Source organism: Erinaceus europaeus, chromosome 23 (genome assembly GCF_950295315.1).
Source record: "Erinaceus europaeus chromosome 23, mEriEur2.1, whole genome shotgun sequence".
In the NCBI taxonomy this organism is placed as follows: domain Eukaryota; kingdom Metazoa; phylum Chordata; class Mammalia; order Eulipotyphla; family Erinaceidae; genus Erinaceus; species Erinaceus europaeus.
In genome coordinates, this window is record NC_080184.1 from 12,549,701 (window position 1) to 12,675,570 (window position 125,870).

At 56.6% G+C, this 125,870-nt stretch overlaps 8 protein-coding genes across 17 annotated transcripts; 2 read left to right on the plus strand and 6 right to left on the minus strand.

The window, feature by feature from the left end:
* The first annotated feature begins 2,671 nt into the window (after window positions 1-2,671).
* On the plus strand, window positions 2,672-4,620 carry SWSAP1 (SWIM-type zinc finger 7 associated protein 1). The gene is made up of 2 exons (XM_007526051.3): window positions 2,672-2,941; window positions 3,765-4,620. The coding sequence occupies exons 1-2, from the start codon at window positions 2,693-2,695 to the stop codon at window positions 4,248-4,250; spliced, it is 735 nt and encodes a 244-aa protein (XP_007526113.1). The 5' UTR covers window positions 2,672-2,692; the 3' UTR covers window positions 4,251-4,620.
* Window positions 4,621-6,131: 1,511 nt separating this feature from the next.
* Window positions 6,132-12,445, minus strand: EPOR (erythropoietin receptor). Its single transcript, XM_007525969.3, has 8 exons — window positions 12,205-12,445; window positions 11,359-11,494; window positions 10,085-10,263; window positions 9,843-9,997; window positions 8,696-8,849; window positions 8,519-8,606; window positions 7,138-7,222; window positions 6,132-7,046 (listed from the first exon to the last, which is right to left on the minus strand). Exons 1-8 carry the CDS (start codon window positions 12,317-12,319, stop codon window positions 6,438-6,440), a joined length of 1,521 nt encoding a protein of 506 aa, XP_007526031.2. The 5' UTR covers window positions 12,320-12,445; the 3' UTR covers window positions 6,132-6,437.
* A 3,814-nt stretch (window positions 12,446-16,259) lies between these two features.
* On the minus strand, window positions 16,260-37,742 carry RGL3 (ral guanine nucleotide dissociation stimulator like 3). 5 transcript variants are annotated; one of them, XM_060181776.1, is made up of 19 exons: window positions 37,693-37,742; window positions 37,176-37,289; window positions 35,132-35,355; window positions 34,640-34,693; window positions 34,293-34,507; window positions 31,407-31,561; window positions 31,093-31,308; window positions 28,891-28,994; window positions 28,712-28,796; window positions 26,996-27,052; window positions 25,860-25,946; window positions 25,726-25,758; window positions 25,476-25,597; window positions 21,341-21,436; window positions 21,195-21,263; window positions 20,996-21,092; window positions 19,749-19,880; window positions 19,527-19,641; window positions 16,260-16,841 (listed from the first exon to the last, which is right to left on the minus strand). In XM_060181776.1, the coding sequence occupies exons 1-19, from the start codon at window positions 37,723-37,725 to the stop codon at window positions 16,720-16,722; spliced, it is 2,130 nt and encodes a 709-aa protein (XP_060037759.1). In that variant the 5' UTR covers window positions 37,726-37,742; the 3' UTR covers window positions 16,260-16,719. The 5 variants fall into 5 exon arrangements, with proteins under 5 accessions (XP_060037759.1, XP_007526114.2, XP_060037763.1 ...); XM_007526052.3 differs by having other exon boundaries at window positions 16,262-16,841; window positions 35,144-35,355; XM_060181778.1 differs by lacking the exon at window positions 19,527-19,641 and having other exon boundaries at window positions 16,726-16,841.
* PRKCSH (protein kinase C substrate 80K-H) lies at window positions 21,315-61,227 on the plus strand. Of its 2 annotated transcripts, none has more exons than XM_060181782.1 (17): window positions 21,315-21,320; window positions 49,721-49,819; window positions 52,218-52,334; window positions 54,265-54,360; window positions 54,455-54,512; window positions 55,398-55,515; window positions 56,627-56,756; window positions 57,251-57,335; window positions 57,863-57,941; window positions 58,024-58,110; window positions 58,323-58,466; window positions 58,543-58,639; window positions 58,970-59,039; window positions 59,214-59,303; window positions 60,063-60,137; window positions 60,219-60,318; window positions 60,941-61,227. In XM_060181782.1, the coding sequence occupies exons 2-17, from the start codon at window positions 49,741-49,743 to the stop codon at window positions 61,079-61,081; spliced, it is 1,566 nt and encodes a 521-aa protein (XP_060037765.1). In that variant the 5' UTR covers window positions 21,315-21,320; window positions 49,721-49,740; the 3' UTR covers window positions 61,082-61,227. The 2 variants fall into 2 exon arrangements, with proteins under 2 accessions (XP_060037765.1, XP_060037764.1); XM_060181781.1 differs by lacking the exon at window positions 21,315-21,320 and adding an exon at window positions 49,428-49,446 and having other exon boundaries at window positions 49,716-49,819.
* On the minus strand, window positions 38,259-49,157 carry ODAD3 (outer dynein arm docking complex subunit 3). Of its 2 annotated transcripts, none has more exons than XM_016189538.2 (13): window positions 48,481-49,157; window positions 46,317-46,438; window positions 45,192-45,269; window positions 43,850-44,020; window positions 43,636-43,737; window positions 43,413-43,538; window positions 43,072-43,194; window positions 42,182-42,334; window positions 40,774-40,934; window positions 40,519-40,675; window positions 39,274-39,429; window positions 38,784-38,871; window positions 38,259-38,663 (listed from the first exon to the last, which is right to left on the minus strand). In XM_016189538.2, the coding sequence occupies exons 1-13, from the start codon at window positions 48,722-48,724 to the stop codon at window positions 38,545-38,547; spliced, it is 1,800 nt and encodes a 599-aa protein (XP_016045024.2). In that variant the 5' UTR covers window positions 48,725-49,157; the 3' UTR covers window positions 38,259-38,544. The 2 variants fall into 2 exon arrangements, with proteins under 2 accessions (XP_016045024.2, XP_007526115.2); XM_007526053.3 differs by having other exon boundaries at window positions 42,182-42,337; window positions 48,481-49,153.
* Window positions 61,228-64,305: 3,078 nt separating the features above from the next.
* On the minus strand, window positions 64,306-91,016 carry ELAVL3 (ELAV like RNA binding protein 3). Of its 3 annotated transcripts, none has more exons than XM_060181783.1 (7): window positions 90,673-91,016; window positions 77,749-77,965; window positions 76,351-76,454; window positions 72,574-72,727; window positions 71,531-71,756; window positions 68,836-68,874; window positions 64,306-64,833 (listed from the first exon to the last, which is right to left on the minus strand). In XM_060181783.1, exons 1-7 carry the CDS (start codon window positions 90,679-90,681, stop codon window positions 64,482-64,484), a joined length of 1,101 nt encoding a protein of 366 aa, XP_060037766.1. In that variant the 5' UTR covers window positions 90,682-91,016; the 3' UTR covers window positions 64,306-64,481. The 3 variants fall into 3 exon arrangements, with proteins under 3 accessions (XP_060037766.1, XP_007526033.2, XP_007526032.2); XM_007525971.3 differs by having other exon boundaries at window positions 64,306-64,812; window positions 77,749-77,968; XM_007525970.3 differs by having other exon boundaries at window positions 77,749-77,968.
* Window positions 91,017-94,133: 3,117 nt separating this feature from the next.
* ZNF653 (zinc finger protein 653) lies at window positions 94,134-108,918 on the minus strand. The gene is made up of 9 exons (XM_060181773.1): window positions 108,500-108,918; window positions 105,346-105,389; window positions 104,122-104,337; window positions 100,853-101,257; window positions 100,616-100,769; window positions 99,712-99,823; window positions 98,037-98,151; window positions 96,310-96,409; window positions 94,134-95,245 (listed from the first exon to the last, which is right to left on the minus strand). Exons 1-9 carry the CDS (start codon window positions 108,901-108,903, stop codon window positions 95,068-95,070), a joined length of 1,728 nt encoding a protein of 575 aa, XP_060037756.1. The 5' UTR covers window positions 108,904-108,918; the 3' UTR covers window positions 94,134-95,067.
* A 1,017-nt stretch (window positions 108,919-109,935) lies between these two features.
* Window positions 109,936-117,071, minus strand: ECSIT (ECSIT signaling integrator). 2 transcript variants are annotated; one of them, XM_060181774.1, is made up of 8 exons: window positions 116,960-117,071; window positions 114,805-114,905; window positions 112,224-112,638; window positions 111,505-111,728; window positions 110,987-111,053; window positions 110,764-110,912; window positions 110,586-110,691; window positions 109,936-110,259 (listed from the first exon to the last, which is right to left on the minus strand). In XM_060181774.1, exons 2-8 carry the CDS (start codon window positions 114,886-114,888, stop codon window positions 110,003-110,005), a joined length of 1,302 nt encoding a protein of 433 aa, XP_060037757.1. In that variant the 5' UTR covers window positions 114,889-114,905; window positions 116,960-117,071; the 3' UTR covers window positions 109,936-110,002. The 2 variants fall into 2 exon arrangements, with proteins under 2 accessions (XP_060037757.1, XP_060037758.1); XM_060181775.1 differs by having other exon boundaries at window positions 110,082-110,259; window positions 110,991-111,053.
* Window positions 117,072-125,870: the final 8,799 nt, after the last annotated feature.

The window sequence follows — 125,870 nt, forward strand, 5'->3', positions numbered from 1 at the left end:
CTGTCAACTTCTGTCTTTCTCTATCCGATAATAAATAAATAAAAAGATAAAAATATATTTTAAAAAAAGAAGGAAAAGTAGGGTTGGGGAGATAGCACAAGGATTCTACAAAAGCTTCTCTTACCTGAGGATCTGAGGTCCCAGGTTCAATCCCTAGCACCACCAGCAGCCAGAGCTCCGCAGGGCTCTGGTCTCTCTCTGTACCTTTTTTTTTTTTTTTTTAAACACCAGAGCACTGCTCAGCTCTAGATTATGGTGGTGCAGGGGATTGAACCTGGGACTTCGGAGCCTCAAGCATGACAGTCTCTTTGCATAGCCATTATGCTATCTACCCCCACCCTGTACCTTTTTTTTTTAACTTTTCAATTTTTAATTTTTTTAAAAAAAATTTATTTATTTTCCCTTTTGTTGCCCTTGCTGTTTTATTGTTGTTGAAGTTATTGTTGTTGCTATTGATGTTGTCATTGTTAGGAAAGAGAGAAATGGAGAGAGGAGGGGAAGACAGAGAGGGGGAGAGAAAGACAGACACCCACAGACCTGCTTCACCGCCTGGGAAGCGACTCCTCTGCAGGTGGGGAGCTGGGGGCTCGAACCGGGATCCTTATGCTGGTCCTTGTGCTTTGTGCCACTTTCGCTTAACCCGCTGTGCTACCGCCCGACTCCCAAATTTTAATTTTTTATTCATTTATTGGGTAGGGACAGAGAGAAATTGAGAGAGGAGGGAGAGATAGTGAGAGAGAGACAGAGAGAGATCTGTATCCCTGCTTCACCACTTGTGAAGCTTTCTTTCCCTCTGCAGCTGGGGACCAAGGGCTTGAACCTGCGTTAGTGCTCACTGCAGTGTGTGCGCTTAACCAGGTGCGGCCCTGCCTGGCCCCCTCTCATTGTATCGTCCTCTCTCATTAATAGCCAGGAGATATTTTTACAAGAAAGAAGAATACAAATGTAAAAATAATAGATGTAGTTGATATGAATGTTTAGTAGATACCTAGGATGAATAAATAGACATAATTAATTACCAGAACATCAGAAGCAAGGGAGGTGTGTGTGCGTGTGCGTGTGTGTACACAGCAGTGAGAAGGGGGGGTCTGTCTGTGAGTAGCTGCTGTGCGGAGCATGTGGGGAGCAGAGCTCTGGTCCCAGGGGCAGAGAGAAAGCTCAAAAAGTCCCAGTTCCACTTTGCCTCCCAAGTCCACCGGGCGCTTAGCAACCGTACCACTTGGCAGTTACCAGGGCGACAGCTATTGCCAAGGCAACGGGAGTGGTGAGTGACAGCAGCTGGGCAGAAAGCCCAGGCTGGAGACCCTGGAAGGAGGGGTGGGGGAGGCAATCCCTGGCAGCTTCCCCTGTCCCATTTTCCCTCCCAGGTCCCCAGACATCTGACCTCCCTCTCTGCTTTTATTCCTGGAAGGAGGAGAGAGGGTGAAGCCAGAAATACTAATCCAAGATCAGGGAGTCGGGCGGTGGCGCAGCGGGTTCAGCGCACGTGGTGCAAAGCGCAAGGACCGGCCTAAGGATCCCGGTTGGAGCCCCCGGCTCCCCACCTGCAGGGGAGTCGCTTCCCAGGCGGTGAAGCAGGTCTGCAGGTGTCTGTCTTTCTCTCCCCCTCTCAGTCTTCCCCTCCTCTCTCCAGAGCTGAGCAGTGCTCTGGTGTTTCTCTGTGTCTTTCTCTCTGCATCTCTCTCAAAAGTAAAATAAATAAAGTACTTAAAAAAGAAGAAGAACAATGCTTGTGCAAAGAAACTCTCAATGTCTGAGGCTCCAAAGTCCCAGGTTCAATCCCCAGCACCACCACCTAGCAGCCTAGCAGCGCTCTGGTAAAAAAAAAAAAAAAATGAAATCAAATAAAAACAACTGAAGGGGAGTCGGGCACTGGGATATCGGGTTAAGCGCATGTGGTCCAAAGCTCAAGGACCCTTGGAAGGATCCAGGTTCAAGCCCCCGGATCCCACCTGTGTGTGTGGGGGGGAGTTTTATAAGTGGTGAGGCAGGGCTGCAGGTGTCTCTGTCTCTCTCCCTCTCTGACCCTCCTCTCCCAATTTCTCTGTGTCCTGTCCAAAATATCAAAAAAAGAAAAAGAAAAAAAAAAAAAGTCCACTGGAGCAGTGGATTCGTAGTGCAGGCACTGGGGTTGGGGGCGACGTCTTCTCCTTCTTATTAAAATAAACTATTGAGCTGGATAACTGCGATTTGAGCTCTATGACAGGCAGTCTCCAATCTTGACTAGCAGAGTCCTTGCTGAACCTGTCTGATTCGTTGTCTAGTTCACCAGGAAAACTTTCTGCTGCTTCTCTGGCAGATTCATCCAGGGAAGTATCTTCTGAAATTTTTTCCAAATCATCTTTATTTATTTATTGGCTAGAAACTGCCAGAAATCGAGAGAGACAGAAAGAGACCTGCAGCCCTGATTCAGCACTTGCAAAGCTTTTCCCCTGCAGGTGGCGACCAGAGGCTCGAACTCAGGTCCTTGCTCACTGTAACATGTGCACCGCCTTTAACCCCTTCCAAAGCCGCCATGCCGCCTCCCTCCACGCCCCAGCCATTCATAAACTCTTCCCTGAGCTGGCGGGCGTTTGATTGACAGGCCCACGAGGCAATGGGAAGACTCAGCACGCCGCGACCAATCAGGGAAAGGGAGGGGCGGGGCGGGGCTAAAACTTGGCTCCTGATTGGACAGCGCCGGACGCGGCGAATGGCGGAAACTCTGAGGCGGGTGCTAAACGCCGGTGGCGCGGCCGGGCTGGAGGCGGAGGAGGGTGCGGCCGAGGGCGGGTCTTTGCTGTTGCTCGGCGGCCCGGGTTCGGGAAAGACAGCGCTGCTCTTCGCGGCAGCTCTGGAGATAGCAGGGGAGGGCCGGGGACCCGTCCTCTTTCTGACCCGGAGGCCTCTGCAAAGCCTGCCCAGCCGAAGCGGAAGTGCGCTGGACCCCTTGAGGCTGCAGGTAACGGATGGGGCGGGGCCAGAGGCAGGGGAGCCAGTGAGAAGTGGCGAATAGATTGAGTGACATGTGGGCTGGCCAATAGTGGCGGGCGAAGGTGGTCCGCCCCGCTCCGGCCTCTATCTTGTGGGTGGAGCCACACAGGAAGTGGGGGCGGGATTAGAGGAAGAATGCCTTGGGGTTCCCCCCCAAGCGGAGCCCCAGATTGGCCAAAAGCGGAAGATTGACACGTCGCCCGGCCAATGGTGGGGAGGGAAGAAGGGCCGGGGGGGTTGTGGGCGGAGCCACTCCCAACTTTGTAAGATTGAATGAGCTGTCGGCCAAAAGGCGGTAGTCAGGGCTAGGGGCAGAAAGGCGATGCAGGTTCGAGGCCCAGCTCCCCACTGGTCAGTTGCACCGTGTTGAAATTAAAAGTTATGGCGCAGGTGGCACAAAGCTCAAAGATCCCGGTTCGAGCCCCCGGCTCCCCACCTGCAGGGGAGTCGCTTCCCAGGCGGTGAAGCAGGTCTGCAGGTGTCTGTCTTTCTCTCCCCCTCTCTGTCTTCCCCTCCTCTCTCCATTTCTCTCTGTCCTAGCCAACAACGACGACATCCATAACAACAATAACAATAGCTACAACAACAATGAAAAACAATAAGGGCAACAAAAGGGAAACTAAGTAAATATTTAAAAAGAAAGAAAAGTTATAAGTAGACAGTCAGACAGATAGACAGATGTTATAGACAGACCAATTCTAGCCATTGTGCCCCCCTCCCTGGTCACAATGAAAGCTGGGTCCTAGCTAACAATCACCTCCCCATTTTGCCTTGTCTTCCTCCATATATAGAAGATCCGCTTCCAGTACCCACCCTCCACCCAGGAACTGCTGCGGTTCCTCTGCTCGGCCCACGAGTCCCGGGGACCCACCCCCGCCCTGCTGCTGGTGGACAGCCTGGAGGACTTCCTGGAGGAAGAGGCAGGCACCCAGGACACAGCATACTTGGCCGCGCTCCTTCTGGACACAGCGGCCTTCTTCAGCCAGCGGGCCGGACCCGGCCGGGGCTGTGGGCTCATGGTGGCCTTGCAGACCCCGGGGGACGGGGACAGCGACGGCGGCGGGGGGGCTCTTCTGCTGTCGTTGCTGCTACGGTATTTTCCCGCTCGTTGCTGGCTGCAGCCGGGACCCTGTGGCCTCCGAGTCTGCTTGGAGCCGGGCGAAGGGATCCCGAGGGCAGAGTGGTCTCTGGTTCTCGGGCCTGACGGAGAGATGTCTGCCACGCCGTGCGCCACCCAGGCCGGGGACCCCTCCACTGGCCCTGGAGCCCAGGGGTGAGCTCAGCGGGTTCCTCGGGCTGGAATATTCACGGAAAGGATAGGACACTGTCTCAAGAGACCTCATGGACTCAGAGCCCACCCAACATCTCCATTCTCCATGCCCAGGGTAGCTTCTCCATGGACAGACACACAGACGGAGAGATATTACAGACTAGAGCTTCCCCTGGTACCGTAGACATTCCCATGTGGTGCTGGGGCTTGAACCTGAGATCCTGCCCGCTACCCTGAGAGCTCTCTCCCTCTCCCTCTCTCTCTCTCTCTGGCTCTGATTTATATTGTTAGAGACAGGGTCTCTCTGAGTTATTTTTTATACCCAGTCGACAGTGTAAATCTCTTTGACCTTTGTTATAAAATCCTTTTCCAGTGCACGTAGTGTCCTGTGACGTTCTTTCTGCCAGACCTAATAGGAGCTTCATGGAAAACCCAAGAGAAGCCCATCATTTTTAAAAAAATTAAAAAACAATTTTTAGTATTTATTTACTTATTTATTTCCTTTTGTTGCCCTGGTTGTTTTATTGTTGTTGTTATTACTGCTGTTGTTATTGATATCATCGTTGTTGGATAGGACAGAGAGAAATGGAGAGAGGAGGGGAAGACAAAGAGGGGGAGAGAAAGACAGACACCTGCAGACCTGCTTCACTGCCTGTGAAGTGACTCCCCTGCAGGTGGGGAGCCGGGGGCTCGAACCGGGATCCTTATGCCGGTCCTTGTGCTTTGCGCCACCTGCGCTTAACCCACTGCGCCACTGCCCGACTCCTAGGAAACATTTCTTGTGGCCCAGGCAGGAGTCACAGAGGATAGAGTGCTGGACTCTCAAGCCTGAAGTCCCAGGTTCCAGCCCCGGCATTTCAGGGGCCAAGGGACTTTCTGCTTCTCTTTAGTTCCCTCCCCTCTCCACAAATGAATAAATCTTTAGAAAAGAAAGAAAAAGATAGATGCCTAGCTACCCAAAAATAAAGAATACGTTTTATTTATCTCTTTATATGGCCCCAGGGCCTTTTATATGATACACCTCTCAGCGGATGCCCTGGGCCAATTTTCTCATTCATCAACCTTACAGAGGGAGAGGGAGACCCCCACAGCCCTGCCCACCCTCCATGGGCTCCCTGGGTGCTGTCCATGGTGCTGAGAGAGGAGAGACCCCCGCAGCCCTGCCCACCCTCCATGGGCTCCCTGGGTGCTGTCCATGGTGCTGAAAGAGGAGAGATCCCACAACCCTGCCCACCCTCCATGGGCTCCCTGGGTGCTGTGCATGGTGCTGAGAGAGGAGAGACCCCACAGTCCTGCCCACCCTCCATGGGCTCCCTTGGTGCTGTGCCTGGTGCTGAGAGAGGAGAGACCCCACAGCCCTGCCCACCCTCCATGGGCTCCCTGGGTGCTGTGCCTGGTGCTGAGAGAGGAGAGACCCCACAGCCCTGCCCCACCCTCCATGGGCTCCCTGGGTGCTGTCCGTGGTGCTGAGAGAGGAGAGACCCCACAGCCCTGCCCACCCTCCATGGGCTCCCTGGGTGCTGTCCGTGGTGCTGAGAGAGGAGAGACCCCACAGCCCTGCCCACCCTCCATGGGCTCCCTGGGTGCTGTGCCTAGTGCTGAGAGAGGAGAGACCCCACAGCCCTGCCCACCCTCCATGGGCTCCCTGGGTGCTGTGCCTGGTGCTGAGAGAGGAGAGACCCCACAGCCCTGCCCACCCTCCATGGGCTCCCTGGGTGCTGTGCATGGTGCTGAGAGAGGAGAGACCCCACAGCCCTGCCCACCCTCCATGGGCTCCCTGGGTGCTGTGCAGGGTGCTGAGAGAGGAGAGACCCCACAGCCCTGCCCACCCTCCATGGGCTCCCTGGGTGTTGTCCATGGTGCTGAGAGAGGAGAGACCCCACAGCCCTGCCCACCCTCCATGGGGCTCCCTGGGTGCTGTGCCTGGTGCTGAGAGAGGAGAGACCCCACAGTCCTGCCCACCCTCCACGGGGCTCCCTGGGTGCTGTGCCTGGTGCTGAGAGAGGAGAGACCCCACAGCCCTGCCCACCCTCCATGGGGCTCCCTGGGTGCTGTGCATGGTGCTGAGAGAGGAGAGACCCCCACAGTCCTGCCCCACCTCCTTGGGGCTCCCCGAGACCCCCTGGCCCCGCGTCCCTTCCCACAAAGCCTTGTGCCCCATGGTCCTGTCGGGCCCAGTCTTGAACATGGTGCCCTAGGAGCAGACCACATAGCTGGGGGCCGCAGCTCGGGGGCCCAGCTCCAGGCTGTTCTCATAGGGGTGGGCATAGGGCCTGGCGGGCGCCCCCTCCTGTGGCCCCTGGGACCCCTCAGAGCTGTAACTGGTGGAGATCCCCGAGTCAGACACCACCAAATACAAGTACTTGAGGTGGGGTGGTGTGGAGGGTGGCTGGGGGGAGCCCCCCCGGGGCTGCAGGAGCTGCGAGCCGGGCTCCAGGACTGTGTACTCGAAGCTGGCGCCCGAGGGCGCCGAGGGGCCGGGGGATGAGACGGCCCGAGGTCCGAGCTCCCCGCAGATGGAAGAGGCTTCTGAGTCCTTGTCGGAGGCCGCTGCGTCTGTCCCGCCGGGCAGGGCCTCCCTGTCCGGACTGCGGGGCCGGAGCCACTTGTCCAGCACCAGGTAGGGGTCCTGGGGCGGCCCGGCCCCCTCGGCCAGCAGGGGACCCCCGTCCTGGGCGCCGGGCTCCCCGACGGGCGCCGCCTCCCAGCACCTCTCGGACAACACCTCCAGCGGTGCCGGCGTCTCCTCGGAGAACGGGGTGCTGGGCCCCCACCACAGACAGGCGTCCTCGTGCAGCCAGAGCTGGGGGAACACGCAGGGCGGCTCAGGGACCCGGGGCGGAGGGCAGGGGCCGGGGTGGGGGGCAGGGCTGAGGGCACCCCTGTCCACCTACCTGGAAGTCCCCCTTGTGCGTGGTGAACAGACCCTCGAATTCGCTCTCGGGGCTGGGGATCCCCGGCCAGATCTGCTTCAGGGCCCTGGCGGGACGAGTGGGGTAGTGGGCTCAGGTCGGCACCGGGGGACACCACCACCCAGTACCCCGGGCAACACCCAGTCCCGGGGACCCGATGGTGGGTAGTGGGGTCCCTGGTGGAGGTACAGGGTGTTCACAGTAGATGGGGCTGCAGCAGGGGCTTGCTCTCTCTGGCCCAAGTTTTAAGCAAATTTTCTTTTTTCTTTCTTTCTTTCTTTTTTTTTTTAACAGAGCACTGCTCAGCTCTGGCTTATGGTGGTGCACGGGGATTGAACCTGGCACTTGGAAGCCTCAGGCATGAGAATCTGTCTGCATAACCATTATGCTGTCTACCCTCCGCCCGCAGATTTTCTTCTCTTTATTTATTGGGTAGAGACAGCTGGAAGTTGAGAGGGAAGGGGGAGATAGAGAGGGAGAGAGACAGAGAGACACCTGCAGCCCTGTTTCACCACTCAGGAAGCTTTTCCCCCTGCAGATGGGGACCAGGGGTTCAAACCCGGGTCCTTGCTTACTGTAATGTGTGCGCTTAACCAGGTGCACGCCACCACCCGGCTATTATTATTATTATTATTATTATTATTATTATTATGCCCACATTCCTGCTCAGCTCTGCCTGATGGTGGTGCTGGGGATTGAACCTGGAACCTCAGAGCCTCAGGCAGGAGAAGCTTTTGCTAAACCTCTTTGATGCCTTTTGTTTGTTTGTTTGTTTCTTTTCTCAATTATTGGATAGAGACCGAGAGAAACTGAGAGGTGAGGGGGAGACGAGAGAGACGCCTGCAGCCCTGCTTCACCACTCGGGAAGCTTTTCCCCTGCCGGTGGGGACCGGGGGCTTGAACCCGGGTCCTTGTGCCCTGGCATGTGAGCGCTCAACCAGGGGTGCGCGCCACCGCCTGGCCGCTGTCTCTTTCCCTCTCAGTGATGCCGGGGAGCGAACTCTGGAGCTCGGGCTGGAGAGGTCACCTGTCGTCACTGCGCCCAGGATTTCCTGTTCTGCCGTATATGCTCAGGAGAGACAGACAGAGACAGGAGAGACAGCACTGCCCCCACCCCTGTGAACCCCCCCCACGCACACCTCCTACTGTCCAAAGCCCTGCCTGCGGAGTCAGGTCTCGAACCCAGAACCTAGCCCAGCGAAGGTGTGTGCTCTACCCGGCGAGCTCTGCAGGCCCAGCCTCCAGGAGAGCACCATGTGATTCGCCCCCAGGGCCCGGGACTATAAACCAGTGGGTGGTCCTCTCCGAGCCAGGCGGCCCAGGCTCCGCAACCCCAAGCCCCCCAGCACCAGGGGAAGCTCACTGGCGGTGGGAGAGCAGCGTGAGCACGACCAGCAGCAGCAGAATGAGCACCAGGATGAGAGACAGCGTCAGGATCAGGGGGTCCAGGTCTGGGGGTAGGGGCGCACAGGCCAGAGTGGTCAGTGGCGGGCCGGCCCCTAAGGTCCCCCCCTCGCCCAGCCCGACCCCGAGGCCTCACCGCTGGCCGTCATCAGCTCCGCGGGCTCGGACCAGGCGCTCCAGAAGCCGCTGAAGCTGGGCTCGGACATGCGGGCGCGCACGGCGAAGGAGTAACGGGTCCCGCCCCGCAGGTTGCTCAGCTGACACTCGGTGCGGCCCTCCAGGATCTCCACCTGGGGGAGGAGGGGCGGGGCGAGAGCGAGCCAATCAGCGCGGGGCACACGGGCCCAGGGCCAATCAGAGCGGGCAGAGATGAGGTGTGGGCGTGGCCAGAGAGTGAAGGGGTGCCCGAGCTTCGAAAAGAGGGGCGGGGCTAGAGGCAGGTGGGCGTGGTCAGAGAGCAGGTGGATGGGGTCAGAGCAGGAGGGGCGGGGCTAGAGGCAGGTGGGCGTGGCAGAGAGCAGGTGGATGGGGTCAGAGCAGGGGGCGGGGCTAGAGGTAGGTGGGCGTGGTAGAGAGCAGGTGGGTGGGGTGAGTACCGGGGGCGTGGTGAGAGCAAGGAGGGGCGGGGCTAGAAGGAGGTGGGCGTGGTCAGGGAGCAGCTGGTGGGTGGGTATGGAGGGCGGGGTCAGAGCAAGGAGGGGCGGGGCTAGGCTTGAAACAGATGGGCGGGGTCAGAGAGCAGAGGGGAAAGCCAGGGTTTCCGGGGGCGGGGCCATGTCTCACAAGGGGCGGGGCCTGAGCCTAGACTGATGGAACCAGAACATTGGGCCTAGAGCTCATAGGGGCGGGGCCAGAGCCGAGGGATACAAGGGGCGGGGTCAGCATTACAAAAGGAGTTCCAACAGGGATGGGGCGGGGCCAGGATCCAGGGGCGGGGCCAGAAAAATATAAGAGCTGCTCTGGTCCCGGCAAAGGAGTCAGAGCTCGTCAGGCGGTGGTGCAGCAGGTTAAGCGCGCTCTCCTTACAGTGCGCTAGGACCCGGGTTCAAGTCCCCGGTCCCCACCTGCAGGGGGGAAAGCTTCACCAAGGGCGAAGCGATGCCGCAGGTGTCTCTCTGTCTCCCTCCCTCTGTCTATCTTCCCCTCCCCTCTCAATTTCTCTGGGTCTCTACGTAAAATAAAAGTCATCGAAGGGGTGGGCACGGGCGGGGTGTTGCTGCCCTCCGGATCCTCCAGCTGGGGGCTTGGATGATGGGGGTGCCTTCGGGGCAGGGGGGGCTCACCCTCCGGGTGCCGCCCGCACCCTGGGCGGAGATGTTGACCTCGTAGCGGATGAGGCTGGTCATGGGGGCCCCGGGCGGCGGGAGCCAGCGCAGAACCACGTTGGCGGTGTCCTCGGCCCGGCGAGCCAGCAGCCCCGCGGGAGGGTCCAGGAGCACTGCGAGGGGGAGGGGCGGTGGGCGTGGCCTGCGGCAGGAGGGAGGGGCAGGCCACGCCCCCTCCGGCCCCCCCACCCCCGACTTACCCACTTCGTTGACCTGGATGAGCAGGCGGTGCAGCAGCGCCCCGGACTCGGCCGCCGTGACCCGCAGCTCCAGGGGCACGAAGCTTGACGTGTCGGCCGTGGGCAGCGAGCACCAGAAGCGCAGGGAGCCGCGGGCCGTGGGCGCCCGGTGCAGCGGGCACAGCTTCCAGGGCTCGCCCCTGGCAGGGAAGGGGGGAGTGGCGGCGGGGGATATGGGGGGGCGACCCCAGAAGAAAGGGAACCGAGTTTTTTCTTTGGGGGGTGCAGTTGCACGTAGCCGCCGCTAGGGGGCGTGTCGGTTCCGCCAGGGAGCCTCTGCCCCCTTGGAGCCCCTCCCGGCCTCTGGGAGACCCCCGTGCCCCTGTGAACCCCTCCCCTGCTTCTGGGAGACCCTCCCCTCCCCTAGGAGCCCCGCCCCAGCTCCTGGGACCCCGCCCCTTAACTGGGAGCCCCTCTCCTCCCCTGAGAGCCCCTCCCCCGCCGCTGGGAGCCCCTCCCCCTGCCCCTCAGAGCCCTTCCCCAGCCCTTGTGAACCCTCCCCCCCCACGGATTCCCCTGCCCCTCCCCTGAGAGCCCCTCCCCTTCCCCTGGGAGCCCCAATCCCCCTCCTGGGAGCCCCTCCTCTCCCCTGGGAGCCCCTCCTCTCCCCTGGGACCCCCTCCACTCCCCTGGGACCCCCTCCTCTCCCCTGGGACCCCCTCCACTCCCCTGGGACCCCCTCCTCTCCCCTGGGACCCCCTCCTCTCCCCTGGGAGCCCCTCCTCTCCCCTGGGACCCCCTCCTCTCCCCTGGGAGCCCCTCCACTCCCCTGGGACCCCCTCCACTCCGCTGGGACCCCCTCCTCTCCCCTGGGACCCCCTCCTCTCCCCTGGGACCCCCTCCTCTCCCCTGGGAGCCCCTCCTCTCCCCTGGGACCCCCTCCTCTCCCCTGGGACCCCCTCCTCTCCCCTGGGAGCCCCTCCACTCCCCTGGGACCCCCTCCTCTCTCCTGGGACCCCCTCCACTCCGCTGGGACCCCCTCCTCTCCCCTGGGACCCCCTCCTCTCCCCTGGGACCCCCTCCTCTCCCCTGGGACCCCCTCCTCTCCCCTGGGACCCCCTCCTCTCCCCTGGGAGCCCCTCCACTCCCCTGGGACCCCCTCCACTCCGCTGGGACCCCCTCCTCTCCCCTGGGACCCCCTCCTCGGTTCCTGGGACCCCCTCCACTCCCCTGGGAGTCCCTCCCCCACTCCTGGGACCCCTCCCCCTGAGAGCCCCTCCCTGGGGGTCACTCACTCGAGCTGGTAGGCGAAGGTGAAGCTGTCGGGGGCCGCCTGGAAGGCCGCCTCCTCCTCCCAGAAGCACACCAGGTCCTCCAGCCTCTCCGAGAAGCAATGCAGCCCCCCCGGCCCGCGGGCCGCCAGCAGAGCCGCTGGAAAGGGGGGGGTGCAAGGTTTTTTTGGGGGGACGGCTAGGGTGCAAAACCCCCATCCTCCTCGGCTTCTGCTCCCTCCCTCTTCTCTCGCTGCCTCCCTCCCCTTCTCCGTCTGGGCTGACCGATAAGAAATAAAAAAATTAAAAAAAAAAAAGCTCCACCCCACTGGGAAGGGGGGCCCCCCGGGAGGAAGGGCCTCATGGGTGGAGCCCCCCGAAATTCCCCAGAGTGGGAGGCATGCTTTGCTGCCCCCCCGAAATAAACACACACACACACTAGGGGGACGCGCGCCCACCACCCCAAGATGTGGCCCCAGCCCTAGACGCGGGCTCGAACCCGGGGCCCAGGGGTGGAGGGTGGCGGGGCGCCCTATCGGCCCCCACAGGCACCCGGAGGCCTGATAACACCAACCGTGCCCCCCCCCGCCCCTCTCTGCACCCCGCGGGGCCCCTGTGTTTACACTGCCGCCCCGCACCCCGATTCGGATTCGAACCCGGGTTTTTCACTTCTCCTCCATCCCCCACCGCGTGGAAAATTTTTTTGGGGGGTCCCCTCCTTGGGGAGCCCCTTCTTCTGCACCTACCTTGCTATCCCCACTGCCCCCACATACCTCCCAGAGGCTGGAAACCCACCCCCCAAATGTTTAGGGGTACAGTGGCCACTTCAGTCCCCTCCCCCGGATAAAAGAGAAAACTCTGTAGTTTTACCTTTGCTCTCAAACTTGGGGTCCGGAGCAGCAGGTGGGGGCGCCCAGGCGGCCCCCGCGAGCAGGAGGCAGAGGGAGCCCAGCCCGGGCCGGAGGGGCGCGCCCAGGGGGCCCATGGCAGCTGGGGGGACCCAGGGCGGCGCCCCCCACTCTCCCCGCCGCGCAGCTGGCGGGGCAGCAGCTGACTCGCCCGCCGGACGCAGCTGACCGGGGCCTTTCCCGGCCGCCGGGAACCAACAGGCGCCGCTCGCGCCCCCCACGCCCCGGGGGCGGGCCCAGCACCCCGAGATAAGGGCCCCGCGGGGTGGCGGCGACACGTGCGCCCTAGCCGGTGACTGTCCCTTGTCTGTTTGACTTGCCTCTGTCTGTGAGATCCACTGGGTAGCACAGCTCACTTTGCAAAATGGGTTTGGGGGGCGCAGACAGCACAGGGGTTCTGCACACAGACTCTCCTGCCTGAGGCTCTGAGGTCCCAGGTTCCATCCCCAGCACCCCCAGAAGCCAGAGCTGAGCAGGGCTCAGGGGAAATGATCATGATAATGATAATAATAATAATGATAATAATAATACTGCAGAAAGACTCTCCTTCCTGAAGCTCTGAGGTCCCAGGTTCCATCCCCAGCACCCCCAGAAGCCAGAGCTGAGCAGGGCTCAGGGGAAATGATAATAATAATAATAAATAGGGGAGTCGGGCTGTAGCGCAGCGGGTTAAGCGCAGGTGGCGCAAAGCACAAGGACCGGCATAAGGATCCCGGTTCAAACCCCGGCTCCCCACCTGCAGGGGAGTCGCTTCACAGGCGGTGAAGCAGGTCTGCAGGTGTCTATCTTTCTCTCCTCCTCTCTGTCTTCCCCTCCTCTCTCCATTTCTCTCTGTCCTATCCAACAATGACAACAACAATAATAACTACAACAATAAAACAACAAGGGCAACAAAAGGGAATAAATAAAAAAAAAAAAATAATAATAATAATAATAATAATAAATAATAATAATAATAATGCAAAAATACTCTCCTTCCTGAGGCTCTGAGGTCCCAGGTTCCATCCCCAGCACCCCCAGAAGCCAGAGCTGAGCAGGGCTCAGGGGAAATGATAATAATAATAATAAATAATAATAATAATAATGCAAAAAATACTCTCCTGCCTGAGGCTCTGAAGTCCCAGGTTCCATCCCCAGCACCGCCAGAAGCCAGAGCTGAGCAGGGCTCAGGGGAAATGATAATGATAATAATAATAATGATAATAATAATAATACTGCAGAAAGACTCTCCTGCCTGAGGCTCTGAGGTCCCAGGTTCCATCCCCAGCACCGCCAGAAGCCAGAGCTGAGCAGGGCTCAGGGGAAATGATAATAATAATAATAAATAAAAATAATAATGCAAAAATACTCTCCTGCCTGAGGCTCTGAAGTCCCAGGTTCCATCCCCAGCACCGCCAGAAGCCAGAGCTGAGCAGGGCTCAGGGGAAATGATAATGATAATAATAATAATGATAATAATAATAATAATAATACTGCAGAAAGACTCTCCTGCCTGAGGCTCTGAGGTCCCAGGTTCCATCCCCAGCACCGCCAGAAGCCAGAGCTGAGCAGGGCTCAGGGGAAATGATAATGATAATAATAATGATAATAATAATAATAATACTGCAGAAAGACTCTCCTGCCTGAGGCTCTGAGGTCCCAGGTTCCATCCCCAGCACCGCCAGAAGCCAGAGCTGAGCAGGGCTCAGGGGAAATGATAATGATAATAATAATGATAATAATAATAATAATACTGCAGAAAGACTCTCCTGCCTGAGGCTCTGAGGTCCCAGGTTCCATCCCCAGCACCGCCAGAAGCCAGAGCTGAGCAGGAGGCTCTGATCTTTCTCCAGGTATCTTTCTCTCATCAAAACAAAATGAATCAAATACAGACAAAGCCCTGTGGAAATCAACAAAGGGGCTTACACATTATTGTCACTGTTATTGTTGCTATTACTATAATGATCTAGAGCACAGCCAAACTCTGGCTTCTGGCACTTGTGGGTATTGACTCTGGAGTCTTTGCTGCCTCAGGCATGACAGACAGAAGTAAAATGTTCATTTTACTTCTATCTTTTCTCCCTTTCTCTTTCTTTTTTTAAAAAATTGTGATTTTATTTACCAGAGCGTGACTCAGCTCTGGCTTATGATGGTGCAGGGGATTGAACCTGGGACCTGGGAGCCTCAGGCAGGAGAGTCTCTGCAGAATCATTTGCTGTCTACCTCTGCCCTCTTTCTTTCCTCTTTTATTTATTTATTTTGCCTCCAGGATTACTGTTGGGGCTCAGTGCCTGCACCATGAATCTACTGCCCCTGGAGGCCATTTTTGCCCCCTTTTGTTGCCCTTGTTGTTGTTGCCTTGTTGTGGTTATCATTGTTGTTGTTATTGATGTCGTTGTTGTTGGACAGGACAGAGAGATATGGAGAGAGGAGGGGAAGACAGAGAGGGGGAGAGAAAGACAGACACTTGCAGACCTGCTTCACCGCCTGGGAAGCGACTCCCCTGCAGGTGGGGAGCCGGGGGCTCGAACCGGGATCCTTATGCCGGTCCTTGTGCTTCTAAACGCCACGTGCGCTAAACTCGCTGTGCTACCTACCGCCCGACCCCCTCTTTCTTTTCCTTCCTTCCTTCCTTTGTTTTCCCAGAGGCTCTGGCTGCTGATGGTGCTATTGATTGAACCTGGGACCTCAGAGCCTCAGAAAAGAGAGTCTCTTTGCAGAATCGCAATACTAGGTCCTAGGTCCTGTCTTCTCTTTCCTGTTGGTTCCTAAAACCTCTTTACCTATGTGTCATTTCTTTTTAATCCAGAGCCCTGCTCAGTTCTGGCTTCTGGTGGTGCTGGGGGTGGAACTTGGGACCTCAAAGCCTCAGGTGGAAGAGTCTGTTTGCAGAAGCCCTGTTCTATGTCCCGACTCCTGCATCATGAGACCTTTGGGACTGAATCAGGAGGAGGGAAACGACAGAAGAGAGGAAGGTAACCCCCCTCTCCAGTCCCCAGCAAGGGTCACAAGAAGCAAAAGTAAGGAACAGACACTAGCAGATAATTGTAATCATGACCAGGGGGCTGAGAGATAGCACGGGAGTGAGGGTGGGGCCCCCCACGACAGCTGCCCCCCAACACCAGAAGCCTGAGCTGAGCAGTACTCCGGGCTGGTCTCTCTCTAGCTCCTCTCATTTAAATAAATGAATAGGGGCTCCAGGCCATGGTGCACCTTGATAAGCACACACATTACAGTGGGCAAAGTCGCAGGTTCGAACACCAGTCCCCACCTGCAGGGGGAAAGCTTTGTGAGTGGTGAAGCAGGGCTGCAGGGGTCTCTCTGTCTCTCTCCCTCTCTGTCTCCCTTTTCCTCTTGACTTCTGACTATCTCTATCCAATAAATAAAGAGAATTTACAGGGGTCTCTCTGTCTCTCCCCCTGTCTCCCCCTCCCTTCTTGATTTCTGGCTGTCTCTATCTCATAAATAAAAAATTAAAAAATTAAGAAATGTATACACAATTGTTCCCAGGCAGGGAACACACATTTTTATTTGATTTTCTTTCTTTTTTTAATTTTAGATATAGATATTTAAATTTTTTTATTTCCCACTTTCCCTTTTTCCTTCCTCTCTCTCTTTATAAAGTCTCTTTATTTGTTGGATACAGACAGCCAGAAATTGGGAAGGAAGAGAGACAGAGAAGGAGAGAGACAGAGAGACCCCTGCCGCCCTGCTTCACCACTTGTGAAGCTTCCCACCTGCAGGTGGGGCCTGGGGGCTCAAACCCGGGTCCTTTCACACTGTAATGTGTGCACTCAACCAGCTGCGCCATCTCCTGGTCACCTTTTTTTTTTTTTCTTAAATAAACTCATTGTTTCTGTAATCTTTATTTCTTGGATAGAGTCAGAAATCGATAGGGAAGGGGGAGGTAGAGGGGGGAGAGACAGAGAGAGACACCTGCAGCCCTGCTTCACCACCCCAAGCCTGCTTTTTCTAAGAGCAAGAGGCAGAGAGACAGCCAGAAATTAGGAGGGTAGGGGGTGACAGAGCGGGAGAGAGACAGAGAGACACCTGCAGCCCTGCTTCACCGCTTGTGAAACTTTCCCCCTGCAGGTGGGGAGTCGGGCCTTGAACCAGGATCCATATGCCTGTCCTTGTGCTTTGCGCCACCCGCGCTTAACCGGTTGCACTATAGCCCGTTTCCTCCCCGCCATGAACTATTTAATAACCCTTCTTTCTGGTGTGGTGGGTTTCCAAAAAAAAAAAAATGACAGTATTCTTTTCTCTTTTTTCATTTTTTTATTTTTTTCTTTCAGCCTTGGCGTTTATTTAAGTAATAAGAGAGAGAGAGAGAGGACACAAGATATGAAGGCACACGCAGCCTCTCCTGGGGAGGGGATCAGAGCTTTTTTTTTTTTTGGTGGGGAGGTGGGAGCAGCATCCCTCCCCCAGCCCCCATGGAGGAAAAGGGGGGTAGAGAGAGACAGGTCCCAGCAGGAACCCCGGGAGGCTGGAGTCATCATGGTGGGGACACCGTGGGGCCCTGTGTGGTGGCCGCCGCCTTCCTGCGCAGTACAAAGTCCCCTGGCACCCTGGAACTCATGGCATAGAAAACATTGGCGTTCTCTGGAATCAGGAGCTCTGGGGGGACAGGGGTGTGTGTGTGGGTGGCGGGGGGACCAGTGCTTGCCCTGACTCCCTGGGCCTGGACGACCACCTTATTCACTCATGACCTGTTAATTAATTAATTTTGCCACCGTGGTTATCTTTGGGGTGTCGTGAGCAGCCAGACCCCAACATTTCCAGCAGACACATGTTTGCGTATTTATTGATTTATTTATTCAGCAGAGCCCTGCTCAGTTCTGGCTGATGGTGGTGTGGGGGAATTGAACCTGGGACTTTGGAGCCTCGGGCATGAGAGCCTCCTTGCAGAATCATTGGGTCATCTATTCCATCCCATTTATTTATTTATTTATTTTTAATTTCTTTTAATTTTTAATTTTATTTTATATTTATTTATTTATTCCCTTTTGTTGCCCTTGTTGTTTTATTGTTGTAGTTATCGATGTCGTCGTTGTTGGATAGGACAGAGAGAAATGGAGAGAGGAGGGGAAGACAGAGAGGGGGAGAGAAAGACAGACACCTGCAGACCTGCTTCACCACCTGGGAAGTGACGCCCCTGCAGGTGGGGAGCCGGGGGCTTGAACCGGGATCCTTATGCCGGTCCTTGCAATTTGTGGCATGTGCGCTTAACTCACTGCGCTACCGCCCGACCCCTATATTATTTATTTTTTAATTACCACCCAGCTGAACATATATGTCACCAAGCACAAGGATGTGGGTTCGAGCCCCCAGTCCCCACCTGCAGGGGGAAAGCTTTGCGAGCAGTGAAGCAGGGCTGCAGGTGTCTCTCTGTCTCTCTCCCTCTCTATCTCCCCCTCCTCCTCTCAGTTTCTCTCTGTCTCTACGCAGTAAATAAACGAATAAATTACCAACTGTCCCTCAAACTTGGGACAAAAGCTCCAGTCCGCAGCTAGTCACTTCCTGCCCCCTCCCCATCCAGGCCATGTTCAGGGCTGGAGTTCAAGTCCCGCCCTGCCCTTGGGCAGTCCCTGATTTCCCGTTTCCTCCCCAAGTGGCCTTGGCCACAGCCCTGCAGCTAGCTGGGCCTCCTCCAAGCACCTGGTCCCCAAGGCCTCTGGGACACGTCGTCAGCTGCCCCCACCTGCCCCTGGGCCGAGTCACCTCTCGGCCGGCCCTACCCCCACCCCCAAAGGCCAAGGCCCTGGCATCCCTGAGGATCTGGGCTCGAGCCACCTGACCACCATGTCTGCAGGGGGGAAGCTTCGTGATTGAGGGGTGGGGTGAGGCTGTGCAGTCTCTGCTCTCTGTCTCTCTTGATATCTCTTCCCGGGAAGAGGACGCAGTGGATAAAGCACCGGGCCTTCAGACCTGAGGTCCTGGGTTCGATCCTTAGTGTCACAGACGCCAGAGAGAAGCTCTGCCCAGCCTCCCTCCCAGTCTGTCTCTAATAAATAAATCTTTCAAAATGGCTGGAAGCTCTGAGTTTCCAGGTTCAATCCTCAGCACCACCAGAAGCCAGGGCTGAGCAGTGTTCTGGTCTCTCTGTACCTCTCATTAAAAAGAAGAAGACAAAGAGGAAGAGGAGGAGGAGGAGGGAGAAGGAGAATAAGGAGGAAAAGGAGAAGAAATAATGGTCCGGGAGGTGGCGCAGTGGATAAAGCATCGGACTCTCAAGCATGAGGTCCCACAGTCAATCCCCCGCAGCACATGAGCCAGAGTGATGTCTGGTTCTTTCTCTCTCTTCTCCTATCTTTCTCATGAATAAATAAGATATACTTTTTAATTTTTTAATATTTATGTATTTTCTCTTTTGTTGCTCTTGTTGTAGTTATTATTGCTGTTATGGATGTCGTTCGTTGTTGGATGGGACAGAGGGAAATGGAGAGAGGAGGGGAAGACAGAGAGGGGGAGAGAAAGACAGACACCTGCAGACCTGCTTCATGCTTGTGAAGCGACTCCCCTGCAGGTGGGGAGCCGGGGACTTGAACTGGGATCCTTAGGCCAGTCCTTGCGCTTTGCGCCATGTGCGCTTAGCCCGCTGTGCTACCTCCTGACTCCTAAGATCTTTTTTTTTTTTTAAGAAGTAATTCTTTATTTTTAAGAAGTAATTCTTTTTTCTTTTTAAAATTTAATTTATTTATTTTTAATGAGAAAGAGAGAGACAGAGAAAGAGAGAGAGCTACCAGAGCATTGGTCTATGGTGGGCTGGGGATTGAACCTGGGACCTTAGAGCCTCAGGCATGAGAGACTTTTGCATAACCATTATGCTGTCTCCTCAGCCCAATAAGATCTTTTTAAATAAATTTTTTAAAAGTTAAGGAAATAAAATACGAAAAAAATAAATGAATAATAATAATTTTAAAAAGTCCACCAGGAGTCCTACCCCTGCCCCCTCCACACACCCCATGCCGGGATAGCTTAGGACAGGTGGGGTTTCTCTCTGTCTTTCTCCCCACCTCCACCTAAAATTAAAAAAAACAAACAAACAGGGACCAGGCCAGTAGCACGCCTGTCTGAATGTACATGTCACAGTGCACAGGGACCCGGGTTCGAGCGTGCACTTCTCTCCTGCAGGGAGGGAGCTTCAGAAGTGGTGAAGCAGAGCTGCAGGTGTCTGTCTTTCTCTCCCCCGCCCTCTGTCTTCCCCTTCTGTGCTACCAGGACCTTTCTGAGGGCTGAGGCCCCACCACCCTGGTCCCTTGTCCCCTGTCCCCTTGTCCCCCGTCCCCTGTCCCCACCCACCTTTATCCCCTGAAAGCGCTTGCAGGAGCTGGAAGGCCCCGGCCCCTGGCTGTTCCACACCGTGCTTCTGCAAGGCTCTCTGCACCACACTGGAGGCCTTGTCCTGGCTGGTGAGCTTGGGGGGGGGGGGGCATGGGACAGGAATAGGGAGGGGGTCAGGTGACAGGGACCCCCCCAAGACCAGGCACACGGCCCCCGTCCCACCCAGAGACCCTCACTCACCAGGATGCTTCGATAAACGTTCCCGTGGTCATTCTCCAAGCTGACCCGGATGACACGGGCCTCGGAGCCCTGGAAGGGGGTTCGGGGGCCTCCCGGGGGGCAGGAGCCTGGAAACTCGGGGTTCAGGGGCAGCTGTGGGGGTCGTGGCGGGGGGCATTGAGTATATACTCGCCACCAGAGAGGGGGCAAACTGGAGCTGATTGCTGAGGTACTGGGTTTGAGTCCTGGCAGAGATGGACTTCGTTTCTCTCTCTCAGAGATAAATTTATTTTTAGACAGAAAAAAAAGGAGTTTTAGAGATAGCACAGGGGTTGTGCAGAAAGACTCTTCTGCCTGAGGCCCTGAGGTCCCGGGTTCAATTCATTAAAAAAAAAATACATACACAGGAATGGAGGGGGCGGTAGCGCAGCAGGTTAAGCGCACAAGGACCGGCGTGAGGATCCCGGTTCGAGCCCCCGGCTCCCCACCTGCAGGGGAGTCGCTTCCCAGGCGGTGAAGCAGGTCTGCAGGTGTCTGTCTTTCTCTCCCCCTCTCTGTCTTCCCCTCCTCTCTCCATTTCTCTCTGTCCTATCCAACAATGACGATAGCAATAAAAATAATAACTACAACAACAGTAAAAACAACAAGGGCAACAAAAGGGAATAAATAAATCAATATTAAAAAATAAATTAGGGAGTCGGGCTGTAGCGCAGCGAGTTAAGCGCAGGTGGCGCAAAGCACAAGGACCGGCATAAGGGGCATAAGGATCCCGGTTCGAGACCCCGGCTCCCCACCTACAGGGGAGTCGCTTCCCAGGCGGTGAAGCAGGTCTGCAGGTGTCTGTCTTTCTCTCCCCCTCTCTGTCTTCCCCTCCTCTCTCCATGTCTCTCTGTCCTAGCCAACAACGACGACAACAATAATAATAACTACAACAATAAAACAACAAGGGAATAAATAAATAAAATAAATATTTAAAAACAACAACAAAAATGAATTAATGAAATAAAATAAAATGAGGGGCCAGGTGGCGGCGCACCTGGTTGAGCGCACACATTACAACGAGCATGGACTAGGGTTCGAGTCCCTGGTCCCCTCCAGCAGGGGGAAAGCTTCAGGAGTGGTGAATTAGGGCTGCAGGGTCTCTCTCTGTCTCTCCCTCTCCCTTCTCATCTTCTCTCTGTCTCTGTCCATTAATAAATGATTTTAAAAAACGAAATGAGATAACACCTGGTAACACCTGCCCTCCAGGACCCCCGTTAACCCAGTACCTTCATATTGGGGTGCAGGGGTCCTGGAGAGGGTGGGGGGCTTCCAGGAGTAGGGTCTCTGCTTCTTGGACTGGCAGGTGGGGACCCTGGTGACAAACTGGGGGACACCAGACCAGAGTCAGAGGTGGGGGTGTGTGCGCTGAACTCTGACCCTGGTTTTGTACCCCATCTCCCCCCCTAAAAAAAGTGGGGTGCTTACCTGGAGGTGGGGGAGGCGGGGTCTCCAGGACTCCCCCCAGGGGAGGAGCCTCGCTCTCTGGACAGCTTCCTGCAGGTGGGGGAAGGGGCAGGGTGAACCCCATTTCTGTCCACACTGCAGCCCCCCCAAGGCACCCCAAAACTCACGCGCTTAGCCGCTTGGTGAGGCTGATACGTCGGCGGATCCGCGGGGAGCTGGGGCAGGAGGCGGCGGGGGGCTCGATGACCCGGGACACCCGGTAACTGCAGGGGTGGGGCGGTGAGCTCAGTGGTTAGCGCCAGGCACTCAGGCCTGAGGGCCTGGGTTCGAGCGCCGGTATGGCTTTTACCATGACAGGCTCTCTTTGATTTTGAGCACAAATACTACCAGGCTCAGGGAGCCGGGTTCAAGCCCCCCCCGTCCAGCACCTGCAAGGGGAAACTTCACAACAGTGAAGCAGGGCTGCAGGTCTCTCTCTCTCTCTCTCTCTCTCTCTCTCCTTTCCCTCTTAATTTCTCTCTGTCTCTATAAAGAATAAATAAAAATATTTTTATAAAAGAAGATAAAAAAAACCCATTTAGTTATAGGTATATTTGTCGTTTTTCTTCCTCCTCTTCTTTTTTCTTTAAAATTTTAAAAATATTATTTATTCCCTTTTGTTGCCCTTGTTGTTTTATTGTTGTGGTTATTATTGATGTCGTTGTTGTTGGATAGGACAGAGGGAAATGGCGAGAGGAGAGAAAGACAGAGAGGGGGGAGAGAAAGACAGACACCTGCAGACCTGCTTCACCGCCTGGGAAGCGACTCCCCTGCAGGTGGGGAGCCGGGGGGCTCGAACTGGGATCCTTATGCCGGTCCTGCACTCACTTGCTGCGCTACTGCCCGACTCCCTATTTATTTATTTAGTTTTCTTTTGACCGGAGCACTGCAAAGCTCTGGCTTATGATGGTGCAGGGGATTAAACCTGTGACTTTGGAGCGTCGGCCATGAGCGTCTCTTTGCAGAACCATGAAGCTGTCTACCCTGCCCAGATTTTATTTCTTCATTCATGAGCAAGATAGGAGGAGAGAGAGAGAGAACCAGACCTCATGTGCTGCCAGGGATTGAACCCAAATCCTCATGCTTGAGAATCCAATGCCTTATCCACTGCGCCACCTCCTGGACATATATCAAAAGAGCTGGCTTTTTTGCGGGCTGGAGAGACAGCAGAATGGTTCTTCAAACTGACTCTCCTGCCTGAGGCTCTGAAGATTCAGGGTCAATCCTCAGCACCACCATCAGCCAGGGCTCAGCAGGGCTCCGGTCAGCTTCTCTCTCTCTCTCCCTCTCTTTCTCTCTCTATCTCATTAAAATAAAATAAAATAAGGTCGGGTGGTGGCGCACCTGGTTGAGCGCACACGTTACCATGCACAAGGACCCAGGTTTGAGCCCCCGGTCCACACCTGCAGGGAGAAAGCTTAGCCAGTGGTGAAGCAGGGCTGCAGGTGTCTCTCTGCCATTCTCCCTCTCCATCACCATCTTCCTTCTTGATTTCTGTCTCTATCCAATAAATAAAGATAATTTTTAAAAATCAAAAAGAAATAAAATAAAATATTATCTGGAACCAGAAAAGACCTAGAATTGCCAAAACAATCTTGAGAAAAAAGAACAGAACCGGAGGCATCACACTGCCAGATCTCAAACTATATTATAGGGCCATTGTCATCAAAACTGCTTGGTACTGGAACATGAACAGACACACTGACCAGTGGAATAGAATTGAGAGCCCAGAAACATCTAATCTTTGACAAAGGTGCCCAGACTATTACATGGGGAAAGCAGAGTCTCTTCAACAAATGGTGTTGGAAACAATGGGTTGAAACATGCAGAAGAATGAAGCTGAATCACTGTATTTCACCAAATACAAAAGTAAATTCCAAGTGGATCAAGGACTTGGATGTTAGACCAGAAACTATCAGATACTTAGAGGAAAATATTGGAAGAACTTTTTTCCGCATAAATTTTAAAGACATTTTCAATGAAACGAATCCAATTACAAGGAAGACTAAGGCAAGTATAAACCTATGGGACTACATCAAATTAAAAAGCTTCTTCACAGCAAAAGAAACCACTACCCAAATCAAGAGACCCCTCACAGAATGGGAGAAGATCTTTACATGCCATACATCAGATAAGAGTTTAATAACCAACATATATAAAGAGCTTACCAGACTCAACAACAAGACAACAAATAACCCCATCCAAAAATGGGGGGAGGAATTGGACAGAATATTCACCACAGAAGAGATCCAAAAGGCCGAGAAACACATGAAAAAATGCTCCAAGTCTCTGATTGTCAGAGAAATGCAAATCAAGACAACAATGAGATACCACTTCACTCCTATGAGAATGTCACACATCAGAAAAGGTAACAGCAGCAAATGCTGGAGAGGGTGTGGGGTCAAAGGAGCCCTCCTGCACTGCTGGTGGGAATGTCAATGGGTCCAACCTCTGTGGAGAACAGTCTGCAGAACTCTCAGAAGGCTAGAAATGGACCTACCCTATGACCCTGCAATTTCCCTCCTGGGGATATATCCTAAGGAACCCAACACACCCATCCAAAAAGATCTGTGTACACATATGTTCTTGGCAGCACAATTTGTCATAGCCAAAACCTGGAAGCAACCCAGGTGTCCAACAACAGATGAGTGGCTGAGCAAGTTGTGGTCTATATACACAATGGAATACTACTCAGCTGTAAAAAATGGTGACTTCACTGTTTTCAGCCGATCTTGGATGGACCTTGAAAAAATCATGTTGAGTGAAATAAGTCAGAAACAGAAGGATGAATATGGGATGATCTCACTCTCAGGCCGAAGTTGAAAAACAAGATTAGAAAAGAAAACACAAGTCGAACCTGAAATGGAATTGGAGTACTACACCAAAGTAAAAGACTCTGGGGTGGGTGGGTGGGTGGGGAGAATACAGGTCCATGAAAAATGATGAATGAAATAGTGGGGGTTGTATTGCTAAATGGGAATCTGGGGAATGTTATGCATGTAAAAAAAAAAAAAAAAAGAAGAAGTAGAAACGCAAAGCAGAAATTGACTGAGTTTGGAGTATGGCACCAAAGTAAGAAAGCAGAAGTACACTAGAGTTTGCAGTGAGTACCTCCCTAATACTTCCTCTCCACTTTTCCAAGCTTTGGTCCATGATTGCTCAACAATTTGTTTGGCTTTGTATGTTAACTCTCTTTTCAGTCACCAGGTTCCAGGTGTCATCAGGATGCCAGCCAGACTTCCCTGGATTGAAGACACCACCAATGTGTCCTGGAGCTCAGCTTCCCCAGAGCCCCACCCTACTAGGGAAAGAGAGAGGCAGACTGGGAGTATGGACCGACCAGTCAACGCCCATGTTCAGCGGGGAAGCAATTACAGAAGCCAGACCTTCCACCTTCTGCAACCCTCAATGACCCTGGGTCCATGCTCCCAGAGGGCTAGAGAATGGGAAAGCTATCAGGGGAGGGGGTGGGATATGGAGATTGGGTGGTGAGAATTGTGTGGAGTTGTACCCCTCCTACCCTATGGTTTTGTTAATTAATCCTTTCTTAAATAAAAAAATTAATTAATTAATTAATTAATTAATTTAAAAAAAAGAAATAAAATAAAATAAAAAGAGCTGGCGGGAGTCGGGCGGTACCGCAGTGGCTTAAGCGCACATGGCACAAAGCGCAAGGACCGGCCTAATGACCCGGTTCGAGTCCCCGGCTCCCCACCTGCAGGGGAGTCGCTTCCCAGGCGGTGAAGCAGGTCTTCAGGTGTCTGTCTTTCTCTCCCCCTCTCTGTCTTCCCCTCCTCTCTCCATTTCTCTCTGTCCTATCCAACAACAATGACATTAACAACAACAACAATAAAAGAACAAGGGCAACAAAAGGGAATAAATAAATATTAAAAATAAATAAAATAAAATAAAATAAAAAGAGAGCAGGCTTGGTCCATCACGGGTCATTTGTTCTCGACTGGGGTGGGTGAGGGTGAACGTCTGGTCTGTGCTGGGGTGTGTGTGTGTGTGTGTGTGTGTGTGTGTGTGTGTGTGTGTGTTTGGGGGGGGTTGCCCCACTTCATAGATGGGGAGGCGAGGAAGGCACGGGAAGAAACCAGAGACATCGCAGCTCGGCTGGAAACTGGGTGGCTGCTGAGTGGCTCAGAGGTCAGACAGAGCCCTTGATGGGTGCCTGATCCCGGGTGCAGGGCCAGGGCCAGGGCCTGGGAGTGGGGCAGGGGGCACAGTGTGGGTGGGGGTGTGGGTGGAGGTGGGGTGCACCTCTGTTCCTCGCTGAGCTGGCGCTGGGCACGCAGAGCAGCCAGCACCCCGGGGTGGGGCCTCAGCTGGTATTGGCGACATCTTTTCTGTAGCTGCTGGATTCGAGCTAGGATCTCCCACTCCTGGAGGGGCAGGGGAGGGCACGGGGGGTGCCTCTGAGACGCCCCCTCCTGCCGCATTCACGCCATCGCCCCCATCCCAGCCTAGGAGAAAACCCCCACAGTCAGTCCCCCCACAACCCCCGCCTCACCTTCCTCCTCTTCTCAAAGTTGATGAGTTCAGGCTGGGGAGAAACAAAGACATGTCTCGAGGTCAAGGTTAAGGTCGCAGGGAGGGCCAGGGTCAGGGTCAGGGGTCAGGGGGGTCAGGAGTCAGGGGTCAGACCTCCAGCGTGTCCGGCAGGGCGGTGTCCAGCATGACCAGGTCTGTGAGGAAGGTGCCCAGGTAGGGGACAGGGCCGGGCGGAAGAGGCTGCAGGACCCCACACACACCCAGAGTTCAGGTCACACTGGGGCATTGCTGGGGGGGGGGTCCCCCAGGGTCATGCTACCACCCCCCAACACACACACACACACACACACACACACACACACAACACAGGTTCCCCCACAGGACTGGGCTTGCAACCCAGGAGGGGGCGCAGTGGATAAAGCACTGGACTCTCAAGCGTGAGGTCCTGGGTTCGATCCCCAGGATCACAGGTGCCAGAGGGAAGCTCTGCTCCTCTCCCCGCCCCCTTTTAATTTTTTATTTATTATGAGATAGAGACAGAAATCCAGAAGGGGGAGAGAGAGAGAGGGAGAGAGGCAGAGAGACACCGGCAGCCCTGCTTCACCACTGCAGGTGTCTGTCTTTCTCTCCCCCTCTCTGTCTTCCTCTCCTCTCTCCATTTCTCTCTGTCCTATCGAACGACAACGACAGCAATAGCAACAATAATAATAACGACAACAATAAGACAACAAGGCCAATAAAAGGGAATAAATAAATATTAAAATAAACTCTTTTAAGAAAAAAACTTACAAGAGAGCAAGAGCTGAAAGTTTAAGAATAGACACACTCAGGGAGTCGGGCAGTGGCACAGCGGATTAAGTGCAAGGACCGGCGGAAGGCTCCCGGTTCGAGCCCCCAGCTCCCCACCTGCAGGGGAGTCGCTTCCCAGGCGGTGAAGCAGGTCTGCAGGTGTCTTTCTCTCCCCCTCTCTGTCTTCCCCTCCTCTCTCCATTTCTCTCTGTCCTACCCAACGACGACGACATCAATAACAACAACAATCACTACAACAACAATCAAAAAGAAACAATGGCAACAAAAGGGAAAATAAGTCAATATTAAAATTATATATATATATATATTTAAAAAGAATAAACACACTCACGAAGTTCATATTATTTACTCAACAAGACAGAGAGAAGCGGAGCCTCCCTCTGGCACCTGCCAGGCTGAGGATCGAACCCGGGACCTCGCGCTCTCCAGCGCGCCCCATGCTGGCCGCCCACGTTCCCCTTCTAAACCGTGGCACTCACGGAAGGCGGGTCTCCGGGGGCGCTGCCCTGGTCTGGGGGCCCCTCAGCGGCTTCCTCCTGGGGAGGGGGTGGGGATGAGGGAGGGTAGGGCTGAGCATTCAAACTGGGGGCTCAGGGCAGAGGCCCCCCGCCCAGACGCAGGGCTGTAGGTGTCTCTCCTCCTCCCCGCCTCTCAAATTCTCTGTTTCTATCCAATAACAGATTTAAAAAATAATAAAATAAAGGGAGTCAGGCAGTAGTGCAGCAGGTTAAGCACATGTGGCACAAAGCACAAGGACCAGTGTAAGGATCCCAGTTCGAGCCCCTGGCTCCCCACCTGCAGGGGAGTCGCTTCCCAGGCAGTGAAGCAGGTCTGCAGGTGTCTGTCTTTCTCTCCCCCTCTGTCTTCCCCTCCTCTCTCCATGTCTCTCTGTCCTAGCCAACAACGATGACAACAACAACAACAACAATAATAACTAAAACACACAACAATAAACAACAAGGGCGACAAAAGGGAATAAATAAATATATTTTTAAAAATAAAATAATAGAAGGGAGTCGGGCGGTAGCGCAGCGGGTTAAGCGCAGGTGGCGCTAAGCACAAGGACCAACGGAAGGATCCTAGTTCGAGCCCCTGGCTCCCCACCTGCAGGGGAGTCGCTTCCCAGGCGGTGAAGCAGGTCTGCAGGTGTCTGTCTTTCTCTCCCCCTCTCTGTCTTCCCCTCCTCTCTCCATGTCTCTCTGTCCTATCCAACAACAATGACATCAATAATAACTACAACAATAAAACAACAAGGGCAACAAAAGCAATAAATAAATAAATAAATAAATAAATAAATAAAATAAAATAAAATAATAGAAAGGCTTCACTCTGTGTTCTCTTCATTAATATTATGTCAGAAGTGTCTTTTCAATATTTTTACTGATTTATTAATGAGGGAGAGAGAGAAGCCAGAGCTGAGCAGAGCTTGGAATTAACAAGAAAAAAAAAAAGTGAGGTGGTCTGGGAGGTGGTCCAGTGGATCAAATGTCAGACTCTCAGGCGTGAGGCACCGAGCTCAATCCACCGCAGCACATGGACCAGAGTGATGTCTGCTTCTCTCTCCACCTCTCTCTCTCTCTCTTTCTGTCTCTCTCAGTATGTTATTATTGAGAGAGGTACACAGAGAGAAACACCAGAGCCCTGCTGAGCTCTGGCTGATGGTGGTCCCAGGGACTGAACCTGGGACCTCGGAGTCTCAAGCAAGAGAATCTCTTTGCAGAAGCATGATGCTGTCTCCCCCGCCCTCTCTGCCTCTCTATCTGACCCTCCTGTCTTTTGAGTTCTGACTGTCTCTATCTAATTATCTAATAAATAAAGATGATAAAACTAAAAAAAAAAAAAAAAAGACTGTTGGCATACAAGGTACTTTTTTTTTTTTTTTTTTGGTTCCACTCTGTGCTCTCACTCTGCCCTTAAGAGCCCTTGGACCCTTGTGACGTCTGGTGTTTGCTGAAGGCATGACTAAGGCAGTCGCTGATCTAGAAATATGGGAGCAGGAGAAGCAGGAAAAAGTAAAGAGAGAGGGAGGGGAAAAATGTGGCCAGTCATGCAGAAAGGGAAAGGTCATTCTTCAAGTCCAAGGAGAGGACACAGAGTCTTGTTACCACGACAAGCTTTGAAAAGCCTGGCCCCAGGCTCCCAGGTCCCCTCCCCACAGCCTTATTTATTATTATTATTATTATTATTATTATTACCTGGGAAAGAATCTCTCGGCAGCTAAAGTAGTTGTTCTCATCTGAAAAGATCTGGGAGAGTTTCTTGAAGGCAGATAAGGGTTCCCTGGAGGGAAGGAGGGAGAGGGGGGTTCAGGGAAGGAGGGATGGGGTGGGGCTGTGAGGGGAAGACCCCCAGATGCCCCCCAACTCAGGCACACCTGCTCACGGCCCCCCAGCTGCGCTTGAGACGGTAAATGGGGTTGGACTGGAGGGCGGACAGGATGGCGTGAAGGGAGGAGAAATTCTTCAGCTCCCGGCAGCGCTGGGGGAGGGGAGGACAGGGCAAGAGGGGGTGCCGGTGAGAACGCCTCAAATCTCACCCGAACCCCCTCTGATCCACCTTAAATCTGGAGACTTCTCATTCTTATTTAGAAAAAGAGAGGGAGAGGGAGAGGGGGAGGGGGAGAGAGAGATGGAGGCTGGGTGGTGGTGCACCTGGTTAAGCACGCATGTTACAGTGCATAAGGATCTGGGTTCGAGCCCCCAGGCCCCACCTGTAGGGGGGGAAGGCTTCACAAGTGGTGAAGCAGGGCTGCAGGTGTCTCTCTGCCTTTCTCCTTCTCTGTCTCCACCTTCCATCTCAATTTCTGTCTGTCTCTATCTAATAAATAAATAGAACTTTTAAAATAGAGAGAGAGAGAGACCACAGCTCCAAAGTTTCTTCCAATGTGGTGGAAGGCAGACTCGAACCCAGGTCACACCCATGGCAGAGCAACACACTATTCAGGGGAGCTATTTTCTTTCTTGGTTTCAATTTTTTCTTATTTATTTTTCCCTTTTTGTTGCCCTTGTTATTTTTCATTGTTGTTGTAGTGGTTACTGATGTCGTTGTTGTTGGACAGGACAGAGAGACATGGAGAGAGGAAGGGAAGACAGAGAGGGGGAGAGAAAGACAGACACCTGCAGACCTTCTTCACCGCCTGGGAAGCGACCCCCCCGGCAGGTGGAGAGCCGGGGGCTCGAACCGGGATCCTTACTCCGGTCCCTGCGCTTTAAGCCACCTGCGCTTAACCTTAACCTGCGCTACCGCCCAACTCCCCTGAGTTTGATTCTTGGCATCATCACATGTGCCAGAGGGTGTCTCTGCTTCTCTTTCTCTTTCCTCTCATACATAAATATGTAAGTGTTTCAATGCAATTTATGTTTCAGGCTACGGAGACAGGATCATGCTTCTGCAAAAAACTTTTTCTGCCCGGATACTCTGAGGTCCCAGGTTCAATCCCTAACACCACCAAAGGCCAGAGCTAAGCTCTGGGCTATTTTCCTCTTTGTGTCTCTGTGTCCCTCTTTCATCAAAATAAAACAAATGCATTATATGTGGGCGGGGGAGAGAAAGGAGACAGAGAGACACCTGCAGCCCTGCTTCACCAGTACTCAGGAAGCTTCCCCCTGCAGGTGGGGGTGCAGGGGTATGAACCTGGGTCCTTGCTCATGACAATGTCTGTGCTCAGCTGTGCGCACCACTAAACATTTTAAGTATTTACGTGTGAGACCAAGTAGGTGCCTCAACCAGCAGAGGACACACTGGACCTACCTACCCTTTCTCTTTTAGTGGGGGCTCCCTGCTGTCCTCTGGGCATTGGCCCATTGGCCCCTCCTGTATGCTGCCCCTCCCCTTCATTCCTCCCAGCCATCCACTGAGTTTTTCCCCTGATGCATCCCCAGGCTCCAATTCCCAGGCTCAGCCCCAGGTCCCCATTGCAGGACCTTATAGCTCCCATTCCCAGGGCCCCATAGCACCCCACTCCAAGGCCCCCAACCCCCCCATTACCAGGGTCCCACACCAAGCCACTCATCCCCGTGCTTTCCCCCATCCCCGATTTGCAAGGTCCTCTCAGTCACCTGCAAACACAGGCCTTCCCCCAGCGCCTTCCAGGGCCCTGCTCCCTAAACCCCTTTTTCAGGCTGTCCCCAGGCCCTTATTCCCAGGCTCCCACCTAGACCCCCAATCCCAGCCCCTCCCCCAGACCCTTAGTGCCAGGCCCCCCATATCTAGGAACCCCAAACTCCCAAAGCCAAGGCCCCCAAGAACCCAATCCCAGGCTACCTCCAAACCCAGGCCCCCCCAGACCTCCAATATCAGACCCTCCTCTAGAACCCCAACCTCCTCATACCAGGCCCCCAGGCCCCCAGACCCCCCAAACCAGTACCTCCCCCAGAACTCCAAACCACAAACCCAGACCCCAAGCCCCCCCGGACCCCCAACCCAGGCCCGCTACACCCCCTAACCAGCACCCACAGACTGCACCCAGCCCAGGCCCTCGCCCAGACCCTCAGAGCACCAACCCCAGGCCCCCCACAGACTCCCAAACCCAGACCCCCAACCCAGGCCCCATTCCCTGCCCCCAGGCCCCGGGCACCTGTGCAATACGGATCCACTTCTCCAGCCTCAGAGCCCTCAGCGGGGTGGCCAGGCCCGGCTCCCCCAGCACCGAGCCCAGCACCCAGCCTGTTACCGCGTTGAACTGGGTCACGGTGGCCCGCACGGTGGGGGAGCTGCCCGCCACCCCCGGCCGGTCCCGTTGTGACCACACGGAACCCAGACACTCACAGGCACGAACACGAGAGAACAGCTCCTGGGGGGGGGGTGGGGAGAGTGAGGGGAAGGGGCCTCCCTGGGATGGGGGTGACCCCTGGCATCCTCACGGCCGGCGCCCCCTCCCCAACTCCGCACCGCGTCCAGCAGGGTCAGCTGCTCGGCCACCTCATCCACGCTGAAGTCCAGCAACTCAGGCCCAGACCGCACCAGACTATCCTCCTCCCGAACCTCCTCCTCCAGGAAGCCTTCTGGGGTGTTAGGATTGCGGGCCTGTGCACCACTCTGGGGTCCTGAAGGGAAATTCCAGAGGGTTACACATGCTGTGTGATCTTGGATGAGTCTCTTAGACTCTCTGAGTCTCAGTTTCTCATCTTTAAAACACCCAGGACTAGGAGTCGGGTGGTAGCGCAGCGGGTTAAGCACAGGGCCGGTGTAAGGATCCAGGTTCAAGCCCCTGGTCCCTGCCTGCAGGGGGAAAGCTTCGTGAGTGGTGAAGGAGGGCTACAGGTGTCTCTCTGTCTCTCTCCCTCTTACCTCTCAATTTTTCTGTCCTTGCAAATAAAGTTTAAAAATTAAACTAACTGCACAAAGCACAAAGACCGACATAAGGATCCCGGTTCGAGCCCCCGGCTTTCCACCTGCAGGGGAGTCGCTTCACAGGTGGTGAAGCAGGACTGCAGGTGTCTGTCTTTCTCTCCCCCCTCTGTCTTCCCCTCCTCTCTCCATTTCCTATCCAACAACGATGACATCAACAACAACAATAATAACTACAACAACAATAAAAACAAGGGCAACAAAAGGGAATGAATGAATAAATAAATAAATATTTTTCAAAAACCAAAACAGGACCATGCACAACACCCAGGGAGCCCCATGGAGGGTGGGCAGGGCTGTGGGTTCTCTCCTCTCTCAGCACCATGGACAGCACCCAGGGAGCCCATGGAGGGTGGGCAGGGCTGTGGGGTCTCTCCTCTCTCAGCACCATGGACAGCACCCAGGGAGCCCATGGAGGGTGGGCAGGGCTGTGGGGTCTCTCCTCTCTCAGCACCCTGCACAGCACCCAGGGAGCCCATGGAGGGTGGGCAGGGCTGTGGGGTCTCTCCTCTCTCAGCACCATGCACAGCACCCAGGGAGCCCATGGAGGGTGGGCAGGGCTGTGGGGGGTCTCTCCTCTCTCAGCACCAGGCACAGCACCCAGGGAGCCCAAGGAGGGTGGGCAGGGCTGTGGGGTCTCTACTCTCTCAGCACCCTGCACAGCACCCAGGGAGCCCATGGAGGGTGGGCAGGGCTGTGGGGTCTCTCCTCTCTCAGCACCATGCACAGCACCCAGGGAGCCCCATGGAGGGTGGGCAGGGCTGTGGGGTCTCTCCTCTCTCAGCACCATGCACAGCACCCAGGGAGCCCATGGAGGGTGGGCAGGGCTGTGGGGTCTCTCCTCTCTCAGCACCATGGGCAGCACCCAGGGAGCCCATGGAGGGTGGGCAGGGCTGTGGGGTCTCTCCTCTCTCAGCACCAGGCACAGCACCCAGGGAGCCCCATGGAGGGTGGGCAGGGCTGTGTGTGTGAGGGGGTCTCTCCTCTCTCTAGATCTGAGATTAAGAAGAATGAAACAAAAAGCTGTGGTGTCCAGCAACAGGAAGAAAGCCATTACCAACAAAAATCAGGATCCCCCTGGCTCCTGTGAGCTGGGAGGAGCTGGGCTGGGGGTCGGGGCATCTGGGAGACAAGGTTTTGGTTATCAGATGGGAGGGAGCAGAGACCCCTAACCAGAAGTGGCAGCTACTTTGTGGCCACATTAATCTGGGGGATTATCGAGAGAGGATTAGGGGGATCTAGGTGGTTTTGATGGGGATCAGAAAGAGAGCAGATGGTGGAAGCTGATCTTTTTAAAACAAGCAGAAGGCAATTTGTCAGTCAGCAAAAGGGTAGTTTGTACTGATCCTGGGGGCAGAGTCAGAGAAAGACTAGAGGGGTAGACAGCATAACGGTTCTGCAAAAAGTCTCTCCTGCCTGAGGCTCAGAAGTCCCAGGTTCAATCCCCCGTACCACCATAACCACCATAGCCAGAGGAAGGAAAGAAGAGAATAGGGTGGTAGCATCATGGGTGGTCCGGGAGGTGGCACAGTGGATAAAGCATTGGACTCTCAAGCATGAGGTTCCGAGTTCAATCCCCAGTTGCACATGTACCAGAGTGGTGTCTGGTTCTTTTTCTCTCTCTCCTCCTATCTTTGTCATTAATAATTTTTTTTTAAATCTTAAAAGAAAAAAAAAATGTCACCTACAACCACCCTTAAAAAGAAAAGAAATAACATCATGGTTCTGAAGATCCAATGTCCCAGGTTCAATTCCCAGCACCACCAGAGATGGGCAGAGCTCTGGGAAAAGGAAAGAGAGAAAGGAAGGAAGAAAGGAAGGAAGGAAGGAAGGAAGGAAAGAAGGAAGGAAGGTATGGTGGGTTGGCGCACCTGGTTAAGCAGACATATTACAGTGCACAAGGACCCAGGTTCAAGCCCCTGTTCCCCATCTGCAGGGGGAAAGCTTCATGAGTGCTGAATCAGGCTACAGGCCTCCTCTCTCTCTCTCTCTCTCTCTCTGTCTGTCTCTCTCTGTCTCTCTCTGTCTCTCTCTGTCTGTCTCTCTCTGTACTGGAGCACTGTTCAGCTCTGGCTTATGGTGATGTGGGGGATTGAACCTGGGGACTTTGAAGCCTCAGGCATGAGAATCTATTTGCAGAACCATGATGCTACTTATGCTCCACCCTCTCTCTCTCTCCTTCTCTATCATGCATTTCCCTCTTGATTTCTGGCTGTCTCTATTCAATAAATAAATAAAAATAACAATATTTTTTTTTTAAAGAAGGAAAGATAGTTCCCTTGAGTTACCTTTGCAATGGGAGACACACAAGATAGATGCTAACATCTTCTAAGGAGATCTCCCCATTTTTCAGACAGGGCAACTGAGGCTCCAGAGATGGATGGAGACCCCTGGAGGACCCCCAACCTGAGCCCCCCGACCCCTCACCTGTCCACACCTGCGTCTGATCCTCTTCTCTTCCGCCTTGCTCTGCCTCCGCCAAGAATTCTCGGAGGAGTTTCTCAGCCTCCTGAGCCTCTGGCCCCGCTGGGGAGGCCCAGCCCAAGAACTTTTGCACCTTCTGTAGATCTTCATGGGCAGGGTGTCCCCGAAAATCCTGGGGGTGATCCCGGAGCCAAGAACCCAGCACCAACACCACAGACCTGCGCCACAGGGGTGTATGTATGTGTGTGTATAAGCGGGTCTCAGAGCCCAGCTCTGGAGTACTGGACCCCCCTCCCCAACCCTTGAACTTTAAGTAGGGACCCTCCCCACTTGCTGGATGGGAGACTGACCTCAAGTTCCTGTTCAGTGCCAGGTCCCGGTCCTCAGACTTCTTGACCACTGACCTGGGAAGAGCCCCCAGCCCCCCACAATCATGTAAATAGAGAGAACCACAAAAGGGGGGTCAGAAGGAGCATTCTGGGATTTGGGGACTTGTGGGAGGGGGTTCCCAGGTGAGATTCGGAGGGTGGAGACCAGTAGGGGTCAAGAGGTGGCCTCTAGGTTTGGGGTGGTCTTTTCTGGGAATCCATATAGGGATCTGAAGGAGGGGACCCTGTTAGGGGTCAAGAGAAGGGTTCTAATTTTGAGGGGTCACCTGTTAGGAGGGATGACCAGGTGAGGGTCTGGGACTGGCCGGGGGGGGTGTCATGGTTCCTCCACTGGGTGTCAGGTAGAAGGTTCTGGGTTTTGCCAAATGGGGTCAAAAAGTAGGTCCTGGGGCTTGGTGCAAGGGGGACTTTTGGGGAGTGTGTGAGAGGGTAATGGGGGGGTTCAGATCACACCCCAGTACTGACCCCATTGGCAGAGGCGGCGGCGGCGGGGGCAGGAGCAGGTTGAGGACACGTGCGGTGGGCGCGAAGGCCTGGTGGGTGGCCAGGAAGGCGGGCACGAAGCTGGGGTCCTGCTCCCGGTCCCCCAACACCAGCTCCCACACCAGACGCTCCAGGTGTGCGGCCCTCAGCGCCCGCACCTTGCTGGTGCGGTAATGCAGGAAGCCCGGGACGGCCTGTGGGGGGGGGGCACCAGTGAGAATCCCCCCCAAAAAAAGGATTTCCCACCCCAACTCACCATTCCCAACCACCAGCATCACTGGCCGCACTCAAGCACCTCGATGCTTACACACCCAAATTTGCACTTTTAAAGTTTTACTGAGAGAGAGAGAGAGAGAAAGATCAGCACTCCCCATGTGAAAATATAGATATTTTGTGACTTGGGAGATTGGACTCTTTTTTTTTGCCTCCAGGGCTATTTCTGGGGCGCGGTGCCTATACCAGGAATCCACTGCTCCTGGAGGCATTTTTTTTTTTGTTCTTGCCTTTGTTTTATTGTTGTTGTGGTTATTACTGTTATTGATGTCATTGTTGTTGGATAGGACAGAGAAATGGAGAGAGGAGGGGAACACAGAGGGGGCGAGAAAGACAGACACCTGCAGACCTGCTTCACCGCCTGGGAAGTGACTCCCCTGCAGGTGGGGAGTCGGGGGGTCGAACCAGGATCCTTCCATTGGTCCTTGTGCTTTGCTTCACGTGCGCTTAACCGCTGCGGGGGGTTGAACCTGGGTCCTTGTGAACTGTCATGTGAGCACTCAACCAGATGCGCCACCACCCTGCGCCTTCTTTTTTTATTTTTTAAAAAATTTCTTTATTTATTCCTTTTTGTTGCCCTTCTTGTTTTATTGTTGTAGTTATTATTGTTGTTGTTATTGATGCCGTTGTTGAATAGAACAGAGAGAAATGGAGAGAGGAGATGAAGACAGAGAGGGGAAAAGATAGACACCTGCAGACCTGCTTCACCGCTTGTGAAGCTACCCCTCTCTTTTTTTTATTAAGTATTTATTTATTCCCTTTAGTTGCCCTTGCTGTTTTATTGTTGTAATTATTGTTGTTGTTATTGCTGTCATCGTTGTTGGATAGGACAGAGAGAAACTGAGAGAGGAGGGGAAGACAGAGAGGGGGAGAGAAAGACAGACACCTGCCGACCTGCTTCACCGCCTGTGAAGCGACTCCCCTGCAGGTGGGGAGCCGGGGGCTCGAACCGGGATCCTTAACGCGGGTCCTTGCGCTTTGCGCCACCTGTGCTTAACCCGCTGCGCTACCGCCCGACTCCCTCTCTCTCTTTTTTAAGAGAGGTAGGGAAGGGAGGACTTTCAGGCCTTGGTACTGTATTTAAGGCTGAGCTTATGTTGCAGATATATATACATATTGACACAGAGAGAGAGCACCAGAGCTGAGCAGTGCTCTGTGAAAATTAAAAAAGGAAGGGGGGGGCATAAGGAGACTGTGTAGTCGTTCTGCAAAAAGACTTTCATGCTTGGGGCTCTGAGGTGCCAAGTTCAATCCCCAGGACCACCATCAGCCAGAGCTGAGCAGGGCTCTGATTAATATATAGTCTGAGAGAGAAAGATGGAGGGAGAAATTTTCTCTGTGTGTGTGTGTGTGTGTGTGTGAGAGAGAGAGAGAGAGAGAGAGAGAGAGAGAGATGCCAGAGCATCACTGAATCACTACGGCTCGAACCCACAGCCTGGGGCAGGCTGGCATCAGCTCTGCGCCCCTCCTGCCCCTCCCCTGGCGACTTCTTAAGGCCACGCCCCTCTCCCGCCAGCTCCGCCCCCTAGCCGCCCTGCTCCCCACTTACCAGGGCTCTTCTGTGGGTCCACCTGTCCATCAGGGCTCTGCTCACTTGGCCCCGCCCCCTGCACCTGCTCGCGGAGAGCCCCGCCCCTCTTGGCCCCGCCCCCGAGCGCACGCGCTGCCTCACTGGATCCGCCCGGCCCCGCCCCATCCTCCTAACCCCGCCCCTCCCCGCCTGGCCCCGCCCCGCCCTCACCTGGCTGCCCCCCGGCTCTGCCCCGGGGCTCCCCCGCTGGCTGCGCTGGCGCCGCAGGCTGACGCTGTACACCGCCCCGTCCTCCTCCTCTTCACCCCAATCCTGAAGCGGCGGCTGGACGCGGGGGCAGGCTCAGGGCACTTGGGGGGCCCCGTCCACCCACCCCCAAACCGCCCCCCCCATTGCCAGCTCCATCCCTCCCTCCCTGCCCCCCACTTCCAGGCCGAGATCTTCAAGGCTGGGGAGGCTGGGGGGCGTGATTCCCAGGCTAGGGAACATCACATCGGCGCTCCGGGTCCCTCTTCGGTGGCACCCCCGAACCCCAGTTCCGAAGAGCACCCCAATCCCAGCCCTCTCCCCGCCCCACTGGGTCAGGGACCTGAGTCCCGAGCTCGGACACCCCGGCAGGCATTGGAGGGGTCGGTTTCCCCGCTGGGGAGGGAGCTGCGGTGAGGGGAGGGGGCTGGAGTTCAGAGTCTCCGCCGGGTTGGTGGGTGGGGGTCCCCGAACCCCTCACCAAGGTGAGCTCCTTGTCCGCCGCGTGCTCCATGGCCGGTTGTCCGCCGGACTGAGGCGGAAGGGCCAGTGGGCAGCGGCCGGAGGGGCGGGGCCAGGCCGGGGCGGGCTCCTGGGTTTCCCGGGGTCCCCCAGCGACACCCGGGCCAGGCCGAGTGGGGGTGCCGGTGGGCCCCCCAGTACCTGCCCACTTGGGGCCAAGGAGGAGGACATTCCCTCAGGAGGTGGGGCGGGGGCAGGGAGGATCGCCTTTTTATGTGTCCCCAGGTTTAGGAGGTACCCCAGATTTTTGGGGGGTGGCCCCTTTTTGTGTGTCTTCAGATCTGGGGGGGACAGGGTAGGGGAGGAGAGATCTTTATCATCAGACTAGGCGGTCTGGCCTGCTCCAGGTGTGGATGGAAATGAACGGGGGGGTTTCCTCTTATTTCCCCTGGAGGAGTGGCGGGGGAACCCAGTCGTTGTCCCCCTCTTCCCTGCCCCCCTCCCCGCCCCCCAGCCAGCTGACGTCACTCCTCCGGGGACAGCGGGGCCCCGGCCAGGGTCAAAGAGAGGCGAGTCCCCAGGGGGTGCTGTTCCGTGACCTTTAATTACTCCCTGGGCCCAGACGGGGCGCGCACCGCCAGAGAGCAGCGACTTCCTGTGGGAACTTGGGGGCGACCGTCACCCCCACCCCATCCCCCCACTTTTCTCCAGCACCCAGGGGGTTGGCGTGGAGCCTAACCGACCCTCCTCTGCCCTTGGCAGGGGCCCCGAGTTGGGGAGCCCCGAGGGCGGCGTGCCAGGGTGGACGGGGCTCGCCTGTGGGGGTGGGGTCCCCCCTCTTTTCTGGGGGAGTGTCGATGGGGGGGCGCCCTTAGTTCCTGCGGGCGCGGCCACGCTTCTTGTTGCGGGACTCGACCAGTTTCTGGGATCGCAGTTTTAGCATGGTGCGGGTCACGACATCATTGTCCTCGTCCTCGCTCTCCTCCTCGTCTGGGGGGAAAGTGGCTTGATTTAATTTTTTGGGGGGGTGTGTGTGCACACGCACGCGCAAAGCCAGCTACCAGGCTGCCCTTCCCACCTCCCTCCAGCCCTACCCTTGGGCCAACTCACCGAAGAACTTGTCCTTGGTGGCCGAGGCTAAGGGCAGCGGAATCCGGGTGTTGAAAATGGGTAGCTTACTCTCCAGACTGGCGTGGAACTGGGGGTGTCAGGCAAGGGGAAAAAATAATAAAATAAAATATAAGAGAAAGTAAACTAAAATAATTTAAAAAAAAAACAGGGGGGATGCAGGGTAGCCCCCCCTTCCTCCTTCCTTCTCTCCACTTCGGAGGCCCTAATGTGAAACACACCCCCACCCACCCAATTCCCTCATACCCGCATGCTCCCCCCTACTTTCGCTTCCCACCCCCCCCCCCCGCAGGCGTGCCCCAATTTCTAGCCTCTAAAGATTGCAACACTCCCTATTCATCCCCCCTCCAAGTGCATTGCTCTCTGTGGGTCACCCCAGGCTTCTGGAAGCTTTCCCCGGGTCCCCCCACCCCCACCCTGGCCCCCTCCATGTGTGTGCGCCCCCCCCCCATAGGCCCGGCTGGCCAGGCACCTCGCGCTCAGCGATGTAATGCAGCAGGTCGGGCAGGTTGTGAGGCTGCAGTTGCGTCTGCGCGTTCAGCATCACCCGCTCCACTATCTTCAACAGGTTGTGCAGGTAATCCTTGTGCTCAGGGTCCAGGGGCTTCTGGAAGAGGTCGCTGCCCTCCTGGGAGTAGAGGGCAGTGCGGGATGTGTGTGCGGGGAGGCTGGGTCAGTGTGTATGTGTGTGTGTGTGGGAGGGGGGGGAAATTCCCTCAAGGACGTGGGGTGGGGTCTCTGATGTGCTGGATGGGGCTTGAAAAGTGGGGTCCGGGAGTTGGGCGGTAGCGCAGTGGGTTAAGCGCATGTGGCGCAAAGCGCAAAGACCAGACCGGCTTAAGGAGCCCGAGCCCCTGGCTCCCCACCTGCAGGGGAGTCGCTTCCCAGGCGGTGAAGCAGGTCTGCAGGTGTCTGTCTCTTTCCCTTTCTCTATGTTCCCCTCCTCTCTCCATTTCTCTCTGTCCTAACAACGACGATATCAATAACAACAATAATAACTACAACAACAATAAAAAGACAACAAGGGCAACAAAAGGGAAAATAAGTAAAAATTTAAAAAAAAAGAAAAAAAGTGGGGTCCATGAAGGATCTAGAAGAGGAGTAAGGGGTTCCTCCGGGGGTCTGGGTGGAGCCACTGGGATCTGGGAGGAGCCTCGTGGGTTCTGGGCGGGGCTTCCTGCATTCTGGGCGGGGCCTCGTAGAGATTCTGGAGGGAGGGCTTTACATTGTGGGCGTGGTCTCCATGATTCTGGGTGGGGCCTCTGGGCCTGTTCTCCTGGTTTGGGGGCGGGGCCTCATGTACCCTGAGCCAGCTGTCTTGCCTGGGGGGGGCCGGGTATATGTGTCTAGTGTGTGTGTGTGTGTGTGTCTGTGTGTGTGTGTGTGTGTGTGTGTGTTGGGGGGGTGAGTACTCCTACATTCTGGGCAGGGCCTGGTGTGTTTTCGGCTGGGCGGGGCTTCCTCGATTATGGGCGTGGCCACCTAATTCTGGGGCGTGGCTTTCCCAGAGCTAGGAACTCCTGAGCTCTGGGTGGCCCTCACAGGGGCGTGGCCTCGAGTGGTGGGCGGAACCTCCAGGGACGTTGGGGGGGTCTCTCAGGGGCGTGTCTTCCTTGGTGGGCGTGGCTGACCAGGGGGCTTCTGGGTGGTGGGCCCGGCTCCCTGGGCGGGGCTGCTGGGTGGTGGGCGGAGCCTCCGGAGAGTGGGCGGGGCCTACCTCCCTGATGCCGCTGAGTTTCCCCACCAGGTGCTCCAAGCCGTCCCTGGCCACCTGTATGGCCCGCAGAGCCCGCTCCAGCTCCTCCCGGGCTTCCGATCTTCGCTTCTCCTGGGCCACCAGCTTCTGCTCCAGCTCCCCCTTCCGCTTCTGCTCGCTGTGGAGGGCAGGCAGCGGTGGGGCGCCCTGCAGCGCCCATTGTGGGGGGTCCCCCTTCCTCTTCCTCCCCTTCCCTTCTCCTCAAGGTGGCCTCACCTCACCAGCCGGCTCTCGCCCGAGTACTTGTGGTTCTCCAGTTCCCTCTGCAGACGCTGCCTGTCCTGCCGCAGCCTCTTCAGCCGCAGTTCATTCTCCGTCTTCAGCTGCTCCAGCTGCGTGAAGGTCTCGCCCTGGGCCAGGAACCGCCGCACTACAGCCTGTGGGGACCCCCAGGGACCCCCAAGTCCTGGTGAGCAGACTCCAGGCGCCCCCCATTCCCCTGCACGCAGTGGGCTGTGTGTCCCCAGGCTGGGGGTGTGTCCTGGGGTTCCACCTGGCCCCTCTAGAGAAATTTTAAGTTATTAATAGAGAGAGAGAGAGAGAGAGAGAGAGAGAGATCCCAGAAGAGAAAACACTTAAGCAGAACCTGGACGGGAACTGGTGTATTGCACCAAAGTAAAAGACTCTGGGGGGTGGGGGTCCTGGAACATGATGGCAGAGGACCTAGTGGGGGGTGGTACTGTTATGTGGGAATCTGGGAAATGTTAGGCATCTACCAACTATTGCATTTACTCTTGACTGTAAAACACTAATCCCCCCAATAAGATAAAATAAAATAAGTTACAGAAGAGCCAGGCGGTGGCGCACCTGGTTAAGCGCACACATTACAGTGCACAAGGTCCCAGGTTCAATCCCCTGGTCCCCGCCTGTAAGGGGAAAGCTTCGCAAGTGGGTGAAGCAGGGTTGCAGGTGTCTCTCTGTCTTCCTCTCTCTCTCTGTCTCCCCCAACTCCTCTCAAATTCTCTCTATCGCTAGCCAATAATAAGTAAATAATATGGGAGTCGGGCTGTAGTGCAGAGGGTTAAGCGCAAGGTGGCGCTAAGAACAAGGACCGGAGCAAGGATCCTGGTTCGAGCCCTGGCTCCCCACCTGCGGGGGAGTCACCTCACAAGTGGTGAAGCAGGTCTGCAGGTGTCTACCTTTCTCTCCCTCCCTCTGTCTTCCCCTCCTCTCTCCATTTCTCTCTGTCCTATCCAACAACAATGACAACAATAATAACTACAACAATAAAAACAACAAGGGCAACAAAAAGGGAATAAATAAATAAAATATTTTTTAAAAATAAGTAAATAATATATATATATATTTAAAGATTTTATTTATTTGTTTATGAGAAACATAGGAGGAAAGAAAAAGAGCCAGAGAGCCAGACATCACTCTGGTACATGTGCTGTCGGGGTTTGAACTCGGGACCTCATACTTGAGAGTCCGATGCTTTATCCGCTGTGCCAACTCCCGGACGACAAAAATAAAAATATTTTAAAATAAGTTACACACACACACACACACACACACACACACACCACACAGGAGGGGCGTGGGCGTGGCTGGTGCGCAAGGGGCGTGGCTACGAGGGCCCGGGCCGAGTGGGGCTAGGTTGGGGGGATGGGCGCGGCCGGCTCACGTGTGACTCGGCGACTCCGGTGGCATCCTTGATCTTGCCAAAGAGCATCTCCATCTGGTACATGCTCCAGCGGTGTTTCAGCTCCTTCTCCTTGGCCTGCAGGTTCTCCTGCAGGGTGTCGTCCGAGTGCAGCAGGATGTGCTCACGCTGTGTCTGCTGTGTAGGTGCGGGGTGCGGGGGGGAGGGGCCAGGAGGGGGAGGCAGAGAGAAATTAGGGGGCATCGGGGCTCGCTGGTGGCACCCCTGGTTGAGCCCACAGGCTACTGCACACAAGGACCTCAAAATTCGAGCCCCCCCCAACCCCGTCCCCAACTGCGGGGGAAAAGCTTCACGAGGAGGGGTGAAGCAGAGCTGCAGGGGTCTCTCTGTTCCTCTTCCTCTCTGTCGCCCCCCCTTTGCTTTCAATTTCTGGCTGTCTCTATCAAATAATAGATAAAGATTTTTTTTTAAGTTAGGGGAGTCTGGGAGGGAGCTCGGGGGCGAGCCTTTTTTGGGCCTCCCTGAAACTCATTGGGGGGCGTGTTCAGCGAGATGGGCGTGTCTTGGGAGGCTGGGGGGCTCCCTGGAACTCATCTTGAGGGCGTGGCCAGCACCTATAGCACGTTTTGGGAGGCAGAGCCTCCCTGGGATGGCACACCAGGCTGTGGCCTTATCTGGGGGGCGTGACAGATGCTATGGGCGTGGCCAACTCCGTGGCTGTGCCCTGGGGGCGGGGCCTCTGTGGAGGAGGCGTGGCCAGTAATGAGGCCGCCCGGGGGCGTAGTCGTTCTGGGTCAGCGATGTGGGCGTGGCCTCCGGGCGAATTGGGCGTGGATGGTCAATGCAGTGGGCGTGGCCTGGTGTGGGGGCGTGTCCATCGCGCCCCCCCCCCCAGTCCTGGGTTCACCCACCTTGCGCTCCATCCTCTCTGTCTGTAGCTTCCTCTCCTCCGCTCGCTTCTTGCACTCAGTGATGTAACGCTCCCGCCTCTTGCGCTCACGGAAAACCTTCTCCTCCAGGTCCTGCAGCTGGTTCTAGAGGCCGGGGGTGGGGGTGAGGGCCGGGGGAGTGTCAGGAGGCACCGGCTGACACCAGCTGGTGGGGGGCCCTTTGGAGACTGGGGCTTAAGGACCCTTGGGGACCAGGGATGGGGCAGGGGGAATCAATCAAGAGACCTGCCTGGAGCTTCGGGGGGGGGGGGACCCCCGCCACGCCCAGCCCCGGCCAGCCCGGGGACCCCTGGGGCTGGCACCTTGGCGATGTCACGGGCGTTGAGGGCATCCTGGTTGACGGCATGCAGCTCTTCCAGCTCACGTTTGGCCCGCATCACCTCCGCCTCCATGGCATCCAGCCGGTTCCCCAAGTGCAGCCCCTCCTCCTGCGCGTGGGTGCATGCGTCAGCCGGCTTGTGACCGCCGCCCCTGGGTCCTGCCGGCTTGACCTGCCCACCTCCCTTCCCGGGAAGGGACAGCCACCTGCAGGTAGGCCTTCAGCTGCAGGTACACGGAGGTGATGCGCCCCGCCTCCTCCACCTTCATGCGCGCCTTCTCCAGGCGGTTCTCCAGGTTCCGCATGTTCTGCAGAGGTGGTACCACGTTGGGCAGCGAGTTGGAGGTTGGAGTAGGAGGAGGACTGAGATCTCTCACTCAAGACCCAACCCCAGTCCAGCCCCGGGAGCCTGGTCGGCACCTTGGCCACCTCGGTACTGCTGTCCTGGAGCTCGTTGATCTCCAGGCGGCGAAAGTTGTACTGTAGTTGGAGTTCTTCCAGGCGTTTCTGGCGGAGACTGAGTTGATGGCGCAGCGCGTTGAGTTCTTTTACCTTATGATTCAGGCGGTAGTCCAGTGTTTCCAGGGCTTGCTGGGGGTGGCGTGGGAGACAGAGGGGGACAGAGGCCTGGAGCCCTATCCAGCCCATATACTCCGCCCTTCCTCCCTCCCTTGCCCCTCTTTTCTCTCAAAAATATTTCTATTTTAGGGAGTTGGGCGGTAGCGCAGTGGATTAAGCGCAGGTAGTGCAAAGCGCAGGGACCGGCGTAAGTATCCCGGTTCGAGCCCCCGGCTCCCCACCTGCAGGGGAGGCGCTTCCCAGGCGGTGAAGCAGGTCTGCAGGTGTCTGTCTTTCTCTCCCCCTCTCTGTCTTCCCCTCCTCTCTCCATTTCTCTCTGTCCTAGCCAACAACAACAACATCAGTAGCAACAATAACTACAATAAAAAAACAAGGGCAACAAGAGGAAATAAACATAAAAAGGGAAAATTATCTTTATTTCTAAAGATAAAATTTATAAAGATAGCGACTGCCAGAAATCGAGAGGAAGGGGTGATAGAGAGAGAGGGGTGTCTGGGTGGCGGCACACCGGCAGAGCGCACATGTTACAGTGACCAAGGGTCCCGGTTCAAAACCCCCAGTCCCCACCTACAGGAGGAAAACTTTGCGAGTGGTGAAGCAGGGCTGCAGGAGTCTCTCTGTCTCTCTTCCCCTCTATCACTCCCTTCCCTCTCGATTTCTGGCTGTCTCAATCCCATAAATAAAAATAATAGTGGTCTGGGAGATGGCGCAGTGGTAAAGCTTTGGACGCTCAAGCATGCGTTCGATCCCCGGCAGCACATGTGCCAGAGTGATGTCTGGTTCTTTCTCTCTCTCCTCCTATCTTTCTCATAAATAAATAAAAATCTTTTTAAAAATAAAGAAAGAAACTTAAGGGAGGGAGAGAGATAAACAGCTGCAATACTGATTCACCGCTTGCAGTGCTGCAGGTGGGGACCACGGGCTTGAACCTGGGTCCTCGTATCCTGTATTGTGTGTACTTGGCGCCCCTCCCACTCAGGCCCTATTTATTTATTTCCTGAATGAGAGAAGTGAAAGGGAGAGACCTCACACCATTTACCACCATAAACTAGATCTGAGCAGTACTCTGGTAAAAGGAGGAGGAGGACAAGGAGGAGGAGGAGAAGAAGTTAATGTAAGACAGGAAGAGAGAACAGTGTGGACAAAGGACTTCAGGGAAAGGCTTGGGGCAGAGGGGTAAAACCTGGCTCGTCCTGTTCTTCAGGTAAGGAGCCTCTGAAGTCCATTCCTTTATGATCGCCTGGACCACCTTCTCATCTCCCTGCCAACAGAGAAGGCTGGTCTCAGGTCACCCAGGCCGGCAGCCCGCCCCACCCCACCTCTGAGGCGGGCCCCGCCCCCTGGCTTTGATTGGTCAAACGCGAGCGAGACTCCACCCCCAAGATGACATCTCACTCCTGGCCACCCAGAGCCAGGCCCCAGGTCCTAAGCCCCGCCCCCAAGGCAAGGCCCCGCCCCAAGGTAAAGCCTCTCCCGCCCCCCCCCCTTTAGACTGAGACTCCATCCACAGGTATGGCCCCACCCAGGAATAAAGAGCCACCTCCCAGAAGGCCAGGTGATGGTACATGTGGTTAAACGCAAATTTTACAATGCACAAGTTCCCGGGTTCAAGGCCCCAGTCCCCAACCTCCAGGGGAAAAGTTTCGCAAATGGTGCGGCAGGGGCTACAGGTGTCTCTCATTCTCTCTCCCTCTCTCTCTCTTTTTAGTTTTTTATTAACTTTATTTATGTTTTGGATACAGACAGTCAGAAATCAAGAAGGCAGTGCTCGCTTCGGCAGCACATGTACTAAAATTGGACCGATCCAGAGGTCTCACCACTCCCCACACCCTGAGATCTCTCCCATGGGATGCAGTCCCGCCCTCGCCTTCCCGGTGATCCCAGGCCTCGTGCTGAAGCCCCGCCTCAGGAAGGCTGGTCCCATGGGAGAAGTGGCCCCCAAGGTGAGGTTAAGTGCCTGGGATCAAAGCCCCCGCCCCGTGGTGAGGCCACGCCCCTGGTGAAGCCCCGCCCCAAGAGGCCTGTCCCAGCGTGGATCCGCCCCAGGGAAACCCCACCTCTGGGATGACGTCACGCTCCTGGAATCAAGCCCCGCCCTGTAACAGCCCGGCCCCACCTCCATAGTGAGGCCCCGCCCCAGAAACGAAGCCCCGCCCCCAAGGAGGCCTTCCCTCCCTGAAGCTCCTCCCTCGCATGACGTCAGGGCCCTGGAATCCAAGCCTTGCTCCCTGGGAGGCCCCGCCCCTACGAGGCCCCGCCCCGATGAGGCCCCGCCCCCGACGAGGCCCCGCCCCTGATGAGGCCTCACCCGCAGCAGTTCATTGAGCCTGAGCTGCAGCATCCGGGTCTCCTCGCGGAGGTGCTGGATCACGTCCTGGTTTTTCTTCATGTTCCACTGAGAGCTCTCATGGAAGGCTTTGCGGTCACCCTCTGCGGACAGGGGGTGACAGGGCAGAGCATGGGGCGCCGTGGGAGGGTGATAAGAGTCCTGTGCTCCAAGCCAGGTGGCGGCACACCCGGTTCAGCGCTCACATTTCAGTGCGAGCCCTGGGCCCCCACCAGCAGGCGGGGAAGCTTCACAAGCGGTGAAGCAGGGCTGCGGGTGTCTCTCTGTCTCTGAATCTCCTCCTCCCCTCTCAATGTCTCTGTCTCTATCCAATAGTAAATGAATAAATAATATTTGCAAGGGAGAAAGAGTGAGTCGTGGGCTGTATTGCTTGAGATATTTTTCCCCCATGGCAACACTTTTTAGGAGAAATTGAGGGGGTAGGGCGATAGCACAGCGGGTTAAGCGCACGTGGCACAAAGCACAAGGACCAGCTTAAGGATGCCGGTTCAAGCCCCCGGCTCCCCACCTGCAGGGGAGTCGCTTCCCAGGCGGTGAAGCAGGTCTGCAGGTGTCTGTCTGTCTCTCCCTCTCTCTGTCCCTCCTCTCTCAAATTTTCTTTGTCCCATCAAAAAAAGAAAAAGGCCTCTAGTAGCAGTGGATTCATAGTGCAGACAGCAATTCTCAGTGATAACCCTGGAGGCAAGAAAAAAAAAAAGGAAGATGAATAGGACAGGGGAGACAGCAGAATGGTTGTGTGAATGACTCTCCATACCACGTCCAGTCTAGGTTGGAGCCCAGTCCGTGCCACACCAGAGGAACCTTCAGTGATATTATCTCTCTCTACCTCTCTAGCTCTCTCTCTCTCAAAAAAAAAAAATTCTCTATGGGATGTTTTCAGTCACATGATGCCCTTCCCCCCCGACTTTTATTCTATTTGATATAGACTGAGAGAAATAGAGAGGGGGAAAGGAGGGAGGGAGGGAGACAGAGAGAGAGAGAGAGAGACCTGCCCATTGCTCCACCACCAGTGAAGCTTCTCCCCTGCAGTTGGGGACGGATTGCTTGAACCTGAATCCTCATACATTGTAATGTGTGTGATCAACCATGTTCGGTTTATTATTATTATCATCATTATCATAATTATTATTATCAGAGCAATGCTCGGCTCTGGCTTCTGGTGGTGCTGGGGATTGAACTTGGGACTTCAGAGACTCGGGCAGAAAGCCTCTTACATCATTATGATGCTGTCTCCCAAGCCCCTATTTCTTTCTTTTTTTTTTTTAATTTGTTTGTTATCACTGGTTACCACTGGGGCTTGGTGCCTGCACTATGAATCCACTGCTCCTGGTGGCCATCTTTTTTTTTTTTTCCATTGTCATCGTTGTTGGCTAGGACAGAGAGAAATGGAGAGAGGAGGGGAAGACAGAGAGGGAGAGAGAAAGATAGACACCTGCAGACCTTCTTCACCGCTTGTGAAGTAACCCCCCTGCAGGTGGGGAGCCGGGGGCTCGAACCGGGAACCTTATTCCAGTCCTTGCATTTTGCACCATGTGCATTTAACCCACTGCGCTACTGTCCAGACGGCTCCTTTGTTTTCAACGTGCTCATTTTACAGATGGAAAAGCAAGATCTATACTGTTACTTCTTTCCCTCTGAGGGTCAAAGAATTAGGAGTCTACAACTGGAACCCAGAAACATCTGTCTTTTGGCATGATTAAAATTAAAACAAGGAGGCCAGGTGGTGGCGCACTTGGTTGGGCGCCCATATTACCACGCCACAAGGACCGGAGGTCGAGCCCCTGGTCCCCACCTGCAGGGGGAAAGCTTCACAAGTGGTGACTCAGGTGTCTCTCTGCCTCTCTCCAGCTCTGTCTCCCCCTTCCTCTTAATTCCTCACTGCTTCTATCCAATAAATAGAGATGAGTTTTTAAAATTCTAAAATAAAACAACAACCAAGTTGAGATTCCAAGTGGGGAGGAAATCCAGTCCAGTGGGTTCTGAGTCTGGGGGGGGGGGGGCAGGGTATAAGCGTGTTGGGGCTCTGGCAAAGGTCGCCTGGATGAGTGACATGTCTGGCCACCCACCATGCCAGCTCAGAGGGCACCGTGACTGTCCCTTTCTGTCCCCTCTGCTGCCATCTTACCCAGAATCTGGATCTTCTTCTGAACCTCGCTGACCTGCGCCTGCAGCTCAGAGAACACCCCGCTGGTGAACTGCTTCCGCCATCTGCCCATGGAGTGTTTGGGGGGCCAGGCCTGCACCCTCTTCTTACTCCGGTGATGGTGCTTGGCCTGGGCTTGGTTGCCCTTCGCCTTGGCTGAACTGGACACCAGTTCCGAAGCCGACTGCTCCTTGGAGGAGTACCCCCAGCAAAGGGGGGACGTCATGATTGGGTTTGGGGAGGGTGGGACGTGTGTGCGTGTGTGCGTGTGTGGCGAAAAGCCCTGAGAGGGTTCGAGCGGCGACTGCGAAGCGGCCCCGCTCCGCAAGATCCCTGGGTTCAGGCTCTGCTGCCTCTGGGAATGCACTTGCCCGACCTCCTGGCCAGGCGGCTTAGCATCACCCGGTTGCTAGGTAACCGCTTCCCTCCTCCTCCCTCCGCCGCTGCCATGGAAACCACCGCGGGGTACAGCGTGCCCCCATTGGCTGGCGGTGCAGAAGGGGCGGGGCTCACGGAGCGGAAGCGACTGAATGATGTTTGGAGTCACGTGGTCGCCCCCTTTAACCCCGTCCCCAGGCTTCTTTTTTATTATTATTATTTTTTTTAAATTTTATTCCCCACTCCCACTGGGCTTTGGCGCGGGCGTCTCTTCGAGAACTTTCTTTCCGGCCGCCGACGGGACCCGCCACTCCCAAGACGCTGTGCGCGGGCGCCGCCATTAAGCGCGCGCACCTTCCGGCCCCCGCGCCGGCGCCGTCCAAGATGGCGGCCGCACTTCCGGCCACTCTCAAGATGGCGGCCGAGGGCCCGCCGCTCCCAGAGTGCCCCGCGCGCGCACCGGAAGTGGAGCCGCGCGGTGACTTCCGGCCTCTTTGCCGCAGGAGGAGCCGTTGGTTGCCCAGTCGGGAAGGGGGCCGCCGGGGCTCGTGACCTTTGCCCCGAACTCGTGTGGGTGCTGTTCCGGGGGGCGGCTATGGAGGGGGCGGGGGTGGGCACCCCGCTTCCTTATTTCTCACCGGAGGTGGGGGTCCGAGAGCAAGGGTGGCGCCGGCCTAGCTACGCCCCTCCAGTTTCCTGCAGCCCCGTTATTATGGGGTCTCGGCCTCCCGGGGCAGGAAGCAAAGCGGCTGAGTTTGCAGCGCCCGGCGGCGCCGGTGCAGTGAACGCAACCGCGAGGGCCCGCTGACCCGGGTGCCCCCCGCCCCCGCTCCCCGCAGCCCCGACCCGCGCGGCGCCATCGCCATGTGGCTGCGGCTGCTGCTGCTGCTCCCCGCCTGCTGGGCCGTGGAGATCAAGCGGCCCCGGGGCGTGTCGCTGTCCCGTGAGTCCCCATCAAAGGGTGCAGGGCACGCGGGGTGCAGGGCATGCGGGGTGCAGGGAATACGGGGTGCAGGGCATGCGGGGTGCAGGGAATACGGGGTGCAGGGCATGCGGGGTGCAGGGCATACGGGGTGCAGGGCATGCGGGGTGCAGGGCATACGGGGTGCAGGGCATGCGGGGTGCAGGGCACGCGGGGTGCAGGGCACGCGGGGTGCAGGGCATACGGGGTGCAGGGCATGCGGGGTGCAGGGCATGCGGGGTGCAGGGCATGCGGGGTGCAGGGCATGCGGGGTGCAGGGAATGCGGGGTGCAGGGAATACGGGGTGCAGGGCATGCGGGGTGCAGGGAATACGGGGTGCAGGGCATGCGGGGTGCAGGGAATACGGGGTCCAGGGCATGCGGGGTGCAGGGCATGCGGGGTGCAGGGAATGCGGGGTGCAGGGCATGCGGGGTGCAGGGAATACGGGGTGCAGGGAATACGGGGTGCAGGGCATGCGGGGTGCAGGGAATACGGGGTGCAGGGCATGCGGGGTGCAGGGCATACCGGGTGCAGGGCATACGGGGTGCAGGGCATGCGGGGTGCAGGGAATACGGGGTGCAGGGAATGCGGGGTGCAGGGCATGCGGGGTGCAGGGAATACGGGGTGCAGGGCATGCGGGGTGCAGGGCATACCGGGTGCAGGGCATACGGGGTGCAGGGCATGCGGGGTGCAGGGCATGCGGGGTGCAGGGAATACGGGGTGCAGGGCATGCGGGGTGCAGGGAATACGGGGTGCAGGGCATGCGGGGTGCAGGGCATACCGGGTGCAGGGCATACGGGGTGCAGGGCATGCGGGGTGCAGGGCATGCGGGGTGCAGGGATTGCGGGGTGCAGGGAATACGGGGTGCAGGGCATGCGGGGTGCAGGGCATGCGGGGTGCAGGGAATGCGGGGTGCAGGGCATGCGGGGTGCAGGGAATGCGGGGTGCAGGGAATACGGGGTGCAGGGAATACGGGGTGCAGGGAATACGGGGTGCAGGGCATGCGGGGTGCAGGGCATGCGGGGTGCAGGGAATACGGGGTGCAGGGCATGCGGGGTGCAGGGAATACGGGGTGCAGGGCATACGGGGTGCCGGGCATGCGGGGTGCAGGGAATACGGGGTGCAGGGCATGCGGGGTGCAGGGAATACGGGGTGCAGGGCATGCGGGGTGCAGGGATTGCGGGGTGCAGGGAATGCGGGGTGCAGGGCATGCGGGGTGCAGGGAATACGGGGTGCAGGGCATACGGGGTGCTGGGCACATGGGGTGCAGGGAATACGGGTTGCAGGGAATGCGGGGTGCAGGGCATGCGGGGTGCAGGGCATACGGGGTGCTGGGCACGCGGGGTGCAGGGAATACGGGGTGCAGGGCATGCGGGGTGCAGGGCATACGGGGTGCAGGGCATGCGGGGTGCAGGGAATGCGGGGTGCAGGGCATGCGGGGTGCAGGGAATACGGGGTGCAGGGCATGCGGGGTGCAGGGCATGCGGGGTGCAGGGAATGCGGGGTGCAGGGAATGCGGGGTGCAGGGCATGCGGGGTGCAGGGAATACGGGGTGCAGGGCATGCGGGGTGCAGGGCATGCGGGGTGCAGGGAATACGGGGTGCAGGGAATGCGGGGTGCAGGGCATGCGGGGTGCAGGGAATGCGGGGTGCAGGGAATGCGGGGTGCAGGGCATGCGGGGTGCAGGGAATACGGGGTGCAGGGCATGCGGGGTGCAGGGCATACCGGGTGCAGGGCATACGGGGTGCAGGGCATGCGGGGTGCAGGGCATGCGGGGTGCAGGGCATGCGGGGTGCAGGGAATACGGGGTGCAGGGAATGCGGGGTGCAGGGAATGCGGGGTGCAGGGCATGCGGGGTGCAGGGCATGCGGGGTGCAGGGAATACGGGTTGCAGGGAATGCGGGGTGCAGGGCATGCGGGGTGCAGGGCATACGGGGTGCTGGGCACGCGGGGTGCAGGGAATACGGGGTGCAGGGCATGCGGGGTGCAGGGCATACGGGGTGCAGGGAATGCGGGTGCAGGGCACGCGGGGTGCAGGGAACACGGGGTGCAGGGAACACGGGGTGCAGGGCACACAGTTTTCAGGGAATACGGGGTGCAGGGCACATGGTTTGCAGGGCACACGGGTTGCAGGGCACACGGGGTGCAGGGCACACGGGGTGCTGGGCACATGGGGTGCAGGGAATACGGGGTGCAGGGCATACGGGGTGCAGGGCACATGGGGTGCAGGGCCTATGGGGGTGCAGGGCCTATGGGGGTGCAGGGCCTATGGGGGTGCAGGGCACGTGGGGTGCAGGGCACATGGGGTGCAGGGTGGGAAGGCAGGCATCTGCAGCCCCACCCGCCCCCACATCCTGGGTGTGTCCCCCTTCCCCCCCAGATCATCATTTTTACGAGGAGTCCAAACCTTTCACCTGTCTGGACGGCTCGGCCACCATCCCCTTCGACCAGGTGAACGATGACTACTGTGACTGCGGGGACGGCTCTGACGAGCCAGGTGAGCGCCCTCACTCACCCACGCCTGTCTTCAGCCGCTCACTCACTCACTCACTCACTCATTCACTCACTCACTCACTCACTCATTCACTCACTCACTCACCCACTCACTCACTCACTCACACTCATTCACTCACTCACTCACTCATTCACTCACTCACTCACACTCACTCACTCACACTCACTCACACTCACTCACTCACTCACTCATTCACTCACTCACTCACACTCACTCACTCACACTCACTCACTCACTCATTCACTCACTCATTCACTCACTCATTCACTCACTCATTCACTCACTCATTCACTCACTCACTCACTCATTCACTCACTCACTCACTGACTCACTCATTCACTCACTCATTCACTCACTCACTCACTCACTCATTCACTCACTCACTCACTCATTCACTCATTCACTCACTTACTCACTCATTCATTCACTCACTCACTCACTCATTCACTCACTCACTCATTCACTCACTCACTCATTCACTCACTCATTCACTCATTCACTCACTCATTCACTCACTCACTCACTTATTTATTCTTTCGCTGACTGCACTCATGCATTCACTCACTTATGCATTCGGTCACTCATTTATTCACTCGTTCATCGGTTCATCCATGTGTTCACTCCTGTATTTATCCGTTCATTCATTCACTCATTTATCTTATTCACACGTCCACTCATCCATGCATTCATTCACTGACTCACTCATTTATTCATTCATTCATTCACTCACTCACTTATTCATTTGTTTATTCACACGTCCACTCATTTATTCATTCGTTCACTCAGTGATTCACTCATTCATCTGTTCACACATTCATGCACTCATTCATTTATTCATTCACTCACTCATTTATTCACACATTCACTCATCCGTTCATTCGCTGAGTCATTTATTCACTCGCTTATTCATGCACTCACTCATTTATTTATACATTCACTCATTCATTTATTCGCTCACTCATTTATTCACACATTCACTCACTCATTTATCCACCCATTCATTTATTCACACACTTCATTCACTCATTCATTCAGCATTCGCTCAATTCCAGACCAAGTCAGAGAGCCTCACTGCCGCCTTCCTGTGATTCCCTGTTGAGTGGACTGGGCAGGGGGGAGCCAGGACATGGGGGGTGGGGGGGTCTCTGCAGAATTTATTTATTTTTAAAGAAGGAGGTTTGGAGCCTGGGAGGTAGAGGTGGGGCAGACACTTTGGAATTATTCACAAAGACCCGGGTTCAAGCCGCCCCCCCTGGCTTCCTGGGCAGAGGGGAAGCTTCCTGACTGGAGCAGGGCTGCAGGGCTCTGTCCTTGTCACCCTCCCTCTCTCTGTGTGTGTGTGTGTGTGTGTGTGTATATTCCCTTGTGTTGCCCTTGTTGTAGTTGTTATAGCTGTTGTTGCTGCTGCATAGGACAGAGAGACATGGAGAGAGGAGGGGAAGACAGAGAGGGGGAGAGAAAGACAGACACCTGCAGACCTGCTTCACCGCCTGGGAAGCGACTCCCCTGCAGGTGGGGAGCCGGGGGCTCGAACCGGGATCCTTACGCCGGTCCTTGTGCTTTGCGCCACCTGCGCTCAACCCGCTGCGCCACCGTCCGACTCCCACTGTCTCTCTCTTTTAAGTTGACTATTTTTTATTTGAGAGAGCTCTGCTGAGCTCCAGCTGCTGCTGGTGGTGCTGGGTATCGAAGCCGGGACCTCAGAGCCTCAGGCGGGAGAGTGTGTCTGTGGAACCAGCCTGCTGTCTCCCTGGCCCCTGTTGTTGTTGTTGTTTATAAAAATAGTTTGAAAGAGAGAGAGGAGAGGCCAGAGAACCTTTGATCGACACTGGGAGCCTCGAGCCTGTGCCCAGCGGGGTCTTGGGGCCCCGGACGCCCCCCCAGCCCAGCCCTGCGACCCTTCTCCCCACAGGCACCCCCGCCTGTCCTAACGGCAGCTTCCACTGCGCCAACGCCGGCTACCGACCGCTGTTCATCTCCACCCGCTGGGTCAACGACGGCGTGTGCGGTGAGGGGGCAGGGGCGGGGGAGAGGGGCTGCAGGGGGGAAGGAGGGAGGGAGGCCCCCGCCGCTGAACCTGACCCACCCCTCCCTCCCCCAAGACTGCTGTGACGGGACCGACGAGTACAACAGCGGCGTGGTGTGTGAGAACACCTGCAAGTATGCGCCCCCTCACCCCTCACCCCTCACCCTCTCACCCTCACCCCTCACCCCCTCACCCCTCACCTCTCACCCCTCACCCCTCACCTCTCACCCCTCACCCCCTCACCTCTCACCTCTCACCCTCACCCCATCTTTTCTGCACTGCTGGGCCCAGTGCCCCCTCCTGGCTGGGGTGTCCTGAATGCCCCCCACCCCTTTGCAGAAGAGCCAGGCGGTGGCGCACCTGGTTGAGCGCTCACATTACAGTGCGTAAGGACCCGGGTTCGAGCCCCCGGTCCCCCTGCAGGGGGAAAGCTTTGAAGTGGTGAAGCAGGGCTGCCGGTGTCTCTCTGTCTCTCTCCCTCTCTGTCTCTCTACTCCTCTTGATTTCTGCCTGTCTCTATCCAATAACTAAATAAGAGAGAGAGAGAGAGAGAGAGAGAGAGAGGGAGAGAGAAAGGAAGGGAAGAAGGACCTCGGTCGCTGGAGAAGTCAGGAATGGAGGTGGGTGATGGCAGGACCCAAGCTCGGCCCCGGTCCGTCTCACAGGAAACCCTGTGGCCTAGTGGTAGGACCGGGGTGATGCCTCCGGGGACTCACACACGTGTGTGTCCGTGTTGTTGGTTTTGGTTGGGGTGGGGATTGAACCTGGGGCCTGAGAGCCTCAGGCAGGGAGAGCCTTTTGCAGGGTCACTGTGCTGGCTCTGTGGCTCTTTTTCCTATAATTTCCATTGTTGTTATTATTATTATTATCATTATTATTACTTTAGTCTAGAAAGAGCATCCCCAAACCAATGGGGCTTCCTCTGGTGACATGGGATTTTGCATGCAGTGCCAGGGCCCAATAAATAAATCACCCGAGTAGCACCCCCCGTCACCCCCACTCTCCCTTCCCCTCCCCAGAGAGAAGGGTCAGAAGGAGCGAGAGACGCTGCAGCAGATGGCCGAGGTTACCCGCGAGGGCTTCCGCTTGAAGAAGATGCTCATTGAGAACTGGCAGAAGGCCCGGGAGGAGAAGCAGGTGGGGGACCCCCAGGGGTGTGTGTGGGGGGCACCCCAAGAGCCTGGGTCCGAGAGAGAGAGAGAGACACACGCTGGACCCTATTTTAATCTCCTTGTATGATTTTACTTAATAAATTGTTTCATTCCTTGGGCTAACAAAATAGCTGTTACTCCCCCCCTTTATTATTATTGTTTTAACTGGCGCCAGGGTTATTGCTGGGGCTTGTGCCAGCACTACAAAGCCACGGCTCCTAACGGCCAGTTTTTCCCTTTTTTAAAAAAAAAACAATTATTTATTATTGGATAGAGACAGAGAGAAATGGAGAGAGGAGGGGAAGACAGACACCTGCAGACCTGCTTCACCGCCTGGGAAGCGACTCCCCTGCCGGTGGGGAGCCGGGGGCTCGAACTGGGATCCTTACGCCAGTCCTTGAGCTTGTCGCCACGTGCGCTTAACCCGCTGAGCCACCGCCCGACTCCCGATTTAGCTTTTTCTTAATGAGAGAGAGAGAAACAGAGCCTCCCTCTGGCACAAGCAATACCAGGGGTTGAACCCCAGCCCTCAGGCCTAAGAGTCCGACCTCAGGTCTCCCCTTTAGAATATAAAAAGCTCAGGAGAGAGGAGCGACCCTGCGCGGTGCCCCCTTGAGGCTGTCGGGGGCTGGAACCAGGGTCCAGCATGTGACACACACCCCCCACCCCCGGGTGCCATCTCCTGGTCTCACTTGCCAGCCGTCCTGGGCTCCCCTGTGCCGTCGGTCCTCAAGTCTGTACCATGGACAGACAGACGTCCCCGGTGCCTTGGGCCGACCGCTGGCGAGGTGGTGGGGGTCACCTCTGCACCCCAGTTCCTCCCTCCTGCACTCACTGCCACAGCAAACTGGGGGGGCTGGAATGGGGCTCCCCCCGCCCAGGACCCTGTAGGTCACACCCACCCACCCCGCCAGCTCTGTCTGTGTCTCTGTCTGTGTCTGTGTCTCTGTCTCTGCCCTGAGGCGGAAGCTTCCAGAGCCTCCTCTCCCCTTCCCGGCATGCAGGGCGGCCAGTGAGACCCTCTGCAGTTGGGTTGGGGTCGTCCTACGCCTTCCAGGTCGTGAACCCCGGTATCCCACCCCCTCCCACCCCCCCAGAAAAAACTCTTGGAGCTTCAGGACGGGAGGAAGTCGCTGGAGGAGCAGATGGAGGCACTGCGGGCCGCCAAGGACGAGGCGGAGAGGCCAGAGAAGGAGGCCAAGGAGAGACACCGCAGGCTCTGGGAAGGTGGGGCCGGGTGAGGGGTTTCCGAGAGAAAGAGAGAGAGAGAGAGAGAAGCAGAGCCTCCCTCTGGCACAGGCGATGCCAGGATTCGAACCTGGGACCTCGCGCTTGCGAGTCTAATGCGTGAGCCCCGCCCCCTGGAGTCCCTGGGGCCGAGACAGAGAGAGGGTGGCAGAGACACCCTAACATGGGGGCCAGTGGGCTCAAACCCGGGTCGCTCCCACTGTCCAGGGGAGCAAGGCCAAGAGGCTTTCTTGTTTCAAGCCAGAGTCAAACCCATTGACTTGCTGATTCTGAGAGAGAGGGAGAGATGGGGAGAGAGAGAGAGAGGGGGAGGGCGCGGGCTCCAGCTCAGCTCTGGCGGAAGACAGTGCAGGGGGAATCGAACCCGGGGCCTCAGGCCTGCACTCTCGGGCCGGGTCCCAGGCAGTGCAGGGCAGGGGAAGAGTGTTGAGGGGCCCTGGGGTGACGGCTCACGCCCCCCCCCCCCCCCACAGAGCAGCAGGCAGCAGCCAAGGCCCTGCGGGAGCGGGAGCTGGCAGACTTGGCCTTCCAGGAGCTGGACGATGACGGCGATGGGCTGTGAGTGTCCCTGTGGGGCCCCCCAAAACCTGTGGGGTCCCCCAGCCCCTCTCCTTGCCCCTCCCCCCGGCTGTGCCCCAGCCCCGGCCCAGTGAGCCCCGACTTCCCTGTGTGTGTGTGTGTGTGAGAGAGAGAGAGAGAGAGAGGGAAATGGGGCCAGGAGAGCCCAGGGGTGGGGCAGTTGGGGGAGAGTGAGGGGAGCCCCCATCCACACCCCCAGTCCAGCGTGAACCCTGCCTGGCCCTGCCTGGAACTGGCGGACTGACAGACTGACGGCGGGGAACCCCCAGCCAAGCCCTGTCCCCATGGCGGGGGCACAGAATTGGGGTTCTGGGCATGGGGGGAAGGGTTGGCAGCACGGCAGTGGCCCTCGGGGTGCCGGTGGGATGGGGTGAGAGCCCCCACCCGCCTTCCCGCCTCCCGTGAGTCCCTTGGCTCTTGCCACCCGCTGGCGGGGATTCCGGCTCTCAGTATCTGGGGGCTGTGGGGAGGGCACCCCACCTCACCTGCCCCCTGCCCCCCCCCAGGGTCTCCGTGGCCGAGCTGCAGACACACCCTGAGCTGGACACAGACGCGGACGGGGTGCTCTCGGCCGGGGAAGCCCAGGTACTGGGCGCCCCCCAACGTGACTGGGGACTTCTGGGGGGTCTCCCGGGGGACCACGAGTAACCCCCCACTCTCCCCGCAGACGCTCCTGGGCGGGGATCCGAGCACCGACGCGGCCGGCTTCTTCCAGCACGTGTGGGCCAGGCTGCAGGACAAGTACCGTTCCGAGGTGACCCCCGGGGGCCCCCGGACAGGCTGGGCACCCCTGGACAGGGTGGGCACCCCCGGACAGGCTGGGCACCCCAGACAGGGTGGGCACCTCCAGACAGGGTGGGCACCCCCGGGGCCCCCTCCCTGCCGCCCTGGATGCACCCCATCTGACAGAGCCCGGGCCCAGGGACCTCGAGCCTAAGCCCCCACCCCCTGCCCCGCACCCCCCAGGCCCTGCCCCCTGAGGTGCCGGCGCCCCCCGAGGCTGAACCCCAGGAGGAGCACGCCCCGCGCCCCGAGGAAGGTGGGGAGGAGGAGGAGGAGGAGGAGGAAGAGGAGCAGGAGGAGCAGGAAGACGACCAGGCTGACTCCCAGGTGCCAGGGCTCCCCGACCGCTGGGGGGGACACGGAGGGGAGGGGGCCCCACACTGACTCGCCCCCCCGCCCCCAGGAGACTCCACCCCCGCTGGCGCCCCCGCAGCCCGCCAGCCCCCCAGAGGAGGATAAGATGCCCCCCTACGACAAGCAGACCCAGGCCTTCATCGACGGTGAGCCCCCGGGGGGGTCAAAAATTATACAAAAAAAATAAAGCAGCCCCCCCCCCCCAGCAGCTCTGAGGAGCCTCTTTCCTTCTCCCCGGGGCCTCACTTGTTTGTGAGTCGGCCTGGCCCCCGGGGACCCCAGCCCTGCCCCTCCCTCAGGGACCCCCAGCGCCTGGGCAGGAAAGTGGGGTTTCCCGTCAGAGCAGTTGGGGGCAAAGGGTCTTGCAGTGGGTGTATCCGGGGGGCCCCGCCTGCCTCCTCCCTCCTAGATGGGGGGGATCTGGGGGGCCCCCCCTTACCTGCCCCTCGGCCCTGTCCGCCCCCCTTCCTCCCCAGCTGCCCAAGAGGCTCGCAGCAAGTTTGAAGAGTCGGAACGATCGTTGAAGGACATGGAGGAGTCCATCAGGTGGGGGGGGTGCTTCTTGTGTGGGGGGGGCCCCCAGCTGGCCCCTGGAGGCCCCACTAACGGGGAGTCGCCAGGCAGCCAGAGGGCGGGAAGCTGAGCGCGACGCGGGGCTGGAGTGGCCCTGGGGGACGAGGAGCCCAGAACCTCAGCCCCTCCCCCCCCTGTCTCTCCCAGGAACCTGGAGCAAGAGATCTCTTTCGACTTCGGCCCCCAGGGCGAGTTCGCCTACCTGTACAGCGAGTGCTATGAGCTCACCACCAATGAGTGCGTCCCGCGCGTCTCTGTCTCTGCCTCTGCCTCTGCCTCTCTGAGACCAGGCAGCCCAGTGGTTAGAGCCCGAGGTCTCGGGTTCCATTCCCTACATCTGAGTGTGCCAGGGGGAAGGAAGCTTGGAGTCTGGAGGCTTTGTTCCTTTATCGGATACAGAGCAACCAAAGGGAACGGGGCCGGGCAGTGGCGCACCTGGTGAAAACCCACATGGCACAAAGCCCAAGGATCCCATCCCGGTTCGAGCCCCGGCTCCCCACCTGCAGGGGAGTCGCTTCCCAGGCGGTGAAGCAGGTCTGCAGGTGTCTGTCTTTCTCTCCCCCTCTCTGTCTTCCCCTCCTCTCTCCACGTCTCTCTTTTCTATCTAACAACAACGACATCAATAACAACAGTAGTAACTATAGTAACAGTGAAAAACAATAACAATAATTGTAATAACAGTGAAAAACAAGGGCAACAAAAAGGGGAGAAAAAAAAAAACAGCCTCCAGGAGCGGGACTCTAGTGCCGGCACTCAGCCCCAGAGGTGACCCTGGAGGCAGGGGAGAGAGAGAGACAGACAGACAGACACCTGTGGCCCTGTTTTACCTCTCGTGAAGCTTCCCCCCTGCAGGTGGGGACCAGGGGCTCGAACCCAGGCCCTTGCGCAGCTGTCACCACCTGGGGCACCTCTCGAGCCTTAAAACGTGGAGGCTGGGGTTGGGGGGCTGGGCGGCTGGGGGCCCCTCCGGGAGGCTCAGGTCTGGGGTGCCCTCAGGTACGTGTACCGCCTCTGCCCGTTCAAGATGGTCTCACAGAAGCCCAAGCACGGCGGCTCGGCCACCAGCCTCGGGTGAGTGAGGGGCCGGGCGGGTGGGGGGGGGGCTCGGGGCTCAGGGGCACCGGCACCCACCCCAGTTTCTTGGAATCGCAGCACCTGGGGCTCGTGGGCGGGGCCGGAGAGTGACAAGTTCAGCGCCATGAAGTACGAGCAGGGCACGGGCTGCTGGCAGGGCCCCAACCGCTCCACCACGGTGAGTGCTGCGTGGGCGCGGGGTGCTGGGCGCGGGGTGCGGGGCGCTGGGTGCGGGGTGCTGGGCGCCGGGCGCCGGGTGTGGGGTGCTGGGCGCGGGGTGCAGGGCGCTGGGTGCGGGGTGCTGGGCGCGGGGTGTGGGGTGCTGGGCGCGGGGTGTGGGGTGCTGGGCGCGGGGTGTGGGGTGCTGGGCGCCGGGCGCCGGGTGTGGGGTGCTGGGCGCCGGGTGCGTGGGCGCGGGGTGTGGGGTGCTGGGCGCCGGGCGCCGGGTGTGGGGTGCTGGGCGCGGGGTGCTGGGCGCGGGGCGCTGGGTGCGGGGTGCTGGGCGCCGGGTGTGGGGTGCTGGGCGCGGGGTGCTGGGCGCGGGGCGCTGGGTGCGGGGTGCTGGGCGCCGGGTGTGGGGTGCTGGGCGCGGGGCGCCGGGTGTGGGGTGCTGGGCGCCGGGTGTGGGGTGCTGGGCGCGGGGTGTGGGGTGCTGGGCGCGGGGTGCTGGGCGCGGGGCGCCGGGTGTGGGGTGCTGGGCGCCGGGTGTGGGGTGCTGGGCGCGGGGTGTGGGGTGCTGGGCGGTGCTGGGCGCGGGAAGCCGGGTGCGGGGTGCAGCCCCTCGAGCTCCGCCCCCGCAGGTGCGCCTTCTGTGCGGCAAGGAGACGCAGGTGCGCAGCACGACCGAGCCCAGCCGCTGCGAGTACCTCATGGAGCTCAGCACGCCCGCCGCCTGCCCCGAGCCCCCCGCCCGGCCGCCCGGGGACCACGACGAGCTCTGATTGGCCGCCGCCGCCGGTGGGCGGGGCCTCCAGACGGGGGGGGGGGGAGCCCGGGGGGCTCAAGGAGCGTTTTCGGGGTCCCCATCCGTCCCCGTGGGGAGGTGACTTGACCTCTGACCTCGCGGTAATAAATGTCCCCACCACCACACTGTGCTGTCTGTCCGTCTGTCTCCATCTGGGGGGCCAGGGAACGGGTCTGAGGCTCTCAGGGGGCCTGGAAGTTGCAGGGGTCTCCTGGGCTGCGGGGTCCCCAGAGACCCGCCCCCCGGGCGCCCCCCCGCCCCCCCCCAAGGAGGCCAGTAAGATTCTGAACTTTTTTATTTTCTGGCATGAAAAGTACAAATAATTAAACAATTCCATGTAAAAGTCTGTTCCCGCGGCCAGGCCTGTAATCTCCGTAATAAATAGTTTAGACCGAACGCAAAGGTTTCTTGTCAGAGGGGCTGGGGGGTCCTTTTTCTTTTTGGAGGGGGGGTCCGTTGGTCAGTCTTCGCAGCTTCTGTTAAAGAGTTCCATCACCACACCCGACGGGATCTGAGACCTTCCGTGTAAATAACAAGGGAGAAGGGGCCGGACCCCCCTCCCCATAGACCCTGCACACCCCCCAACTCCCCTGGGACCCTGAAGACACCCTCCCGTTTCCCTTTCCGGGGGCCCCCTGCCCTGGGAATGGGGGGTGGGCTGGCCTGGGAGGTGGGGGTCTGTGGGGAGGGGGGACCTGGCTGGGTGTTTTAGAAAAAAAATAAAGATCCCCTCCCAGGCGTGGGACGGTGGCAGGGGCCTAGGCCTCAGTGTGTGGGGAGGCGGCCCCCCCCTCTCCAGAGCCTGGCCCCCCCACCCCAGGGTGGGGACGAACCCGGCTTTTATTGCTCAAATAGCTCCGCACTGGCCCACAGGTGCAGAGGGAACCCCGGGAGACAGTGGGGGTGGGTGTGGGGGGGTGTTACTTAAAAAAAAAAACCAAAATACACACAAGAAGAAATAGATCCGGCCATAGAACAAGGTAGGTGCTTTACCAGCTAAATAGGACTGAAAAAATTCTCAAGACAAGCAAAAAGAAAAAAAAAATTTTTTTTAACCTTAAATGCCATAGAGCAAGGGAGGGCCTTCCCCTGAGCCCCAAAACTCCCAACTAACTCCAGGATGGGGGGGGGGATAGATATACCCTTCTTGCTTGGCTACCATTACTGTGATTAATAATTATTACTTTAATAAGTTCACTTCCCCTCTGTATAAATAAACCAGGTATAATCACATCTCAGCGAAGAAAGGAAAATAAAGGGGGGGGGTAAGGGTAGGCAACCAATAGACACGAACGTCCTTAAACAGAGCGACAAGGAGAATAAATAGTTAACAGAGCAATAAGTTAAAAACTACAGGAAACTAGAAAGTTGGCAAAAAAAGTACGAGAAAGTTAACTGGTGCCACTCTCTCTGTCGGTTTTTTGCTTTCCTTTTTTTTTTTTTAAATTTTTTACTGTTCCCTTTCACTTTCCTTCAACCTCTTCTGTGTGCATTGTTGTTGTTTCTTCCCTTTTTTTTTTCCTTTCTCACTTTTTTTTTTCATTTCTTCTTTTTTTTTTTTTTTTTTTTGGTTTTCTGTTTTGTTTTCCCGTGTGTGTCTGTGTTCCTTCGCAGCAGAATCTCAGTGAAGACAGGAGGCTCAGAACACCAGGGGGCCAGAAATGGCCCCTCCACACACACACACACACACACACCAAACACAGGGACGTTGCTGGGTGTGGTGGGGAGGGAGCGACTCAAGCTTAAATGGGGGGGGGTGGGTTTGTGATTCTCAGTTCTGACTGGCTGGTAGGTGAGGGAGACTAATGAGGGTTTTTTTTTTTTTGGGGGGGAGATGGAGGCTCTGACCTGGGGCTTGAATATTTTCAGAGTGAAAACTTTGGGAAAGGGGTGTTTAAAATCCTTACAATCCCCCAGGTGGGTTATGTGGGGGGGGGGCTAAAGTGGGTTTGGGAGGTGCCCCCCACACCCACACCCACTGCCCTAGCTCTGCTTAAAAGACAGATAAACCCAATAAACTCAAAGGAGACAGGACAGGAAAGGAATTGGACTAGGTATTGTCTTTTTTTGGATACAATGGCGGTGTGGGCCCATGCCTCCACGGGGCAGGCTTCCAGAGCTGCAGGGAGCCCTGAAAATCAAGGGGTTCCTCCCCCGGCAAGGAAAGAGAGCCTAGACCCTGGAGGGGCTCTATAGACAGACCAGTGGGGTCACCCCAGGCCAAGGTCACGGACTTCAACCCCCCCCCCCCAGTCAACTCTCCTGGTTCTAGACCCCCAACCCCACTTAAAAATTCTCTCTCTACTATAATCCGGGCCAGCTAGACTTTGGGGGGGCGGGAGGGGCAACACATACCCCTGTGTGATTTGGCCTTTCTTTCTCTGCCCCCCCATCCTGAGTCCTCCCCCAACCCCCTTAGCCCTGCATCCCATTTTTTTCAGCCCTCACACCCCCCCCTCAGTAAACAAGTCTGCTAAAATATTTTCTGGGTTATTGTCTCCCCCCCCCTTTTTTTTTTTTGTCTTTTGTGTGTGAGTGTATTTTATTTATTTTTTTTCAAGTTCAAGAATCCCCAGTAGAAATTTTCCGTGAGGTCTTTTTTCCCCCTCCCCTTTTTACAAAAATAGAGAATTTCTCCCCACCCACCCCCTCCCCACCTTCCTTCCTTCCTTCCTTCCTTCCCCTTCTGGCCCCTCCCCCTGCAGCTCAAGCTCCGCCCACCCCAGGAGAGAGAGGTGTGGGGGAGGGGAGTCTTGGGGTGCAAGGGGAGGGGGGTTGGGAAAGTGGGGAGCCGCTCGGGGAAGGCCCACAGCTGCCCTTCTCTTCCATCCTGTCTCCCTGTGCGTGTGTGTGCGGTGTGTCCTGCTTGCCTTCTCTCGGACGGGGGGGGGGGGGGGGGGGGGGATTTTTAAAACCTGTTCTCCTACCGTGAGCTACTGGGGAGTCCTCCTCCCCTCCGGGGCCTGTGCACCCCCAAAGATTTCCACGGAGGAGGGGGTGGGGATTGGGGATGGAACAAAAGGAGAGAGAATGCCCACCTCTTGCTCCCAAAAAGGGGAAAAAACAAACAAACAAACCAAAAAAGATCTCCGTGATCAGACCCCTTAGATGAGAGAATGAGCCGCCCAGTCTGGGGGGGTGCAGGAAGGGAGGAGTTGGGGAACCCCCTCTTCCAGGGGTCCAGTTCTGTGCGGACCCTGCCCCTTACCCGGCTGTGGGTGGGTCTCTCTCTCTCTCTCTCTCTGAGTCTACCTCTGTCTCTCTGTCTCTCTCTGCTGCCCCGGGGAGGTGTGTTGGAGGGGTGGTGGGGGGTTTGCTGGGTGAGATTTTTGTTTTTGTGTTTGTTTTTCTGGAGGGGGGTGCGGGTCCCCGGCAGGTCAGGCCTTATGCTGCTTGCTGGTCTTGAAGGACACCTGCAGAACGCGCTCGCCCAGCCGGTAGCCGTTGAGGCTGGCGATGGCCATGGCCGCCTCGTCGTAGTTGGTCATGGTGACGAAGCCGAAACCCTTGCACTTGTTGGTGGTGAAGTCGCGGATGACCTTGACGTTGGTCACCGCCCCGAAGGGCCCGAACAGCTGCCACAGGACGCTCTCGTCGGCCTCGGGGGACAGGTTGTAGACAAAGATGCACCAGCCGGCGCTCGCCGCGCCCCCTGACAGCCCCACGCCCGCCAGGCCGCTCATGCCGTCGATGGCGATGGGGGAGAACCTGGCGATCAGGGACAGGGGACTACTTTGGGGGTCACGCGGGCTCCGCCCTGACCGCCCTCCATGCCCTCAAGCCAGCCCCCCACCACCACCACACACACATACCCTGACTCCGGGGTGCGGGAGCCTCCCCAAATCTCCGATCACCCCACTGGCACCCCCATATGTGTCCTCACCCTGATATCTGGCCCCCCCGGAGCTGCACGATGGTGCTGAGTCAAGAGACCCTTCCAAATCTCGGGTCCCCACCTCAGCAGCCCCGTGCCGCCCTCCACAATGTTCAGGCAGCTTCCTGATTTGGGGAACGTTCCCCTCCCCCCCCCGACACACACACACATACCATCTCTCGTCCCTCATCCTACCTGGGTCGTGACCCCAGGAGACCACGTGACCCCTGGGGACCCTGACACCCCGACCTCTCTCACCCAGGCACGACCCTCAAGGGCTGGTGGTACTAGGCTCCCATGACCCTGGAAGTGACTCATTCTTAGGGGCTCAGCATCCGTCACTTCCTGAGGGCACCACCCCAGAAAAAGTAACCGACCCCTCACCTGGCCCTCAGGTCACTAGACACTCAGGCATGAGGTCCCCAAGTTGGATCACAAGTGGTGAAGCAGGACTGCAGGTGTCTCTCTGTCTCCCTCCCTCTCTATCTTCCCTCTCAATTGCTGACTGTCTCTATCCAATAAATAAAGAAAATTTAAGAATATTTTCCGCAGGTGGCGCAAAGCACAAGGACCGGCGTAAGAATCCCGGTTCGAGCCCCCGGCTCCCCACCTGCAGGGGAGTCGCTTCCCAGGTGGTGAAGCAGGTCTGCAGGTGTCTGTCTTTCTCTCCCCCTCTCTGTCTTCCCCTCCTCTCTCAGTTTCTCTCTGTCCTATCCAACAACGATGACAGCAATAACAACAATAATAACTACAACAATAAAAAACAACAAAGGCAACAAAAGGGAAAATAAATATTTTTTGAAAAAGAATATTTTCGATCAATATCTTCAGACAGCTATCACAGTGAAATAAGAAATTAGAACCATTTGTCAAGAACCATTTGTCAAGAACTGTAAACTGTGAAGTCCTCAACACCAGGACTAAACAAACAAACAAAAATAAAACTGAAAAAAGAAATTTACTCAAGAAGGATTCAGAGGACCTAGTGGGGGTTGTATTGTTATATGGGAAACTGGGGAATGTTATGCATGTACAAACTATTGTACTGACTGTTGAGTGTAAAACATTAATTTCCCAATAATAAAAAAATAAAAAAGAAATTTATGAAATAAACATATACATTTTACAAATTAAATATAGAGTAGTTTCCCTTATCTGAGGAGTATTCCTTCCAAGACCCCAAGTGTGTCCGAAGCAGCTGAGAACCTTCTAGATTCTCTTGAACTCAGATATGGGGCAGAGTTAGAGATGGACAATATAAGTTTAGGCCTGGCTATACTCCCAGTACCACAAACAGCACCATGGACAGCACCCAGGGAGCCCATGGAGGGTGGGCAGGGCTGTGGGGTCTCTCCTCTCTCAGCACCATGGACAGCACCCAGGGAGCCCCATGGAGGGTGGGCAGGGCTGTGGGGTCTCTCCTCTCTCAGCACCCTGCACAGCACCCAGGGAGCCCATGGAGGGTGGGCAGGGCTGTGGGGTCTCTCCTCTCTCAGCACCATGGACAGCACCCAGGGAGCCCATGGAGGGTGGGCAGGGCTGTGGGGTCTCTCCTCTCTCAGCACCATGGACAGCACCCAGGGAGCCCCATGGAGGGTGGGCAGGGCTGTGGGGTCTCTCCTCTCTCAGCACCATGGACAGCACCCAGGGAGCCCCATGGAGGGTGGGCAGGGCTGTGGGGTCTCTCCTCTCTCAGCACCATGGACAGCACCCAGGGAGCCCATGGAGGGTGGGGCAGGGCTGTGGGGTCTCTCCTCTCTCAGCACCAGGCACAGCACCCAGGGAGCCCCATGGAGGGTGGGGCAGGGCTTTAAAAAGCAAATTGGACCAGGGAGATAGCTCAGTAATATCACCTATGCCTGAAGCCCTAAGCTCAATTCTGGCATTACAATAAACCAACCAATAAAATGACCCAAGGGAGTCGGGCAGTAGCCCAGTCGGGCAGTAGCACAGCTGGTTATTTGCAGGTGATGCAAAGCGCAAGGACCAGCGTAAGGATCCTGGTTCAAGCCCCCAGCTCCCCACCTGCAGGGGAGTCGCTTCACAGGCCATGAAGCAGGTCTGCAGGTGTCTGTCTTTCTCTCCTCTCTGTTTTCCCCTCTTCTCTCCATTTTTCTCTGTCCTATCCAACAACAATAATGACAATACCAATAACAATAATAACTACAACAATAAAAAAACAACAAGGGCCACAAAAGGGAATAAATAAATATTTTAAAAAATAATAAAAATAATAAATAAAATGACCCAGGAGGTTGCCCAATGGCTAGAGCACTGGAATCTTAAGACTGAGGTCCTGAGTTCCATCCCTTGCACTGCATGTGCCAGAGGAAGACTCTGCTTCTCTCTCTCTCTCTCTCTCTGTTTCTCTCTCCTTCCTTCCTGCCTCTCACTAGTAAGTCACTAAATAAATCATCAAATAAAATGAAAGAACAATGACACTGTGCACCTAATAAAAGGTGTTTGATTCCAGGCTCTTCTCTCTCCTCCATTTATTTATGTACTTTTTCCTTACTTTTATAATTGGACAAAGGCAGAGAGAAATTGAGGAGCAGGGAAGATGGAGAGACAGAGAGACCCCTGCAGCCCTGCTCCGCCACTCTTGAAGCTTCCCCCCTGCAGGTGGGGACCAGGGGCTTGAACCTGGAGCCTTGCACATTGTAATGTGTGTGCCACCTGTGTCTCTCTCCCTCTCCGTCCCCCTCTCCATGTTTGGAATCATTTCAGACTACAGTTGGCGTATCTCCTCTATTAAGATTTTATTCCCCAGGGACACATACACACACAAAGTTCCAGGTGGAATCTGGGAAGTATTGAGTGAATGAATGAATGAGTGAATAAATGAATGAATGCTCATAGTCAGGTCCTCTCGTGCTCCTCCCCCAGATCCCTGCCTTCCTGAAACTTCACTCAATTTAGGGGGTGCCATGGAGTGTCCCCCGTAACGGCCAGATTTGGGGAGGGGATCCTGCTGCGTCGCCCCAACGTCTGCCTTTTCCCCTCCCCCCAGCTCTGATCGTCATGCGTCTCAGCTCCAGCCGCCTCAGATACTAATGGGGGGATGCCACCCCCCAGTTGGCGTGAGGAGTCAGGGGGTAGCGCAGCGGGTTAAGCTCAGGTGGCGCCGCAAAGCACAAGGACCCGGCGTAAGGATCCCAGTTCAAGCCCCCGGCTCCCCACCTGCAGGGGAGTCACTTCCCAGGCGGTGAAGCAGGTCTGCAGGTGTCTGTCTGTCTCTCCCCATCTCTGTCTTCCCCTCCTCTCTCTACTTCTTTCTGTCCTACCCAACAACGACGACATCAATAACAACAACAATAATAATAACTGCAAGAATAAAACAACAAGGGCAACAAAAGGGAATAAATAAATCAATATTTAAAAAAAAAAAGTTGGTGTGGTGGATAAAGCTGCGTCCTATCAGCTGTGAGGTCGTCGGTTCGAGCCCCAACGGTGCAGATGCGAGAGAAATGCTCTGAATCTCTCTCTCTCTTTCACAAATACATCTTCAAAACAAAACCAGCCTCCCTCCCCCCCAGAGGAGCTCAGGCTTAAGACAGGGGCCACCTTTCAGTGAACGGAGAGGCTCACGGAGCAGCACCCCCCAGTACCCCACGCACCCCAGTGCTACAGTTGCTCTTTGGAGGTCGTTTATTCAGTTCCCTAGCACCCACCACCCCCGTTTCTCCATTCCCAGTTTCCATGGGCAGCTCTGCCCAGCCAGGGACAGACTGGCTCAGCTGATGGTGGAGGGGAAGGGGGTGGCAGGGAGGGCGGGGGAGCCCTCAGAGCTGGGGATTCCAGTAGGGCAGGGGGTGGGGGCAGCGGGGAGGGGGACACCGGGGAGGGGGCAGGGTTACCTCTTGACGCCATAAGCCATGTTGAGCAAGTTGTCCAGCCTGCGTGGAGGTAAGAGGGAGAGTGGAGGGGGGTTAGCCTGGCCGAGCCCCACAGCCCTGACACCCCCCCCACCCACTGTGGAGCACGGCCAGGCTGCCAGCTCTCCCCGCCCCCCACGCGGCAGGCGGCACCGCCAGCCCTGCCCCCGCCCTGCTGGTCACCGCCTGGCACGGAACGGCGGGCACTTGGCTGGGCTGTGTCTTTGTCCTCCCCCTCCCGGCCTCCAGCCCCTCATCCTCCGAATTCCCCGGCCCTCTGGGCCCCCTCATCATGTAGAGCTCTGTTCTACTACTGGATACAAGGAAGAGCTGGGCTTTGGGGAAAGGACAGCTTCTCTTCTCTTTTCATATATATATATATAGTTTCCCTTGTTTTATTGTTGTAGTTATTCTTGTTGTCTGTCTTCATTGTTGGATAGGACAGAGAGAAATGGAGAGAGGAGGGGAAGACAGAGAGGGGGAGAGAAAGACAGACACCTGCCAACATGCTTCACCGCCTGTGAATCGACCCCCCTGCAGGTGGGGAGCCGGGGGATCTTTACGCCGGTCCTTACGCTTTGCGCCACCTGCGCTTAACCAGCTGTGCTACCGCCCGACTCCCAGCTTCTCTTTTCTTTTCAATTCAACTCAAGGGTCTAGGAGACAGCAGGATGGTTCTGCAAAGTCTCTCTTGCAGGCTCTACGGTCCCATGTTCAATCCCCAGCACCACCAGCAGCCATGGCTCTGGGCTCTTTCTGCATGTGTCTTGCTCTCTCTCTGTGTGTAGCTTTCTTTCATTCAAAATAAATCAATAAGTTAGTCGGGAAATGGCACAATGGTTCTGCAAAAAGACTCAAGCCCAAGGTTCTGGGGGCTCAGGTTCAATCCCCAGCACCACCAACAGCCAAAACAAGAAGGGGTGAGAAGGGCCCTGGCAGTGACGCACTGGGTTAAGTGCATATAGTACGAAGCGCAAGGACCCACGCAAGGATCCTGGTTCAAGCCACCAGCTCCCCACCTGCGGGGGGGGGGGGTCGCTTCACAAGTGGTGAAGTAGGGATGCAGGCGTCTGTCTCACTCCCTTCCTCTCTGCCTCTCACCTTCTATCAGAAAGGAAGAGATGAAATGGCCACCAGGGATAGTACCAAGTCCCAGTAACTACTGGGGCTGGACAGTGGCACAGCTGGTTGAGGGCACATGTTACCATGAGCAGGAACCCGGATTCAAGCCTGTGTGTGGGGGGCGGAGGAAACCTTCACTAATGGTGAAGTCCTCATGCAGAGTCTCTGTCCCCCCCATCTCTTTCAATTTCTCTCTGCGGCTACCCAATAAGTAAGTAAATAAATTTTTAAAAAGGTTATTTTTGGATTTTTTCTTCCCTCCAGGATTATTGCTGGGGCTCAGTGCCTGCACGATAAATCCACCGCTCCTGGAGGCCATTTTCCCCCCTTTTGTTGCCCTTGTTGTTTCATTGTTTTATTTGTGGTGATTAGTATTGTTGTTATTGCTGTCGTCATTGTTGGAGAAGACAAGAGAGAAATTGAGTGGGGAAGGAAAGATGGGAGCGGAGAAAGACAGACACCTGCAGACCTGCTTCACCGCCTGTGAAGCGACTCCCCTGCAGGTGGGGAGCCGGGGGCTCGAACCGGGATCTTTTTGCGGGTTCTTGGGCTTGGCGCCACGTGCTCTTAACACACTACGCTACAGCCAGACCCCCGTGAATAAAATTTTTAAAAGATTTTGTTTATTAATGAGAAAGATAAGAGAGAGAGAGAGAGAACCAGACATCACTCTGGTACATGTGCAGCCGGGGATTGAACTCAGGACCTCACGCTTGAGAGTCCAGTTGCCTTAGCCACTGCGCCACCTCCCGGCCCACTGAATAAAATTTTTTTTTTAATATTTATTTTATTTATTTATTCCCTTTTGTTGCCCTTGTTGTTTTATTGTTGTAGTTATTATTGTTGCCATCATTGTTGGATAGGACAGAGAGAAATGGAGAGAGGAGGGCAAGACAGAGAGGAGGAGAGAAAGACAGACACCTGCAGACCTGCTTCACCGCCTGGGAAGCGACTCCCCTGTAGGTGGGGAGCCGGGGTCTCGAACAGGGATCCTTATGCCCCTTATGCCGGTCCTTGTGCTTTGCGCCACCTGCGCTTAACCCGCTGCGCTACCGCCCGACTCCCTGAATAAAATTTTTTAAAAAGAATGATAAATAAATAACGAAGAAAGAGGAGATGAGAACGGAGGGCGATACAATAGTGCTGCTCCTGCTGCTGATAGTAGTAGTAGTAATAATAATAATAATAATAATAATAATAATAATAATAATAATAATAATGGAATCGCCTGGAAGGGGGCGCAGGGATTAAAGGGTTTGAAGACTCTCAGCAGTGAGGTCCCCGAGTTCCATCCCTGCCATCCCAGGTGCCAGAGGGAGGCTGTGCTTCTCTGTGTCTCTCTGGGGCGCCCACTCCGGGTATTGGGGTGCAGGGAGGGAGGCTGCCATCCTGAGGTGCCTAGAAACAGTGGCGGCCTTCATGGGGGGGGGGGTCGTGTCTGCCAGACGGAGTTGCCCAGTGCCGGTTTTGGGGAGGGGGCTTTCGGGGAAACGGTGTCTGCAAGCCCGGGTGGGGGTGCCCGGCCGGCCCCGGAGTCAGTCGGGGTGCAGCTCACCGGAAGCGCTGCGTCTGGTGGTGCAGGGGCCCCGCGTAGCGCCGCGCCGAGGTCTGGTAGAGGTGCGTGAGCAGGGCCTGGCCCGTCTTCTGACTCGGGTTGTTGGCGAACTTGACCGTGATGGGCTCGGCCGCGCCCAGGGGCTTCTGTCCGTTCAGCCCCTTGATGGCTTCCTCGGCCTCGATCCTCTTGTCGAAGCGGATGAAGCCGACACCCCGAGACACGCCTGGGGAGGCGGGGGTGGGGGGGGGAGATGAGGCCCTGCACCCGGCCCGGGGGGGGGGGGGGCGGGGGGGAGATCGCGCACCCCGCCCGAGGGCGACTCTGCACCCCACCTCTGAAGGGACCTGAACTCCATCTCAAGGCAGGGGGGAGGACCCTGAACCCCTTTGGGGGGACCTGCACCCCACCTGCTCCATGAGGACCCCAGCCCTTTGGACCTTTTGAACCCCTACACTGTGGCTCCTCCCCCTGCACCCTAACCCCCACCTATGTGGTCCCCACCCGCTAGCCTCCCTCCCCAGGATGGCCCCGTCCTGTCCTCCCTTCCTCCTGCCTGGTCCCGCCCCCAAACCTCCCCTCCCTCTGCACCTGTGTGGCCCCGCCCACTTTAGCCCCGCCCACGCCTGGCAGGGTCTATGCATTTCACCCCGTCTGACCACGCCCCGTTCTAGCCTCGCCTTGTTTAGCCCCGCCCACCCAACCTTCTGGGGGGGGGTAGTGGGCCCCTACCCATGTTACACACACACCCCCGTTTAGCCCCGCCCAACTCACGAATCTGGCCAGGCCCTCATCTAGCCACGCCCCATGTTCAGCTCTGGCCCCGCCCATGCAGGCCCCGCCCATCCAGGGGGCTTCCAATAAGCCACGCCCACACGCAGCCCCACCCAGTTGCCTTGTCTGACCACGCCCCGTGCAGTCCCGCCCCGCCCCTTCCCGGCCCCGCCCAGGCCTCTTCAGACCGGCCCCGCCCCTCAGGCCCCGCCCAACCCGGCGTGGCCACACCCAGTCTCCTTCTGGCCCCGCCCCCAGGGCCTCCTCACCTGTCACCTGGTCCACGAGGATGCGGGAGGTGATGATGCGGCCGTACTGGGAGAAGAGCTGCTCCATCTCCTTCTGGCTCATGGTCTTGGGGAGCCCGCTGACGTAGAGGTTGGCGTCACGGATGGAGGCAGAGCTGGGCCGGGCGTAGGACACCTGGGGACAGGTGTGTGTTTGGGGCAGGCCAGGCTGGGCTGAACTCCCCCCTGACGAACACCCACCTCCCCCTCCTCTGTGCAGCTACCAAGGGAGGGGGGTCTTGTCCCCCTCTTATGACTCTGGAAGATCCCCCCTCTGGCTCCTTCACCCCCATTCCACTTCGAGCTACTGGAAAGAAAAAGAAAGAAAGAAAGAAAGAAAGAAAGAAAGAAAGAAAGAAAGAAAGAAAGAGAAATCCAAGAGGTGGCACAGTGGATAAAGCACTGGACTCTCAAGCATGAGGTCTTGAGTTCAGTCCCTGGCAGCACATGGGCCAGAGTGGTGTCTGGTTCTTTCTCTCTCGTCCTACCTTTCTCATTGGTAAATAAATAAAATCTAAAAGACGGAGGGCAGGTGACGATTGATGCACCTGATTAAACGCGCACAAGGTGCAGTCACAAGGACCCAGGTTCAAGCCCCTGATCCACACCTTCATGAGTGGTGAAGCAGGGCTGCAGGGGTCTCTCTATCTCTCTCCCTCTCTATCTCCCCCTCCCCTCTCAGTGTCTCTGTCTCTATCCAATAATAAATTAGTTAATTTTAAAAAGAAGGAGAGGGGAGTAGGGCGGTAGCGCAGGGGGTTAAGCACATGTGGCGCAAAGCGCAAGGAATGGAGGAAGGATCCTGGTTCGAGCCCCCGGCTCCCCACCTGCAGGGGAGTCGCTTCCCAGGCGGTGAAGCAGGTCTGCAGGTGTCTGTCTTTCTCTCCCCCCTCTGTCTTCCCCTCCTCTCTCCATTTCTCTCTTTTCTATCTAACAACAACGACACCAATAACTACAACAATAATAACTAGAACAAGAAAACAACAAGGGCAACAAAAGGGAAAATACATAAATATTAAAAAAAAGAAGGAGAGGGAGTCGGGCTGTAGCGCAGCGGGTTAAGCGCAGGTGGCGCAAAGCACAAGGACCGGCATAAGGATCCCGGTTCAAACCCCGGCTCCCCACCTGCAGGGGAGTCGCTTCACAGGCGGTGAAGCAGGTCTGCAGGTGTCTATCTCTCTCTCCTCCTCTCTGTCTTCCCCTCCTCTCTCCATTTCTCTCTGTCCTATCCAACAACGATGACAACAATAATAACTACAACAATAAAAAACAACAAGGGCAACAAAAGGGAATAAATAAATATAATAAAAAAAATTAAAAAAAAAAAAAAAGAAGGAGAGAAAGAAAGAGAGGGAGACAGAGGGACTTATCTCTGCAGGCGGCCCTCACAATAACAGTGGTGAGTATTGTCAAATGGGGGTGCGGAGACGGGCAGAGAAAATAAAACCATTTACAGCCCTGTGCCGCGCGGGAGGGGAGCAAGGACCAGCTCTTGTCATTGTCGAGGACCGGGGAACCCCACCCCCAGGGCTGGGGGGCCTGGTGGAACCCCGGGGACTGACAAGGGTCTCTGCCAACCATCTGGTCTCGGTCTGCAGTGGCGTGACACCAGGCCAGGCTCATTGTTCTGCTGTTATGAACTCAAACACATGAACAGAAAGAAAGCCGGCGAGAGGGAGAGGAGTGTTCAGTGGTTAGAGCCAGGCACTCGATTTGGCTTGGACCCAGGTTTGATCCCTGTCACTATGGATGACACTCCAGTGTCCTTTCTCTGGCCTCTAATTTATTTATTTGTTTGTTTAGAATTAATTACTTCCTTTTAAAGATATTTTATTGTTTATTTCTCTATTTATTACCAGTCCCCTGCTCAGCTCTGGCTCACGGTGGTACTGGGGATTGAACCTGAGACCTCAGAGCCCCAGGCAGGAGAGTCTTTTTTGTGGAGCCCACTATGCTGTCTCTCCAAGCTTCTATCTCTTTCTTCCTGCTTCCTGCTATAGAAAAGAGGGAATTGGGAATCGGGCGGTAGCACAGCGGGTTAAGTGCACGTGATGCAAAGTGTAAGGACCAGTGGAAGGATCCCGGTTCGAGCCCCCGGCTCCCCACCTGCAGGGGAGTCGCTTCACAGGCGGTGAAGCAGGTCTGCAGGTGTCTGTCTTTCTCTCCCCCTCTCTGTCTCCCCCTCCTCTCTCCATGTCTCTCTGTCCTATCCAACAATGACAACATCAATAATTACAACAATAATAACTACATCAAGGGCAACAAAAGGGAAGAAATAAATAAATAATAATAATAAATAAAATAAAATAAATGAAAGAGAAAAAAGGGAAGTGGGGCCGGGCAGTGGTGCATCTGGGTGATCACACGTTACAATGAACAAGGACCTGGGTTCAAACCCCTGGTCCCCACCTGCAGGAGGGAAGCTTCACGAGTGGTGAAGCTGGGCTGCAGGTGTCTCTCCCTCTTTAAAATTATTTTCAATTTATTTATCTATTTATTTATTTGATAGAGACAGAGAAAAATTGAGAGGGGGGAAGGGGAAGATAGCCGGAAGAGAGACAGAGAAGGAGAGAGAAAGACAGACACCTGCAGACCTGCCTCACCGCCTGTGAAGTGACTCCCCTGCAGGTGGGGAGCCGGGGGCTCGAACTGGGATCCTTACGCCGGTCCCTGCGCTTTGTGCCACGTGCGCTTAACCCGCTGCGCTACCACATGACTCCCTTATGTTTCTTTCTTTCTCTCTTTTATATATATTCAAGGCAGGCACTCTGCCACTGAGCAATCAACACCGCACACTGGGGGGGGATCTATTTTGACAGAATTTGGTGGACCTCTGGGACCCCACGCACCCCAGAGGGTGACACAGAGGTCACCACACCCATCCGTGACCTCAGACAGGCTGGACACAGCTCTCTGGGCTAGGCATGCTGCTGCCAACGTTGGAACCCCGGCGCCCCAGTGCGGACAACAAAGCACTGGGGGAAGCTCTGGTGCTGTGGTCTCTCTCAGGCTCTCTGTATCTCTCTCTGTGAAAACTCCATTTCACCCAGAGGGTCCTCCCTCTCCTCCTGGGCGTGGAGGCTTCTAGATGGGAGTTGGGTAGGTACAAAGAGTGCCCTGTCAGGTTACAAGCCTGCATTCCCCTCATCAAAATCAGAGAGAGAGAGAGAGAGAGATCCTCAGTTCCAATAGACAACTGTGGGGGGAGGTTTGCAGGGGGGACAGATGGGCTGTCCTCCCCCAGCCCCACCTCCCCTGCGGTTCAAGAACAGACACCCCAAGGCCAGTGGCCTTGAGAGAGAGAGAGAAAAAAAGAGAGAGTTTCCATGGCGATACCCCCAGCCCTCCCCTCCCAGGGAGCCAGTTCCCTGGGGTCCCAGCTGCAGCTGCCAGGGGCGTCCAGGTCTTGGGGGAGGGGCACTGCACAAAGGGGGGGAGGGGCTGCCCCCTAATTAGGGTCCAGATGGCAGCTGGGCCTCCCTGCCCCCTCCCTCCACCACAAAGGCTGACGGGGAGGTTGGGGGGGCACCCGGAGGGTCCCAGGAGGAGGGGGGCTTCTGTTATCAGTTCCCAGTAAATATTGGGGGGTCAGCTATGGCTAAGGGAGGAGAGTGGGGTTCAGACGGGTGGGGCCCAGTGCAGCCCCCTGCTAGAGGCTTGGGGGCTGGGGGTGGGGAGAGAGATACCCCGAGGGGTGAGGATGGTGGGCAGGGGCCAGGGCAGGGCTTGGGGGGGGCGGAAGTGGGGGTGGGGGCTCACCTTAATGGTTTTGGTCTGTAGTTTGAGGCCATTAAGGGTGCTGATGGCTTTGTCCGCATCGTTGGGGTCCGAATAGTTGACGAATCCATAACCAAGGCTCTGGCCTGGGGACGGGGGAGGGGGGGGACAGGACACAAGGACTATGGTCCTTTCTGACCCCCACCCCCGTGCCTGACTGACCCCTAGTGACCCGGCCGGGGGGGGAGGTCATTCAAGGCCATAACTTGAGTTCAGTGTCCACCTGTGAGTCCCCTGCTCCCAGACACCTTGGAATGCAGAGTCCCAGGCCCGGCCAGTGGAGCACCCGGTTAAGCATTCAAAGACCCGGGTTCAAGCCCCCGACCCCACCTGCAGGGGGAAAAGCGTCACGAGCGGTGGAGCAGGGCTGCAGGTGTCTCCCTGTCTCTCTATCTCCCCTCCCCTCTCAGTGTCTCTCAAAAAGAAAAAAAAAAAAAACCACCGGCATCCCGGCTGCCCGTCCTCACCCAGGAACCCCAGCGCCCTCCCCCCTTGGGGTCCTGTGCCCCCCCATGTTCCCAAGGTGGTCCTCTGAGCCCCCCGCTACCCCCATTTTCCGGGTGGCTGTGAGTCCCCCTTCTGTATCCCTGAGGGGTCTTATGTTCCCTCCTCAAGCCCCCATTTTCCAAGGTGGTCCTCTGTCCCCCTGTTCTCAGTATCCCAACATGGCCCACTCTCCTATCAGTCCCCTCATCTGGAGTGGCCACCTGTCTCTTTATTTTTTTTAATTAATGTATTTATTCCCTTTGTTGCCCCTGTTGCTTTATTGTTGTAGTTATTATTGTTGATATTGATGTCATCATTGTTGGATAGGACAGAGAGAAATGGAGAGAGGAGGGGAAGACAGAGAGGGGGAGAGAAAGACAGACACCTGCAGACCTGCTTCACCGCCTGGGAAGCGACTCCCCTGCAGGTGGGGAGCCGGGGGCTCGAACCAGGATCCTTCCTCTGGTCTTTGAGCTTAGCACCATGTGCACTTAACCTGCTGCGCTACTGCCCGACTCCCTTCTTCTTTTTTTTTTTTTTCTAATTTATTTTCCCTTTTGTTGCCCTTGTTGTTTAACATTGTTGTTGTTATTGATGTTGTTGTTGGCTAGGACAGAGAGACATAGAGAGAGGAGGGGAAGACAGAGAGGGGGAGAGAAAGACAGACACCTGCAGACCTGCTTCACAGCCTGTGAAGCGACTCCCCTGCAGGTGGGGAGCCGGGGGGCTCGAACCGGGATCCTTCTGCCGGTCCCTGCGCTTCACATCACGTGCGCTTAACCCACTGCGCCACCGCCCTGCTCCTCTCTGTCCCTTCTGTCCCCCACATCTGGGGTGTCCTTCTGTCTCCCTCTGTCCCTGCCTCCGGTGAGGCCCCGTGTCGCCCGTCCCCACCTGTGATCTTGTCCCTGACCAGCTTGCAGGACTCGATGTCGCCCACGCTCCCGAAGAGGCTGCGGAACTCGTCCTGCGTCATGCTCTGCGGCAGGTAGTTGACGATGAGGTTGGTCTTGCTGTCATCCGCGGCGCTGTTGGAGCCCAGCAGCGGCCCATTGGGCAGGGCGGGGCCGGCCGGGCCCCCCGCCACCTGAGACTCCATGGCCCCGAGTATCTGCTGGAGACAACAGGACACGGGCCTGCTCACCGCCAGGCTCAGGCGGGGGTCCCCCCGGATCACGGGGACCCCGAAGTTCCTGACCACACGGTGGGTGTGAGAGAGACAGAGAGAGAGGCCCGGTGGTGGTGGTGCACCTGGTGAGCACACATGGTATACTGTGTAAGGACCTGGGTTCAAGCTCCCCTGGTCCCCACCTGCAGAGGGGGGAAGCTTCACAAGTGCTGAAGCAGGGCTGCAGGGGTCTCTCTCCCTGTCTCCCCCTCTTCTCTCAATTTGTCTCTGACTCTATCCAATAATAAATAAATAAAAGATTAAAACGGGGGAGTTGGGCGGTAGTGCAGCGGTTAAGCACAGGTGTTGCAAAGTGCAAGGATCCTGGTTCAATCCCCCGGCTCCTCACCTGCAGGGGAGTCGCTTCACAGGCGGTGAAGCAGGTCTGCAGCTGTCTGTCTATCTCTCCCCCTCTCTGTCTTCCCCTCCTCTCTCCATTTCTCTCTGTCCTAGCCAACAATGATGACATCAATCATAACTACAAAAATAAAACAACAAGGGCAACAAAAGGGAACAAATAATAAATATTTTTTAAAAAGATTAAAACAGGGGACTGGACGGTAGCGAAGCAGGATAAGCTCAAATGGCATGAAGTGCAAGGAATGGCGTAAGGATCCCAGTTCCAGCCCCTGGATCCCCACCTGCAGGGGAGAGAAATGGAGAGAGGAGGGGAAGACAGAGAGGGAGAGAAAGACAGACACCTGCAGACCTGCAGACCGGCTTCACGGCCTTTGAAGTGAAGAGGCAGAGAGAGGGAGCCAGGCAGTGGTGCACCTGGTTAAGCGCTCAGAGTGCTAAGCACAAGGATCCAGTTCAATCCCCCGAGTGGTGAAGCAGGGTTGCAGGTGTCTTTCTGCCCCTCTCTCTCCATCTTCACTCTTGATTTCTCTCTGGTCTATTCAATAAAATGGAAAAAAGAAGCTGCCAGGGACAGGGGATTTGTAGTGCCAGCACTGAGCCCAGCAATAACCCTGAAGACAGAGAGAGAGAGAGAGAGAGAGCACCACGGCATGTATGATGCCAGGGTTTGAACTCAAGTCCTCATGCTGTCAAGTCCAGAATTCTAGACCGGGGAGACAGCAAGATGGTTCTGCACACAGACTCTCCTGCCTGAGGCTCTGAGGTCCCAGGTTCAATCCCCAGCACCACCAGCAGCCAGAGCTGAGCAGGGCTCTGGGGGTGGGGGGGATGATGATAAACCCATTACTCTACCATATCTGGAATGTCACACACACACACACACACACACACACACACACACACACACACACACATTAAGGGTGTCAACACTAAAGGGTCAGACTTTTTTTCTGTCAGCAAAACTAGTTTATTAGTATTCCTCTTCCTGAATTTTTTTTCCTTCCTTTTATTTGAATGTTGCTTAGAGTAACAGACCCTCTCTGTTCTTGAGTGCACATGTTACAATGTGCAAGGAACCAAGTTCGAGCCCCCCCGGTCCCCACCTACAGGGCAAAAGCTTCTCGAAGGGTGAAGCAGGGCTGCAGGTCTGTCTGTCTCTCTCTTTGTCTCTCTATCTTCCCCCTTCCCTATCAATTTCTGGGTGTTTCTGTTCAATAAATAAATATAATTTGAAGAAATTGAAAAGAATAATCAAATATTGTAATTTATTATTGGATAGAGACAGAGAGAAACTGAGAGGGGAGGGGGAGATAAGGAGAGAGACAGAGAGATACCTGCAGCCTTGCTTCACCACATACAAAGCTTCCCCCTGTAGGTGGGGACCGGGGGCTTGAACCCAGGTCCTTGAGCACTGTAACATGTGCACTCAACCAGGTGTGCCACCACCAGTTCCCTTCATTCTAAACGTGTGAACAAGAATATAAATAAATGGTCATCTCTGAGGGCCAGGCAGTGGTGGGCCAGGTTGAGCGCACTCGTCCCCATGTGCAAGGACCCAGGTTTGAGCCCCGTGTCCCCACCTGCAGGGACAAAGCTTTGCGAGTGGTGAAGCAGGGCTTCAGGTGTCTCTTTCCTCCCCCTTCCTTCTTGATTTCTGGCTGTCTCTATCCCATAAATAAAGATAATTAAAAAATATATTGTACTTATTTATTGTAATATTTTATTTATTTACTTTTTTTTCCAGAGCCCTGCACAGCTCTGGCTGATGGTGATGTTGGGGGTTTGAATGTGGGATTTCAGAGTCTCAAGCATGAGAGTCTCTTTGCAGAACCATTATACTGTCTCCCACTACCCTAAATATTTTTTAGCTTATTTAATCATTTGGTTAGAGGCACAGAGAAATTGAGAGGGGAGAGACAGAAGGATAGAGACAGAGACAGACACCTGTAGCCCTGCTCCACTACTAGTGAAGTTTCCTCCCTGCAGATGGTGACTGGGGGCTTGAACCTGGGTCCTTGTACATGGAAACCTGTGTGCTCAATCAGATGCAACACTGCAAAGACTATGTATATAAATTTTTTTAAGGCAATGTTGTCCCACCCTACACAGTGCTCTCTCCAAAAGCCCATTCACGGCTGATTCCTGATTATTCTAGGTTCAGGTGAGGAGGCCATTGGAGAATGTGTCACCTCTAGTCCCTGGGTTAGCTTCTCCGGACATTACTTTGCAGAATGAATAGAAGAGAGAAATAAAGCTGGCCACAACACTATTACTAGGTGCTGTGCATGGTGCTGAGAGAGGAGAGACCCCACAGCCCTGCCCACCCTCCATGGGCTCCCTGGGTGCTGTGCATGGTGCTGAGAGAGGAGAGACCCCACAGCCCTGCCCACCCTCCATGGGCTCCCTGGGTGCTGTCCATGGTGCTGAGAGAGGAGAGACCCCACAGCCCTGCCCACCCTCCATGGGGCACCCTGGGTGCTGTCCATAGTGCTGAGAGAGGAGAGACCCCACAGCCCTGCCCACCCTCCATGGGCTCCCTGGGTGCTGTTCAGGGTGCTGAGAGGAGAGACCCCACAGCCCTGCCCACCCTCCATGGGGCTCCCTGGGTGCTGTGCATGGTGCTGAGAGAGGAGAGACCCCACAGCCCTGCCCACCCTCCATGGGCTCCCTGGGTGCTGTGCCTGGTGCTGAGAGAGGAGTGACCCCACAGCCCTGCCCACCCTCCATGGGGCTCCCTGGGTGCTGTCCATGGTGCTGAAAAGTGGTATCTGGGCCTAGCTCTCACTGCACTGAGCTAAATCTTCCAGCCTCATAATGTGTTTACTCTGATAAGCCCTGCAACTAAACATGCAGTGTTTTTTTTTTAAAAAAAGGGAAGAAAAGGTGATGAAAATAGATGATTTGGGGAGTCGGGAGGTAGTGCAGTGGATTAAGTGCACGTGGTGCAAAGTGCAAGGACCAGCATAATGATCCCGGTTCAAGCCCCCGGCTCCCCACCTGCAGGGGGGTCGCTTCCCAGGCGGTGAAGCAGGTCTGCAGGTGTCTGTCTTTCTCTCCCCCTCCTCTCTCCATTTCTCTCTGTCCTATCCAACAATGATGACATCAATAATTACTACAACAATAATAACTACAGCAACAATAAAAAAAACAAGGACAAAAAAGTGAAAAATAAATAAATACAAAAAATACTGTTTTGAAAGAGAGAGAGAGAGGGAGAAAATCAGAGCCTCCCTCTGGCACCTGTGATGCTGAGGATGGAACTCAGGACCTCACATCTGGGAGTCTAGCACTATGTCCACCTTCCAGGCTCCCAGCTTTGTTCCTTAAACCCAGCCATATCTCCTTGCCATCAGGTTTGCTAGTTTATACACATGCAACCTATATTCTCTTGGGGGGGAAAGGGGGAGTCAAACGAGGGCTGAGAAATAGCAGACCTGGCTGGATACCTGGCCTTGCCGTGAGCTTGGTGCAGTTCTGAGCCCTGGCACAGCATGCAAGGTACCACAGCACCAGAGGAAGCTCCCTGCTATGCTCTGGTTTTTTGTTTTGGGAAGGGGAGTCAGCCTGATGGTTCTGCAAAAGACTCTCCTGTCTGAGCCTGAAGTCCCATGTTCAATCCCCAGCACTAACACCAGCCAGAGTTGAGCAGGGCTCTGGTCTGTCTGTCTCTCTCTCTCATCAAATACCTCTATGGAATATTAAAAAGACTCTCCTATATGAGGCTGTAGGATCCCAGGTTCAACCCACAGCACCACCATCAGCCAGAGCTAAGCAGGGCTCTGGGAAAATAAATGAATAAGTAAACAATAATAAAATGCACGGAAGATCAGAAACGATGTATTTTAACTAGTTTGGAAGCTCAGATTCAGTTCTTGGCTGTGTACATGTCTTCTCCTGCCAACAGAAAGCCACTTTTTTTTTTTTTGCCTCCAGGGTTATCGATGGGGCTTGGTGCTGGCACTATGAATCCACTGCTCCTGGAGGCCATTTTTTTCCCATTTTATTGGACAGGACAGAGAGACATGGAGAGAGGAGGGGAAGACAGAGAGGGGGAGAGAAAGACAGACACCTGCAGACTTGCTTCACCGCCTGGGAAGCGACTCCCCTGCAGGTGGGGAGCCGGGGCCTCGAACTGGGATCCTTATGTCAGTCCTTGCACTTCAAACTACATGTGCTTAACCTGGTGCGCCACTGTCTGGCCCCCCAGTTACATAGTTTTTCAACAAAGGTATTTCTCCCTCCAAGGTTGTCTGCTGGGCCTTGCCATGTTTACTACTTGCACGTTGATTCCACACAGTTCCATTGCTCCTGCGAGCCTTAAGATTCAGATGACATTAATGGTTTGTAGTAAATATAGTTGTTGATACATTGGTAAAAGTCAGTTTTTTCTTTTTTTTTTTTCTTGCCTCCAGAGTTATCACCTGGGCTTGGTGCCCGCACCATAAATCCACTGCTCCTAGAGGCCATTTTTTTCCATTTTGTTGCCCTTGTTGTTGTCATTATTGTTGCTATTGATGTTCATGTGGGACAGGACAGAGAGAAATGGAGAGAGGAGGCGAAGACAGAGAGGGGGAGAGAAAGACAGACACCTGCAGACCTTCTTCATGGCCTATGAAGCAACCTCCCTGCAGGTGGGGAGCCGGGGGCTCGAACCGGGATCCTTATGCCGGTCCTTGTGCCGGGCTTTGCACTTCGTGCCATGTGACCTTAACCCGCGGCACTCCTGCCGGGCTCCCCCACACTATTTTTTTTTAAATATATTTAATCAGATAGATACAGGGAGAGATATACTAGCAGAGCTCTGGTGAGCTGATGGTGGTGCTGGGGTCTCTGAGCCTCAGGCAGGAAAATATTTTTGCTTGAATCACTGTACCATCTCCCTAGCCCCAGACCTACGAAGGGTAAGTGATCGAGAAAAGAAAAAATAAATAGAATACCACAGCTCTGCACCACAGTTAGTGAAGCTTCCCCTGTCACGTGGTGACACACTAGGTGCAGAGCTCACAGGACAGTGTACAAAGACCCAGGTTCGAGCCCCCGGCTCCCCACCCACAGGGGGGAAGCTTGGTGCCTACACCAAGCCCCAGCGGTAACCCTGGAGACAGGGCCCAGGAGGGGGGTGTGTTCCACATGCATTTATGTCCCTGGCTGTCTCCTCTCCCGCCCCCTTGTCTGTCTCATCTCTACATAATGGATTAACTAAAATAAATCATTTTTCTAAAACTAAGGTTTCTTTTAAAAAATGTTTTTTATTATCTTTATTTATTTATTTATTCGATAGTGACAGCCAGATACCGAGAGGGAAGGAAGTGATAGAGAGGCAGAGAGACAGCGAGACACCTGCAGCCCTGCTTCACCGCTCGCAAAGCTTTCCCCCTGCAGGTGGGCAGGGGGTGGGGCTCAAGCCCGGGTCCTTGAGCGCTGTAACATGTGTGCTCAACCAGGTGCGCCACCACCTGGTCCCCAAGATTTCTTTTTTTAAAAAACTTTTAAAATATTTATTTGTGAGAAAGACAGGAGGAGAGAGAAAGAACCAGACATCACTCTGGTACATGTGCTGCCAGGGATTGAACCCAAGACCTCATGCTTGAGAGTCCAATGCTTTATCCATTGGTCACCTCCCAGACCACAAAGATTTGTTTCTTTTCCTTCCTTCCTTCCTTCCTTTCTTTCTTTCTTTCGTTTTTGTCTCCAGGGTTATCGCTGGGGCTTGGTGCCTGCACCACGAATCCACTGCTCCTGGAGGCTATTTTTTCCCTTTTATTGCCCTTGTTGTTTATCGTCATTGTTATTATTGTTGTTGTCATCACTGTCATTGCTGTTGCATAGAACAGAGAGAAATGGAGAGAGGAGGGGAAGACAGAGAGGGGGAGAGAAAGACAGACACCTGCAGACCTGCGTCACCACTTGTAAAGTGACCTCCCCTGCAAGTGGGGAGCCGGGGGCTGGAACCAGGATCCCTACGCCAGTCTGTGCACTTTGCACCATGTGCGCTTAAACTACTGCGCTACCACCCGGCCCCCGAAATAAGACGAAATAAGATTTCTTTATGAGTGGTGGGAAAGAAGCAGAGCCTCACTCTGGGACTTTCGAAGCTGGGGATCAAATGCAGGGACTGACACTGGAATTCAAAGCGATTATAATATATATATACATATATATATATATATATATGATAGAAACTGTCAGAAATCTAGAGGAATGGAGAGATAGAGAGACAGAGAGACATCTGCAGCCCTGCTTCACCATTCGTGAAGCTTTCCAGCTGGAGGTGGGGACTGGGGACTTGAACCTGGAGCCTTGTGCACTGTGATGTGTGCGCTCAGCCAATTGCGCCACCTCCCGGCCACGTGTTTTCTTCACGGCAACCCCTCCCAGACTGTTCGGATTGATTGATTTGATGAACTGGGTGGACAGAGCAGAGCATCACTCCACAACTTCCTGCAGTGAATCTCCAGCACTGAGCCAGCTTCCGGACCACCACGCTACTCTGTGTCCTTGCCTTACTACAGAGTCTACAGTGCAGATGAGGCTTTCTCATTCCTGATGCTAAAGAAATGTTTAAACGTCTCAGCTAGGGGAGGTTGGGAATAGCAGCTCTCTTAGAGGTAGAGACAGAGACCCCACAGACCTGCCCAGTGTGTATGGGGCTCCCTGGGTGCTGTGCCTGGTGCTGAGAGAGGAGAGACCCCACAGCCCTGCCCACCCTCCATGGGCTCCCTGGGTGCTGTGCCTGGTGCTGAGAGAGGAGAGACCCCACAGCCCTGCCCACCCTCCATGGGCTCCCTGGGTGCTGTCCATGGTGCTGAGAGAGGAGAGACCCCACAGCCCTGCCCACCCTCCATGGGCTCCCTGGGTGCTGTGCATGGTCACGAACTTGCTAAAGATCTGCTAACCTGGGTGAGGTCTCTCTGAGAAGCTATTTTTCTTTTCTTAATCACAGCGCCCTAAACAGAGAAGTCCCCCTTCCTCAAAACTGGGGGGTTGGAAGACAACAATGACAACAAAAGGGAAAATAAAGAAAGAAAGAAAATTAATTTTAAAAAAAAGTTTCTTTAAAAAAAACCTGGGGGGTTGGCAACCAAGTAGCTTACGCTGGTGTTTAAGGTTCCCAGTTGGCCTGCTTGGCCTTTCTGGTTTGCTCCCTGGCATCACATATACCGGAACACAGTGCCATCATTTGTCTCTGTGGGTTTTGAATGTGAGGTTCTATTCGGTTTGATAAGTAGATTTTTCTTTTTCCTTTTTACCAGAACCCTGATCAGCTCTGCCTTCTGGTGGTGCAGGGGATTGAACCTGGGACTTTGGAGCCTCGGGCTTAATTAAGAGGCCCTTTTCAGAACCGTGATGCTATCTAACCCTGTCCTAAAAATCTATCTATATATATATATATGACTCTCACCCTCCTCAGAAGGATGAAGAAAAAATGCCAGAGCCACGACAAGAGACGGAAACGCCACTGCTGAGAAGTCTGATAAATTCCTGAGGTTCAAATGGGGGCGCAGTGGACTCTCAAACCTGAGGCCCTAGGTTCGATCTCCAGCACTGCACATGTGCCAGAGTGGGAGGGCTTCTGCCTCTCTCTCTGGCTCTGCCACTGACTTTTGTCACCCCAGGTGACTTCAGACAGTGAACTGGGTACACCTAAGTTTTTTTTTTAATTTATTTACAAAATGGTAATATTGACAAGACTACAGTTCCCACCATGCAGAACTCCATATCCCATCCACTCCCCTGATAGCTTTCCTATTCTTTATCCCTTTGGGAGTCTGGACCCAAGGTCATTGTGGGGTGCAGAAAGTGGAAGGTCTGGCTTCTGGAATTGTTTCCCCGCTGAACATGGGCGTTGACAGGTGGATCCATACTCCCAGCCTGCCTCTCTCTTTCCCTAGTGGGGCTCTGGGGAAGCGGGGCTCCAGGACACATTGGTGCGGTCGTCTGTCCAGGGAAGTCCAGTTAGCATCATCTAGCATCTGGGACCTTGTGGCTGAAGTTTTTTTTGTTTTTCTTTTTTGTTTTTTTCCCTCTAGGGTTATCTTTGGGGCTTGGTCTTGGCACTCAGAACCCACTGCTCCTGGTGGCCATTTTTTCTATTTTATTAAACAGGACAGAGAGAAATTGAGAGAGGAGGGAGAGATAGACAGAGAGATGCCTGCAGATCTATTTCACCACTTGTGAAGCAACCCCCTTGCCAGGGGTTCGAACCTGTATCCTTGTTCAGGTCTTTGCGGTTAGTACTAAGTGTGCTTAACTGGACCCGATGCCTGAGCGCTCATAGCAAAGCTCTCAGCACCTCTCTGTCTTTGTCCTTGTCACTTAATCCCATTGCAAGGCTGCCCCCCACCCCCGCACCAGCAAGACAGAACAGTGTCAGCAGGAATCGGGTCGTGGCGCAGCGGGTTAAGCGCACGTGTCGCAAAGTGCGAGGACCGGCGTAAGGATCCTGGTTCAAGCCCCCGGCTCCCCACCTGCAGGGGAGTCGCTTCACAGGCGGTGAAGCAGGTCTGCAGGTGTCTGTCTTTCTCTCCCCCTCTCTGTCTTCCCCTCCTCTCTCCATTTCTCTCTGTCCTATCCAACAACGACAGCTATGACAACAATAACAACTACAACAAGCACAACAAGGGCAACAAAATGGGGAAAAGGACCTCCAGGGGCAGTGTATTTGTAGTTAGCCCTGCAATATCCCTGGAGACAAAAAGAAAAACAATTTCACTAGAGAGAGAAACAGAGCTACTCTCTAGCACTTGTGATGCCCAGGATGGGGCTCAGAACCTCAAGCCTCTAGCCCATCCCCTCTAGCCCATCCATCAAGGATTTACTGGGAGAGGAAAGGAGACCGCTTCCCCCCACACACACATACCCATTCCTTGGGGTCCCTCTAAGGTCCTGTGCACTCCCATGGTCAGGGCAAAAAGCACCCCCTTCCCCATGGGACTGTGGTGCCGGGAGAGGGCACAGTTGGGAAAGTGCTGAACTTTCTCTCTCTTTTTTTTAATTATTATTTTTATTTATTGGATAGAACTGGTCAGAAACCTGCAGGGATGACAGACACAGAGAGACACCACTCGTGAAGATTTCCCCCTGTAAGTGGCGACCAGGGGCTTGAACCCGGGTCCTTGAGCACTGTAACATGTGCACTCAACCAGGTGTGCCACCACTCAAAGTGCTGGACTTTCAAGTGTGAGTCTGAGTTCCATCCCCAGACAGGTCCCCCCTCCCTCTCTCTCCCTCCCTCCCTCCATAATCATAACCTTAAGGCCCTACTACAAGATCCTTGGACACTAAAGCTGGAGGTCCTCAGTTTCATCCCTGGCATATCTCCGCCCCCCATAAATAAAGTAATCTTTGACAAAGACTACTCTGGGTCACTCTACCTCATGGGATCTTCATTGTCTGTGAGGCAAGAAGCAAAGGTAATTTTTTTTTTTCTTCCCAGCAGAGTATCTGTCTCTCAGCTTCAGGGATAGAGGTCCTGGGAATGGAACCTGGGGCCTCGCGCGTGTCTCCCCGGCCCCTTGTGCAAAGTGTTTGCCTCCCTTCACTTGTTCATTTATTTGCTTCACATAGAGGCAGAGAGAATCCGAGAGGCGGAGGAGATGGAGGGAGAGAGAGAGAGACAGGCCTGCAGCCCTGCTTCACCACTCGTGAAGCTTTCCCCCTGCAGGCGGGGACTGGGGGCCTGAACACAGGTCCTTGCACATGGTAACATGTGCGCTCCACCAGGTGCGCCACTGCCCGGCCCCATTCACCCCCTTTCCAACGGCCCCTCTGCAGACTGGAGGCACCAGAAACACCTGCCAGAGCAGAGAAATAGGGGCTGATTGGCAGCCTGACATGATTCCCTTGGTGATGGAGGCGGTGGGCGTCAGGTTGGGGGTACCCTCCATCTCAGAACCCCAGAACCTGAAGAGGACGCCCCGTCTCCTGCTCCCTAGAGCTACCCTGGACTTAAATGAGCTGAAGAGGTGAGTGTGGGGGCACCCCCCCAAAAAAATCTCGAGGCCTAGTCTGCTAATCTCGCGCCAGCCGGCCACCACAGCCTCCCCCACCCCGTCTGCGCTTACAGAGATCAGTGTCACTGAACCCGCTCAGCTGATAATGGAGATCGGATTGGGGAAGCCTCACCCACCCCCGTGTGGCCGGGGAGGACAGGAAGGGGGGCGGCCTCCCTCCTAAGGGCAGAGGGGGTCCGCAGGAGCCCGGGGAGCTCACAGTCAGTAGGGTGCTGAACTAGGAAGCCTGACGGCCTGAGTTCCATTCCCGGCTTCGCAGGTACCATCCTCTCTCTCTCTCTCTCATAAAGAACTCCTTTTCAAAAAACAAAAAAAAACTTCTTTTTTGAGGGCTGGGGAGATAGCACAGTGGTTCTACAAATAGACTCTCCTGCCAGAGGCTCCCAAGTGCCAGGTTCAATCCTCTGCACCACCATCAGCCGGAGCTAAGCAGGACTCTGGGAACCAAGACGGAGACGGATGAGAAGAAGAAGGAGAAGGAGAAAGAGAAAGAAAGAAATCTGACTTTTTCCCCCCCAAGATGGGAAGAGTGAGACAGAGACAGAGAGACAAAGAAGAGACAGGGAAAGAGGCCACAACACGGGAGCTTCCCCTGATGCCGAGGAGGGGGCTGGCCTTGAACCCGAGCCGGCGGCACACCCGTCAAAGCACCCAGGTGAGCTCTCTCTCTCTCGCTTTCTCTCTGGCTCTTATTTATCTATATTTTCCAAGAGAGGGAGGGACAGAGACCCGGGCCTGGAGGTGGGGCCCCTGCCTTCTCACTCTGCCCCCCAGACTCAGCCCTGGGTCAGCTGCTGGGGGCACCCTCCCGCGGCTGGGGCGCCAGATGCCCCACAATGGGCCCCGGAGCGGCCGGGCACCACGTGGCGGGCGGCCCCCAGGCCTGGGCCGGCTGAGGGGGGGTGTCCCCTGGGTGACCTCCGGCCGCACCCCGCGCCCTTTGTGCCAGCCGGGGCGGGGGTCAGGCGAGGCGGAGGGGACCCCACGCGAGGGGTCGGCGGCGGCGGCGGCGCTGGAGGAGGATGTGCGGGGTGGGGGTGCCGGTCCCGCAGACTCCGGAGGGAGGGCGGGTGTCGGGGTGCACGCCCCCCCCTCCCGCACCCTGGCCCCAGGCGGGCGGCCCCCGGGGGAGAGCGGGAGGGGGAGGCCCGGAGACCAGACAAAGGACGCGGCGGCGGCGCGGGGTGGGGCCGGGGTGGGGTCCCCGCCGGCAGCCCCGCCCCCCGAGACCTCCGACGGCCCCGCCGGGTGCGGATGCGGGAGCGGGTGCGGAGCCGGGGGGCGGGGCCAGGCAGGGCGTGGCCGGGCGGGGCCGGGGCGCTGACCAGCGCGGCCGCTGCTGAAAGTCGGGGCGCCCCGGCGGGCGGGCGGGCGCTCAAGGTGACCCCGAGGCCCAGCGGCCCCGGCGGGGTGCGGCGGCGCCTGGCCCGCGTCTCGGGGGGGGGGGGCCGCCCGCGCCTCCCCCTACCCCCCTCCCCTCCCCACCCCCACCCCCCGCGCATCGACCCCCGGGGCCGCGCGTGCTGGGGAGCCCTGCGGGGGGAGGGGGCGCGGCATGCACCCCCCTCTCGGGCCCCCTCCCCCCTCCCCGCAGCCCGCGAGGCTCCGGCCCGCGAACAGGCGCCGACAAACAAAGAACCGCGGCGGCGGCGGCGGCGGTGGCGGCGCGGGGCTCCGGGGCGCGCCCCCCTCTTCTCCCCCCGCCTCGCTCTGCCGCAAGGTCGACGGGGCTGGAGGTCGGGGCGGCCACCCCGCACCCTTGTCTCCCGGGGAGCCCCCCCCCCCACGAGTCGCCGCCGCCGCCGCCCGCTTCCCTCCAGGGACATCGACGGGGATTAGGGAGGCGGGTGTGGGGGGAAGATGCAATTATTTAGGGGGGGGCGAGAAGGGGGAAGAGGGGAAGCCCTGGTCCTTGGCCCAGCGCTGGAGGTCGGGGGGCCGCTGCGTTTTGCGGGGAGCCCGGCCGGCCCGCGCCCGGGTGGAGGAAGCATCCTCCGCCGCCGCGGCCCCTCCCCCACCCGGCCTGGCGGATTTGTGGGTGGGGGGCGATCGGCTGCCCCCCCCACTAGGAGGGCCCCCTCCCCTATTCGCCCCAGGAGTGTGGGCGCGGCCTCGCCGACTGGCAGGCCGCGGGGTTCGGTCCTACCCCCCCACCCGGGCCTAGCTAGGCCTGGTCCTACCCCCCCCCCTTTCTCCATCCATCTCCTCGGCGCCGGGCGGAGCCTCCCGCGTCCCCGCTGGGTGCCCTCCACCCTTGGGCGACACGGGGATACCTACAGTGACCATTCTCGTGTGCCCGGCGGGCGCGGTCCGTGCGGCGGGAGGCTCCGGGGTGGGTGCGCTCCTGGGGGGGCGCCCGATGCCCGCGCCGGGGGGCCGCTGCAGACGCGCCGCCGGAGGTGGAGGTGGAGGCGGAGGCGGAGGCGAAGGCGGCGGTTCCCTCGAGGGCCGGCCGCGGGTCCGAGCCCCGGGATGCGAGCTGGGGTGGCCGGGCCTCTGGGGGGGCGAGACGGAACTGGGGGCGCGGGTTGGAGGGAGGCCCCTGCGCGGCCCCGGGGACCTGGCGCTGCCCGACCGATATCGCGGCGTTGGGCCCCCCGCTCCGTCCGCCCGCCCCCGGCCCCCGGCCCGACCGGCCCCGGCTGCTCCCTGCGGCCGCTCCCCTCTCCCGCCCTCCCGCCCTCCCTCCGGCCCGCGCTGCGCGCTCCGCGCTTTGGGCCGGGCCGCCGCCGCCCCCAGCCTTTTATACCCGCGGCCTCCAGCGCCGCCGCCGCTCATTGGTCGATCGGGAGAAGCCCCGCCCCCTCGCGGCGCTCGACGGCGCGGCAGGTGGAAGCAGCGCGCGCGACCCCCGGGGCTCCCGGGAGGGGCGGGGCGGGGCGGGGCAGGGCGGGGCAGCTCCTGGGAAGGCAAGTGGGGGGCCCGATCCCGGCGTTTGGGGGCGTCCAGCAGCAGCCTCCACCCCAGACACGGACACACACACGCACACACACACACACACACACACACACACCCGGGGACCTTGCTTGGTGCCTGGGTGCCCCTTAGAGGCTCTGTCTTTTGGGGGATGGGGGACCCGATGGTGCGCGGGGTGTTGGGGGGCCTCGGGGGACTCGCTGGGCCGAGGCGCCCCCGAAGCAAAGGAATATAATATGTGTATGCGGGAAGAGGGCCGAGCTAATGCTGCAGAAAGTGAGCATGGAGATATTATTATAATTATTATTGGATAAAGACAGAGAGCAATCCAGAGGGAACAAGAGATAGAGAGAGAGAGAGAGCCCTGGGCGGTAGCGCAGCAGGTTAAGCGCACGTGGCACGAATCGCAAGGACCGGCCAAAGGATCCTGGTTCGAGCCCCCGGCTCCCCACCTGCAGGGGAGTCGCTTCCCAGGCGGTGAAGCAGGTCTGCAGGTGTCTTATCTTTCTCTCCCCCTCTCTGTCTTCCCCTCCTCTCTCCATTACTCCATCCCTGTCCTATCTAACAACTACATCAACAACAACAGTAACTGCAATAACAATAAAAAACAACAAGGGCAACAAAAGCAAAAATAAAATATTTTTTTAAAAAAGAGAGAGAGAGAGAGAGACCTGAAGCCCTGATTCACCGCTTGTGAAGCCTTCGCCCTGCAGGCGGGGGTCAGGGGATTGAACTCTGATCCACTGTAACATGTGCACTCAACCAGATGTGTCACAGCCAGGCCCCAAGATTTTTGTTTTTTTAAGATTTATTTAATTAAAATGATAGGAGGAGAAAGAGAGAGACACAGAGAGAGAGAGAACCAAACATCATTCTGGTCCATGTGCTGCTGGGGACTGAACTCAGGACCTCACGCTTCAGAGTCAAATTCTTTATCCACTATACCACCTCCCAGACCACCCGAGTTTTTTGTTTGTTTGTTTTCCCATTTTGTTGCCCTTGTTATTTATCATTGCTGTTGTTATTACTGTCATCACTGTTGTATAGGACAGAGAAAAATGGAGAGAGGAGGGGAAGACAGAGAGGGGGAGAGAAAGACAGACACCTGCAGACCTGCTTCACCGCCTGGGAAGCGACTCCCCTGCCGGTGGGGAGCCGGGGGCTCGAACCGGGCTCCTGATGCCGGTCCTTGCGTTTCGTGCCACGTGCGCGTGCACTTAACACTCTGTGCTACCACCCTTTATAATATCTTAAATTTACTTTTATTTATTTATTTTTACCAGAGCACTGTTCATCTCTGGCCTATGGTGGTGTGGGGGATTGAACCTGGGAGAGTCAGGTATGAGAATCTTTTTGCATAACCATTATGCTATTTCTCCTGCCCCGGATTGTTTTATTATACATGTTTTAATCCTCTCCCCCAAAACCTTGTTCAGTTCTGACTTCTGGCAGTGCTGGAGACTGACTTGGAACCTCAGAGCCTCAGGAATGAAAGCCTTTTGCAGAGTTGCGGTACTGTGTCTGGTAGTCAAACGTTTTAGTATTTCTATTTATTTATTTATTTTTGCCTCCAGAGTTATTTGCTGGGGCTCAGTGCCTGCACTATGAATCCACTACTCCTGGAGGCCATTTTTCCCCCCTTTTTTTTTTTTTTGTTGTGGTGCTTATTATTATTATTGATGTCATTGTTATTGGATAGGACAGAGAGAAATGCAGAGAGGAGGGGAAGACAGAGAGGGGGAGAGAAAGATAGACACCTGCAGACCTGCTTCACCGCCTGGGAAGCGACTCCCCTGCAGGTGGGGAGCCGGGGGCTCGAACCGGGATCCTTACGCTGGTCCTTGCGCTTTGCACCACCTGTGCTTAACCTGCTGTGCTACCGCCCGACCCCCAATATTTCATTTTTAAAAATGAGATAAAGACACACACATAGAGACCAAGGCATTGTCGGGGCGGAGGGTAGACAGCATCACGGTTCTGCAAAACAGACTCTCAGGCCGAAGTCTCAGGTTCAGTCCTCCACACTGCCATAAGCCAGAGCTGAACAGTGCTCTGGTTAGAAAGAAAGAAAGGAAGAAAGAAAGAAAGAAATAATAATAAATAAAAATGAAATCAAGGCATTGTTAAGCTCTGACCCTGCGTTGAATCTGGGGCCTCTGAGCCTCAGGTACAAAAAAAAAAAGAGTCCTTTATTTCAACGAGAGAGAACATGAATATATATATATATATATGGAGGTACAGAGACCTGAGCCCCGCTCAACTCTGACTGATGGTGGTGCTGGAGGTTGAACCTGGGACCCAGCGCTTCAGGCAGGAGAGTCTGTTTGCAGATTTACTGTGCTGTCTCCTTGCTTTGAATATATATAAATTATATCACATATTACAAAATAGTATATATATATATTTCACAGCCTCGCAGCTTCTTCCACTCTGGTGGTGATGGCCGGGCTCGAACCCGGTCGGGCACATGGCAAAGCAGTGTGCTGTCCTGGCCAGCTGTCTCCAGAAACCCCAGCCTTGCAGATCTGCTGCCAGATGTGTCTAGGACTCAAAAAATGGGGCTGCCCCTCCAGGGCGCTGGGTGGAGAAATCTGGGGTTTGGGGTTCGAGGGCATGCCCCCTCCTCCCACCGGCCCCAGAGCCCTGGGGATGCCTTCCCGGACCCCATAAAGTCAAGGTGAGGGGTCAAGGTCCTGGGGGTGCCGGCGGGGTGGTGGTTGGGGTGTGTGTGTGACAAGGCCTCGCTGGCCCTGGGGACCCCGCCACGTCGATAGCTGTGCCCCCTTGCTTGCGGGCACCTCCAGTTCCCATTGGTGCCGGCAGGGGCGCTCCCATGGAAACCGGGGACTATGCTGGGCAGGGGCGCAGACTTCCCCCCCCTTTGCAAAAAACGGTGCCTGATCTGGGTGGGGGGATGAATGCTGAGTTTGGGGGTGTGTGACCCTGGCTGTGGGGTGTGTCGGGGGGTCCCCGGGCACAGGGTGAGGTTGGCTGGCCCCCCCCAAGGTCACAAGGGGGCGGCCACCTGGGACCACACAGCTCGTGACACTCTCCCCCGGGGGCGGCCTCCTCCTCTTCTGGGGAATGCGGCCAGGGCGGCTCCCCTGCCCCGGGAACACGCTGAGCCTGGTTCTGACAGCTGGGCGCCTGTGCTAAGTCATTCTTCCCAACTTGGTGCAGCAGATGCCGCCTCCTCCGAGAAGTCCTCCCTGACCACACATTCCCATGCATACTTACCCCCCCCCCCCCCCACACACACACACACGCAGGCTGTTGCTGGGAGCCTGGCGTGGTTCCCGGACGTGTGTGTCAGCCCCACCACCCCTGCTGCCCACTGGGTCCTGCGAGGAGGGGTTGGAGGTGGGCAACGAGGGTCCCAAGCCAACTGGGAAGGCGAGAGAGAGAGACAGAGAGAGCACGCGCCCACCAAGGAGGCGAAGGGCCCAGGTTTAAGACCCTGGCACCACACGGCAGGTGCTAAGGCCCCGTGGGGAGATCCCGCTCTCTGGTGTCTCTTCGCATCTCTGCCTGCGGAGGCGGAGGAGGCGGAGGGTCGCGCAGGCGAGGCTCCCCCCACCCCACCCCTGCCCAGCACAGCGGCCCCGCAGCTCCAAATCACCAGGCCTGGGGCGGGGCCTCTCCTTGCTCGCTCTTTAATCTCTCTCGTAGTCGCCACACAGTTCCAGAGGCCCCGGGGACCCGGCGCTCTGGGGTAAATAAATAGGGGTGCGGGGTGCGGGGTGCAGGGGGGGGGCGTCAGGCGGGCTTGTGGTCCGGGTGGCTCTTGAGCGTGTGGAACTTGACGCTGTCCAGCTTCTCGAAGCGCTTCCCGCAGCGCTCGCAGGTGAAGTTGTACTGCACCTCGGCCGTGTGCTTCTTCATGTGCCAGTTGAGCGAGGCGCGCTGCCGGCACTGGTACCCGCAGATCTCGCACCTGCGGGGGGCGTGGTCACGGCGGGGCGGGGCCAGGCCCGGGGTGGGCGTGGTCGCGACGGAGGGGCGTGGCCACGGCGGGGTGGGTGGACTGGAGGCGGGGCGTGGTCACGGTGGGGGCGTGCCCTCGGATGGGCGTGGCTACGCCCGAGAGGGGGGCTGAGGGGCGTGGTCAAGGCGGGGGCGGGCCCACAGCTGGGAGTGGTCTTGGCCACACAGATCTGGGGCCCCCCAGCTGCTCAGTAATGGGGGGGCTGAGGGGCGCGGTCGAGGTGGGCAGAAAAAGAGAAATACTTGACAAGCCTTTCGGTGCAGCCCCTCCCTAAAATCTAAGGAAACCCCACAGAGAAGCAGGCACGTGGGAAGATCGGTGTGTGAGCTCCTGATTCCCTCAACCCAGAGGACACCTGCTCAGCTCTTACAGAAAATAAGAGATTTCAGTCTATCTGACTCAGCAACAATCTGAGAGGTCAGCAGACCCAACACAGGCTGTAATTATTTTAAAAATTAACATTAAAACGTCTCCCATAAAACCCCAATGTGTTTTCTAAAGAATAGGGGCTGGGGTCGGGCGGGGTGGGGAAGGGGTCCTGGTCACACGGATTGGAAGGTACAACAGGGGTCCTAGTAGGCCCAGGTATGCCGGGGAGAGGGGCCATATCGGAGGGCGGGGCCGGAGGGGCGTGGCCACATGGGTGGAGACAAGGGCGGGGGGGGGGCTAGAGAGGCGGGGCCAGAGGGATCTGACCCCATGGGACAAGACCAGGGGGTGTGGCCACGGGTGAGGTGAAGGGGGGCTGCGTGTTGGGAGAGGGATGGCCAGGTGGTGGGCGTGGTCAGAGGGGGAGGCCGGGCTGTGAGAGAGCTGGTGGGCGTGGCTATCCTAAAGTGGGCGTGGTCAACTGAGAAGGTTCCTGTCTGTCTACTGGGAGGGCGGAGCTAGTGGGGGCTGGAGTCAGGGGCGGGGCCTCAATGATCCACCACTAGGCGGGCTCCCACCTCAATGGGCGGAGCCTGCCCAGAAAGGGGCGGGGCCTGCAGGACAGCGACCTGCCCGTCACTCACTGTAGTGGCGTCTCGCCTGTGTGCGTGCGCCGGTGAACCTCCAGGTGGTTCTTCCTCTTGAAGGACTTCCCGCAGGTTTCACAGGTGAATTCACGCACTCCTGGAGGGGCGGGGCGGGGCGTGCGGGAGGGGGGACCGCAGGGCACCAGGTCTGAGCGCTGGGGTGACTTGGTGGGTCAATACTGGGGGGGGGGGGCTCCTAGACCGGGTTAAGTTTTTTTCCCAGGCAGGTGGCTCTGTGGACACAGTACCAAACAGGCTCGATTCCTGGCACCACTCACGCCTGAGTGACTGCTTGGTTCTCTCTCCCAATAAATAATAATAATAATTTTTTTTTTCCCAGACCCCTGCTCCGCTCTGGCTTCTGGTGATGCTGGGGATTGAACCCGGGACCTCAGAGCCTCAGGCGGGAGAGTCTGTCTGCAGAACCATGATACTATCTACTCCTGCTCTTATTTTCAAATATTTATTACTTTTTAATTTGATAGGACAGAAAGAAATTGAGAGGGGTAGGGAAGAGAGAGAGAGAGAGAAAGGTAGACACCTGCAGGCCTGCTCCACCGCTCGCGAAGCTTTGCCTCCTGCAGGGGGGCTCGAACCTGGATCCTTGCACCTGGCAAAGCGGCGCCCAGTCTGGGTGGGTTATATCACCAGCCCTCCCAACAGATGAGTTTTTCACGAAGGCCTGGTGTGAGACGGGACAAGCGGCCCACCTGCGGGGAGCCTTGGAGCAGGGCTGCAGGTGTCTGTCTTTCTCTCCTCCTCTCTGTCTTCCCCTCCTCTCTCCATTTCTCTCTGTCCTATCCAACAACAATGACATCATCAACAACAACTACAACAACAACAACAAAAAGGGCAAAAAAAGGGAAAATAAATAAATATATATTTAAAAAAAAAGAGACATAGAACTTTAAAAAGAAATCTTGAAAATCAAGAGAGAAATAAAGTGTGGGCTTACAGCTCTGTGGATGCCACAGAGGATAAGGCGTTGGACTCTCAAGCGTGAGGTCCCGAGTTCCAATCCCGACACCCTCTGCTTCTTGCTCTCTCGTTTTCAAACATAAGTAATGTCCCTGTTTGTTTTTTAAACAGGAACTGGGGGTGGCTCACCAACCGAGTCACCATCAGTTACCATTTGAAAGGATCAGGGTTTGGACCCCCAAACCACATGGCAGCCGTTCTCTCTCGAAAAAGAAAGAGAGAGAGAGAAAAAGAAATGACAGAAGGAAAGGAAAGAAGGAAGAAAGAGAGGCTGGCTGGAGGCACACACATATTATGACGCACAAGGACCAAGGTTCGAGCCCCCGGATCTCCACCTGCAGGGGGGAAGCTTCACAAGCGGTGAAGCAGGGCTGCAGGGGCCTCTCTGTCTCTCTCCCTCTCTGTTTCCCCATCCTCTCTCAATTTCTCTCTGTCTCACCCACCACGGTAAACAAATCTAATCAAATAAAAGCAACGCCCAGATTCTGTCATCTTCAGTTCCAGCTTCAAGAAAAGTCCGAGGCTTATTACCCCCAGCCCTGCAATGTCCTGGGGTTACCCAGTTTCCGGGGTCGGGGGGTGGGGGAGGAGGACCCCAGGGCCCCCAGGCTGTGGTGAGGGGGGAGAAGCAGCATCCCTGGAGGGGGACGGACATGGGGGAGGCGGATCACGCGTGCCCCCGCCGGCTGCCCGGAATGGTGGTCCCTGGGGCTGTCCCGGGGGTCCCCCGCACCCCAGGGTCTCACCCGAATGGATGATCATGTGCCTCCGTAGGTGATTGGGCAGGTAGAATTTCTTCCCGCAGCCTGGGTGTGGGCACACTTTGGTTTTTCCTTTCCGGTGCACAAGGTTGACATGGTTCTGGGGGTGGGGGGCAGGATGAGAAAGGCGGGTGACACTTGAGGGGGCAGGTAGAGGGTGGGGAAGCCGTGGGGGTCCCCGTCACCCTGCAGAGGGGCCCAGCGTCCTTGAGAGAAAACTGAGGCTCTGGAGGCTCCGTGTGGGGTACCCTGAAGGGCAGGCAGGTTCCTCCCTCCCTCTCTCTCTCCCTCTCTCCCCCTGCCTCCAGGTGACACTGGGGCTCGGTGAGCGCACTAACTATGTGCCAACTGTTCTCTCTTCTTCTCTTTCCTTCCTTCCTTCCTTTTCTTCTTCTTCTTCTTTTTATTATCTTTATTTACTGAACAGAGATAGCTAGAAATCACACCAGAGATTCCCCTGGTCCAGTGTTCTTTCCAATGTGGAGCTGGGGTTCAGTCGTGGGACATGGCAGCCTGAGCTATCTCCCCACCCCCAGGGCTGCTTTTCAATTCAGAGAGAGAGAAACCACAACACCCAAGCTGCCCCTCTGTGCTGGGGAGCAGACAGCCAGTGAGTCAGTCATTCCTCTGTCCATCTGTCCATGTATTCTCCAGCATGGCTGCCATGCCGGGGCCCAGCTCCAGGGCAGGGAGCTGCCCACAAGCCGGTTCCGTGGTTAGAGTCCCGGTCTTGCAGCCACGAAGCCCCAAGTTCGCTTCCTGGAGTTGCGTAAGCCAGGGTGAGCCTCTGCTCTCTCCTCCGCTTATTAAGTAACTAATTTCCTTTATTTGTGTTTTCTTCTCTCTCTCATGTGTGTGTGTGTGTGTGTGTGTGTGTGTGTGTATGTGCGTGTGTGTGTGTGTGCGGGCATCAGGTGCACTCAGGAGCCACCACTCCCAGCTGACTTGTCAGGTGTATGGCCTGGCTGCAAGCCCCAGCGCCACATGGGAGCTGCCATGGAGCCAGAGGAAGCTCCAATGCCATAGATTGACTCTCTCTCTCTCTCTCTCAAAATTAACCTAGGAGAATAATGGAAATCCCACAGGTACAAGGCCCTAGCTCAGCAAAATAATGAATAAACAGAAAAAGGAAGGAAAAAAAAAAGAAGAGCAGCCTGAGAGGGGGCACAGGGGATAAAGCACTGGGCTCTCGGGCCTGCCGTCCTGGCTTCAAAGTGGGCATCGCAGGTGCCAGACGCAAGCTCTGCTTTTCTCTCTCTTTCGTTAAAAAAAAAAAAATCAATTTTTTAAAAAGCCAAAGAAGTGGTCCGGGAGGTGGCACAGTGGATAAAGCATCGGACTCACTAGCATGAGGTCCTGAGTTCAATCCCCGGCAACACATGGACCAGAGTGATGTCTGGCTCTTTCTCTCTCCTCCTATCTTTCTCATTAATAAATAAATTTTTTAAATCTTTTTTTTTTTAAAGCACCAAAGAAAAGATGACCCGGCCGCCGCAAAGGCTTACGGGTGCGGTCCCCTGTGCCCATGATGGGGGGGGGCGGGGACAAGCCCGCCTCTGTCCTAGGGGACCCGTTTGCAGACCACACCCACACACAGGCCCCGCCCCCGAAGGGCTGTGCCAATCAGCCTAAAAGCCCCGCCCACAGAGGCCCCGCCCACCTGGAAACTGCTCAGGGCCACGTAGACCTGGCTACAGCCCTCGTAGGGACAGTGGAACATCTCCAGCAGCCCGTCGGCGTCTGTCACCCGCGACCGCTTGCTGCGCCGCCTCCTGGGGGGACAGGGGTCAGCCTGGAGGGCGCTCGGGAGGCAGAGGGCTCCCTGTCCCAGCCGGGAGGGGCGCCTGGCTCCCCCATAACACTCCCAACTCCTCTTTCCCTATTCCTGGATGACCACTGTCCCTTGATCCCCGTGACCAGGGTCCCCAAGTCCAATGTCCTCATGTCCACTATCCCCAAGTCCAATGTCCAATATCCCTAAGTCCAGGGTCCCCAAGTCCAATATCCCCAAGTCCAATATCCCCAAGTCCAGGGTCCCCATGTCCAGGGTCCCCAAGTCCAATGTCCCCATGTGCAATATCCCCAAGTCCAGGGTCCCCAAGTCCAATGTTCCCATGTCCAATATCCCTAAATCCAGGGTCCCCATGCCCAGTGTCCCCATGTCCAGGGTCCCCAAGTCCAATATCCCCAAGTCCAGGGTCCCCAAGTCCAATGTCCCCATGTCCAATATCCCCAAGTCCAGGGTCCCCAAGTCCAATGTCCCATGTCCAATATCCCCAAGTCCAGGGTCCTCAAGTCCAATGTCCCATGTCCAATATCCCCAAGTCCAATGTCCCATGTCCAATATCCCCAAGTCCAGGGTCCCCAAGTCCAATGTCCCATGTCCAATATCCCCAAGTCCAGGGTCCCCATGTCCAATATCCCCAAGTCCAATGTCCCCATGTCCACTATCCCCAAGTCCAGGGTCTCCAAGTCCAATGTCCCCATGTCCAATATCCCCAAGTCCAGGGTTTCCCAAGTTCAATGTCCCCATGTCCAGGGTCCCCCCCCCCCCGCGTCCGCACTTCTCAGGCTCCTTTGGGATCTCGTAGATGATGGCCGACATGTCCCCTCTGTCCAGCTCGGCGCCATCCGGCACCTGGGCGGCGGTCAGCTCGGTCAGCTCGGGGGTCCCCGGCTCCTGCTCCTCCTCCTTGAGCGCGAACAGGTCCTGCTTCTCTGGGGGACAGGGGGCCGCGTGGAGAGGGGCCCACGGGGGAAGGGGCAGCCCCCCAAGACGCCCTCCCCCCCCGCCCTCCTACCTTTTTTGGCGTCGGGGCCAGCCAGCGCGGCGGGGTCCCCCGAGAAGGCGGCCAGGCCCTCCAGCAGCGCCCCGGGGCCGGGCTCGCCCCCCGAGGCCGCCACGCTGAGCCGGAGCCCCTCGGCTGCCAGGGCGTCGTAGGCCGGGCCGGCGATGATGATCACCTGCGGGCCGGGGGCCAGGCCGGGCACCGGGCAGCCAGCCACCACCTCGCCCAGCGCCTCGGGGCCCGCGCCCACCTGCATGGGCAGCGGCAGGCACACCACGGCCTCCAGTCCGTCAGGGGGCCCGCAGCCCGGGGTGCCCAGGGTCTCCTGCGGGGCTGGGCTGGGGGCAGCCGGGCCGGGGGCCGAGCACGAGTCCGAGTCGGAGGAGTCAGAGCTGCTGGCGGCCTGGCCGCTGGCCGCTGTGGGGACATGGGGGGCATGGGAGGGGGGGCTGAGTCTTCTGGGGGGACCTCGCTGGGGCTTTATCCTCTCTCCACTTCACCCCTCTCCCCCTTTCACTGCCTCTGGGGACCCCCAGATCAGATTTCCCAGCATCTGTAGCAGGGCCTTGTGATGGGGTTCGGGACGCAACACAGGGGTTCTGCAGAGAGACCCTGCTGACTGAGGGGGTCCTCAGAGGGCCCAGGTTCAATCCCCAGCTCCACCAGAAGGCAGAGCTGAGCAGGGGTCTGGTATAGATAAGGGATAGGAAAAAAGACAAAGAAAAGGAAGGATGGAGGGAGGGGAGCAAGGGGGGGAAGGAGGGGGATAGAAGGAAGAGGGGAGAGAGAGAGAGAGAAAGAAAGAAAGAAAGGAGAGAAAAGAGAGAGACAGGGGTCAGGAGGTGGCGCACGGGGTTAAGTGCACATAGTATGAAGCACAAGCATCCCGGTTCGAGCCCCCAACTCCCCACCTGCATGGGGGAAAGCTTCACAAGAGGCAAAGTAGGGCTTCGAGACTCTCTCTCTCTCTCCCTCTCTCTCTCCCTCTCTCCCTCTCTTATCTTCCATCCTCTCTCAATTTCTCTTGTGTTCAATGAAATGGTGAAAAAAAATGCCCTCCAGGAGCAGTGGACTTGTATTGCAGGCACTGAGCCCCAGCGACAACCCTGGAGGCAAAAAAAAAAAAAAGAAAAAGAAAAAGGAGGGAGAGAGAAAGGGAGGGAGGGAGGAAGGGAGACAACACAGTGGTTCTGCAAAAAGACTCTCCTGCCTGATGCTCTGAGGTCCCAGGTTCCATCCCCAGCGCCACCATCAGCCAGAGCTGAGCAGGGCTGTGTGTATCTTTCTCATAAATAAATAGAGATCATAATCTTATCAGCTACTTTATGACGATTATCAGATGTGCTATTATTTTTACACTTTTTTTATTATCTCTTAATTTATACAGTTTTTGTTATCTCTTTATTTATGGGATAGAGACAGCCAAAAATCGAGAGGGAAGGGGGGGGATAGGGAGACACCTATCCAGCCCTGCTTTACACCTATCCAGACACCTGCAGCCAGCCCTGCTTTACCGCTTGCAAAGCTCTCCCCCTGCAGTTGGGGACCAGGGGCTCGAACCCGGGTCCCTGTGCACTGTAACATGTCACTGAACCAGGTGCGCCACCACTCAGCCCCCCAGATGTACTATTATATATACTTATCAACAACCTCAGATCTAAAGATCTGTTGAATAATCATGCTATCCACTCAGCCTTATTTATTAGAGAGAGGGAGAGAGGGAGAGAAGGAGAGAGATGCAGAGCCTCCCTCTGGCACCTCCAACTTTGAACTCAAGACCTCAAACCTGAGAGTCAGTGCTGTAGCCTCCATGCTACCTCTCGGGCTACTATTTCAATTTATTTTTTCCCCAGAGCCCTGCTCAGTTCTGGCTGATGATGGTGCAGGTGATAGAACCCGGGACCTCAGAGCCTCAGGCAGGAGAGTCTCTTTGCAGAGCCCCTGTGCTATCTCCCTGGTCCTGGCCCTCCCAGCTGTCCCCCTCAGAGCCCAGGTCCAGCAGCCCGGGATGTCCTATCTGTCTGTCTCCCACGCCCAGCGAGGCCTGTCACCCACCAGAAGGGCTGGGTACCCGTGTCCTGGGTCTCTGTTTCCGTCTCGGGGTGCGTGGGGCAGGGGAGCAGTGGGGTAGCCCCGTCCCCGGCCTCTCGCCCACATCAGCCCCTGGGCCAGCTGGGCACCATCTGCTCCAGATGGCCGCACCCTCAGGCCCAGCGGGGGCACCTGGTACCAGCCCCGCTCCTCCCGCAGGCGGCACTTGGGGCCCGGGGAAGCAGGCTCACACCCCACCCGCCCGTCTTCCCTGTGCAGAGCCGGTTCCCATTTTTGTTGCCCTTGTTCTATTAGTATTGTTATTGTTGTTATTGCCATTTTTGTTGTTGGGCAGGACAGAGAGAAATGGAGAGAGGACGGGGAGACAGAGAGGAGAAGAGAAAGACAGACACCGGCAGACCTGCTTCACCACCTGCGAAGCGACTCCCCTGCAGCTGGGGAGCCGGGGGCTCAAATCAGGATTCTTACTCTGGTCTGTGCACTTAAATTCCTGCGCTGCTGCCGGCCCCCGCTTAGTGGATTTTATTAATCAGGTTTACTTCTTTAAAGGAGAGAGACAAAAAGACAGGAAAACAGAGGAGGGGATCAGGGGAGATGGCATAACAGATATGCAAACAGACTCTCCTGCCTGAGGCTCTGAGGTCCCAGGTTCAGTCCCAGCACCACCATCAGCCAGAGCTGAGCAGGGCTCTAGGGTCTCGCTCTCTCTCTCCGTATATATCTTATTTATTTATATTGCCAGCAGGCTTTTTGTTGGGCTCTCCATAATAAATCCCCCCCTTTTTTTCTTTCTAGTAGGTTTTACAAGACAGAGAGAAGGAGCCAGGCAGTGGCACATCTGAATAGGCACACACATTCCAATGAGCAAGGACCTGGGTTCAAGTCCCCGGTCCCGACCTGCAGGGGGGAAGTTTCATGAGTGGTGAAGCAGGGCTGCAAATGTCTCTCTGTCTCTCTCCTTCACTACGACTCCCATCTCTCTCAATTTCTGTCTCTCTATATCCAATGAATAAATAAAGATAATAATTTTTTAATTATTCAAAAATAAACACACACACTCAAACTGAAAAAGAAAGAGAACCAGACTCAGAATGGGACAAGAGGACGTGGGGGTTCAGGGCAGCCCTCCACCCCAAAGCCAAAACTAGGGGTCCCCCACCAGCCAGGACACCCGCCTCCCCTGGGTGGACATTCCACCCTGCGCCCCAGCTGTCCGACTGACCACCCACCGGGGTCGCTGTCGGGGTCCGAGTCGCTCAGGGGCTTGAGGGGCGAGTGCAGGTCCTGGAAGTAGCGGTGCCCCGCCTCGCACTGCCACACGGCCGTGGTGTACAGCCCGAAGGTGGGGTCCAGCTCTGCCAGGTGGGGCTCGTAGGGGCAGCGATGCTGGTGGTCCTCGTACCAGATCACTGCGTTCTTCAGACAGTTCACGTTCCTCCGCCGCCCTGGGTGCGAGGGGATCGGAGGTGGCTCTGGGGTGGGGGATCCCAGTGTGCACGTGGGGAAATCGTGGGTGGGGGCTGGGCCAGGTAGCTCTCCAGAGAGAGACACATGACCAAGCACAAGGCCACAGGTTCAAGCCCCCTGTCCCCACCTGCAGGGAAAAAGCTTTGCAAGCAGTGAAGCAGGGCTACAGATGTCTCTCTGTCTTCCCTTCCACAGGGAGCCCATGGAGGGTGGGCAGGGCTGTGGGGTCTCTCCTCTCTCAGCACCATGGACAGCACCCAGGGAGCCCATGGAGGGAGGGCAGGGCTGTAGGGTCTCTCCTTTCTCAGCACCAGGCCCAGCACCCAGGGAGCCCATGGAGGGTGGGCAGGGCTGTGGGGTCTCTCCTCTCTCAGCACCATGGACAGCACCCAGGGAGCCCATGGAGGGAGGGCAGGGCTGTAGGGTCTCTCCTTTCTCAGCACCAGGCCCAGCACCCAGGGAGCCCATGGAGGGTGGGCAGGGCTGTGGGGTCTCTCCTCTCTCAGCACCAGGCACAGCACCCAGGGAGCCCATGGAGGGTGGGCAGGGCTGTGGGGTCTCTCCTCTCTCAGCACCCTGCACAGCACCCAGGGAGCCCATGGAGGGTGGGCAGGGCTGTGGGGTCTCTCCTCTCTCAGCACCATGGACAGCACCCAGGGAGCCCATGGAGGGAGGGCAGGGCTGTAGGGTCTCTCCTTTCTCAGCACCAGGCCCAGCACCCAGGGAGCCCATGGAGGGTGGGCAGGGCTGTGGGGTCTCTCCTCTCTCAGCACCAGGCACAGCACCCAGGGAGCCCCATGGAGGGTGGGCAGGGCTGTGGGGTCTCTCCTCTCTCAGCACCAGGCACAGCACCCAGAACGGCCACTCAGCAGGGGCACCAGGCCCACCAAAGTCCACTCTCACCATGATCACAGCTGTTCATTAACTCGCACCCAGCACCTCCTGTTCCAGACACCCCTCTCCCGCCCCTTGCCCAGTCCACTTACGTTTTTTCCTCTTTGTCTTTTTGGGGACTTGCTCCCAGGGCTTCCTGTAACAGAGAGGGGTGAGGGGTTGACAGCAGCCCATCCTGCTCTGGCTCAGGGTTCGAGCCTCTGCTCTGCCCCCTGCCAGCATTGGCCTAGGAGTCAGGAGGAGTGCTCTGAACCATTGCCCAGTTCAAGCCCCTGGTCCCCACCTACAGGGGGAGCTTTTCGAGTGGTGAGGCAGGCTGCAGGGTTCTCTCTCCATTTTCCCTATCTCCTCATTTTTTGCTACCTTATCGTTAGGGCTCGGTGCCTGCACTATGAATCCACTGCTCCTGGAATCCATTTTTCCCATTTTGTGGCCCTTGTTGGACATAGGACAGAAACGGAGAGAGGAGGGGAAGACAGAAAGAGGGAGAGAAAGACAGATATCTGTAGACCTGCTTCACCGTTTGTGAAGTGACTCTGCTACAGGTGGGGACCTGGGGGCTCGAACTGGGATCCTTATGCTGGTCTTTGTGCCTTGAGCCACCTATGCTTAACCCGCTGCGCTACCTCCCAGCCTCTTCTGATCTCCCCTTCCCTCTTGATTTTTTTTAATATTTATTTATTCTCTTTTGTTGCCCTTGTTTTATTGTTGTAGTTATTATTGTTGTCATTGTTGGATAGGACAGAAAGACATGGAGAGAGGAGGGGAAGACAGAGAGGGGGAGAGAAAGACAGACACCTGCAGACCTGCTACACCGCCTGTGAAGTGACTCCCCTGCAGGTGGGGAGCCGGCGGCGCGAACTGGGATCCTGAAGCTGCTCCTTGAGCTTTGCACCACATGCACTTAACCCGCTGTGCTACCTCCCAACTCCCCCCTCTTAATTTTTTTAAAGATTTTATTTGCTTATTAATGAGAAAGGTAGGAGGAGAGAGAAAGAACCAGACATCACTCTGGTACATGTGCTGCCGGGGATCAAACTCAGGACCTCATGCTTGAGAGTCCAAAGCTTTATCACTGCACCACCTCCCAGACCACTCCTCTTGATTTCTGTCTGTCCACTAAATAAAGATGGTTAAACATTTTTAATTAAACACACAAAAAGGAGTGGGGAGTAGCAGGCCAGGCATGGCGGGGTCAGAGAAGGTGTGCTCACTCCAGAGATTCTGAACTGTTGCCACATTGCATCTCCCCTCACCCAGAGCCTGGGGCCCCATGAAGGTCCTTTGCCAAACCGCAGTGGGGTGGCAGGGCTCTGAGGATGGGCTGCTAACCCTGTGGCCTGAGGGCTTTGAATGAACCACAGAAGGGTGAGGCGGCCTGGCCTAATCAGGAGTCCCTCCCCCTCAAATCAGGGCCACCACTCGGCCCCTTAATTTCTTCTTTTAGGGAGTCGGGCAGTAGCGCAGCGGGTTAAGCACACATGGCACAAAGCGCAAGGACCAGCATAAGGATCCTGGTTCGAGCCCCCGGCTCCCCACCTGCAGGGGAGTCGCTTCCCAGGCGGTGAAGCAGGTCTGCAGGTGTCTTTCTCTCCCCCTCTCTGTCTTCCCCTCCTCTCTCCATTTCTCTCTGTCTGGTCCAACAACGACGACATCAATAATTACAACAATAACTACAATAATAAAACAAGGGCAACAAAAAGGGAATAAATAGGGAGTCAGGTAGTAGCGCAGTGGGTTAAGCACACGTGGTGCCAAGCTCAAGGACGGGCGGGAGGATCCCAGTTCGAGCCCCCGGCTCCCCACCTGCAGGGGAGTCGCTTCACAGGCGGTGAAGCAGGTCTGCAGGTGTCTGTCTTTCTCTCCCCCTCTCTGTCTTCCCCTCCTCTCTCCATTTCTCTCTGTCCTATCCAACAACGACAACAACAATAATAACTACAACAAGGGCAACAATAGGGAAAAAATAGCCTCCAGAGCAGTGGATTTGTAGTGCAGGCACTGAGCTCCAGAAATAACCCTGGAGACAAGAAAAAGGGGGGGGGGGACTAAATAAATATATATTTTTAAAAAAAAGATAAAAAATATTTTTATATGTCTGAGGGCACGGCATAAAGTTTCTGCAAAAGGGCTTTCCAGGCTGAGGCTCTGAGGTCCCAGGTTCAATCCCCAGCACCACCATCAGCCTGAGTTGAGCAGGTGTCTGGGAAGAGGGGGAAAAAAAAACCTATTATTTTAAAAAATATTTATTTCATTCATTTATGAAAGAGAGAGAGAGAGAGAGAGAAAGAGAGAAGCAAAGCCTCCCTGTGATACAGATGATGCCAGGGATAGAACTCGTAACCTCAGGCTTGAGAGGCGGACGCTTTATCCGCGGCAGCTAAGGATGTCTCCCTGGACCCTAAACACCTGCTCAAAAGCTCGGGCCGCCGGGTCCCCCGACAGCAGCCTCGTCACACAGTCGCCCCCCACACACACACACACACTATGCAGGCGTCTCTGCCCCGTCACACGTGGCCCTGAGATAGTGGCCCCGGTGCCTCGGTTTCCCCATCCTAGCCATGGGATCAGGGCATCCTTCCTCCCCGGGAATGGACGTCCTGTCCGCATCCCCCTCCTCCATCACAGGCTGCTGCTATGCCCAGGGTTCAGGCCTGCCCTCCACCCTCTGAGCAGTCCCCTTTGGGAGAGGGGGCGGGGAGGCACAGGATTTCTTTGGGGGGAGGAGGGTTGGGCTGTGATCTGACCGGGGCGGGTGGGCTCTCTCCCCGCTAGGGCTGCGGAGTGGGGTCCCACGTGGGCCCGGTGCAGAGGGCGACTAGGGGTCCAGCGGCAGGGAGCGCGGAGCCCCGCGCAGCCCTGGCAGGCGGCAGAAGTCTGGTGGGGGCGTGGCCTCACCCGGCCAGAGAGGAGGCGGGGCAAGAACTCTGCGCTCTGATTGGACAGTCCTCGCTCCCAAGGAAGGCGGGGCCGAGAGGCTGAGCGCCCGCGATGACTGGATGACCCGAGGGCGTGGCCGCCACTGGGCGTGGCTCCCGGGCGAGAGGGCGTGGCCGGAAGTGCCGAGCGGCCGCGCGCGCGCTGCGATTGGCCAGTGGGCGCGCTCCGGGGGGCGTGGCCGGGACGCCGGCGGGGGCGTGTCCAGGCGCGACGGGGCCCGGGGCCCGGGGCCCGGGGGCGTCGCCCGCCTCCCTCCCTCGCTCCCTCCCTCCCCGCGTCCCCGCGTCCCCGGGGCCGGGCCCCCCTCACCCGTGGCGGCCGCTGCGCTGGCCGCGCTCCAGCGAGATGAGGTAGGCGGCGAGCTTGGCGTCGCTCCAGCCGCTGCGGCGCCGCAGGTCCACCCAGGGCCCGTGCGCCTCGCCCAGGTACACGCGCCGCACGTCGTACTTCTTCCGGGACTCGAGCCGCCGCCGGGCCCGGTCCGACTCCGTGAGCCGCGGCCGGCCCCGCGCCTTGCGGCCCGCCGCCGCCGCCGCCGCCTCCCCGCCCGCCGCCGCCGCCCGCTCCGCCATCCCCCCTCCCTGGTTGCCAGCTTCCCCCGTTGTTAGGAGCCCGGCCGGAAGTGGCGCGCGGGCCGCGCCGCCGGGAGATTTCTCGCGGGGCTCCGCTCTGCCCGCGGCGCCAAAAGGGGACCGGGCGCGGCCAGGGCGCATGCGCGCCACCTACGGCGCGCCCCCAGCCTCCCCGCGCCCGGAGTTCAACTTCTGTCTTTCCTTTTCGATGTATTTCAGCAAGACAGAGGGACAGCCAGACCACAGCTCTGTTGAGCTCTGGCTGCGGGGGGTGGTGCTGGGGATTGAACTTGGGGCCCCGGAGTCTCAGGCGGGAGAGTCTCTTCGCAGAAGCGCTGCTGTCTCCTGTCCCATCCACCCCCAACCCCAGCTTCTCTTGTTTAATTTTTGTTGTTGTTCTGCTTTGTTTTTTCAGCTTTTACAGGAGCCAAGTCTTGGCACCCCTGGTGGAGCCCATGTTACAATGTGCAAAGACCCGGGTTGGAGGCCCCAGTGCCCAGCTGCAGGGGCTTAACTGTGCGAGTGGTGAAGCAGGGCTGCAGGTGCCTGTCTCTCTATCTCCTCCTCCCCTCTCAAATTTGTCTCTATTCAACAATAAAAAGAATAACAAGTAGGGAGTCGGGCGGTGGCGCAGCGGGTTAAGCGCACCTGGCGCCAAACCAAGGACCAGGCAAGGATCCCGGTTCGAGCCCCCGGCTCCCCACCTGCAGGGGGGTCGCTTCCCAGGCGGTGAAGCAGGTCTGCAGGTGTCTGTCTTTCTCTCCCCCTCTCTGTCTTCCCCTCCTCTATCTCTCTGTCCTGTCCAACAACGACAACATCATCAACAACAACAATAATAACTACAACAATAAAACAAGGGCAACAAAAGGGAATATTTTTTAAAAAGCAGTAAGACTTTCTTTTTTTTTTAGAAGCAGGATAGAGAATTCCCAGTTCTTATAGGTGGGATTTTTTTGGGGGGTGGGGGTGGGGGTGGTGATGGTGGCTTTTAGCCTCTCCATGGTGTCCCCAGATCCTGTCCCTGACTTTCTCACCCACCCATCTCATCTCTTGGGGGACAGAGAGGCTGGCTGGCGTGGACAGCCTCCGGCCACTGTGGGCCTTCCCTTCCCTTCCTTGCAGCTGATCGAACAGTCTGGTGATTGGGGCCAGGGACTCCACAGTGCCAGAGAGGAGGGGGGCGGCCCCCAGTGGGGACGAGTTTATTTGCTGGACCCTCCAGTCCCAGCCCGCCCGGGGCTCAGCCCTGGCCCTGCTGCTGGCGCCTGTTGTCCTCCTGCTCCTCCCGGCCCTCGGGGGGCGGCGGGGACGGCGGGGGCTGCTCGGCCAGTTCCGAGGAAGAGTCCAGGGGCTCCCTGGTGGAGGAGGCCAGTCGGAAGAGCACGGGGATGCCGGCCAGCGTGGGGTTGGTCTCCTGCAGGCCCTGGACCCACCTGGCCAGCGTGGCCTGGTCCCGGGCGCCCGCTATGCACATGGCGAACACGGGCCCTTCTGCCACTGGTGAGAAAAGGCTCCGGGTCACGGTCAGGGCCCTCGGCAGCCCCCCACCACCAGGCTCCCCCATGGGTCCCCAGCTCTGCACAAGCCCAGGGCCCGGATGCCTCCCCACCTGGGAGGGGAACCAGCTGCTTGTTCCAGAACCTTCCAGGAAATCATCCTGACGCCCCATCGCCCGCCTGTTCCCCCACTGCCCCGAGGGCCTGGGGTCTGTCCTCCGTGCTCCCCCAGAGGCTGGCACACAGACGTGGGGAGGCAGGGGAGACAGGCTGGGGGTGCTGATGCAGTGAGGGATCGTGTGGGAGCCCGCCCCCCAGGGTCCCCACCTTCATCGATGTCAAACTCATAGTCGTCCCAGGGGCCGCGACCATATTCCAGGTCCAGCTGCATCGGGTAATAGAGGTTCCTCTCCTCAGGGGTCTCCTCGGCCACCTGCCACATGGGGTGCTGTCAGGCCCTCCTCACCCTGTGCTGGGGGCGGCCCTGAGCCGGGGTCCCCCTTACCCTGTACTCGGGGGGCAGCGGGTCGGCCCTGAGCACGTGGTAGTGGACACACTGGTCACGCAGCCACAGCGGGAAAGGCCCCTCCACGAAGACGGGCCGGGCGGGGTCGTGGCGGCCCAGGGCTTCCTGCTGCTCGGGGCTCTGGATCCCTGCGGGGAGACGCACCCCACGGGGCTCGAGCCTCGGTGCCCCACCCCGCGCCCGCCCCGGCTGCGGTACTCACCCACGATGTGTGGCCTGTCGGGCTCGGGGGACAGCGTGGAGTCCGTGGAGTCCGGGGGCGCTGGAGTCTGGCGGGAGAGCAGAGGGGTGGCTGGGCGAGGAGCCCCACCGACCCCCACCGGGCCCCATGCACACGCTGTCTTTTCCTCCCTCTCTTTGATATCCGTATTTATTACTGGGCGGACACAGAAACTGAGAGGGGCGGGAGACACGGCCCAGTGTTCCGGGCGGAGGGGGGCCGGGGACCCTCCCCACAACTGCCCCAGGACAGTGCCCCACCCCCACCCACCTCGGCAGACTGGGGGACAGTGTGGAGACGCCCCCGTGATGGGGCAGAGCGGGTGCGGGGTGGGTGCGGGTGGGGGGGCAGAGCGGGTGCGGGTGGGGGGGCAGAGCGGGTGCGGGGTGGGTGCGGGTGGGGGGGCAGAGCGGGTGCGGGGTGGGTGCGGGTCGGGTCTGGGGTCCCGAGCGGTGCGGGGTGGGTGCGGGTCGGCTGGGGTCCCCAGGGTGCCGGCTGACCTGGTAGACGGTGATCCGCGCGCTCAGGTCGGGCTCCAGGCGCCGCAGGCCCAGGCCCGCCAGCCGCAGTGGGTCCCGGGGCAGCGGCCGCGGCAGCGGGAAGGGGTTCGCGGCCCGGAAGCGGGAGAACCAGAGGCGCATGCGCAGCAGCTTCCGCATCGGGTGGCTGTGTTTCCCGAACACCTGCAGCAGCAGGAACTCCGTCTCCCGGTTGGGCATCACCCCTGCGGGCGGGGCGGGGGCGGGGTCAGGGGGCACCAGGAGAGAGGACCGGGGAGGGACGGCCAGTCTGGGAGAAGGACGAGGGAGAAGACATGGGCAGGGCGCGCCGAGAGAGACAGACAGACAGACAGACAGCACACCCTAAAGAGAGACCCGGAGCTGAGTCCAGAGTCGGGAAAGGTTAAGCAGTCAAGGAAGGAAATTCTGAGAGAGGGGGGCAGGGGAGGAGAGAGAGGGAGAGACAGAGGGAAAGAGAGAGAGAGAGAGAGGGAGAGACAGAGAGAGAGAGAGAGAGAGAGGGAGAGACAGAGAGAGAGAGAGAGGGAGAGACAGAGAGAGAGAGAGAGGGAGAGACAGAGAGAGAGAGAGAGGGAGAGACAGAGAGAGAGAGAGAGGGAGAGACAGAGAGAGAGGGAGAGGGAGAGACAGAGAGAGAGAGAGAGGGAGAGACAGAGAGAGAGGGAGAGGGAGAGAGACAGAGAGCGGGCGCGGGCTACCGTGGTTCTCCATCTGCTCCAGCACGGCCACGCCGCACTCCTGCTGGCGCGGGTAGTGGACGAACAGGCGCTGCAGGAAGCTGCGGGCCCGGAACACGTCCTTGGGGAACACGTCGAGCAGCAGGTGGTAGGCGGCTCGGTCCCGCTCCAGCCCGAAGTCCCGCATCTTGCGCAGCGCTAGGTAGATGAAGTCCACGTGGCCGCGCCGGTGCGCGTTGCGCTGCCCGAAGGCCCTGACCGCCTGCACGAAGCGGGCCTTGTCCTGTGGGCCCGCCTCGGACCCGGGGCCGAACAGCTCCTCGTGGGGCACCGGGGGGCGCGGCACCAGGGAGGAAGAGGAGGAGGAAGAGGGGGTCGGGGCCGGACCGGGGGCGGCAGCACCCAGGTGGATGTGACGCAGGGGTTGGCGGGGCACCTGAGAACAGAGAAAAAACACCTAGAACCTAGCACCCAGAGGACGGGCCCAAGGAGCCCCGACAAAAAGCTACAGGAACCAGAGCATAGCACACAGCACCAGGCACAGCACCCAGGGAGCCCATGGAGGGTGGGCAGGGCTGTGGGGTGTCTCCTCTCTCAGCACCATGGACAGCACCCAGGGAGCCCATGGAGGGTGGGCAGGGCTGTGGGGTCTCTCCTCTCTCAGCACCCTGCACAGCACCCAGGGAGCCCATGGAGGGTGGGCAGGGCTGTGGGGTCTCTCCTCTCTCAGCACCCTGCACAGCACCCAGGGAGCCCATGGAGGGTGGGCAGGGCTGTGGGGTCTCTCCTCTCTCAGCACCATGGACAGCACCCAGGGAGCCCATGGAGGGTGGGCAGGGCTGTGGGGTCTCTCCTCTCTCAGCACCATGGACAGCACCCAGGGAGCCCATGGAGGGTGGGCAAGGGCTGTGGGGTCTCTCCTCTCTCAGCACCAGGCACAGCACCCAGGGAGCCCATGGAGGGTGGGCAGGGCTGTGGGGTCTCTCCTCTCTCAGCACCCTGCACAGCACCCAGGGAGCCCCATGGAGGGTGGGCAGGGCTGTGGGGGTCTCTCCTCTCTCAGCACCATGGACAGCACCCAGGGAGCCCATGGAGGGTGGGCAAGGGCTGTGGGGTCTCTCCTCTCTCAGCACCAGGCACAGCACCCAGGGAGCCCATGGAGGGTGGGCAGGGCTGTGGGGTCTCTCCTCTCTCAGCACCCTGCACAGCACCCAGGGAGCCCCATGGAGGGTGGGCAGGGCTGTGGGGTCTCTCCTCTCTCAGCACCATGGACAGCACCCAGGGAGCCCCATGGAGGGTGGGCAGGGCTGTGGGGTCTCTCCTCTCTCAGCACCATGGACAGCACCCAGGGAGCCCCATGGAGGGTGGGCAGGGCTGTGGGGGTCTCTCCTCTCTCAGCACCAGGCACAGCACCCAGGGAGCCCATGGAGGGTGGGCAGGGCTGTGGGGTCTCTCCTCTCTCAGCACCATGGAAGAGAGGAGGAGAGAAAGACAGATACCTGCAGACCTGCTTCACCATTTGTGAAGCGCCCACCCCCTGCAGGTGGGAAGCCGGCTTATTTATTTTTCCAAATCCAGAGCCCTGCTCAGCTCTGGCTGCTGGTGGTGCTGGCAATTGAACCTGGGACCTCAGAGCCTCAGGCAGGAGAGTCTTTTGCAAAATATCAGGCTGTCTCCCCAGGCCCATGGTACAATAATAAGGTGTTGAGCCTCGAACCCCAGGTTGCCTGCATAGTGAGGTATGTGCTCTTCCAGCCCCATTCTCATCTCTTAAAATGATTTTTTTTTTCCCTCCAGGGTTATTGCTGGGGCTCAGTGCCTGCACCATGTATCCACTGCTCCTGGAAGCCATTTTCCCCCCTTTTGTTGCCCTTGTTGTGGCAGCCTCGTTGTGGTTTTTATTGTTGTTGCTGTTATTTGTTGGATAGGACAGAGAGAAATGGAGAGAGGAGGGAAAGACAGAGAGGGGAAGAGCAAAGACAGACACCTGCAGACCTGCTTCACCGCCTGGGAAGCGACTCCCCTGCAGGTGGGGAGCCGGGGGCTCGAACCGGGATCCTTACGCCGGTCCTTGCACTTTGCGCCACGTACGCTTAACCCGCTGCGCCACGACCCGACTCCCTTTTTTTTTCTCTTTAATCTTTATTTATGAGAGACAGCCAGAAATGGAGAGGGAAGAGGTTGATAGACGGGGAGAGAGACAGAGAGACACCTGCAGCCCTGCTTCACCACTTGTGAAGCTTTCCTGCAGGTGGGGACCTGGGTTCGAACCTGGGTCCTTGCATACTTAGCATTTGCACTCAACCAGGTGCGCCACCACCTGGACCCTGACTCCCTTTTTTTTTTTTTTTTAAATTGAGACGGAGAGGCAGAAAGAGAAAAAAAGAATCCTCGCTTCCTTCCATGTGGTGGTGAGCGGCGGGCTCGAACTTGGGCCGCAGACATGGCCAAGCAACCCACTGTCCAGGGAAGCTATCTGACCTGCCCTTCCACCTCTTAAAACGAGCAAGGGACATTCAGCTGGCAAACGCACCAGCCCCATGATGGCTGCGTGATGGAATTCCTTAGGCCCTGCTCACCTCCCTTCCATCAGATCCTTTACCTGAGAGGAAGCGGCCCCGGAGAAGGCGGCCCCCACAATGCCTCGCCAGCCCCGGATCTGTGGGATGGCTCGAACCCAGCTCATGTTTATTGAGTGACCACCTGGAAGAGAGAGAGAAGACACACATTAGCTGGGTACTGCACCTGCTACCAGGAGTGAGACCCCCACCCCCCAAAGGGCAGGGGGCACCACAGAAGATGCGCCAGTGATAGACTCAGGCTCAGTCCCGGGCCCACCCATAGCCTGAGCTGAGTACACTATGGTTCACAACTTCATCCACATAAAGGATGTGGCCGGAGAAGTGGCACAGTGGATAAAGCGTTGGACTCTCAAGCTTGAGGTGCTGAGCTCAATGCCTGGCATCGCCTGTGCCAGCGGGAGGCTCTGATATTTCCCTCTCCCCCTCTCTCTCCTCATAGATAAACATTTTTTAACATGTTTGTCAGCCCCCACCCCTTTTTAAAAAAGATTTTTATTTATTTATGAGAAAGATGGAGAGAGAAAGAACCAGACATCACTCTGATACATGGGCTGCCGGGGACCAAACTCAGGACCTCATGCTTGAGAGTCCAATGCTTTATCCACTGCGCCACCTCCTGGACCACATCCTTTTTTATTTCCTTATTTTATTTTATATATATATATACATATATATACATATTTATTTATTGATTTATTTTCCCTTTTGTTGCCCTTGTTAACATTGTTGTGGTTATTGCTGTCGTTGTTGTTGAATAGGACAGAGAAATGGAGAGAGGAGGGGAAGACAGAGAGGGGGAGAGAAAGACAGACACCTGCAGACCTGCTTCACCGCCTGTGAAGCGACTCCCCTGCAGGTGGGGAGCCGGGGGCTCGAACCAGGATCCTTATGCCGGTCCTTGCGCTTGGCACCACCTGCGCTTAACCCGCTGCGCCCGGCTCCCTATTTACTTATTTTAATGAGAGATGCACAGAGAGCCCTGCTCATCTCTGGCTGAAGGTGGTGCTGGGGATTGAACCTGGGACCTCAGAACCTCAGACAGGAGAGTTTCTTTGCAGAACCACTGAACTGTGTACCCCAGCCCTACATCACCATCATCATCGTTATCATCATGACTGTTACTACTATTTATCCAGAGCCCTGCGCAACTCTGGCTGATGGTGGCACTGGGAATTGAACCTGGGACCCTCAGGCCCTTGGACAAGAGAGACTGTTTGCAGAACCACTGTGCTGTGTGTCCCGTGCCCCCCGCCCTGTCTTGGCTTCGTGCCTGCCACCCCCCCACACCCCCCAGAATCTGGGGAGAGGCCGATCTCCCAGCGGCGGTGTCAGCACTCGGGACAGCGCCTCCAACCACCAGCTGCCCGGAAGTCGGGGCCAATTATATAGAATTACCTACGTATGGGAGTCGGGCGGTAGCGCAGCGGGTTAGCGCAGGTGGCGCAAAGCGCGAGGACCGGCATAAGGATCCCGGTTCGAACCCCGGCTCCCCACCTGCAGGGGAGTCGCTTCCCAGGCGGTGAAGCAGGTCTGCAGGTGTCTGTCTGTCTCTCCCCCTCTCTGTCTTCCCCTCCTCTCTCCATTTCTCTCTGTCCTAGCCAACAACGACAACAACAATAATAACGACAACAATAAAACAAGGGCAACAAAAGGGAACAAATAAATTTTTTTAAAAATTACCTATATAAATATATATATATATATGTACAGATGACTATTTGATAGACACAGACAAGTGGAGGGGTGGGGGAGACAGAGAGGGAGACAGACAGACCCCCGCAGCCCCGCTTCACCACTCGTGAGGTTTTCCCCAGCAGCTGGGGGCCAGGGGCCCGAACCCGGGTCCTCGCGCGCTGCGCTGTGTGCGCGCCACCAGCTGTGCCAAGCCTGGTCGGGGCCAACTTTCAATGGACAAGACGCCTTGCAAGGGCGTCCGTGAAACTGGCGGCCGGGGTCCCGGGTGCAGACACGGGTTCGAGTCCCAGCCCGTCTCCCCCGGCAGCTGAGAGCCCCGGGGAGGGGCCTCGCCAGGCGTGTCCTCGCCCCGCACCCCAAAGGTCACGGCGCCCCGACCCCGCGGCCGGGTCTCTCCGGGCTCGATCTAGCGCTGTCGCCCGGGACGCGCCGCCCTGGGTCCAGCCGGCAGCTCGCGTTCACCTCCGGGCCGCCACCTACCGACTCACGCGGCCCGCCGCGGGGGCCCTGCGGCTCCTGCCGCGTCCAGGGCGCCGCCATGTTGTCGGGACAGCTTCCGGGTCAAGGGCCGCTGTGGGCGGGGAAGCCCGCGAATCAGGAAGGACTATTCTCTGGAGCCCCGCCCACCTGGAGAGGCGGACCAATGAAACGGCGCGGGCGTGATCGTGCCCCGCCTCCAACGCCAGCCAGGCCCCGCCCCTAGCGAAGTTATGAATCCCCCGTTTTACACCTGAAAGCAGAAGTGATAAGGTCTTGTCAGTAGGTTTTGTTTCTTTATTTTCTTTTTTTACCTTTATTTATTTGCTGGATAGAGACAGTCAGAGATTGAGGGGCCAGGTGGTGGCGCACCTGGTTAAGTGCACATACGACAGGGCACAAGGACCTGGGTTCAAGCCCCCGGTCCCCACCTGCAGGGGGAAAGCTTCAAAGGTGGTGGGCAGGGTTGCAGGTGTCTCTCTGTCTCTCTCATCTCTATCTCCCCTTCCCCTCAATTTCTCTCTGTTTCTATCCAATAAGAAAGGAAGGAAGAAAGAAAGAAATTGAGAAGGGTGGAAAGAAAGAAAGAAATTGAGAAGGGTGGTCCAGGAGGTGGCACAGTGGCTAAGGCACTAGCCTCTCAAACATGAGGTCCTGAGTTCGATCCCTGGCAGCACATGTACCAGAGTGATTGATGGCTGTTTTTTTCTCTCCTCCAATCTTTCTCATTAATAAATAAATCCATTTAAAAAGGAAACGAAATTGAGGAGAAAGGGGGTGATAGAGAGGGAGAGAGACAGAGAGATACCTGCAGCACTGACTCACCACTTGAGAATCTTTCCCCCCTGCAGATGTGGACCGGGGGCTCAAACCTGGATCCTTGCGCATTGTAATAGGTGCACCTAACCAGGTGCACCACCACCTGGCCCCCAGGTTTGTTTTTTTAATATTTTATTTCGTTTATTGCAATGAGAAAGAGTAGATACAGAGAGAGAGAGAGAGAAGAACACTGCTCGGTTCTGGCTTATGGTGGGGCTGGGGATTGAACCTGGGATCTCAGAGGCTCAGACTTGAAAGGCTTTTGTATAACCATTATGTTATCTCCCCAGCCCTGGCCCCAGGTTTTGTTTCTTTCTTTTATGACTATATGTCCTGTGTCCTCCGGTCATGAATAGGTTTTCCACTGGTCGAACTGGAGGTTGTTTTTATTCTTTTAAAAATAATTTAATGATTTTAATCAGAGAAATTCAGACAGAAAGACTAGAGAGTTTCCTACTCAGCTCTGGCTGATAACGTGCTAGGTCAAAGCCGGGTTGACGCTTGCAGGGGTCTGTGATGAGGTGTTTGTTCTTTACCTCAGCTGACTGCCGGCTCTGTTTCCAAGAGTCTGGAACAGAGAAGTTCAGTGTAGGCGTAGGGGACCAGATTGGGTGACGAGACGTCAAGCGTTGGACAGGGTGGGCGAAGATATCCGCGTATATTGGCAGGTCCGGTCGAGCTTAGACATGGGAAATGAACTTAGATGATGCCGCATCCCGACGAATATCTGGCGGGGCGATGTTGCTAAGAACTGGCAGCCATGGAACCGGGGTGGAACCAATGGTTCCAGAAATGATCCTCATGGAGGAATATAATTTGGAATCGACCAAGTGGACATGGGGGCTACGGAACCATCCTGGGGCACAGTATTCTGCAGTGGAATAGCATAATGCCAGAGAGGATGATCGCAGTGTGGGATTAGAAGTAGCAGTAGTCCCAAGTGAGGACGGTTTCCAAGTTTCCAGGGTACAGGTGGGGCAGCCCAGCCTTAGGATGCTTCACTGCTCCCCTCTGCGCAGCCGCAGCACATCCCTCCCTGCAGTATTCCTGTGATTGGCTGAGCCGAGTGTCGCCGTAGCCAATCAGCTGCCGGTCCAGGAAAGGCAGGGCGGCCGTCAGGAGGGAGGAGGCTGCGCGTGTGGCCTTGTGCGCACGCGCGGGCGGGGTCCTGGCCGGAGCCGCCCTGGTGGCAGCCTCCGGAGCCCGGCAAGTTCCTCCTCCGCTGGAAGCCGGCTTGAATCCCCGGGAATCTTCCCGAAATAGCCAAAGGCAGCTATTTGCAGAATGTGTGCTGTTAGGCGGATGAGGCTCGGTGGAATGTGCGAGCCCCTGGTCCAGCCCTTAAAAACCACCCAGAGGAGAAAAACGGGCCAGCTGTCACTCATCACCTCGGCGGGGGGGTGGTGGTGGTGTCACACATCACCCCCCATGAGTCACGATTACATCATAAGCCCCGGTACTCAAGAAGGCAATATCTGTCCTCTGGTATCTCTCCTAGCAATGCAAAAGCCATGATCTAATCCCCAGAACCAGCTACCAGCATTCTATTTTTAAAAGATTTCTTGAATATATATATTAACCAGTTACATGTTCGGCTCTGGCCTATGATGATGCGGGAGATTGAACCTGGGAATTTGGAGCCTCAGGCATGAGACTCTGTCTGCAGAACCATTATGCTGTCTCCCTGGCCTCTATTATAATCTGTTCTTTAAACTATTTTATTTTTTTTATTTATTTATTGGATAGAAACAGAGAAATCAAGATGGATGGGGAAGATAGTAAGGAAGAGAGAAAGAGACACCTGCAACCCTGTTTGACCATTTGCAAAACTTTCCCCCTAAAAGTGGGGATCAGGGACTGGAACCTTGGTCCTTGCACACTGTAGCATGTGTGCTCAGGCAGGTGCACCAACACTCGGCCCCAGGGGCTCTGATATCTCTCTTTCTCTCATTAAAAAAATATTATAAAGTGTCCTAGTGCTGGTGGGTGAGCGCATATGTTACAATGAGCAAGGACCAAGGTTCGAACCCCTGGTCCCCACCTGCAGTAGAAAAGGTTTAAGAGTGGTAAAGAGGGAGTTGGGTGGTAATGCAGAGGGTTAAGCGCATGTGGCACCAAGCACAAGGACCGGCATAAGGATCCCGGTTCGAGCCCCCGGCTCCCCACCTGCAGGGGAGTCGCTTCCCAGACGGTGAAGCAGGTCTGCAGGTGTCCGTCTTTCTCTCCCCCTCTCTGTCTTCCCCTCCTCTCTCCATTTCTCTCTGTCCTATACAATAAAATGGAAAAAATGGCCACCAGGAGCAGTGGATTTGTAGTGTTGGCATTGAGCTCTAGTAATAACCCGGGACACAAGAGAAAGAGAGAGATGAGAGAGAGAGAGAGACCTGCAAGCCTGGTCACCATTCGTGAAGCCTTCCCTTTCCCTCTGCAGGTGGGGAGCAGGGGATTGAACCAAGGTTCTTGTGCACTGTAATGTGTGTGCTTAACCAGGTTGCGCCACCACTTGGCCATTGAAAATACAATTTGGAGAAACAGAACACTGCAGATGAGTTGGCAAGCACGTTACCAAGGTCAAAAGCCTTAGCTTCCAAGGTGAGAACTACCTATTAGCACCATGCACAGCACCCAGGGAGCCCATGGAGGGTGGGCAGGGCTGTGGGGTCTCTCCTCCCTCAGCAGCATGGACAGCACCCAGGGAGCCCCATGGAGGGTGGGCAGGGCTGTGGGGTCTCTCCTCTCTCAGCACCCTGCACAGCACCCAGGGAGCCCATGGAGGGTGGGCAGGGCTGTGGGGGTCTCTCCTCTCTCAGCACCATGCACAGCACCCAGGGAGCCCATGGAGGGTGGGCAGGGCTGTGGGGTTTCTCCTCCCTCAGCACCATGGACAGCACCCAGGGAGCCCCATGGAGGGTGGGCAGGGCTGTGGGGTCTCTCCTCTCTCAGCACCATGCACAGCACCTAGGGAGCCCCATGGAGGGTGGGCAGGGCTGTGGGGTCTCTCCTCTCTCAGCACCATGCACAGCACCCAGGGAGCCCATGGAGGGTCTCTAAAGCTGTATTGATAGAATGGAAATTGGCCTGGCGGTGTGGGGAGTAGTCGATTCATCAGTAACATGGACACTTGAGTCCCTGGCCTCTCCAAATAGAGAGAGACAGAGAGACACCTGCAGCCCTGCTTCACCACTTGCAAAGCTTTCTCCCTGCAGATGGGGGGCCAGGGTCTCGAACCTGGGCCCCTGCACTCAGTAATGTGTGTGCTCAACCAGGTGCGCCATCATCTGGCCCATTTCCCCCCCCTTTTTTTTCCTCTTTGTTGTGTTTTGTTTTATTTTATTTATGTTTACCTGAGCGCTGCTCAGCTCTGGCTTATGGTGGTGCAGAATTTGAACCTGGGAACTGTGATCCTCAGGCAGGAGAGTCTGTTTGCAGAACCACTAATATATATATTTCTAATGAGGGCTGCCAAGATAGATTAGTTGCAGAGTGAATGTTTTGCCATGAGGGCAACCTAGGTTAAGCCAGTGCCCCACCCCTCCGCCTCCGCTTCACTGGAGATAGCTTTGGTCTTGTGGTCTGTCTTTTTTTCCTCTCTGTCTCTGTCTTTACTTAAATAAGGAACATTGAAGGATCTGGAAGCAACGGGAGCAGGTGCACTGCAGGACAGTGGCTTCGCTTCTCTGGCCGTGGCATTTTCTGATTTATAATATGGGTCAAAGTGTGGGTGGTGGCCAGGATCAAAGGAAATTGGGCGAGATCGGAGCAGGGGTTGTTGGGGGTGGCGTGGGTGGCGGGGGGTGGGGGAACTGAAGAGGGACGGGCAGAGGGCTCAGGAGGTCGGTAGGCTGATGGGGGGTGGCTTTCTCCGGGGACACACAGGGATACGCAAGGGGGTGGGGGTAAGTTAGGAAGGTTCTAGGGCTTTCTGGAAAAGATTCCTTTCGGGGGCCGGGTGCACCTGGTTGAATGCACACATTACAGTGCGCAAGGACCCGGGTTCGAGCCCAAGGTCCCCACCTGCAGGGGGAAGCTTCACGAGTGGTGAAGCAGGGTTGCATGTGTCTCTGTGTCTCTCTCTCGATCTTCCCCTTTTTCTCAATTTCTGGCTGTCTCTATCAATAAATAAATAATAGTAATTAAAAGTTTACAAAAGGGAGTTGGGTGGTAGCGCAGCAGGTTAAGCGCAGGTGGCGCAAAGCACAAGGACCGGCCTAAGGATCCCGGTTCGAGCCCCCGGCTCCCCACCTGCAGGGGAGTCGCTTCCCAGGCGGTGAAGCAGGTCTGCAGGTGTCTGTCTGTCTCTCCCCCTCTCTGTCTTCCCCTCCTCTCTCCATTTCTCTCTGTCCTATCCAACAACAACGACATCAATAACAACTACAACAACAATGAAAAACAACAAGGGCAACAAAAGGGAATAAATAAATATAAAAAAATTTTAAAGTTAAAAAAATATTCCTTTCTTTTAAAAAAAAAACTTTATTTATTTATTGGATAGAGACAGCTAGAAATCAAGAGGGAAGGGGGTGATAGGGAGAGAGACAGAGACAAACCTGTGGCCCTGCTTCACCACTCCTGAAGCTTCCCCCCTCAGGTGGGGACCAGGGGCTCGAACCTGGGTCCTTGCGCACTGTATCTTGTGCTCAACCAGGTGTGCCACCACCCGGCCCCCTAAAGATCCCTTTGTTAAAAAATATTGAGGCCAAGCAGTGGCGCACCTGGTTGAGCGCTCACATTACAGTATGGAAGGACCCGGGTTCGAGCCCCCGGTGCCCACCTGCAGGGGAGAAGCTTTGCTGAGTGTTCGAGCAGGACTGCAGGTGTCTCTCTCCTCCTGTATCTCTCCCTCTCCTCTCAATTTCTCTGTGTCTATTTATTTTATATAGAAATAAATCAAGATTTTTTTTTTGAAAAAAAAAAAAAAGAAGACAAGAGGAATGCAAGCAGAGAGGTTCAGAGACAGAAAAAGGCCAGGCCGTGCAGACAGCATGATCTACGGACCCCGCAGGAGCTACATGACTCAGACCCTGACTCAGAAGGGGCTGCCCCTCTGGGGGAGCCCGGGGTGCCCCGTCCCCGCCGCGGGGCGCCCCCCCAGGCCGGCCCAGCCCGCCCCCGACGTGCCAGCGCACTGACCTCACGGGCCGCGCCGCGGCTATAAATGGACAAGCGGCCGCCGGGGGGCGGGGCCCTGACTCAGCGCGCGCGTCACCGCCTCCCCGGCCCCAGGCCCCGCCCCCGCTCTGGCCCCGCCCCCAGCACTGGCCCCGTCCCAGGCCACGCCCACGGCGGCGGAGGGGAGGGGAGTCCGCACATGCGCAGAAGCGTCCAGCCGGCGGTCACCAGCCCTTCTGACCGCACCTTCACCCTTGGAGGCATCGGGGATTCCGAGAGATCGAATCCCGCCTCCGACCGACCGTCGACCGTGGGTTGTCTCGTTCCGGATATTTGGCCTCGCCTCTCTTCCGAAATTGTTTAAATGTGTTGATGAGAATGTTTAAATGTGGGACACATTATAAAGGTTCTGTAAAAGACTCTCCTGCTTGAGGCTCTGAGGTCCCAGGTTCAATCCCCAGCACCAACAGAAGCCAGAGCTGAGCAGGGTTCAGGTGTCTCTGCCTCTCTGTTTCTTTCTCTCTGTATCTCTCACTCATTAAAGTAACTGAATATATATATTATACTTTATATAACTGATATATATAACTGATATATTTATATATAAATATATAATGTAAGTATATATTTATATATAAATATATATTTATATAACTGAGAGATATATATTTATATAACTGAGATATATATATATATATATATATATATATATATATATATATATATATATATCCTCCAGGGTTAATCACTGGGTCTCGGTGACTGCATTATGAATCCATTGCTCCTGGAGGCCATTTTTCCATTTTTTTGCCCTTGTAGTTGTCATTTTTATTGTTATTACTGCTGTCGTCATTGTTAGATAGGACAGAGAGAAATGGAGAGAGGAGGGGAAGACAGAGGGGGAGAGAAAGTGAAAGATAGACACCTGCAGACCTGCTTCACCACCTGTGAAAAGACTGCCCTGCAGGTGGGGAGCTGGGGGCTCCAACCAGGATCCTTGTGCTTAGTACCCCATGCGCTTAACCCGCTGCACTACTGCCTGGCTCCTTCCCTGCTCAATTTCTATCTCTATCATAAATAATATATATATATATATATTTAAAATTATCTTTATTAATTTGATAGAGACAGCCAGAAATCGAGAGGGTAAGGGAGATAGGGAGAGAGACAGAGAGACACCTGCAGCCCTGCTTTACCACGCCCAAAGCTTTCCCCCTGCAGGTGGAGACTGGGGGCTTGAACCCAGGTCCTTGCACACTGTAACATGTGCACTCAGACAGGTGTGCCACCACCCAGCTCCCTTACTTTCTCAATATTGTATATATCTCAAAATGAATGAGAGCGAAAGAGGGAGGGAGAGAGGGAGAGAGAGAAGCAGAGTATCACTATGCCTCATGCAATGGTGGGGATTGAGCTTGGAACCTGAAGCTACCTCCAAGCCCTCATCTCCTGCCTCCTGTAATTTAATATAAATACTTTTCTTTTTATTAGTGATATAATAATGATTCACAAGCTTGTAAGATAACAGGGGTACAATTCCATACAGTTCCCACCACCAGAGTTCCATATCCCCTCCCCTCCATTCGAAGCTTCCTTATTCTTTATCCCTTTATGGATCAAAATTCTCCCCCACCCCCACCCCCTGCAGGAGAGCACTGCTCAGCTCTGGCTTATGGTGGTAGAGGGGATTGAACCTGGGACTTTGGAGCCTCAGGCATGTGAAAGTCTCTTTGCAGAACTATTATGCTAGCTACCCCTTACCCTAGACCAAAATTCCTCATGGGGTGCAGAAGGAGGGAGGTCTGGCTTCTGTCATTGCTTCTCTGCTGGACATGGGTGTTGGCAGGTGGATCCACACCCCCAGCCTGTGTCTTTCTTTCTTTCTTTCTTTTTTTTTTAAAAATATTTATTTATTTATTTTCCCTTTGTTTTTTGCCCTTGTTTTATTGTTGTAGTCATTATTGTTGTTGTTATAGATGCCTTCGTTGTTGGATAGGACAGAGAGAGAAATGGAGAGGGGAGGGGGAGACAGGGAGAGAGAAAGATAGACACCTGCAGACCTGCTTCACCGCTTGTGAAGTGACTCCCCTGCAAGTGGGGAGCCGGGGGCTTGAACCAAGACCCTTATGCCGGTCCTTGTGCTTTGCGCCACCTGCGCTTAACCCGCTGCGCCCCCGTCCGACTCCCCCCCAGCCTGTTTCTATCTTTCCCTAGTGGGGCAGGGTTCTGAGGAGGTGGGGCTCCAGGACACATTGGTGAGGTTGTCTGCCCAGGGAAGTCAACATGGAATTATGGTAGTGTCTGTAATTGGTGGCTGAACACACACACACACACACACACACACACACACACACACACACACATATATATATATATATATAGAGAGAGAGAGAGAGAGAGAGAGAGAGAAGGACAGAGAGACCAATACCTTAGCCCTACTCAACTTTAGCTGATGGTGGAGCCGGGGATTGAACCAGGGACCTCAGAGCCTCGGGCAGGGGAGTCTTTTTTTTTTAATTTTTTTTTCCCTTTTGTTGCCCTTGTTGTCTTTTTTATTGTTGTTGTAGTTATTATTGTTGTTGTTATTGATGTGGTTGTTATTGGATAGGACAGAGAGAAATGGAGAGAGGAGGGGAAGACAGAGAGGGGGAGAGAAAGACAGACACCTGCAGACCTGCTTCACCGCCTGTGAAGCGACTTCCCTGCAGGTGGGGAGCCGGGGGCTCGAACCGGGACCCTTACACCAGCCCTTGTGCTTAGCGCCACCTGCGCTTAACCCGCTGCGCTACCGCCCGACTCCCCAGGGAAGTCTTTTTACAGAACCATCTTGCTGTCTCTCAAGCCCATTTCCCAGATGTGGCCACAGGGACTCAGAGAGGGGACGGGACTCGCCCAAGGGACAGACTGTCGATGGCCTCTGGTAGGTGCAGCCACAAGGCCAAGCAAGCCCTGACCTCAGAAGCAAACAGCCTCAGCCCGGGGGGGG

Coding starts and splice junctions, on each gene's coding strand:
- ELAVL3 (XM_007525970.3), bottom strand. Junction 76,455..77,748: donor GGTCAGGGACAAGATCACAG/GTGGGGACGGGC, acceptor CCCCGTCCCCAG/GCCAGAGCCTTGGTTATGGA. Junction 64,834..68,835: donor ATGGCTTATGGCGTCAAGAG/GTAACCCTGCCC, acceptor CCCCCAAAGTAG/TCCCCTGTCCCTGATCGCCA.
- PRKCSH (XM_060181782.1), top strand. CDS start 49,741: ATGTGGCTGCGGCTGCTGCTGCTGCTCCCCGCCTGCTGGGCCGTGGAG. Junction 54,361..54,454: donor GGTCAACGACGGCGTGTGCG/GTGAGGGGGCAG, acceptor CCCTCCCCCAAG/ACTGCTGTGACGGGACCGAC. Junction 55,516..56,626: donor AGGCCCGGGAGGAGAAGCAG/GTGGGGGACCCC, acceptor CCACCCCCCCAG/AAAAAACTCTTGGAGCTTCA.
- SWSAP1 (XM_007526051.3), top strand. CDS start 2,693: ATGGCGGAAACTCTGAGGCGGGTGCTAAACGCCGGTGGCGCGGCCGGG. Junction 2,942..3,764: donor TGGACCCCTTGAGGCTGCAG/GTAACGGATGGG, acceptor CTCCATATATAG/AAGATCCGCTTCCAGTACCC.
- ECSIT (XM_060181774.1), bottom strand. CDS start 114,888: ATGAGCTGGGTTCGAGCCATCCCACAGATCCGGGGCTGGCGAGGCATT. Junction 110,692..110,763: donor CGCTGCCCCCCGAGTACAGG/GTAAGGGGGACC, acceptor CCCATGTGGCAG/GTGGCCGAGGAGACCCCTGA. Junction 110,260..110,585: donor TGAGTTTGACATCGATGAAG/GTGGGGACCCTG, acceptor TTTTCTCACCAG/TGGCAGAAGGGCCCGTGTTC.
- ODAD3 (XM_007526053.3), bottom strand. CDS start 48,724: ATGACGTCCCCCCTTTGCTGGGGGTACTCCTCCAAGGAGCAGTCGGCT. Junction 44,021..45,191: donor TGAAGAACAGGACGAGCCAG/GTTTTACCCCTC, acceptor CGCCACCCCCAG/CAAGCCCTGGAAACACTGGA. Junction 42,338..43,071: donor CAGAGAGGATGGAGCGCAAG/GTGGGTGAACCC, acceptor GCACCTACACAG/CAGACACAGCGTGAGCACAT.
- RGL3 (XM_060181776.1), bottom strand. CDS start 37,725: ATGGAGCACGCGGCGGACAAGGAGCTCACCTTG. Junction 28,797..28,890: donor AGCTGGGGGGCCGTGAGCAG/GTGTGCCTGAGT, acceptor CCTTCCCTCCAG/GGAACCCTTATCTGCCTTCA. Junction 27,053..28,711: donor GCCGAGAGATTCTTTCCCAG/GTAATAATAATA, acceptor CCCCCTCCCCAG/GAGGAAGCCGCTGAGGGGCC.
- EPOR (XM_007525969.3), bottom strand. CDS start 12,319: ATGGGCCCCCTGGGCGCGCCCCTCCGGCCCGGGCTGGGCTCCCTCTGC. Junction 10,264..11,358: donor ACCTTCGCCTACCAGCTCGA/GTGAGTGACCCC, acceptor CTTCCCTGCCAG/GGGCGAGCCCTGGAAGCTGT. Junction 8,607..8,695: donor GGAGCTGATGACGGCCAGCG/GTGAGGCCTCGG, acceptor CCCTACCCCCAG/ACCTGGACCCCCTGATCCTG.
- ZNF653 (XM_060181773.1), bottom strand. CDS start 108,903: ATGCGCCCTGGCCGCGCCCGGTCCCCTTTTGGCGCCGCGGGCAGAGCG. Junction 100,770..100,852: donor TGGCCCCGACGCCAAAAAAG/GTAGGAGGGCGG, acceptor CCTGTCCCCCAG/AGAAGCAGGACCTGTTCGCG. Junction 98,152..99,711: donor TGGCCCTGAGCAGTTTCCAG/GTGGGCGGGGCC, acceptor CCCCACCCCCAG/AACCATGTCAACCTTGTGCA.